Source organism: Prionailurus viverrinus, chromosome A1, assembly GCF_022837055.1.
Source record: "Prionailurus viverrinus isolate Anna chromosome A1, UM_Priviv_1.0, whole genome shotgun sequence".
Classification (NCBI taxonomy): Eukaryota; Metazoa; Chordata; class Mammalia; order Carnivora; family Felidae; genus Prionailurus; species Prionailurus viverrinus.
The window spans coordinates 1,948,137-2,081,163 of NC_062561.1; the positions used below are offsets into that span (position 1 = coordinate 1,948,137).

Below are 133,027 nucleotides of genomic sequence, written 5' to 3' on the forward strand. Positions count from 1 at the left end.
TTTCTATGTATGCAAAATGGTTTGGTGCTGATCTAGCTGCATTTCAGGGATGAAAGAAGCAGTGAATTTCCATGCTGCTCCACCATCTTGGCCCCTCCCCTTTTGAATGCTTGACTATCTGAACTGTCTTTATTCTACCCTCACACTAGATTAATAATCTGGGTATAAAATTTAAAATGGGAAACAATTAATTTACAAATGTTGAAGACCTTGTTCCATTATTCTCTAATGTCTAGAATTGTTGTTATGGTCAAAGTCATTCTGATTCTTTTTTTTTTTTAATGTTTATTCATTTTTGAGAAACAGAGAGAGACAGACTGTGAGCGGGGAAGGGGCAGAGAGAGAGGGAGACACAGAATCCAAAGCAGGCTCCAGGCTCTGAACTGTCAGCACAGAGCTAGATGTGGGGCTCGATCTCACAAGATCATGACCTGAGCCGAAGTTGGATGCCCAACCGACTGAGCCACCCAGGTGCCCCTGATTCTATTTATTTATTTATTTATTTATTTATTTACTTATTTTAATTAAAAAAAATGTTTATTTACTTTGAGAGAGTCAGAGTGCGAGTGAGGGAGGGGCAGAGATAGGGAGATGCAGAATCTGAAGCAGGCTTCAGGCTCTGAGCTGTCAGCACACAGCCCAACGTGGGACTCAACTCAAGAGCTGTGATATCATGACCTGAGCCAAAGTGGGATGTTTAACCAACTGAGCCACCCAGGCACCCCAAAGCCATTCTGATTCTTGATCCTTTGTATATGAAATATTTTTCTTTCTGAAAGCTTGTAGAATTTTCACTTTGTTCCAAATATTCTGAAATTTTGAGATGATGTACGTTTGTGTAGATCTATTTTTATCCATTGCTCTGTGCACTTCAGGTCCTCTAAATCTAGAAACATATTGTTTAGCTCTAGGAAAATTTCCTAAATTATTGCACTGAGGAGTTCCTCAGTTCCATTAAAAAATTTTTTTTTCCTCTTTCTGAACTCCTATGATCCAGAAATTAGACATGGACTTATCCTCCAATCCCTTATGTTTCACTCTTATTTTCCATTTCCTCATTTTTGGGCTCTTTTTTTTTTTTTTTTTTTTTTTTGCCTGGAAGAGTTCCTTGACTTTATTGTTCAAACTTTCTACTGAGTTTGAAATTTTTGCTATCACTCTTATTTTTTTTTTAAAAAAAGAGGTCTCTTGGGGCGCCTGGGTGGCGCAGTCGGTTAAGCGTCCGACTTCAGCCAGGTCACGATCTTGCGGCCCGTGAGTTTGAGCCCCGCATCAGGCTCTGGGCTGATGGCTCAGAGCCTGGAGCCTGTTTCTGATTCTGTGTCTCCCTCTCTCTCTGCCCCTCCCCCGTTCATGCTCTGTCTCTCTCTGTCCCAAAAATAAATAAATGTTGAAAAAAAAATATTAAAAAAAAAAAGAGGTCTCTTTTATTCTCTGAATTTTTTTTTAAAATATAGTATGATGTTTTTATTTCAAGGTTGCAAGATCTTTTCTCATCATTTTGAAAATATTAGTGATAGTTTATTCACACAAGCTCTTATTTAGGCTGCCTTTTCATCTGTGTGTTTTTGTCTGCATCTTCCAAGTTATAAGCTTTTCTCAGGCTCACATTATTCTTCAAAGGTTCGTACCTGAGAGCTAAACACTAAAATGCTGACTGGAAGCTCTGAGTGTGTGGTGAAGCTTCATTGTAATCTGGCTTGGCTTTCTGGTTGGAGAATCTTGATATAAATGTTTTCAAGTCTCTCCTTCCAGGCTGTTCAGAGGACCTGGCGAAGACCACCAATTTCCTGCCCAGAGGACAATGGCCTTGTGGCCAGTATTCGGAGAACCGAATGAGAACAGGACATACATCCATTTCATCCTACTGTGGATGGTCCCATGGTTCTGTCCAACACCACGCCTTGTAACCTCACAACGTTCCAGCTTGTCATACTCAGAGAATAATTTTCTGGCATTTTCCAGTTGGGGGAAGGGTAGTTGGAAAGATGATGTGGGTAGCTTTTAATATAAACCTTCAGCCAATTCTCTTTATTTTAGCATGAAACATTCATCAAAATAGACCGCAATCTGGGCCATAAAACAGACTTTTATACATTTAAAATAATAGATAGAAATCATAACTCTCAGACCACAATGGAATTAAACTAGAAATCAGTAACACAAAGATAGCTGGAAAATGCCAAAATACTTGGAAATAAGGCAGAACCCTTCTAAATAACATATACATCAAAGAAGAAATCTCAACAGAAATATAAACATATTTTGAAGTAAATGAAAATGAAAATACAACTTATCAAAATTTGTGGGAGGCTGCAAAAGGGAAATGTATAGTATTGAATGTGTCAACTAGAAAAGAAAAAAGTATAACACCAACAACCTAACCTTAGGAAACTAGAAAGAGAAGAGCAATTAAGTCCAAAGTAAGCAGAAGAAAATAAATGATAAGTACTAGATAGAGCAGAAATCAGTGAGATTGAAAATAGAAAATCAGAAGAGAAAATCAAAACCAAATGCTGGTTATTTGAAAAAAAATTAATAAAATCAGTATGCTTCCAGCTAGAGTAATTAAGACAAAAAGAGAGAGAACATAAATTGCCAATATCAGAAACGCAAGAGGGGACATCAAGAGAGGGTGGACATTAAAAGAATACATTTGGTAACCTAAATGAAATGGACCATTTCCTTGAAAGACACAATCTGCCAAAACTCACATAAGAAGTAATTGATAATCTGAATAGGTCTATATCTATTAAAGAAATCAAATCAATAGTTAAGCTTCAAAAATGAAAGCACCAGGCCACAGGGGTTCACTGGTAAATTCTACCAAACATTTAAGGAAGAAATTATACCAATTCTCTAGAATCTCTTCCAGAAGATAGAAACCCAGGAAAATTTCCTAACTTATTGTATGAGGCCAGCATTGCCCTAATACCAAAATCAGACAACAACATTACAAGAAAAGAAAACACAGGCCAGCATCTCTCATGAACACAGATGCAAAAATTCTCAACAAATGTTAGCATATTAAATCAAACAATGTATAAAAAATTATACATCACAACTAAGTGTGATTTATTCCAGGTAGGCAAGACCTTTTCAACATTCAAAAATCAATTAAAGTAGTCTATCACACAAACAGGCTAAGAAAGAAAAATCACATGATCATATTAATAGATGCAAAAAAAAAAACCACCCCACTTGACAAAATCTAAAACCCATTCATGATAACAACAACAACAACACTCAGCAAAATTGGTATAGAAGGGAACTTCCTCAACTTGATAAAGAACATCTACGAAAAACCTACAGTTGACATCATATTTAATGGTAAGAAACTCAAAACTTTCCCACTAAGATCAGGAACAAGTCAAGGATATCTCTTCTCACCATTGGTTATCAACATCATACTAAAATTTCTAGCTAATTCAAAAAGATGAGAAAAGGAAATACATTTATGCTGATTGGGAAGAAAAAAACTGTATTTGTTCACAGATGACACAATGGTCTATGTAGAGAATCTGAAAAAAAATCTATACAAATACTCGTGGAACTAATGGTAATTACAGAAGTTTGCAGAATACGAGGTTAATATGCAAAAGTCAATGAGTAAAGGTGATCAAAAGGTAAAAACCTCCCAGTTGTAACATACATAAGTCTTGGGGATGTAATGTACATCATGGTGACTATAGCTAACAATACTATATTGAATATTCTAAAGCTGTTAAGACAATAGATCTTAAAAGTTCTCATCACAAGGAAAAACATTTGTAACTATGTGTGGTAATGGATATTAACAAAACTTTTTGTGTTAATCATTTCCCAATATATACATATATCAAATCATTATGTTGTAACCTAAAATGAATACAATGTATAAATGTCAATTATATATATGCATATATATCAATTATATCTCAAAAGAAGTCAGTGACTTTCTTATATGCCAGCAATGAACAAGCATAATTTGTAAACTGTAATTTGTAATTTAAAAACACATTACTATTTACGATAGAACCACAAAAAATGAAGTACATAAGTATAAATCTAACAAAACATATACAAGAGCTACAGAGGAAAACTACACAGGTCTGCTGAAAGAACTAAATACATGGAGAAATATTCCATGTTCGTGAATAGGAAGACAATGTTACCAAGGTGTCAGTTCTTCTCGACTTAATCTAGAGGACCTACACGATCCAAATCAAAATCCCAGCAAGTTATTTTGTAGGTATTTTTAAGCTGATTCTAAAGTTTACATAGAGAGGTAAAAGACCCAGAATAGGCAACTCAATGCTGAAGGGGAATAACAAATTTGGAGGACCGACCCGACCTGAATTTAAGACTTATTATAAAGCTACAGTAATCAAAGCCGTATGATACTGGCAGAAAAGTGGACAAACAGATCAATGTAAAAAGATAGGGACCTTGGAAATAAATCCATAGATATCGTAAACTGATCTTTAACAAAGATGATTGGAGCAGAGATAATCTTTTCAACAAATGGTGCTGGAACGACTGGACATCTGCAGGCAGAATCTCCAGACACACACCTTACACCCTTCACAAAGAATATTTTCACAAAAAATCGTGAACCTAAATGTAAAACACGAAATTAGGAAAGCCCTAGAACAGGAGGAAGCCTAGGTGAGCTGAGGCATGGCGATGACATTTTGTTTATTTATTTATTTATTTATTTATTTATTTAGAACATTTTCTTGGAACTTGTCATTGTAATGGCTTAAATTTCTTCTGAAAAAATAACTTTCCGTAAGTTACAATTAGCATTTTCACCAATACTAACAGGGTCACTCAATGAAATATCAACAGCAAAGGAAAAAACACGATTAACGAAGAAGTTAAATGTTTTAGTATTAAACTACTTATCTTCCTGCAAGGTTGTTGCCGCGTTGTATTAAAATGGCACCAGGAGGTCACCTGGGTGGCTCAGTCAGTTGAGCATCTGACTCTCGATTCTGGCTTAGGTCATGATCCCAGGGTTATGGGATCAAGCCCCATTGGGCTCCATGCTGAGCATAGAGCTTGCTTGAGATTCTCTCTGTCTCTCTCTGTCTCTGTCTCTCTGTCTCCCTGTATCCCTCTCCCCCACTCATTCTCTCTCTCTCTCTCTCTCTCTCTCTCAAAAATAAAAATAAAGAAAAATGTTAAAAATGGCACCAGGAAGCAGTATATTGCCAAAATGCTCTTTATCTGACACTGTACAGCTAAGAAACCTTTCTCCATGGCCATTTATTTCCAAGCGGAAGATCATTTAGATATTTCCACTCCAATCCAGGAATACATGTAAGCAAGTTACAATATTCCCTGAGACTTAAGATAACAATGTTATCCTCGAATTACATAATTTTTATAACTAGTTTTTTTTTTAACGTTTTTATTTATTTTTGGGACAGAGAGAGACAGAGCATGAACGGGGGAGGGGCAGAGAGAGAGGGAGACACAGAATCGGAAACAGGCTCCAGGCTCTGAGCCATCAGCCCAGAGCCCGACGCGGGGCTCGAACTCACGGACCGCGAGATCGTGACCTGGCTGAAGTCGGACGCTTAACCGACTGCGCCACCCAGGCGCCCTATAACTAGTTTTTAAGCACGGATACTTTCAGGACTCTGAATGTTATAAATGGAACCTAGCCTAAAAATCATAAGGTTTTGCAAAAATAAACGCACGCTGTGTTTATCTGCAGTCATTAGAGAGGTAGGGGGTGTTTTCTTCCGTTAGCATTGTTGCAAGTACGTTCTTTGTCCGCTGGTATTGTTAAAAATTGCTATTTTAAAATCCTCTATGTACCACTAATTTAAGACATCTATGCTAGATTAAGTTCTTTCATAGTAGTTCGTTTAGGAGTTCCGTTTTCACTCCTCAGTAGGGTTTATGTATTTCTCATATGCTTCTCATTACTTCTCGTTACTTCACACGGTTCTGGAGGATTACTGAGTGTTATTTTGATCAGCCAACCATCTTCATAACAAGATTTGTTGACAAGTCCTGGATTTTCTGCAAGAGCTTCATTAATTTCAGTTACTTCTCCTGATAGAGGAGAATAGAGTTCCCTAGCAGCTTTCACACTTTCTAAAGACCAAACTCATGTTGTTTGTTCAATTTTGTCCCAACTTCAGGCAGACTACAGTGAACGACATCTCCCAAAGCTTCCTGTACAAAATTGCTGGCTCCCCCTGCTCCGGTTCCATTTTTCGTTGTTACCCATTCATGTTTGTCTGTGAATTTATGCACATAGAGCAGAGCGGAGCCCACACACTGCTCCCAGATGGTGCCAGCTCCCAGCCCCAGGGTCGCAGCCTCCAAATTCCACACTGCTCCTAGTGCCAGGTTCTCATGTTTGCAGAGGTGTTGGGCTCACAGTCTGGCAATGACATTTTATTTCATTTTATTTTATTTTAATTTAATTTAATTTTATTTTATTTTATTTTATTTTATTTTAATTTGAGAGACAGAGAGAGAGCATGTGCACAAGCAGGGGAGAGGGGCAGAGGGGGAGAATCTTAGGCAGGCTCCACACTCACTGTGGAGCCCAACACAGGGCTGGATGACATTGGGATCATGACCTGAGCTGGAATCAAGAGTCGGATGCTCAACCAACTGAGCCACCCAGGCACCTCTAGCACTGACATTTTAGATAGAACATTGAAGGCACGATCCATGGAAGAAAGAAAGAATTGGTTAGCTGAACTTTATTGAAATTAAAGATTTCTTCACTGTGAAACACAATGTCAAGAGAATGAGATGATAAACCACAGACAGGGAGAAATTGTTTGCAAAGGACACATCTGAAAAAGGACATAATATACATAGAATTCTTAAAATTCAACAATAATAGAACAAGTATTCTGATTTTAAAATAGGCTAATGATCTGAAAAGAAGCCTCACTAAAGAAGATATACAGATGGCAAGTTAGCATATGGAAAAATGTCCAACATTATACGTCATCAGGGAATCGCTAATTGAAACAGTGAGATATCACATTATACACCTGTTAGAAGGGCCAAGATCCCAAACACCGACCACACCAAATGCTGGTGAGGATGTGGGGCAATGGGAACTCATGCACTGCCGGTAGGAATGCAAAATGGCTCAGCCACATCAGTGGCTCACGAAACTAACATACTCCCACCGTATGATCTAGCAATCATGCTCCCTGGAATTTACCCGGAGTTGAAAAGTACAGCAGTCCACCCTTATCTGTGCTCTCACTTCCCACGGCCCAGTTACCCACCATCAACCACCGGCTTAAAGCAGAAGATCCTCTTTCTAACTTATTGTCAGAAGGTTAGCATTAGCCTAATTCTACACCACCAATGCCTAGGTCGTTCACCTCACTCGGTCCCACTGCATGGGCATTTTACCACCTCATACTGTCACAAGAAGCGTGAGCACAGTACAGTTAGGTATTTTGAGAAAGAGAAAAACCAGTCACATAACTGTCATTACAGGAGAGTGTTACAAGTGTTCTATTATTAGTTCTTGTTAATGGCTTACGGTGTCTCACTGACAAATTAAACCGTATCACAGGTATACACGTACAGGGAGAGTATAGCATATATAGGGTTCCGTACTATCTGAGGCTTCAGGCATCCGGTGGGGACATTGGACACGTCCCCCATGGATAAGGGGAGACTACGTATGTCCACACAAGAACCTGCACGTGGGTGTTTAAAACAGTTTTATTCATAACTGCCCAAACTTGGAAGCAACTGAAATGTCCTTCAGCAGGTGAGTAGATAAATAAACCATGGTACATTCAGACAATGGAATATTATTCAGTGCCAAAGAGGAATGAGCCATCAAGCCATGAAAAGTCACAGAGGAACCTTAAATGCCTACTAAGTGAAAGAAGCCAGTCTTAAAAGACTATACATATTGTATGATTTCAACTCTATGACATTCTGGAAAAGGCAAAACTATAGACTGTAAAAAGCCAGTGGTTCCCAGAGGCTTAAGGAGGTTAAGTCAGTGAAGCAAAGGATTCTCAGGGCGTGAAACTACTGTGTACGATGCTGTGATGGTGGATACATGACACGATATATTTGCCAAAACCCATAGAATGTACAACACTAAGTTGAATTCTAATGTAAACTATGGACTTTGAATGAGAACAACGTGTCAGCATGACTTCTTTGATAACAACAAATGTACTCTGGTGGGGGTGTTGATAACGTGGGAGGCTATGCACGCGTCGGGGCAGGGTGTATGGGAAACTTCTGTACTTTCCATTTCATTTTGCCGTGAACCTAAAGCTGCTCTAAAAAAAAAAAAAAAGGCATATTAGGGGCACCTGGGTGGCTCAATCAGTTAAGCGTCTGATTTCGGCTCAGGTCATGATCTCGTGGTCCATGAGTTCAAGCCCCACGTTGGGTTCTGTGCTGACAGCTGGGGGCCTGGAGTCTGCTTTGGATTCTGTGTCTCCCTCTCTCTCTGCCCCTCCCCCACTAATGCTCTGTCTCTCTGTGTCAAAAATAAACATTAGAAAAAAACACTAATACTGAAGACATAAAACAAGAAAAGGTTTCTTAGAGATTAAGAATGAGCTCTTGGGAATTAAAAAGATATTGCTTGCCCCTCCTCCCCAAAGTTTAATATGAAATCCGCAAGATAATGTCAATGAACTCTTCTAGAAAGTGGAATCAAAAGACTTGACAGCATATAAACAAGAAAATCGGAGGATAAATTGAGAAGTCCCAACATATGGGAGTTCGAGAACAAAGTGAATAAAATTCAAAGTAACACAAGGAAACTTCCCAGAACTGAAGGGCACAAGCCTCTAGGTTGAAAGCTCTGTGTGTTCAGGATAATCAATGAAAAACAGCGTATATCAAGGAACGTCATCATCAAGTGGAGAGCGCTGGGTATACAGACATGACTCTAAATCCTTCCAGAGACAGAGATAAAAGGCCACTCATACAGGACTGAGAATCCCAACGGCATCAGACTGCTGACAGCAACAGCTGAAGCAGGAAACAAAGGATGAACGCCTTCCAAATGCATGTGAATTTTCATCCTGGAATTTTATGCGTGCCCATATTTTCAATCAAGTACCAAAGGGGTATTTTCAGACAAGCAAGGACTCTGAACGTTTTTTAGGTATAAATCCTGCAAAACGAAGATACAGCTTTTGGCAAAAATGGGATCCGACACAGGAAAGTGACAAAGAGAACTCCCAAGACGACAGCCGCTTGTCGGGTTTGGAGAGCAGCCGGTGCAGACTGGGAGGAGGTGGACAAAGCATTTGTGCTCCTGGAACACAGTCTGGCATTTGGCAGATCTGTTGCAGCGACTGGGAAGGAAGGAAGGAAGGAAGGGAAGAAGGAAGGGAGCGAGGGAGGGAGAAAGGAAGGGAGGGAGGAGAAAAGGGTGGATGGACAGACAAAAACACGTGTAGGTTCAAAGAAAACAAAGCAAATGGAAAAATGAGGTAGTTATTAAGAACAAGAGGGGACAAAATTTCTATAAGAAGAGAAACATAGTCACAATATAGTATTCGGTTCCAAGGCTACTTAGCATAGTCTTAGTAGTAATATTTCCATTGACAATTGATTTAAAAATTGTGATTGAACTCTATTAGGAAACAGAGGTTGGGAAGAGGACTGTAAGAGAATCAGCAGGAAATGCTATTGATAAAAAATAGTTGAAATAAGTAAGTCAAGCAATAGCATTAAAAGTTTATTACAGGGGCGCCTGGGTGGCGCAGTCGGTTAAGCGTCCGACTTCAGCCAGGTCACGATCTCGCGGTCCGTGAGTTCGAGCCCCGCGTCAGGCTCTGGGCTGATGGCTCGGAGCCTGGAGCCTGTTTCCGATTCTGTGTCTCCCTCTCTCTCTGCCCCTCCCCCGTTCATGCTCTGTCTCTCTCTGTCGCAAAAATAAATAAACGTTGAAAAAAAAAAGAATGCTTTTTTGGGAAATCTCATGCAAGAAAAAAGCACAGTTAATATATGACAGAAGCAGGGGGCAGAGGCCCTCTTGCCCTAGCAGCCTCTGAGACAACTCTTAGAAGCCACTAATTCTTAAGAAGAATTTAAAAATTGGACTCTCTCTGACCCATGTTACTAATAAATCTGCAGAAGTTCTAACTTACCCAAAGTTATACAAAGCTGGGCTTTAGAATCAAAAAACCCCAGACTCCCTACCTAAGACTCTTTCACGTATACGGTCCTGCTTCAGAAATTTAAAAACAAAAGACACAGAGGCATCAATTAAAGCCAGTTCCTTTTTAGAGACAGGGAAAATGTAGACACCTTTGATCCTGTTGGTGTAGGAGTTAGAGGCCAGTGGAAAGAAATAAATGAGTGTTGAGGCTTTCACAAGACATAAGGGACAATAAGGTCAAAGGAGAAAGAGAGGAAGTTAAGAGGTTGGCGTTATTACGCCGAGAGTGGCAACTAGATATTATCTCAAGTACCTAGTTTGATCAAGCGATAAGATTTACTCCAAGCACTGAGTTGGATTTTGAGGCCGAGTCTGGGTTCAGCTGGAAGGTGTATCTTGGTTGATTAGTGACGTCTGGCAAGAAAAGTAAGAGATTGCTGTGGTAGATGTGCTACGTATCTGCTATTCTTGTCTTATTTCCACAAGCTGTCATGATCCTTTTGGAGACATTAGGCACCAGCTTCAAGAAATAGGAAAACAGCGATGCTGGGAAGTACCACATAGTCAGAGCAGCAAAGCAGCAAAGGAATAGGCAATGACGCTGCTGAACCAAAGACAAGTTGGGACGCACTGTAGATTTTGTTAACTCTGCTCCTTGAGGAATAATGTGGTCTCTCCCTTGCCCAAGTGTAAATGACACGTAAGAGATGAAGGGTAACTTACCCATCTTAAAATTCAGCAAGATGTTTGTCGATGCAGGGATTAATGCAAAACTAGAGAACTATTCTCTCGGATCTGAGCTATCCAATATGGCAGCCATTAACCACATGTCGCTACTGAGCATGTGAAATGTGGCTGGCGTGACTGAGGAATTGAATACTGAGTTTTCATTGGTTAAAACTGAATTGCCTCTTCCAGATGGCGTAGACATACTTTTCCCTATTCCTTCCACTAAGTACAAGTAAAACTCTTAGACATTATATATAAAAGAAACAAAAGACACTGAAAGGTGGACAGGAGGAGGCAGAACAGCTAGGGACCTCGTACCCAAGGAATGACACAGTGGTGAATTCCCTGGTTTTCCTTCTGCCTCCATGATCCAGACTTGAAGCTAAAGAAGTCAGCAAATTGGAATGCCAACAAGCACAGACAAAAAGGGTCCCAACAAGGATCTGCTCTCTCCACCGAAGGAGAAAGAATAGGGTAGACTAGCAAGACGGCTTTTACACCATAACTGCTCTACTCCAGCCAACTGCCACAGAAAAAACGGTGGCCCCATATACTTATCCTAAAATGCCATGCCAGCAAAGGCAGAGTGGGGGAGCCTGGAGTTCTACCCTTGCAAGACTGAGATGAGGCTTCCTGCTGGGGTGATTTCAGAGAACTCCTAGCAGGATGCTGAGATGTTCATCCCCACTGGCTGGTAACGCCTTCCCCAACTTGGCAGTCTAAGTGGAAAATGTGGGGACACTGGACTTCGATACCTATGTCACCATAATGAGGCACCCTTTTCTCTCTGTCACTAGGGTGGGTCAGAGAAGGCCTCCTGCCGGCGACAGGACTGCTTGGTGTTAATGAGGCCACCCTGACATAATGTCAGCAGACACAACTTGGACGGCAGGTACTGCACCCCTGCTCAGCAGTAACGATGAGACTTCTCTGTCCCTGAGCATCCAAAGAGGCCAAGTGGCGGCTTCTATCTCCACCAGGCAATAAGGAGGCAGTATGGCCCTCTTTCCTACCAGAGCAGTGTCAATGACAGCCACACAGAAGATCCAAAGTCTCGGATCATGATGCAAAATGGCCAGGTTTGAGGGGAGTATCATTTATCACAACAAGAAACAGTAAGATCTTTAAAAAAAAAAATCAATAGACGACAACACTGAGATATCAGACTTGTCTAAGATAATAAACGCTTCAAAGAGCAACCACGCTTCTTAAAAAATGAAAGCTTCAGCAAAAAAGTAGAAGATATAAAGAAGAATGAAACGGAACTTTTTGAACTAAAAAATACGATAACTAAAATAAAGAGCTCGGTGGATGGGCTCAAGAGTAGAATGGAAGGACAGAGGAAAGAACCTGTGAACTAAAAGACAGAACAATAGAAATTATCCAACCTGAACAACAGCACAGAGGTGGGGGTGGGGAATGAACAGAGCCTCGGGGATAACAAAAGATGTAATACTTGTGTCCTCGGAGAACTGTAAGGAGATGGGAAGTGGGGCAGGGATGAAAAAACAACCAATGAAACAATGGCCAGGAACTCAAAACTTTGGCAAGAGAAATGAACCTGCATGCTCAAGAATCTGAGCGCGGGGCGCCTGGGTGGCTCAGTCAGTTGAGCCTTTGACTTCGGCTCAGGTCATGATCTCACTGTTCGTGAGTTCGAGCCCCACACGGGGCTCTGTGCTGACAGCTTGGAGCCTGGAACCTGCTTCGGATTCTGTGTCTCCCTTTCTCTGTGCCTCCCCAGCTCTCTCTCCCTCTCTCCCTCTCAAAAAAAAAAAAAAAAAAAAAAAGGATCTGAGTGAACCACAAACCAGGTAAACCCAAGGAAATCCAAGCCAACACATATCATAATTAAACTTCTGAAAAGCAATCAGAGAAAACATGTTGAAAGCAGTCAGAAAAGAACACCTGGTCTCTAGAAGGAAAATAGAATGACAACAGATTGTCATCAGAGACCGTGCAGGCTGGAAGGAAGTGACACACTCTTTGTCACATGCTGAAAGAACAGCTATCAATCTAGAATCCTACATCCAAAATAGGATGATAGCTCGAATTTAGACATACCTAAAATATCTTTCAGAGCAAAAGGGGAAAGGAAGACATTCTCAGACGAAGGAAACAAGAAAATGTGTCGCCAGTTGACCTAACCCTAAAAGAGTGGATAAAGGACATTTTCTAACAAGAAAGGAAAAGATTAAAAAAACCTCATAACATGGGGAGGTAAGACATGGTCAGCAAAACTATCAGTAAATGCAGCAGGCTTTCCTTCTGGAGCTTTCTAAAGTATGTTTGATGGTGAAAACAGTTTTCAATTGTCTGATGTGAGTTGCAAAAGAAAAACAAAGTTGCCATTCAAGCTAACGTGTTCCCTTTAACGGTGGGTCCTATGTATTTCATCTCAATGTTCAACGACAATAGAATGTTTCTTCCTTTCTACAGTGAATAAGCACATTTTGCCCAGTAACTTTAAGCTGCCATTTTTGCAAATTGAAATTCTCTTACTAAGAAAAAGTTCTTTACTGATGGAAAACGATATAATTAATGGTTAATAATGCCAGCATAGTACTACTTACAAACACGCACAAAGATCTTTTTTATATTATGCTGAATTTTTGCCAGTGGAAATAAGATATTAATGAAGTACCGGGGCTTTAAAGGTGGTTTATAAGTAAAATCTGGAGGATGCAGGATGAGTTTGATAAACTCCATCTTAAAAATTTCCAACTGAGGGGCGCCTGGGTGGCGCAGTCGGTTGAGCGTCCGACTTCAGCCAGGTCACGATCTCGCGGCCCGTGAGTTCGAGCCCCGCGTCGGGCTCTGGGCTGATGGCTCGGAGCCTGGAGCCTGTTTCCGATTCTGTGTCTCCCTCTCTCTCTGCCCCTCCCCCGTTCATGCTCTGTCTCTCTCTGTCCCAAAATAAATAAACATTGAAAAAAAAAATTAAAAAAAAAAAAAAAAATTTCCAACTGAATAATGGTTTGGACCACAGGACGTTCAGAGGAAGTCTGCCACGCTGGATAGCGTCTTTCTCTCCGTGATTTGTGTTTCGATTTAGCAAGGGACACGTAACGTGCCAAGTGCGAAGAAGGAAACTTCGAAGGAATGTGGTATTTGTTCCCTCAATGCACTCCAATCACACCCAGCAATGACCACGGATGCACCGAAGCCGGGCCTGGCTGTGTCCTTGCAACATCCTGAGCGGAGTATTCACTTCCTGTGGAATTTGTCAAAAACACTGAAGCAGTCTGTTCGCGGTAATCTGTTATCTGGCCATCAGCCCAGTTAAACAATTCACTTCAGCTGAGCAGGAAGGAGACGTTGAAGAGTGAGAAGCGAATGGAAATCTTCTGGGATTCCCTTAGGGGCCGCCACTCAAAAAGTGCATAATATTAGGACCATTGCTTTTTAAGGATATTCAAATGAATATGAAGCATACACAAATATGTTCTACCTCTTTCAAAATAAGAGGAACATCAAGCAAAAGTATATCAAAGGCGCACACACACACACACACACACACTTTAGTCAATGGACAAAGATCAAAAAGGTTGGTAATACACAGTGCATTTGGCAAGGCAGTAAGTAAATACTCTTGTGTATTTTTATTGGGAGTACATACTGCCATAATACCTGTTGGCAGGTGAAAGATTTGCTTTTACCCTACTTATGAGCTAAGAAGTCAGTCTATTACTCCTTCATGAATCCTGAAATCAGACAAGGGACTCCAGGATCAGACACACTGGACTTTATTACTCACAGCACACTTGTGATGAGAAGTACCATGCGGTCTAATAAAGCATGACAAGTGTCTGTAAGTGCGGGCTCGGATTGCCAAGTGAAGGAAACAGATGCAGAAAAGTACACGTAACGTTCTCGCATTTGTGCAGATGGGGCAAAATATACGTGCATATGTGTTTCCTTGTGCTGTGTGTGCGTGAGAGGTGTCCTTTCTCTAAGGACACGATAAACTGAGAGGTGAACTCAATGGCTGAGACAAGGAGTAGGAGACATTTCATTGTATATCCTTTTTACACGTTTGGATTTTTTTTTCTTTTTTTAACGTTTATTGATTTTCGAGAGAGAGCGAGAGAGAGCGCGTGTGCGAGTGGGGGAGGGGCGAGAGAGGGGGACAGAGGATCCAAAACAGGCTCTGTGCCAACAACACATAGCCCAACGCAGGGCTCGAACTCACAAACCATGAGATCATGACCTGAACCGAAGTCAGACGCTCCACCGACTGGGCCACCCCGGTGCTCCTACATGTTTTGATTTTTAAATCATGTGATTGTACCTACTCAAAAGATTAACCCCAAAAAAAGAAAGTATTATCTCTTCTGAAATTCCACCAACCATTTTATTTTAATTTTTTAAATGCTTATTATTATTTTTTATCGTTTATTTATTATCGAGAGACAGAGGGAGACAGAGCATGAGCAGGGGAGGGGCAGAGGGAGGAGGAGACACAAAATCGGAAGCAGGCCCCAGGCCCTGGGCTGTCAGCCCAGTGCCCGACACTGGGCTCGAACCCACAGACCGCGAGATCGTGACCTGAGCCGAAGTCGGAGGCTCAACCGACTGAGCCCCCTGGGCGTCCCTCCACCAACCATTTTAAACCTAATCAGGGCACTACACCGTTCCCTCTCCATTTGAGCACTTCATGCGGGGGGATCGGCTCGTATCATGATTGACTTCATCACCCGCCAGACACGTTCAATATCTCACTCGATCCGCTGGGCTTCGACTTCTTGTGTATGAACTGAAAGCCCATTTTTGCCACACCTCAGACCCTTCCTTCCTGAGCCAGCTCCCCCCCCCCATCTCCCCCCCCCCCCCCCCGGCCTGGGCGGCGCCTGTCCCTCCCCTCTCGTGACAGTGCCTCCAGCAGCTGGCAACCCTAGCTGCACACGGGTCACTGGGAAGCAAGTCACAGATTAAAGCGGGAAGTTACACATTCAGCACGACGTGACACCAAGGGATTTGGATTCAAACTTTTAATAATAAATTGTGCCAGTAGAAGCTTTTCAAAGGCAATGATGTATCAATAAATAATAGTTAAATTGAGTTCCTGAGAAAGAACCTACCACATGAAAGTATGTCAGCGCGGTAAATAACGGGCTTTACTGCAAAATAGCGAAAATACTGAGTCACAGTACAAGCACAGCAGACTTCAGAATTTGCCATTCATACAATGTAAACCAGTACAGTTTCATTTGTTTGTTTAGTTTAGACACTGATAGACTTGTGAGTGTTGTTGCCTAGGTATACACTAAATAATGGATACGTTATGCTAAAAACTTCGAGGAAAAATATGTGGAATAATATAATGAAAAATACGATGCGTCAGGTTTTTAAAAAGCAAAAAAGAATTGAACTTTTAACTCAGATATAAATCACTTTAAATAGGAATCATACTAATTTGAAAAAAGAAATATTTGGTGTGTTTATCTATGTAGTTATATATACATCTACACTTCTAAGAAAATATGTATGGCTTCATTTTTTTTTATTCCAATGTCACTTTGAATAATCCTTGCTGTTTTACAAAGATTAGAAAAATGTACTGTTAAAACCCAGTTAAGTTTGATACTTCAAAGCACACGCACACACACACACACACACACACACACACAGACACACACACAAATGTGGAAGACCTAAATTCCATCCTGGTAGCCATACCTCGGCTGTCCAAGACCACAGGAGGAACGACGTCCCGAAACCTCTCAGTGGCAGTAGGTCGCCGCCACTGGGTCCCACGTGTCAGCGATGCCGGTGAGAGTGTCCGGACGAGCGAAACGGACACAGTCCCAGGATGAACTTAAAATTTTTGGCATGGCTAAATTAATCCCTTTTGACGTGTACGAGTTTAGTATATGCCAAGTGTTGAAGTTTGCCCCCCAAGACACACACACAAAGATCGCTTCTCAGTTACACATCTGCGTTTCTTTAACAAAACAGTAAGGGTTACAATCACAGCGAAGAAGTCACCCACACGATACGTTATCAGCACACTGTCTAGAACATCTCATTTAAAGATACTCAGTAAAAACATATTCACAGAACCTGCTGTGAATGGCAAGATATGGTAATTTTATAATAGAAAAACCCTGCTCATGCAGTACTTTCTCATACCAGACATCTGAAATCACACCCACATGATCACCTTGCTCACACTTTCTATTATACTATAATATGCAAAAAGCAAAAAAAAAAAAAAAAAGCAGCTTTTAACATTATATCACAATTTTGAAATGTGGGAAAAAATATAAAACAAAAACCATCGTGTGAATAAAATGGCATCAGTAATATCAGAACAGTGTTATCTTTTTTTTTTACACATTATTGCACAGAGATTTCTTATCACATGTTCTTCAGTTTTTATGTCTTTTCCTAAATGTGAATAAGTGCTATGGATAAAATACAAATGTAGAAAATAACAGCAGCATGATTTGTCAAAGTTAATCCCTATAATTTAGTAAGAAAATGGCTATAAACAAAATAAGTGCTCTTTCTAAACTGTACTAAGTTTTAAAAATATTGTTTTAATGCAGTGAAGGTCCTCGAAAGCCAATTCAAAGCAATGTCGACACCCGCCCCCCCAACCCCCATCATTCGGAACCTGTTAGGCTTGAGTCCTCGAGTAAAAAGCTTTCTTGCTTCTTTTGGGGGTTTTGGCGGAGACCAGAACTTCCACTGCCAGACTCAACCCACCTTGAACACGGCTGAGCTCAGCTGTCCACCGGGCCTGGGGGGAGACCGGCCGCGGGCACCCCGGGCCCCCGCGGAGGCAGAGCGTCGGCGAAGCTGAGTCTACACATACACTGGCTGGCACCCTTCGGTCTGATCCCCCATATCAGAATTTTCCACGTCAGAGTCCTCGGCCTGTGAAGCGTCTGCTCCCGAAGGCTTTGGGCACCTAAAGGGGTAGCCGTTGTCATCAAAGAACCTCCGGAAAGTGAATTCATAAAACGCGTGCTCAGGGTGTTTGTTGTTGGGAGAGGTGAGCGTGTCCCAGGCCTTAGTGCTGTCTTCACTAGCGTCGTTCCAAGGGCTCTCTTCGTCTACGGGGTCAAAGTTGGAGGTGTCCATGGGGTGGCTGATCTTGGGCACATAGGGGGCCGGCTGCTTCCGGATGTCACTGGAGAAGTCGATGGCCCCGAAGAAGGGGTGGGCCTTCAGATCGTCGGCCCCGTTCCTCCCCAGGCGCTGGTCAGCAGCACAGCACAGTTTGGTGATAAGGTCCCGGGCTTCGGCGCTCAGCTTGACCTGGGCTGGAATGTGGAGCGTGTTCTCCCAGTTTATCACCTGCAGAGACGACAGAACCAAAGTTTTCCTCTCTGTGCGCTTTTCACAGCCAACGTGAGGCCATTGTGAGACTACGTGACGAGGTGGCTTTTAAATACTTTGACCTTCGTGATGGGAGAACGATTAGAATAGGAGTACTGGTGCCACCCTGAGCAGCTGTCAAAGGCCAGTGCCGCCGAGGAGGGGGCTCACAGGCTGAGGCAGAGGGGCATGAAGCCAAATACAGACCAAAAGACACTGATTTTCTTGGATCAGGAATACACGTCAGCGGGAGAATTTTGTGATTTCCATAAGAACCAAGAGTTTAACCCTCTAGGAGAATCATCACGGTTCTCATTCAGTACTTCCGGCTGAGACATGTTCAGCTGGAGGGTCAGTTAAACAAACAAACAAACAAGGCAACCCTACAGAGAAGGAGAATAAAGGTGCTGGTCCTATGGCCTTCACCTCATGTTCACAGTCAACTGCACAGACTAGCCATTGACATGTTCAGCAAATATACTGGTTATGAAACGTGGCTACCATGAAGCGGAAACCGAAGGGCCTTCTTTATCATTTATACTCAGAATCGGGATAAAGCAAGGCCAAACTAATGGGCTTCGGGCTGGGGTGATGGGGCACTGGGTGAGGCATGGAGGTAGCTGAGTGTACGGGTGGGAGGGCTGGTCTGAACTTGAGTAGATGTTCTAGTAGAGCTAAAACTGTAAAAGTCATAGAAGAAAATGGGAAAATACTCATGACATTAGATATGGCAATGATCTCTTGGAAGACACCAAAAGCACAGGCAACAAAAAAGTACCTAAAACGGACTTCAGCAAAATTTAAAACTTTTATGCACCAAAGGACACCATGAACAGAGTGGAAAGGTAACTCCCAGAATGGGAGAATATATTTGTAGAGTGTTTCTCTGATCAGGGATTCATGCCCAGAATATATAAAGAACTCCTACAATTCAACAACAAAAACCACCTGATTTAAAAAGGGCAAAAGACTTAAATAGACATTCTCCAAAGAAGATGTACAGATGTCCAATAAGCACACGAAGAAAGGCTCAGTTGCTAACCATCAGGGAAATATAAATCAGAGCCACAATAAGATACCACCTCACACCCACAGGATGACAACTTAAAGTAAGTCGATGAAGACGGAAGAGACTGGAACCCTGGGCACTGGTGACGGACGTGTACAATCAGGCAGCCACTGTACCGAACAGCGTGGTGGTTCCTCAAAACGTTAAACACAGAATGACCCTATGATCTGGCCATCGCACTTCTGGGTATAAAGCTGCAAAATCAGAGCAGGGACGCAGATTCTTGAATACGTTCTTTGCGTTAGCACAACCCAAGTGTGCACCACCAGATGACGGGTAAATAAATGTGGTTTACACACACAATGGAATATTCCTCAGCCTCAGCAAGGAAGGAAGTGGTGACACATGCTACAACGCGGATGAACTCTGAAGACGTGATGCTCAGGGAAAGAAGCCAGTCGTGAAATGAGGTGCCTCGAACAGGCAACTTCCCAGAGACCAGAAGAGGGGTTATGGGGTCCGGAGGAGGCAGGAATGGGGAGCTGCTGTTTCCTGGGTACAGTTTCTGTTTGGGAGGATCAAAGTATCTGGAAATAGGTAACGGTTAGAGTTGCACAACACTGTGAGTGCACTTAATGCCACTGGACTGTAAAATTAAAACTGGCTAAAGTGGTAAATTTTATCACAATAAAAATATTGGGTTATCATCACGCAGGCAAATTAGTAAATTAGTGGCTGGTTTGGCAATTCAATTAGGATGCAGATAATGTCAAGTTCCAATTTTATTGTTACCAGAGTGGAAACTAAGCCTTCATTTAGGGTTTTTCTAAATAAGGGATCATTAATTTAGGGTCTAACACAGACTCTGGGACACATGAATACTTCACAGAATTGTTAGTAAACACGCACGCTGGTGGGTAAGTTCTAAGAAGTACCAGGGCGCCTGGGCGGCTCGGTCGGTTAAGTGTCCGACTCTTGATTTTGGCTCAGGTCATGATCTCAAGGTCTCAAGAGGGAGCCCCGCACTGGGCTGTGTGCTGGGTGTGGAGTCTGTTTAAGATTCATTCTCTCTCTCTCTCTCTCTCTGTCTCTCTCTCCCCCTCCCCTGCTCACACACACATGCTCTTTTCTCAAAAAAAAAAAAAAAAGAGGTTCCAAAGATTCCATCAGATTCTCAATTCAATCCTTCTTAAGTAATCAAATCATTTATATCAGAGGACAAATGGCTATCACTCCTTTTAAATGTTTATTTACTTCGGAGAGAGCACGAGCGGGCAAGCAGGGAAGGGGCAGAGAGAGAAAGGGGGACACAGGATCCAAAGCAGGCTCCGCCCTGATAGCACAGAGCCTAATGTGGGGCTTGAACTCATGAACCGTGAGATCATGACCCAGGCCGAAGTCGGACGCCTGACTGAGCCGCCCAGGTGCTCCTAAATAGCTATCATTCTAAAACTATTTAGTATTAAATGATGGACAGAGGACTTAAGTATTTCAAATTAATATTAGAAATACGTACTGCAAGCCTGACCGCATAGTTGATAATCTGCGGACAGATTACTGTTGATAAAACATCCAAACAAACAACTGATTTCTTTAAATCCAGTTCCTGAAGGTTTCAGTGTCTTTTGCCTGGTAGGCACAGGTGGCGACAGAAAATGGAGGTACACGGATCTAACGGTGCGGCTTCACTTGATTAAACAAAAATTTTATAGAGCTAATAATAGTAACACTTTGACAGCATGCAACTGACACTCCTACGCTACTCAGAATAAAAGGTCCAACGTTGACCAGACATTCGGGGCTTCATCAGAAAACCACGCGTGTTTGCAGCAAGCAGGTGCATGCCTCCTCCACGGGGCTGCTTAGTTCCTACCTTCAGCTGGGTCTCCGTGGGAGTCGGGGCCAAGAAGGGTGGCTGTCCCACCAGCATCTCGAAGAGAATCACGCCAACACTCCACCAGTCACAGAGCTGTGTGTACCCTGAAAGACAAGGGCTCACTCAATTCCAACATGGGCATGGATGACTCTTAGAGAAGAATTTTGGGAAATTCTCCAATACTAATTTACTGGGAAGGGGGAAAGCGTGTTCGCGCAGCATACATGTTTTGTGGCTCAGATCAGAAGGCTGGATGGGACACCTTCCAGGGACCTGACAGATTTTCTCTTATTTTCTCTCATTCGTCTATGATACCCACGGGATGCTTTTGTAATAAGACTTCTTCATCTTAAAAGATTATTATTATTGTTAGTAACATTACAACCGGGATTCTAGGTTCTTAAAGGACACAAAGACACAAATGAAAATAGTACTGACTGAAAAACAGGGCTACGTTGGTGAATGGTCAGCTGCGGGCAGTCGCGAGGGCTTCCCGGGGACGCTGGCGAAGTCAGTTTTGGAAGGAGGTGCGGGACGAGAAGAGGAAGAGAGAGTGCCCTTTGGCAAAGCAAACAACTGTCCCCTGAGACCCGGCAAGAGGCGCTACCTGAGCCAGGCCCTTGGTCACGGAGCTCCCGAGACGCGCCAGCTGAGGCCGGGGCACCCTGCGGCTCGGACAGGACCAGCCTCACCGAGGCAGGAGGACAGGCTCATTGTTCTTTGATCTTCTCTCGCTTTTCCTTCAAAGCTCTGCATCCCAGTCCCAGCTACGTTCCAGTCTTGGTGCCACCTCATCCCCGCTAACCTGAACTGGGCCTTGGGACGTGCCAGCAGCATTTGCCAACTCTGTTCTCCCTCCGTCCCATGCCTTCCACCCCAGCCTGGCACTGGAGGCAGGGGGGTGGGGATGGGGGAGAAGGGGAAGTCTGCCCCCTAGTTCCCGGACTCCTGCACGTGTTGGGGTGCTGGAGACAGTGGGAAGGGGATGGGGGAGACACCACCACAGGAAGGAGAGAATGAGGCTGTTACTGGGCGGTGAGGCTGATAATCACAACCACCTCTCAAGGTAGTTCTTGTGATGCCTGTGGCTCTGAGTGGTTAAGTGATTTGCCTTGGATTTCCACGGCTGGCAGAGAAAACTCGGGTCCGAACAAACTCCATAGACCTGAAACCACACGTGTGAAAAGACAGGTCACCGATCTCTGGACATATCACACTGTTGCCGTGAGCCACGTGACTGATCACTGAAAGCTTCCTCTTGTACTCAACCAAATGTCGTTGTTGGTAGAACACAGCATCCGCACGGAGGCCGATCTTACTGAACACTTGTACTTTTATGCGCACCACCGTCCCCAAATGTCACCCTCCAGCGATCCTGGACTAGCAGAGAGAAGTGGAGGGAAGCACTATTTGTGTTTTGACATACCGGATCACCAGTGGAATTTGGTAGGAGCAGCTGGGAGCCTGGGCAAGGAAGAGTCAGAGCGAGAGCATGGCTCAGGCAGACCGAGAAGTGTCCGGGTGACCTCACGGTTGGTTCTTAAAAACCAGGCGCGAAGAGATCTCTCTTGGGGTCTAGATGGAAAGCCCACGCCCACTCTACACCCTACACCCACTCTATCCCTTCCCGGCCCACGGAGGGGCTAGCGAGGTAGGCCAATGGCGGACGTCGTCTTTCACGCTGATAGCAACAGCAGCTACAGAACAGACGTGCGGTGCGCTGGAGGCCTGCTTGTTAAGGAAATCGTTTCCCTCTCAGGCTTCCGTGAGAATAAACATACAACGAGACTATTCGGAGTCTCAGAAAGCTGGAGCTCGAGACTCTTAGAGGTCATGGCTGTGGCCGGAAGCGCGTACCTTTTCGCAGCAGCACTTCGGGTGCGATGTAATTTGGGGTCCCGACCAGGGAGTGGGCCAGACACCTCTGGTGCTGCTTCCGGGCTCTCTGCTCCAGCGTCTTCAGCCGGTCTCCACATCGACAGTTAGACACGTCATCCCAGAGGTCACTGGGCTCCATGCTGTCCTGTCTGATGTGGCTCCCTTTCACCGCGGAATCGGCGGCAAAGAAGAGAATAAAAACCCAGGTGAATTTGCACTATTCAACAACGCAGCAAATCCACAACTTCAAAGGGGAAAGTAATTCAGTTCAGCTCCCGGCATGTTAAGAGAAAGAATCCTCCCCAACTGCTCTGCAGGGGTGGCCTGTGATTCCTGGGTCTGAGACTCGAGCCGTGAGGAGCCGTGAGGAAACACAAACACTACGACAGAACACACGAGGGGCGCCTGAGTGGCTCAGCTGGCTAAGCATCTGACTCTTGGTTTCAGCTCAGGTCGTGATCTCACGGTTCGTGGGTTCGAGCCCCGTGTCGGGGTCTGCGCTGACAGCGCAAAGCCTGCTTGGGATTCTCTTTCTCTCCCTCTCTCGTTCAAAAACAAATACATAAACTTAAAAAAAAAAAAGACAGAGGAAGCGATGACGAGCTGGGTGCTACACAGGGTAGCAGTGTGATGCTGTGGAAGAAAGGCTCACGTAACTTGGGGACATCATGCGTAACACTCAGGCCAGTCTCAGAAGTCTACTACCTGTTGGACAGGACGTGTTTCAAGAGGACCACGGAAAAGCAGGAGAGGATTTAAAAAAGATAAACAAAAGTGACTGAAATACCAGAAAATGGGAACGCATTAAACGTATAGGATTAGTTTTGAGTTAAAAAATAGAAGGGCTCTTGGCTGGCTCGGTCCATACAGCGTGCAACTCTTGATCTTGGGATTGTGAGTTCGATCTCCACATTGGGTGTAGAGATTACTGAGAAAAAAAAATAAGGTTAAAAAAAAGTAACAGAAGCCTGAGCCATCGCATTAAGACCACTATTTCCAGAAACTGAGCCATAAATAAGATAATGGCCAGCAGACCTACAGCAGACGGAGTTACACCCAACCTTCACCATGGATGGTGAAGTGTCATCACCTGACGCCTATAGATACATTCACGTTCGCTATTAGGACTCTTTGCGAGGTGGTGAGACTTTTAAGGCTCATTTTATAAGGGCAGAGTGATGGTTCCTAACCACGTTCCCATGGCACCCCGTAGACTACTGTCCTAAAAATGCTACAGTAAAACTTAAATCTGTTAACTTCAAAAAACTTCTTTTACACGTACCACGCTACTGCTTTAGGGAGAAAAGGATGTCACGCTAAGTTATATTAAACAGATACTTTCAAAATGACCAGGAGCCACCAGGATGCGAAACAGCGGCCTGAGTTTGGTGCTATCTAGATGTAGAAGGTGGGTGCGGCGCATCTAGGACAATACCTTTCTGGTAGTATTTGGAATTGTGAGTCCACCTGAACCCAGTGCAGAGGCCAAAATCCGTCAGTTTGATGTGACCATCGAGATCTATCAAAATGTTGTCTGGCTTGATGTCTCGGTGGATGAAGCCCATCTTGTGGACGCTCTCAATGGCCAGGGTCAACTCTGCGATGTAGAACCGGGCCAGGTGCTCGGGGAAGACCTCCATCCGGATCAGCAGGCTCATCATGTCCCCCCCCGGGATGTAGTCCATCACAAAGTACAGGCTGTCCTTGTCTTGGAAGGAATAGTAGAGCTTGACCACCCACTCGTTGTCTGCCTCAGCCAGGATGTCCCTCTCGGCCTTGACATGGGCCACCTGATTCCGGTTCAGGACGTCCTTCTTCCTGAGGGTCTTCATGGCGTAGAGGGCGTGGGTGTCCACCTTACAAGCAAGGCACACTTCTCCAAAGGCACCGATCCCCAGGGTTTTGATTTTCACAAACATGGACTTATCCATTTTGGCCCTCTTCAGCCTGTTGTAGTTAGATTCCTTCTGGTAGAGGATCTTCCTCATCTGTGCCTGTTCAGCTTCACAGAGTCCAGCCTGTGGAGAAGGGGAACAAGGAAGTCACGTCAGAGGACCCCACGGGAGGAAACAGCCAGGGCAGGAGACGGCTGAGAACCGCGAGGGTCCTGACTCGACTTACGGAACCAAGAACACATATGGGTCCAGTATACTACAAGCAAGACAACAACTGGGTTTGCTCTTCATCTACTTATGTAGACACAAATCTGGACTCTAAAGGGAGGACAAAACCGGTGACTTTAGGCTCTCAGGAAACCTCTATAAACAAACACCGGTGGAAAAGGAGACCACAACATCCCCGGAACTCTCAGCGCAATCTAATATTTTACCGGCTCAGGGAAAATGGGAACAAAGAAAAGTCAATGAAAATGGGGCAGCAGAAAGTAAGAGCGCAGATCTGATTTTTAGAATTTGAAATCGCTGGCTTTTTTTTTTTTTTCAACGTTTATTTATTTTTGGGACAGAGCGAGACAGAGCATGAACGGGGGAGGGGCAGAGAGAGAGGGAGACACAGAATCTGAAACAGGCTCCAGGCTCTGAGCCATCAGCCCAGAGCCTGACGCGGGGCTCGAACTCACGGACCGTGAGATCGTGACCTGGCTGAAGTCGGACGCTTAACCGACTGCGCCACCCAGGCGCCCCTGAAATCGCTGGCTTTGTGTGATCTAAATTTACTGTAAGATTTTAATTTAAATCATTTCGTTAATTACCTTCTCTAGCAGTTTAGTGTCAACTAAGGTATATTTAAAATACTATTTGCTGGGGCGCCTGGGTGGCTCAGCCGGTTGAGTGTGACTTTTGATTTCGGCTCAGGTCATAATCCCAAAGTTGTGGGATTGAGCCCCGCTTTAGGCTGTGCACAGAGCACGGGCCTGCTTAGGATTCTCTCTCCCCCTCTGCCCCTCCCCTGCTTGCGTGTGCACGCACGCTCTCCCACTCTCTCTCTCAAAAAATAGAATAAAATGAGTAAAAGGAAGTAAAACAAATAAGTAAAATAGTAAAATGAAATGAAAGAAAATGAAATAAAAATATCGCCGTGGTCACGTGCCCACCGGCGGGGTCAGGCGCAGTGCTCACGGCCCCCCTACAGAGCCGGGGGGACCCGTGAGGGAGCCTACACCATCGGCCATCCCTCCAAGTCGTTGGCCCCATAACCACACCATCGCCCGGGACGCGAACCGTGCGTAATAACCGGGGCAAAGCAGAAGCAAAACAGAGGTTCCGCCGCGAGCGCCACCGCCAATTAGAGAAGAGCCGGCCCGGCGGCGGGAACAAGAGGAGAGCTTACTTTCGCCATTTCCTGCTCCAGCTGCAGCCTCCGGTTGACCTTCTGCTGGTAGGTTTTTATGACATTCTCCACGTGCTGCTCCATGAAGAACTTGAACGCATACGGTGAGTAGCTCTTGATGCGCGACTCCCTCTTCTCCTCGTCCCTGCTGGCTTTCCGGACGGGGACAGGAGAGGTCTGGATCTGCTTTTTATCCTTCCCCGGCCTCTCCCCTTTGGCGCCTTTGTGGCTCTTGTCGCTCCGGTCGGCGGGCTCGGCGGCCGGGCCCCCCCGGAGGCTCTGCTCCACGCCGGCGCACAGGCCGTCCACGTCGTACTGCTCGGACTTGCTGTGCAGCAGCAGGTGCTTGGGGTACGGCGGGGGCGGGCACCTCAGGTCTGGGCCGCCGTACTCCACGTCCAGCGGGTATGCACCGGCGGCCCCCAACGGCAGGGAGTGCTCGTCCTTCGAGTCCAGACTCTCCACCCCGGGTGCGGGCGCGGGCACCCAGGCCGGGTGCGAGGGCCCCACGGCCGTCTGGGGCTCGGGCCGCATCACCCTCACGCTCTTGACCGGGTGCAGGATGTGGGCGGCCGTCACGGCCGTGATGGTGTTGGGGGAGGGCACGGAGGGCTCCGTCTTGCCGGGCACGCCCGCCCGCATGGGCACGGCCACGGGCGGCTGGTGGCTGTTGAAGGAGTTGGTCCTGCTGGGGACCGGGCCTTCGGGCAGGAAGGCCACGTGCTGGCGGGGGGGTGCCTCCAGGCCCGGCTTCTGCAGAGAGTCGCGGCGGGACAGGGTGGAGGCCTGCCACTGCTGGACGGGGGCGCCGCTCAGGTCGTACAGGTCCACGTTGAGGCTGTTCCTGGAGGGCGCCATCAGACTCTGGGGGGGGCTGTCGCTGGCGAACACCTGGCCCCGGGAGCCCATCACGTGCACCTGGTGGGCCTGCTTGTGGTGCGGGTGGGGCAGGTACAGACCGGCCGCCGCTCCCGCGGCCGGAAACGCGTGGCCGGCGCCCGGCTGCACCTGCACCTGCACCGCGGGGCCCTTGGCGGCCGGGCTCGCGTACGCTCCCGCCTCCTTGTTTTGGAAGGAGGGGCTGCGCTGTAGGCCGTAGCCCAGCGGCTCCCCCGGCACCAGCAGGTGCGGCCTGTAGGGGGGGCCTTGCAGCGGGAGGGCTTGGCCCGCCGGCGCGGCCACCGGGAAGCTCATCCCCGCGGACTCCAGGTTGGCCGCGTAGCCTTTGGGCTGGTGCTGATGGCCACCGGGCACGCTGCGAGCGCTTCCGGAGAAAAGAAAGTCCATGTACTGCCGGGGCACCTCCTCCAGCGGACCGCTGCCCTCGTAGGCTGCCCCGCTCATCTGATGGTAGGGCGGGAAGGGGTCGCCTGTTCCTTCGAAGCTCGGCCTCCGCGGCCCGGGGGCCGGCGCGATGCCCTTCCCTGCAGCGGAAAGAACGCGGACACGGCGTTAGAGGGGAACGGCTCTCGCGGGCTGGCTCCCGGCGCTGGCCGCGTCCTTGGGGGCGGACGCCGCTGCGCAGGCTCTTCCACCGCTTGAGGCCGCCCGACGCAGGCTGAACTCTGCTCTGGCAAACCCGGGCTGCCTTGTGGGTCAGAGCCCCTCGCGGGGGGACCCGGCAGAGCCCACAACCTGTCTTCCTGGGCTAAGAACATGTGTCAAAGGCACACGTAGGAGGGAATCGTCACAGATGTGGGTCTGCAGTTTCCCTTTGGGGCTCTGCAGCAACACAGACCCTGGGACTCCAAGAATCTGGAAATGGACTGCCAGCAGGCAGCAGTTTAATACGAGTCTCCTATCAACGAGAAAACAAAAGTTTAACAACGAAGACGCAACTTCTCACTCGACAGACGAAGTGGGAAAGCTCCTTTGGCTGAATGTCGTGAGTCCCTTATCACACTCAGGACCTCACCTACCAAAAATTCTCCCATCTGTCCATCCTCTAAGAGGAACATTCACTGACAGCCAGTGAGGTACAGCATTTGGTGCTGGTGCCTCTGGCCCTTCCCGGGGGACACTAGGGGGGCTGTCCCAGCGCCACTGCCCGTGGCATCCAGCCCAGGGAGGCGCCTGCCAGCCTGCTCTGAGGCTCCGGTGTGAGAAAAGGCGTGTTTTAAAAATCCGTGAAATAGGGGCGCCTGGGTGGCGCAGTCGGTTAAGCGTCCGACTTCAGCCAGGTCACGATCTCGCGGTCCGTGAGTTCGAGCCCCGTGTCGGGCTCTGGGCTGATGGCTCGGAGCCTGGAGCCTGTTTCCGATTCTGTGTCTCCCTCTCTCTCTGCCCCTCCCCCGTTCATGCTCTGTCTCTCTCTGTCCCAAAAATAAATAAACGTTGAAAAAAAAAATTAAAAAAAATAAAAAATAAAAAATAAAAATAAAAATAAAAATCCGTGAAATAAACCTTCCTTTTAATAAACAGACTCCCTCACAGGCCCAAGAGAAAGTAAGAAGCCCACTTTAGATCTCACTCTGTGCGTTGCCTAACTTTAATATCCACTGAGTTTTCCAATCTCTGTAATGTCCGCAGCCACCGGCCGCAGGAAGTACCCCAGGTTACTTCAGACGGGGAGAGGGAGCACCCAGGGAAGTCCCAGGATCTGCCCCTGCTGCCTCCCCTTCTAGGCCCTGAGTGCAGAGCAGGGCAACGTGCCAAGAGATAATCTGCTGACCTGGGCCACACTGAACCTCCCTTCCTGCAAACGGACTTGTGCTTTGCGATGGCAAATCTTCCTCCCCCAGGGCTGTGGGTCTGAGCTCACCTGGGGAGGTCTGCTTAATGACTCGCACAATCTGCTCATTCCTGGGGTCCAGGTAGCCCATCTTGCTGATGTACTCCAGGGCGGCTTCGATGCTCCGGCTGCCAGTCTGCTTGAGAGCCCTGCCGGCCATCTCCTGGGGGGAGGGGGTGGGGGAAGCACACAGATGCTCCACTGGGAGGTACAAACGCATGACATCTTCCCACAAAGCCCCTCGGGGACTTCCGATGCTGCAATGTTCACCTCTCTGTGCCTGCTGGGGGCCTGCACCGTGAAATGTCTGCATGAGATGCCCTCAGGTGCCCACGACAAACGCTTAACACACACTGAACCACAGGCTATAGAGAGTATGTGACGAACAAACAGGTGTTCTGATGGTGGACCAGAAAGAATCTAAGTTCTGCTTCTCCTTAGAAAACTTCCGGTTGGACTGGTAAGTTCTGCTCTGTGTGTAAACTATGACTAGAACAGTTTAACGTGAAAACTGGTTGAAGTCAGAGACCCTGGCTGCAGCTCCAGCCCACCTGCAGGCTAACTGGGAGAGGGAGTGACCCGCCCCCAGGGGAGGGGAGGGTTGCCAGAGTCATTTATGAAGAGCTGGCTGAAGGCCTACTGTTCGCAGTGCCCAGTGCTCGCTCTGGTAGTTGGGAACTTGCGGCTGGGCTCCTGGTGTAGTGGGAGAAAGAGACAGACCCCGAAAGAGCCCTTGGAGCAGTGCCCAGCACAGGACACGGCCTCCGAAAACTGCCTGCGAGATGAACAGGAGACAAGCTGGACCCACCATGGGAGACACAGCAGACAAGGGTCGGGGAATAGGAAAGAGGGTCAGAGGAGACGGATTCTTCCGGCTCAGAGCGAGGGCACCAGGGACTGACTGTTCGTGGAACAGACGGCAATACACTTGGCTCCCCAAGGTCGGCCCGAAATTGGGCAGATGGAAGGCACAGCAGAGGAAAGGTATTCTTGGCAGGTGGAAGCGTCAAAGCAGCAGAGGCCTGGGGCGGGGGGGGGGGGGGGGGGTTGCGTGGAGAACAGGCTGAGGGGCCAGCAGGGACATGAGAGACAGCAGAGAGGGAGCCACAGACTGGGCCCGACTGTCCCCGGGTTTTGGCCCTCTTGGAAGGCAGGGACACGGAGCCACGAGATCGGTTTGGGGCAGAACTGGAGGCGTAAGACAGGCCAGAGTGCACAGGAGACAGGAGGGAACACGCACCTGTGAGTCGGCTCAGCAGGGCTGTGGGCAAACAGGATGGACGGGACAGGAGAGAGAACGCCTCCTGGAGACAAGGGCGGAACACACAGAGGGGGTCTCAGGGGCAGGAGAGCATGGCCAAGGGGACCCCATGGCTCAGACAGGAGAGAAAAGGGCTGAGGGTGCAGGAAGACCCCAGGACAGTGAGAAGGCAGCTTGGGGCTGTTCTGGGCAGAGAGTGGCTGTGCTGGCCAAGGGCCACTCTGGAGAAACAGCACTTGTCCCCGACACTGAGAATGCACCAGTCTCCCTGCCCTCCGAGCCAAGCATTGTCCAGGCTGACTCGGATCTGTGCTCCTGCCGGCCCCGGGAACGAGGCATCACACACCCGTGACCTTTACCGGCCCCATCTGTCTGTCCGAATGTCTGCCTCCTCCTCTAGGACCGGGAGAACCCACTGGGGCCTGGATTCCACGTCACTCGTGGCTGTAGCCACCCGCCCAACGCATCAGCCGGGACAACGTGAGTGCTTGCGTAATAGCAAAATCAAGTTTCCCGTTCCTGGCCATATCCCCAGCGCGTGGCAGGACAAAACACGTTGGCTACAACCTGTGCCTACGTTCTGGGTGATGCCAAGAGACTCGGCAAGACAGCGGGGGGGAGGGAGGGGCCGAGACGGGGGGCCCAGCGAGGCCGTGCCGGAGAGCAGGACAGGCAGTGGGACGTGTGGGTGCGTGTGAGGGGGCCGCGTCCGGGGCCGAGGGGCCCGAAGAGACATGGCGAGGCAGACGGGGCCACGGCAGTAAGGACAGAGCTCCCGGTTTAGAAGCAGAGCTTGGACCGACAGAGCGAGTGCCTGACGCGCGGCGGCACTGTGGAGAGAGAGGTGCAGGGTGAGCACGGCGATGCCCACCCGCAGACGGGAGGCAACGCTGCACCCCCCCCCCACCCACAGCTATGTTATGCGATGAGGTCATGGCTGCAGAGAGCTCTCGGCGGCTCGGAGAGAGACACGGTATAGGGCCGCATCTTCTCAGGATGACCCTGGAGTTCTTGGCACCCATTTAAAAACTGGGGGGTGGGGCGCCTGGGTGGCGCAGTCGGTTGAGCGTCCGACTTCAGCCAGGTCACGATCTCGCGGTCCGTGAGTTCGAGCCCCGCGTCGGGCTCTGGGCTGATGGCTCAGAGCCTGGAGCCTGTTTCTGATTCTGTGTCTCCCTCTCTCTCTGCCCCTCCCCTGTTCATGCTCTGTCTCTCTCTGTCCCAGAAATAAATAAACGTTGAAAAAAAAAATTTAAAAAAAAAAAAAATAAAAAAAAAAAATAAAAACTGGGGGAGCCGACCCCAACCGCAGCCCCTCGGTCAGCACCGACCGCGCCACCTGCCGGGTCTGAAGCGCGGGCGCCGGCTCCCGCGCCCTTCGGGGGGACCCCAGACACGCGCACCACCTCGGTGCCTGCCCGTCGACCGAGTCCAAATGAACAGCTTCTCCACCTCTGCCCGTTGCCCGGGCACTCGCGACTCCCACGTTGACATGTTTACTGAGCTCTGAATCCAGGAACTTAACCGAGCAAGATCAACGGGAGGCCAGAAACGACGACTGTGGTCACAGCAGTGCTTCAACTCGTAAAGCCCAAGCGACACGATGAGACGACTTGCTTGTCAAGAACCACCGAATAATCCAGCTCGGCTGTGTCCCGTCCTCGACGTCTGCTCCCCGTGCTCACCTAGCAGGTCAGTGGTGCCTCGACATCAACTCTCGGAGACGCCACCGTGCGTGCAGGTATCGCTAGGTCCCACGGCTGCGAGAGATCCAGGGTCATTTCCGAACCCACCGGGAACACGCGCGCTGTCTCTCCTCCAGCCTCACCGTCAGCCGCGGACTGCGGACAGACCCCCGCAGGCGCCAGTCAGAGAGCACTGAACGCAGCCACCGGCACCACCTGCTGCCTGCGCGGTCGCTCTGGTGACCTCTCGCCCGCTCCAGGGGACTCCGGTTCTCAGACATCAGGCCGGCAGCTTGGAACGTCGCCATGGGCAGTGGCCCCGGGGCTGCGTGGGGACAGGTGCAGGGAGAGGGGAGGGACGGGCTGCCTGGTGGGAGAAGACCTGGGCCTCTGCCCTACAGGTCGGATGCCCCTCCTGGCACAGGTCAGCGGGTATAGTGGAGCCAAGGGGCCATTACATACAGCGTTTCTTTTTCTGTTTCCTTTTTTGGTTTCAGGAGTAGAATCCAGCGACTCATCACTTACACACAACACCCAGTGCTCTTCCCCACAAGCGCCCTCCTTAATGCCCATCACCCGTCTAGACCCCCCCCCCATAACCCTGTTTTTTCTCTCGAGCTAAGAGTCTCTTATGGTTTCCTTCCCTCTCTGCTTTTATTTTGTTTTTCCTTCTCTTCCCCTATTTTCATCTGTTGTATTTCTTAAATTCCACACGGGTGAAATCATACGGTATTTTTCTTTCTCTGCCTGACTTACTTCGCTTATTGGCAAGATTCGCTTATATGGCAAGATTTTATTTTGTTGATGGCTCAGTAGTACTCCCGTGTATATATAAACCACATTTGCTTTATCCATTCATCAGTTCATGGGCACTTGGGCTCTTTCCCTAATTTAGCTATTGTTGGAAGTGCTGCTATAAACCTTGGGGTGCATGCACCCTCTTCAAGTCTAGATTTTTGTATCCTTTGGATATATACCTAGTCGTGCAATTGCTGGGTCATGGGGCAGTTCTCTCTTTAACTTTCTGAGGAGCCTCCACACTGTCTTCCAGGGTGGCTGCACCAGTTTGCATTCCACCGACAGCAGACCAAAGTGCCCCCAAGAATGCCCCAATCCTGCCCCAGCGCTTGGGCACTTCTCCGGGACGGTACGCGCTCAAACATCAGCATATTGCGCGCCAGGTGCCTGCTCCTCCAAGCATCCTGCACGGGCCGGCGCACACGGGCCCTCCTTGGCCCTTCCTCCGGCAGCACACACGCATGGCCCAGGGGCCTCTGAACTGTCTCTTCCTCTTGCCTGTCCCCACGCCACCCCTGCACCCCACCCCACGTGCTCCTCCGTCCCTCGTGCTCCTATTACCGATCCGCCCCGGGACAGATATAAAGGCGTAAAGCGCAAGGCTTTACGCTTTGTTCTTCTTCCCATAATTCTAAAGAGGAAGGGAACGCGTTCTTTCCACCAAGTCTCGACGGACACTTCCGATCTCTTCCACTCCACTTCACCTTGGGATGCCCCTCAAAAGTAAGTACGTTCTGTGGGTGCGGAGATGAGACCGAGGTGGGGCGGCCCTGCCCTGAAGCGAGCACGTGGCCCCAGTTTAAAGGGAAGGACAGTCAGGCATCCGGTCCTGTGTCTGACACTAGGAAGACACGGCTAAGTGATGGAACGGCCGAGTGGGACTGTGACCTGACATCAGTAGAGGAGGAAGGAGCCGCCAGCTGGGAGACAGATGGGAGAGGCCGTGGGTTCCCTGGGCGGGCTGCCTCCCACTGTGTGGGAAGACAGGTAAAGCGCCCACGCCAACGAGGGCTACCCCCAAACGCAGGCTGGGAATGTGATAATCAACCTGTCTTCCTAATTTTACTCTATGACCCAATTTGCATACCTGGGCCCTTCTTCAGGAGCCTCTGCTACAGAAGTTCACAAAATCTTAAAGCTGTCCCACTGTGTGTCTCTGAACCGCTTACCACTCACTGACTGTTAACACTCGCAGACGGAGCGGTACGTCCGTCGACAAGACTTTGATGCCTTTATGTCACCCATCACCGTGCACCAAGAAGATCTTACGTACAACTGAATTCTCGAAAACACTCTAGAAGGCTTCAGTTAGGGCTGAACGTCTCACACGAAAGGCCCGCTTCGCCAGCAGGGACGAAGGTTTCTCTTCGAGACGGCCGCGCGTGCCGGGATGGGAGCCGTCGTACGAGGTGCGTGAGCTGTGACACAAGATGCCTCCAGGGTCCCCACGAGCTTCACGGCGACTGCTCCGTGCCACCTGCTGCAGACCCGACCTGTGCGGACTCGACCTGTCCCTTCCAGGCCTCCGTTCAGGAAACAGCCACGCCTCCCCCCAACCTCCGCGTCCCGCACCCAGTCTAGAAGCTCTGTTTGTCTGCTTTACCCACACCAGGGTGGTGGACGCTCGGTGCTCTGAAGGCGAGAGCATTCCACCTTAGGCGTCTCTCCCAAGAGGTTTCTCCTCTTACGTTTTACCAACAAACGGCTGGGAACTGAAAATGGCTTCTAGCCACAACAAATTCTGGAAAGCGGGAATCCCCCACATCTTGTCTGATGTGCAAGGGGCTGCGGAGAGGCAGTTTAACAAGTGGCCAAGTGGGTGAGGTTGGGGGCACGTGGCCACACCGCTCTCCCGCTGCCCCGGCAGGATCTGGGGCGGCTCCACGCTGGGACCGTCCCACAGCGTCCGCTGGGATGGGCCAAGGCCTCCACTGCAGGTGCATTACCACCTGACATCCCCGCCACCTGGTCCAGATCCTGCCCCTCCCTCTGAGCCTCCTCCCCAGCAGCCTTGCCCAGGGACCGGCTCCCTGGCAACCAGCTTTGCTGTCCCTCGGCCCCAGACGCATGGGCTCTCGGTCGGGGGAAGGGGCTGTGGTCTGGCCAGGTATGTGCCCCACCTGCCTTTGCTCTCCTGACGTGGTCACCCTCAAATGGGTGCATTTTCTCCACCACTCACACTCACAGGTCCTCTGGGGAAGAGCTGTTGCAAACCTAGTCATGCTCCTGCAATTTCTGACTCATAACTCATAGGAAGACGAAAGTTGGGTTCACATACTCTATATAGCTCGATTATTTTGTGGGCATCGACACAAGACTGAGAGTAATTGAAATTCAGTGAAAAGTTATTATGTATGAAGGAAGGAATTTCCTACGGAGATCTTTCCCCCACCTCCTTCCTGGTAAGGAAGCATTTTTCAAACATTAGCAAAGCCATATCCCCAACACTTTAACATTCCAGCTATGAATTTTGGCTGAAAAACTAGAAATGTAGAACTCGGGCCTTGCTGGGTCTATGTGGGCCTGTGTCTCAGTCCTTCCCATACCCACTATCGATTTAAGTTCAAAGTTAAAACGGAGGGAGAGAGGGTCTGGCCGTCGCTCACTGGAGGCCCCATCTCTGGCCACCCGAGCACTGCTGTCCTGGGACTCCAACACCCGCTCTCTCCCCAAGTCCAACGGGCACTTGCTCAGCTTGCCAAGGAAGAAGACAGCACAGCCAGCTTTGAAACTGGGCGGTACTCCTCTTCTCCACCTTAAAAAGGAATGGGATCCAGCAGACTCGATTTCCTGAGAGAACAGCGGGAGGAAGATCCAGAAATGCTAGCAGGGTAGGTAGCCTTGGAAGAAGCGTGCCCGCAGGGGAGGGGAGGTGCCTGGGTGAGCAGGGAAGCGACAGCCGCTCCTGGGAGCGCCAGGAGGCAGCCCAGGAGGCCCACACACTGCAGCAGGGTCTGCTGTTGCCTCTCATTCCCCGAACCAGATGCTTCCAAGAGTTCTTCTGGAAACAAAGCGGAACACAGTGTTTCAGCGCATCCGGCCGCCAGTCTGTCAAGCCTTAATCAGAAACACAGGCCTGGGGCGGGATGGATGTGAATCACCAGCCAGCCCGCGGACCGGCCTCCCACCTCCCGCCATTCTTTGCACGGTATGTACTTCCCAGAGAAGGAAGCACGCTCTCCGCGGGCTTAGGAGAGCTTCTGTGCGCGTGCGCTCCAACGACGGCTGGAAAGTCAGGCGGGGAACGAACGGAAGCAACCTTTAGATTAGAAAGGTGATGTGTGTACAAGAAAAGAAAATCAATTACCACCGCACATCCGTGTGACTCACAGAAACATCAGCCCCTGGTGGTGGCCTCTTAAAGGTCTGCTGGACGAAGCCACGGCACCTACACCTTGTTTACACAGCAAGTGCCTCTGGGGAGGGTAACTGCTCAGCACGTTAGAGGGAAAAGAAACTCGGAGGTAGGGAATGAAGAATAAATTCAGCCTAAAATTAAACAAACATGAAAAAGCTGCAACCCAGCCAACGATGAAAGAAGCATGAATACACTAGCATTTGATAAGTAGCATTTGATAACCAAGATAAAACAAGTGATTATAAAGATAAATGGGCCAGTGAAATAGAAACCATAATTCTCCTTTGAGGTGAATGCTTGTTAATAAATATCAAAAGTTAGGGGTGCCTGGGCGGTTCAGCCGGTTAAGTGTCCGACTTCTGCTCAGGTCATGATCTCCTGGTTGGAGGGTTCGAGCCCCGCGTTGGGCTCTGTGCTGACAGCTCGGAGCCTGGAGCCTGCTTCCGATTCTGTGTGTGTGTCTCTCTCTCTGCCCCTCCCCTGTTCACACTCTCTCTCTCTTAAAAATGAACATTAAGGGGCGCCTGGGTGGCGCAGTCGGTTAAGCGTCCGACTTCAGCCAGGTCACGATCTCGCGGTCCGGGAGTTCGAGCCCCGCGTCGGGCTCTGGGCTGATGGCTCAGAGCCTGGAGCCTGTTTCCGATTCTGTGTCTCCCTCTCTCTCTGCCCCTCCCCCGTTCATGCTCTGTCTCTCTCTGTCCCAAAAATAAATAAACGTTGAAAAAAAAAATTGAAAAAAAAAAAAAAAGAACATAAAAAAAAAATGAGAAAAAAAAGTTTTGACTTAATTTTGTTTTATGTTGAAACGTCTTTGTTAAAGACAGGTCACAATAAGAGTATTTATTTACGCCTATGCCATGTTCCATTAAAGTAAACCTGCCTGTAGTGTGTAGCTACATCATTGTGGGCAGATGACCAAATTCTTCAGTTCCCAGTTGAGTCCAGTGAAAGACCAAGATTTCACAAGGGAACCCCTCGGTTTTGAGGGATATTTGCTAAAATGCTAAAGATGTTTAGTTTTGCCACTTTGGAGATAGGTGGAGAGAGGTATAACACACTCCATGGAAACGTCACATAGCAAAACTCCCTTTGGCTTTCAAACACACACGACACACGGTGACTGTCCAGAAATAAGCACCGACAACCACCTGTCGCCTGGACACGCGGGCTGCAGCCCCCGGAGGAAGGCGAGTCCCTCGCCCTCCCCTCCGGTCGCGGCCGGCCTGGGACTTGCTCCAGTGAATGAACCACCACCGATAACCGTGCCAGTCCCAAGCCTCGCCTGGCCTTTAAGAGGCCGGGCTGCTTCCGTCTGGACTCTATGGCTCCCTGTGGAGCGGGAGAGAGCCCCATCCAGCCTCGGTGGCTCCAGCTGTCCTGCCGCAGCCCTGGCGTGTGGGTGGCGCCGTTTCGGATGCTCCGGCCTGAGCTGAGCCCCCAGCGGAATGAGCTGCACTGAACCCTGGGAGAAGCCACGCGGAGCAGAGGAACCGTCCAGCAGAGGCCAGCCAAGCCAGACGGTCGTCATAAGTAACACGTTATTACTTTTTGGGATGGTTTGTTACACGGCAGTAAAAAACTGGGTCCGAGGCTGCTACTTCTGCAGCCTATAATCTGAGAAAGTATGTTCACCTATTCACCTTAAACTTTGAGTGGTTTGGTCTGCTAAACTTTTAAACAGTTTAACTTTGCAGAAATGTAAGATTATTACTATTAACGGGGACCTAACAAAATGCCAAGAAACAAAACTTCATCAGAAGGGGAGATGATCTCAATACTGATTGCTGGTATGCTTAGTGAAGTTTGAGAACTTCTGTAAACATCTTTATTGTAGTATATCCCCTTAGTCGGTCTAGTTTTCTGTAATGGCCCCAATAATAAAATACTTGTTTCATCTTTGGTTATCGTAACTGGGCTGCATACTCAGCAGTAAGTACTGCCTTTTTACATAGTCTTGTAACTTTGTAGGCCCTCAAATAAATATTTGCTTGGGTTACTACTTGACCACAAAATTATTATTATACCTTTAAATGTTCCTGTTCTCTCAAGGGTACTAAATTCCTGGGTGTGACTTATGAGAATTTAGGTCCAATCCCTTTTTGAGAAAAAATACACAATTTTTTTTGGTAATGGAAGTAACAGGAAAATAGATGTAACACACAAAGTGTGTTCGGGAGGGGAGCCCACGTGGCTCAGTCTGTTGGGTGTCCGACCCTTGATTCTGGCTCAGGTCACCACAGTCGCGGGGCTCTGCCCTGACAGCTCGGACTCCGCTTGGGGTTCTCACTCCCTCTCTTCCCCTCAGCCGCTAGTGCTGGTGCTCTCTCTCAATAGATAAATAAACATTAAAGAGAATTAAAGTGCTTCAGGAAAGAATGGGCCAATGAATTTTTTTTTTTTTAAGTAATCTCTAACCCAGGAAGGGCTCAAACCCACGACCCCGAAATCAAGAATTGCCTGCTCTGCCGACTGAGTCAGCCAGGGGCCCCCGGGCGACTGTGTCAGTGTCTGCTGTGGGAGAGCTTCCTGGGTCCCGACCATACGTGGGCATAGGCATGAACTTGTGTGTGCACACGGCCCGCCGCCCGGGCTTAGGAAATGAGTACTGCACTGGGCTTCCCAGCCCCAGCCCCTGACCTGCGGGCACCCTGAGCTCTGGCAGGAAGCCCTTTGGCCCCAGCAGCGCCACGGAACAATCCAGCAGCATCCTGATCCAAGGAGTAAGAGCCAGGGCCCAAGAGAGATCACCCAAGGGCCTCATGAGGCAGAACTGGCTCCGGCCCCTTCCAGAGCACAGACCCCAGTGTTCCTCGTGCCTGGGGAAGCAAGACGTCTTTGGCCGACGCCCCAGGAATGGTGCGGTGGAAGCAACGAAGCCGGGAGCCCCACACAAGGCAGAACTGTAGGCACAGCTCTGGGCACCATTAGCCAGAGGGCCTGATGTCACAGGCAGGCAGAGGTCCACGTTTTCCCAACACAAAAGAAGACCTAAGTGGAGCCGCACATGTTCAAACGACGAGCTGAAGGCTGCCAGGCGGAGGGTGGGGCTGGGTGCAGGTGGACTTCGGAAGACAGATCAACCAACCGTGCGGTAGACAGGACAAGGTGATGTGCAGAGACAGGGCGGAGGGCTGGGCAGAGGCCGCGAGACCCAAAGCCGGCCTTCCTGACCCCCGCGGCTGCACAGGGCTCAGGCTGGCCAGGGCCGCACCGACCGCAGGCTCTCCCGTGGCTTTCTCTTCCCGTGGCTCAGACGTCAGGACGAAGGTGCAGTGGGAAGGGCTCGCCGTGCGCGCAGTTCACCCGCAGACTTAACTCTGAACCTCCACCGTGGTCTGACAGGGACGGAGGTAAGACACTAAAGGCAAGTTAAGACAAAAGGCCACCTGCCACGTATGTTCTGCGGCCTGGAGGAGAAGGATGAAGGAAGGTAATTTGGAGATTTTTAAAAAAAATTTCTTAGATGTTTATTTATTTTTAAGAGAGACAGAACAGAACGTGAGCAGGGGAGGGGCAGAGAGAGAGAGAGAGAGGGAGACACAGGACCTGAGAAGCAGGCTCTGGGCTCTGAGCTGTGAGCACAGAGCCCGATGTGGGAGCTATAAGATTATGACCTGAGCGCAAGTCGGACGCTTAACCAACCGAGCCACCCAGGCGCCCCGGTAATTTGGGAGTTTTGATTCACACTCTTGGTGGGAACTCTACCTTGAGAGGAAAAGGTCTCCAAAAAGGAAAAGATTCAGTCTCTACCTCAACCCGGGAAGCTTTAGGAAGAAAAATCAGAGCAAGAATGATGACAGACCAGCGAGTGAGGCATGGAAATCTGTCATCAGTGAGCAAAAGAAAACTGTTGCCCGAGATGTGCACATTTCTGCTGAAGACAGCACTACCCATCCCGGGTCTCTAACGCCACTGTATACACACTTGAAGAGGACAAGTGGGTGGCCGGTTCGATTCTATGAAGGACCGTCTGCCACCAAAGTTTGCGTGCTGTGACGAAGGACCAGCCTGTGCCGGCACTGGACACCAAGCCGGCCGACAGATGCGCCGGAGTCACCGAAGCTGAAGCACAAACAGCTTAAACGTGATTCTGGAAGAACAGATTTCTTCTCCTGGGCTCCAAGCCAGTCCTGGCTCTTGCAATTAAGTCCACGGAATACGTGGGAAGCCTGGCTTCTCTTCACTTGCGGACAAATGCTGCCTGTGAACTTCTCCCCTGGTCTGTCTCTGCACGACCCACTTACCTGAAGGCAGCACCAGGGCCTACTTCGCTGGCACATGCCTCTGTCACAGAACCTGAAGCTTGTTTCCTCTGCTTTTTGAGTCAGTAGCTGTTTTTGTTTTTGTGTGTTCCGGGCCCTCAATGCCTCTGTCGCACGTTGTTGGGGATGGCCGGCCCACAAGCATCAAGGGCAGGGGTGTCTCATGCCGTGCACCCACAGCTCTCTTCACTGTGGTTACTATTTTTTTTTAATATTACCAAGTAAATGGGAAGGTCTAGGAAGCTAAGGTTCATTTAAGAAAGAAGACAGTAATCTGCTACTTTTACAAAGTACCCTTGAAGGATACAGTGTAACACATTAAGTACACTATAATTTACTAAAATGTATAAATATTTTTGTTATGAAACCTGGTAGTGAAAACTAAAATTCCCTACTTTTTATGTATTTTTCACAAAAAGTTACAGTATAACTTTGAAATGGATACATATTGGAGAGTTAACTTTTAATTCACATCCTCAAGGGCTCAGAACAATTTTCATTTTCCAACAATGTTTTAAAACCCACTCACTTTGTTTCAAATCTGGCTGTGACTACCAGTTATAATTTTTCTGGATTCTATGCTGCTGACAGTGAAATCCCAGGACACGCATTGCCAAGTAGCGTTACAAATTTTATGTTAACAAAATACCTATCTGTTCGGCGAGAATGTGGAGAAAAGGGAACCCTTGTGCACTGTTGGTGGGAATGCAAACTGGTGCAGCCACTGAGGAAAACAGCATGGAGGTTCCTGAAAACATTAAAAATAGGACTACCATATGGCCCGGGATTCCACTTCAGGGCATTTATCCAAAGGAAATACACACACTAGTTCGAGAAGATATTTCCATCCCCACGTTTGTTGCAGCATTATTTACAACATAAGTATCCACTGATGGATGAATGGATAAAGAAAATGCTGTGTACACACACACACACACACACACACACACACACACACACACAGAATCTTATTCGGCCATAAAAAAATAAGCCAGATAATGACAAACGCTACACGACCTCACATATATGTAGAATCTTTAAATACCCAAAACCTAAAAAGGGGCCTTCCTTTAAAATTACAAAAGGACCCAAGAACACCCAGCTCCAGTACCAGTGTTCTCAATGCCAGTAACTGTCCCCATCACCCCTCAGCGCCTTCAATCCTGCCGGCCTAACCGTCTCACAAAACTTCGTAACTGGAACTGAGTTATGGGGCGCCTGGGTGGCTCGGTCCATAGAGGGTCCGACTCTTGATGTCGGCCCAGGTCATGACCCCAAGGTCATAGGGCTGAGGGCTGAGCCCCACACTGGGCTCCATGCTGAGTGTGGAGCCTGCTTAAGATCCTCTCCCTCTTGCTCTCCTTCTCCCTCTGCCCCTCTCCCCTCCTCGCTCTCCCTCTCTAGAATAAAAATAAAACAGAACTTTGTAATTGGAAGAAAATTATCCTTATTAGTGAGGATATATAATTAACTACATAGTGAAGGAACCAATCTGAGATGTTAACGCTGCATCATCTCTGTGTGGCAGGATCAGGTGTGAATTTTATTTCCTTCATACTTTTCCTACACTTTGCAAATCTGTAATGACTTTGCATTGGTTTTGTATTTAGAAAATAAAGTCTCAATAAAAATGCATCAACCCCAGGGGCCCCTGGGTGGCTCAGTTGGTTGAGCGTCCGACTTCGGCTCAGGTCATGATCTTGCGGTTAGTGGGTTTGAGCCCCGCGTCAGGCTCTGTGCCGACAGCTCAGAGCCTGGAGCCTGCTTCACATTCTGTGTCTCCCTCTCTCTCTCTCTCTCTCTCTGCCCCTCCCCTGCTCACGGTCTGTCTCTGTCTCTCAATAATAAATGAACGTTAAAAATTTTTTTAAAAATGCATCAACCCCACACTCTCATACATATACGCAAACACCCCACCGGTAATGCCTGAACTCAGTCAGGTGCTCCTCTCCCCCTGGCCTTTCTCACTCTGGCTGGAATCTCATCCCCGCAGGGCCCGCCAGCACTCCTGCCCTCTTTGGCCTCTGTCCCCTCCCCCCGAGCTACGATCCACCACGTGGGCTGTACTCTCAGTGGCTTGCCACTCTGAAATGCACCACAGACATCTGCCCTGTGGCTTAATGTCCTGGGACCCTTGCTCACACGGCTTCCAATGTGGGAGTGTCAGCCCGCTCCCAGCTCCAGCTTCACAACTGCCTACACACTTCTGCAGCCTGGGCTCAAGCCCTTACCCCAGCATGGGCACTCCCCGACGCCCGTCCCCTCACCCTGCAGCCAGCACCCGGGAGAACGGACTTCTGTCTCCTCGTATCAGAATGCCTTGTACACGCCACCGTCGAACCGATGCCCCTGAGTTGCACTTACTGGTTCGTATGCCGTCTGCCCCTACTGGACTGTGGGAACCTTGAATGAAAGCCCACTACTGAGTCATTTCGAGAAACGTACCTACTGAGAGCCCACCACATGCCAGGCATCATCATAGGCCCTGGGGAGACAGAGGTGAACAAAACTGAGGAAAATCACAAAGTGACGACCGAATGTGTAGGTGTTGCGACGGTGACAAGCGCTAAGTGGAAAAGTCAAATGAGGCTTATGGGGAGAAGGTGACGTCAGGTCAAGGGTAGTGGGGCTGATGGGGAGTGTGTGAGGTCAGGTCAGAGGTATTGGGTTGCCATTTTATAAAGGAGGCTCAGGGTGCCCGGACGGCTCGGTCAGTGAGGCAGCCGACTTCGGCTCACGTCATGATCTCGCGGTCCGTGGGTTCGAGCCCCGCGTCGGGCTCTGGGCTGACAGCTCGGAGCCTGGAGCCCGTTTCAGATCCTGTGTCTCCCTCTCTCTCTGCCCCTCCCCCACTCACACTCTGTCTCTATCTCAAAAATAAATAAAGGATGTTCCCAGACCTCTCTATTATGGGAACATGTAGACAGAGATCTGAAGGAAGGGAGAGAGGGAGCCCAAAGGTTTCTGCAGGAAGGGGCAGTGACTAAAAGGCCTTGAGGCAGGCAAAAGACTGTTGAGGAAAAAGCAGGCTCGGGGTGGCTAGAACAGAGCAGGGGGTCAGGGTGCTGAGACTCAGGCCCCGAGTTACTGGGACGCTGCTCACAGGAAGCAGTGCGTTTACGTGAAACCAACCGATGCAACTGATTTCACCCCAGCTGCCAGCGGCACCCTGCCCTCCCCTCCACTCCCCTCCACATCGTGGTTCTGACGTGCGGGACCTGGTCCCCCAGGCTCATTTCGGCATTTCAGCAGTGACAAGCCACCGGGCAGGATCTCCGTGCACACAGGCCACGATGAGGACCTGGCTTTCACCGAGTGAGATCAGAAGCCACCCGAGAGCACAAGACCTGCTTTCTGCTTTAAAAGGGTCGCTGCGGCCACTGTGCGAACGGACTCTAATAGTACGCAGGGAGAGAGGGGGTCAGCCGACACCCCAGACCCGACTGGCTGTCCACATGCTCTGCCCTGCGGCAGGGGCTCTGCTGGGCCTCCTGCTGGGCCTCCTGCTGGGCTCTCAGGAGGGTCCTCTCAGCTCCCACAGGGCCTCGGTTACCGGCTCCTTTGGCTCCAGACCACAGCCCTTGCGGGGGGGGGGGGGGTGTCCTCCTCAATGTGGGGGCAGCCTTCTGGGTGTTGTTGGAAGAATGACTCAAGACTGAGACAGAAACAGAGCCAGGAACTGTGCACGTGGTCTCCAACCCTCAGAATGACTCCAAAATGTCGGCATTCACGTTTTATGAAAGCCAGGAGACTGAGGCTCGGAATGAGTAATCATGTCTCAAGTTCATGCCATCGGTGGTTCAAAACCCAAGCAGTCAACAAAAAGTCCGATGTCCTTAGTAATCACAGAAACTGCATTTTTCTTTTAAACAAGGGGCTATTTCACACCCCTCAGATTGACATATATTTAAAATGTCTGGGAGCTCCAGTGGTGCAATCGGTTAGCGCGTGGTACTTACAAAATGTCTGATGTCACCAGGCATTGGGAAGGAGAGAGACCTGCCCCGATAAACCGAGGAAAGAAGTGCGAATTGGTGTAACCATGTAGGTGAATACTTTGACAATACCTAGGAAAGTTAAAGATGCTCCGATCCTGTGACCCTAACATCCTAACATCCTTCAGAGAAATTTCCATGTTCATAAGGAGACATACAGAAGAACGCTCACTGGACTTCTGCTGGTAAAAGAAAGCTGGAATCAATCTGAATGTCCGTCGACAGAGTAATGGATGGATAAGGGGGGGACATAATTACACAGTGCAATACTGAGCAATTAAAATGAATTACAGCCTCTTCTATCAACAAGGAAAAATCTCAAAAACATGCTGAATAAAAAAAAGCAAGTCGCAAAATCGTATCGTATAGAGTTTTTTCGAATTTGTAAAACAATAGCGTAGATTGGTTATAGTATGCCAGGGAATGAGAAGAGGGATTCAGGACAGTACTTGCTAGGGAGAGAGGGGAGAGATCAAGGTTGGAGAAGCCAGAGAAGCTTGATTACATATGTAATACAGAGTTCCTTTAACAGTCTCTGAAACAGTATTGCAATTCCAGACTTCAGTTCTATTACACAGCTGTAGAAACCAAAACAGTATGGTACCGGTACAAGAATAGACACGTAGAACAGACACAGTGTAACAGAATAGGAAACTCAGGAATAAATCCACAATTATAAGATGAATAATATATGATAAAGAATATCTAATGGGAAAAAGACAGTCTTTTTAGCAAATGGTACTGGGAAAACTGGACAGCAACACGCAAAAGAATGAAACGGGGCCACTTTCTTAGACCACACCCAAATATAAACTCAAAATGGATGAAGGACCTAAATGTGAGACAGGAAACCATCAAAATCCCAGAAGAGAGCTCAGGCAGTAATGTCTCCGACATCAACCGTAGCAACATTTTTCTAGAGATGTCTCCTGGGGCAAGGGAAACAAAAGCAAAAATAAACTATTGGGACTACATCAAAATAAAAAAGCTTCTGCACAGAGAAGGAAACAATCAGTAAGACTAAAAGGCAGCAGTGTCCAAAATACGGAAAAAAACTTCTGCGACTCCACACCCAACAAACAAATAATCGAATTAAAAAATGGGCAGAAGACACCGAACGCACATTTCTCCGAAGAAGGTATACAGATGGTCCACAGACACATGGAGAGATGCTCGACATCACTTACCATTGGGGAAAGGCACATCCAAACCACAGCAACATGTTACCTCACACCTGTCTGAAGAACTAAAACCCACAACACAAGGAGCAAGTCTTGGAGAGGATACTGAGGAAAAAGGAGCCCCCCCTGCACTGCTGGTGGGAATGCAAACTGGTGTAGCCACTCTGGGAAACAGCATGGAGGTTCCTCAAAAAATAAAAATAGAACTACCCTACCCCATGACCCAGTAAGTCCACTACTGGGTATTTACCCAAAGAATACAGAAACACTAATCAAAAGAATACAGGCACCCCAATGTTTACAGCAGCATTATTTATAATAGCCAAATTTTGGAAGCAGCCCAAGTGTCCACCGAGAGACGAATGGATAAAGAAGAGGTGATCTATCATGGATAGATACACACACACACACACACACACACACACACACACACACACACATACACAGACACACAATGGAATATCGTTCAGCCATAGAAAAGGATGAAATCTTGCCATTTGCAACAATATGGTGCTAAGCGAAACAAGTCAGAGAAAGACAAGTACCATGTGATTTCACTCCTGTGTGGAATTTAAGAAACAAAACAAAGAAGCAAAGGGAAACACAGAGAGAGGCAAACCATGAAACAGACTCTTAACTACAGAGAACAATCTGAGGGTTGCCAGAGGGGAGGTGGGGGGGGGTAGCGGGGAACCAGGCGAGGGGACTAGGGAGTGCTCCTGCTGGGATGAGCGCTGCGTGAGGCATGGGACTGGGAAGCACTAGACTGCACACCTGAAACTAGGATTACACGTATGCTAACTAACTGGAATTAAAATAAAACTAAAGAAAAGAGGCTCTGAGACAAATGGGGGGAAATGCTCTCTTTTCCTCCGTTCACAAATGTTTGAAAGATGACATCATCATCGTCATCAATCACCAAATATACTGAACAATAAAACCAACACCCAGTTTCTCTTTGTCCCACGATCTTTCTTCACAGTCCTGCCTCCTTATCCTGTAAGCATTGAGGACCAAAAACTGAGTCATATTCATGTCTGTATTCCACTGTGCTTGGCGAACAGGGACTGCTCACGGTCTGGTTAAGTACCGAGCGGATGAACACATGTGCAGAAGCACAGCCCTTCATCCCGTGGTTTCCCCACCACCTTGCAAGTTCTTGGAAGGCAGGAAAAAGCACCATTTCCCATCCGAGTCAGTGTCCTTGAGACCTTTTCAAATAACCCATTCTTCCTTTGCACCTGTCCTATCTCCTCACCTCTCCTTTCAGGCAACTATCTGAAATCCCTCTTGCAAATTGGTTCAAATTCAAATTGTCTGGGGACAACTGGCCCAGCAAATAATGTCTAGGAATGAAATAGTTAATTAGAAGTATATCTATCTGGGTGTTGCCTATGGAGTGAAAAATTACAAATGGACTGAGTGTCCCAACATAAACTAATGTCTATCATTCATGTAGTGAACCACAACACCATTTAAAAAAAAAAAATAGGGGCGCCTGGGTGGCGCAGTCGGTTAAGCGTCCGACTTCAGCCAGGTCACGATCTCGCGATCCGTGAGTTCGAGCCCCGCGTCAGGCTCTGGGCTGATGGCTCAGAGCCTGGAGCCTGTTTCAGATTCTGTGTCTCCCTCTCTCTCTGCCCCTCCCCCGTTCATGCTCTCTCTCTGTCCCCCAAAAAATAAATAAACGTTGAAAAAAAAATAGTGTGAGGGAATAAAATTTCATGACATGGGAAAACGTTTCTACTATACTGCCAAGTAAAAATAAACCAACAGGGGCTCCGGAGTGGCTCAGTCGGTTAAGCGTCTGACTCTTGATTTTGGTTCAGGTCATGATCTCAGGGTTGCTGAGGTCAAGCCCTGCGTCTGACTCTGCGCTGACAGCTCGGAGCCTGCCTGGGATCCTCTCTTTCCCTCTCTCTCTGTCCCTTGCCCCCTTCCCCCCCACCTTTTCCGTAAAATAAATAAATATTAGAAACAAAAAATGGTAACAAAGATACATATACGACTTCAGCTCATACTTGGTGCATTAGCCGCAAGTCTGGTTACTCTTGGTTTACGTTTCGTTTTCCGTCATAGCTCTTACACGACAATCACGGTGAAGAAGGGATCTCAGTAGCTGGTAGAACACAGAACTAAATGCAGAAGAGCTACAGACCCCACAGATGCCCAAGCGCGTGACATGAGCCCACAGGGCAGCCCACCCTGCACACAGGGTGAGGTGTGCAGCGGAAAACAGGTGCTCTGCCGGAGGTCCATATGCAGGGCACCTGTGTCCTCAGGTCCCCACCCTGGGCAGGAGGCACTGAACCAGAAGCACTGGCATCGGAGACCGTAGCGCAGCCAGGGGCAGACAGGAAGCACCAGAAGGAAGCAGAGACCGGGCCAGACATGCTGGATCGACGATGGCCCGCCAGCGACCCTCTCCTGTCCTGTGGACAGACCTCCCAGAGCCACTGCCCATCCCCCCTGCACCTCACAGACTTGAGGGGCTCCCCTGGAAAAACCCAAGTGTCCCCGAGACGAGCCTCCAGAAACAGACAGTTGTGGGACTGGCTCTCTGCCTGATCTCCCTACAGCGAAGAGCCCATCAACAGGCGCCACCCCACAGTCCCTCCGCTCAGCATCTCAGTGCGTCACTTCCAAATATGAACAGCCCCCGATCACCAGACCCTCGGGAAAGTCTTCCAACAGGAAGTCAGCACAAATCAAACAGTACATGCGACAGGACCCTGTTCTCGTGAGACCTTACGAAATCACAGCTTATCCCACACATTCACGGTAGCCGCCTCGCGGTGGCAACAGCATGACTCTCCTTAAACGTGGGCCAAACACCCCCTGAGGGACCCGTGACCCTTCCTGCTTCCTCTCGCTTCTCCTTTAGCCACTATTCTGAAACATCTGCTCCCCCTCACTCAGCCTATCAAAGGCTGACACGGACTTGTCAACGCGGCAAATGTGTGCCAACTTCTGGTTGAAAGAATCGACACATCGTCTCCGCCCCGCCATGGGTCTCAGACCTTCACCAAATGCGAAGGCACGCTGACCCTTTGCTGCAAAAGACGTGGCTGGAAGTAATGTTTCTCGTTTCAGGGAGGATCGTGTTCTTAAACTGGTCACTGGACCCACAAGTGGCAGAAAGCGGATTTTAAAAAAATCAGAAAATGTACAACTTCTTAGGCGCATTAACATTTTCTCTGAGAAAACAGCGGTTTTGAACGGCAAGTGACCCCATGTGATGGATGATGAAACAGTTCTCAGTACACGCTACTGCTGGGAGGCTCTGCCCCGGTCCAGGAATTTCAAGATCTGTTGTGCTTCTGTCTCGACTGGACAATCTGGGGGCAAAATACCACCGGCAGGCTAGGACAGAGCTAAGAGTTCCAAAAATGATAGAACACTGCACTTATTAATTTTTGCCAGAAGCTTCAGCCCTCCCACGAGGAAATTTTCTATTCCTGTTTTCTACCTAACAGTGCTCCGACCCTCAGAGTGAATTCTTAGGAAATGCCATTTATGCCACCGGCCACAGCCCACAACTATAAGCGGTTTGGTAGATTTTTGAAGGAAATGGGCAGCTTGAGAGGATGACGTTGGCACAGGGCCACGTGCTGTACAGGACCCTTTACCTAAATCATCTGCCGTCAACCCCACAACTACCCTGTGAAATGAGAATTACCCACCACGGTTCCGAGACGGAAAAACCGAGACTAGAACAGATCAGTAATTCACCTAGAGTGACAGAGACAACACGGCTCTCTGCCTGATCACGGACGGGGCTGGTGTTAAGAAGCTGGTGTTGTTTCTGTTACAGAGCAACTAGTTGAGGTACAGGGGTTTTGTTCAAGCCAACGACTTCGTGATTTCAGCTGTTAACGTTTCGTTTGTTCGGAACAGTTACTAAAGCACCAACCAGTAAGGGGCCCTGCTCTGGGTACTGGGGCTGCAGCAGTGACAGAGCAGACCAAAGTCCCTCTGCTCATGGGACTTCCATTCTGGGGGTGGGGAACGTTCCTACACCTAACGATTCTCGTTGCTTGCTCACTCAGGCCAGTTACGTCAACCAGCTGTAGCACTTAGGTGCAGTGGGGGCTGCTTTTAGGGGTTACTGGTAACTACTCAGTAGAGTTACGGAAGCATGAGGTTGGTCCCGGTGGGACCTGGCCCGTTGTCCTTGCTTGATGCCCAAATCATAGGCCCGTCCTCAGGGTGCGAGCAACGAGCTTGAGCCAGGACTATCATACCTCGGAAAAGCAAAACCAAGTGTGTGCTAATTCCAAAACGCATGGAAAGAGTCGAATTCTCCGTAGACAAGATCTAAAACAGGCAGGCAAGGTAAAGGTGGGGTTGTTTGAAAAGCTGCACTCGGAAGTCTGTGATACAAAGTCTTGACCTTGTTTCAAGGCCGCAGCAGAGTTCCATTTTAACGGTTCGCCTTTCACATTTATGTTGGAATGCTCTTTGCTCTTACTCTCTGAAACGTCCTTGTCCTTGTCCTCCATGAAGTTTGTGTAGCTCATTTAAAAATGAAATAAGGGAGTGGATTTAAAAGGCTAAACGCTTTAGGGGGAGCAAACGGATAAGAAGAGAATTATTCTAAAAAACCAGAACAGGACAATACGAAGTCTGTGATGCTGGGGAGCATCCCTGGAACGCTCCCTGGACGGGGACGGGGACGGGGACACGGATGGGCCGTGTGTGGCGCTCGCGAGCCCAGCGGCCTTCCTTCTCACTCGTGCTCTCAGATGGGAGCAAACCGCAGAGGACAACTGGCAATTCAAGCGGCTATCCTCTCAGGTCAAATGATCTATCTGAAACAAGTTCCAGGACTCAGACACAGCAGCCAAAGAAAGCAGTCACGCAGTCCGCTTCGACAAACCAAAAAAGCCCGTTTGCACTGCCGTATGGTTTGGCTTAGCTCGAGACGCGAGTGTGAATACAGCGTAACCTTTGCTAAGGAACGGCCACGAAGCAAGTCTTTTCGGATGAAAGGCATATGTTTGATGTGTGTTACAAAATTCCACGCCGGGAGGGTTTCACGGTAGCTCTTTCAGGGCGCTGTGGAGGCAGCACCCTCGCCAGCGATGCCCGCCTCGGTCGCGGTCACGGCGTCAGAAAGACACACACCAGCAGCCAGTCCGCTAATGTGCGTCCTGCTGGCCTCGCTGAACTGGGACGGTCCGTTTCTGGAGCCAGCTCTGCCACTATCCAAGCTGAGCAACACAAACAAACATCACGGGGCCAGGGAAGGGATGAAAACGATCCTCTAAAAAATGTGTGTGGACTGGTTTAACTTTAGAGACTCAACCACATGAACACTCCTTTCTCAGAAATTCACAAACAACACCTAACGGTCTTTACCCAGCTGGGCAATCTGAGCTCTTCTAAGATCTGGTCTGTTTGGTGACAGTTTAGTTTTTTTTAATTTCTTTTTTCTTTATGTTTTTCTTTATTTTTGACAGAGAGAGAGAGACAGAGCATGAGCAGGGAAGGGGCAGAGAGAGAGGGAGACCCAGAATCAGAAGCAGGCTCCAGGTTCTGAGCCATCAGCACAGAGCCCGATGCGGGGCTCAAACTCACAGACTGTGAGATCATACCTGAGCTGAAGTCGGACGCTTAACCGACTGAGCCACCCAGGCGCCCCGGTGACAGTTTAGTTTTGAAAAAGGTACTGAAAATGTATCTGTCAGCTGGCTGGCTGTAAGCCCCAAGAGGGGCCATCAGGTCTCGTATGTTCACTACGGTACCCTTGGGGGCCTAACACCGTGCCTGGCACACAGCAGGCCCTCCCTAATACACGCTGAATCAGCGACACTAGGAATTTATTTTCAGGCTCAAACACCTGGTGTTCTAGCTAAAACTGTCTAGCCCTCTTGGTCCAGTAACATCTAGGTTACCGTGAAATGACCTATAGCGAACTTCGGCAAGCGTGGTTTTAGCACTTTCTTTATTCTTTCGTGTCAAAGTTCAGACGTCAGACGGTGGTAGGAAAAAGTCCAGGTCGGCTGTAGAGATGAAGGGACAGCCAGCCGGAGGACCGACCGCGGGAGGGTGCTTGTGTTTGGTGCGTTTCACTTTGTGCTGGTGGTTGTAACCCTTAGGACCCTGCCCTGGATGAAGGTCTGTGTTTCACACACAGCAAGGACCAGGACTCTGGCAGAGAGCAGACAAGGTACCCTCTCCTCTGCACAACTTCTGAGACGTGGTGAAGGAATCATCCACACATAATTAAAGACACCTAGCAGACCCGCACAGTAATCCACATGATGCACAGTAACTCACCTAAAACCCAAATAAAACTTACAAACTTCTGGAAGAGGACAACAAGCAAAATACCTTTGGCTTCGCTGACGCCCAACTTTAAACATTTTCCAAGGTGGGTGCTATAAACAGAATTCCGGGGATTGTCAAGAATTAATTTTGGGGGCACCTGGCTGGATCCAGAGGTTGAGCACGTGACTCTTGATCTCAGGGTTGTGAGTTCAGGCCCCATGTCAGGTGGAGAGATTACTTAAAAATAAAATCTTTAGAAAAAAAAATCAATTTTCTAGGATCAGCAGTTTCCCTTTTTATACTGGTTCATTCCTTTAAAAGTAGCCAGGAAAAAAACGATCTTTCTTCTTATTTCACCCTTGTCCTACAACCAGGAAATATCAGCAATCTGCCGTAAATACTAGGACACTAAGCACAGCCTCTCTTGTGACCTTGAGTAAAAACAAGTGTTTCTCCACACCAATAGCAAATGACTGGTTTGTTCACTTCACAGTTGAGAAATGAGCCGAAAACCTCCTGCTCCTAAAACCCCACAGAAAACCTAAAGTAGGGGTGCCTGGGTGGCTCAGTCGGTTAAGCGTCCGACTTTGGCTCAGGTCATGATCTCACAGCTTGTGGGTTGGAGCCCCGCATCAGGTTCGGTGCTGAGAGCTCGGAGCCTGGAGCCTGCTTCGGATTCTGTCTCCCTCTCTCTGCCCTCTCCTGCTCGTACGCTGTTCTCCTCTCTCTCAAAAATGAATAAAACATCAAAAAGATAGTTAAAAAAAGAAAAAAAAGAAAACCTAAAATAACTGTCTACCACAGCAGGGCCCATGACTGCCCCCTTGCTTCCTGTTCCATCCACCTCCCTGACATGAGGGACCCCAGGACAAAGGACAATACCTGCCCAGCCCTTGGCCACGTGTCTGTTCTCAAGAGAAGCCTAAGCGGGACACGAAATTACTCCGGAGAAAGAAACACGCCCCGTGGAATATAGCAAAACCGGAAACAAATTCGTCTTCGTTGGAAGGGCTTTTCTTTCTCAGGTTTCTAAGGAAAGTGAAGCAGTGGAGTAGTCACGGGAAGGGACAAACCATCAGGGAAGCCCTCAGCAGAGTGCCCAGCACTTGAACAGCAGCTGGGTGATGAAGTAAAACACGGAGCCCGTCCCCAAGTCACTGTCCGCACTCTATGCAGAAGTGCGTATGGTTGCCATTTTGTTTACACCGGGACTCACAATTTCATGACAAGGTTCCCCTATCTACATGTGATGTGCTTCTCCGCGTTGTGATTCACAGACCACAAAATGCTTGTCTGATCCATCCGAGGATCTCGCTCTGCAGTTTGAAAGACACTTGACCGAAAATGCTTGGGTGCCATCAGCAACCACCACCTTCCACCAAAAGGAGCAGTCATTTCTTCATACCAGTGATGTGAGACTTTTGAAAATGCCCTCCCTTCAGTGTCGGTGCCACAGTCCTCTCCTGTCTTCTCACGTTCGAGCCGCCACGTAGAAGTGGGAAGGCGTCGGCGGGCTGGCTCGATTCTCCAGGATCAATTTTACTCCCTCGGAGGACCACCAGCTAGTCGGTCAGCAGATCTGCAAACTCACAGGGCAGAAAGGTCTGTGGACCCTAGGACGCTCCCTCAGGCACGTACAAGGACTTAAGAGGTCAGTGAGAGTGAGGATTTATTTGAGAAACAGGGAAGCGAGTTCCTTCCTGATTGGGAACAGACGACCCTATCTGGAGCTTCTTGTGACCTGCGGGGTCTGCAATGATGCGGAAGGAACTTACCAGCAGCACGTGATAAGGCACTGACCCGGAAAAGCGAAACCAGGTCCCAGGGCCCCTGACGCTGGGCCCGGAAAGCAGGCTGGCGGGCACGGCCTGCTCTGGTCCCACACCCCGCACACACCCGTCCACCAGCCTGCGACAGGGCTCCAGGGCGCCTTGCACAGCACCCCAGAAACCAGCTGGGGTACCGAGCAGCGCAAGGTGAAAGGTCCTTCCTCCCAGCCTTCTCAGCTCCACACACTGAGATAGCCAAAATGCGCCCCTGGACTGCCTTTCCACAATGCCGTCCCCACATCAGAAGGGCGGACTTCATTTGTGACACTAAAGCGATTAGAGCAAAGGGTGGTGAGCCCGGCGGGAAACAGAGGACCGCCGAGAAGACTAGCCCCGTGGGCGCCCACGCTTGCTGAGGACTTTTTAAAAATACCAAGGCCCGGAACCCATCCAAGACGGATGAAATCGGAACCTCTGGGGCTGGGTGTGCGAGCCTGTGTGTGTGTGTGTGTGTGTGTGTGTGTGTGTGTGAGAGAGAGAGAGAGAGAGACAGAGAGAGAGAGAGAGAGAGACAGAGAGAGAGAGAGAGTGTTCGCACATGTTCCCAGAGCTCCCCGTGAGTCTAAGTGCTCAGGGCTGAGAACTGTTGCTTCCAGCATTTGCCCTGAGGTTCTACACTTCCCCCAACACACCCTCTACCTCTTCTCTCCCACTGGCACTGGAGCTAAGCTCCCTGACACCCCACCTTCAGACCGCGCTGTCGGAAAGCAGGCGTCCGCGTGGCCCTTGCTCCCCTGTGCCCCAGTCCAAACCACTGCCCCCTTCCCGAGAGGCAAAGTGAGTTCTGCCAAAGTCAAAACTGAGCTTTTTATCCCAGGTGCTTCCAGGAATCCCGGGCTTGCCACCCGAGTCCGAGAAATTGAATCTTTGAGCAAGCGGGGGTCAGAGATGAGAGGTATTAAAGGTATTAAACAATCAACCAATTTAGATATGAAAATGGGAGTTTCATTCGCCGGTTTTTGGGAAACTGAACTTGATATAAACAGAATTATTCACCGTGATAGAGAGTAAAAGGTTTTCATTATATTCACGAAGGGATTTTCCAGCTACTCTTCAGGGAGGCGGGAGGGGCCATAATATCCTGGCTTTAAAAGAAATAAGCACTTTTTCTGAGACGCATTTATCATCTTGATCATATATAAATTAAAGTCATGGGGCACCTGAGTGGCTCAGTAAGTGTCCGACTTCGGCTCGGGTCATGATCTCGCGGTCTGTGGGTTCGAGCCCCGCGTCGGGCTCTGGGCTGACGGCTCGGAGCCTGGAGCCTGCTTCACATCCTATGTTTCCGTCTCTCCCTCTGCCCCTCCCCCACTCATGCTCTGTCTCTCTCTCTCTCTAAAAAATAAGTAATAATTTAAAAAAAAACTTAAAAACATGATAAGCCATGAACTTTCCCCTTCTTACTCTGCATGCTGTGCCAACGCCCCCCCCCCCCACCAGGCATCTGATCTCCCCGCTTTAGCAAACACAGGAGGCAGCGGAGCAGCCGGTTTTGAGCCTCGAGCCGCTGGCAGGGGAGTAGGGAGCCGCCAGAGGGAAGAGGGCTTGGCCCGACCCCAGCGAGGGGGCCTGACGCAGGGCTGCAGGTGGCCGGTGGTGGCCAGTGCCGCCTCGAAGCCGCCTCCGCTGCTGTCTCGGCGAGCGGCCGTTCTGGGGCTTCGTGTCTCGATGCCGTTAGACCACACTTCGGCCGTGTCAACACTGACCCAGAGCTCAACACCGAACAGAGGGCTCACAGGTCACCCAGAAGCCCTGGGACCAGCTTCTGTACAAGACAGACAGGTCCTGGGCTTCTCCTTTTCAAGGGAAGCCAAAATTCCAAATTTTAACGTGGAGCATCCTGGTTTCTGAAAGTTGGGAACCGATTCTTTTTGTTTTTTTAACTGTAAGGTAGTGTGTGGGAGTGGAAGAGAAACGCCACTGCTGAAGACGGAGATCCCTAGGCTTCCGCTCTGTGACCTCTGCTTTCCACAGACTGGAACCCGAGCTGCCAAGTGCACTGACCGGACTTTGACTGTGGGGTGTGAGCACGTCACCCAGAACCACCCAGGACCATCTGCGAGGCATAACCAACCCACATCGGGTAGCGAACCGCCGTTCCTGAGAACGTCTGGTCCCTCGGGCTTCTGAAGCTGAGGGTCAACAATGAAACAAGATCTTAAAGTTCCAAAAGGACTGGAAGGAGGTCCAGCGGACGACACATTTTGTGCTGCTGGCGGAAAGAAAATAGTCAGGGGGCCTGGGAAGAGGGCAAGCGGGCAGCCTGGCACCTTGTGAGGGAGGGGCCCCCACGGCAAACGTACAGATTTTCACGGAGAAAAGTTACATCTTTGTGAAAAATAAAACGTCACATTCAAAAAAACAAAACAAAAAAACACAAACAGATTTAAACCCAAGAAGAAAAGGAAGCAGAATACGGAGAGAAGCAGCAGCTCATGAAATGATAAACCGGGACCGCGAAACAATGCGATTCCAGTTTCTCTGTTTTTCTATAAAATGCATACATACAAAAAGACTGAAGGGATAAGTCAACGTATTCATGGTAAAAAATGTACTTTGACCAGTGGTTGCTTGTCAGAAGTAAAGTTTTCAATGGCTTTTGTCTTATTCACCTACGGTGTCTGAAGTTTTCTGCAATTAATAGAGATTACCGTTTTAGAAGTGATGAAATGACAATACAATTATAAAAGCTGCCCCTTCTAAGATGGTTGAACTTTTAGCGAGGACACTTATAAGCAAGCGGTCCGAGCGGAGAATGTCCAAAGCAAGAGCACCCTAGGGAGCTGGCCCCGACCACGGCGTGACCGAAGGATGCCCCACCTCGCTGTTACCACTGACTAGCACCGCACTGTCCACGTGGTAATTTCCATTTTTCTTGTAGCCGCATTTAAGAAAAGCCGAAATACGAGTGGAATTAATGCTAATGTGTGTACTTTCATGCAATATATCTTTCAGCACATAACCAATATTAAAAACACAGAGAGGTTTCACATCCTCTTTCTCTCATGAAGTCTTGCAAATCGGGTATATATTGACCCACGCATCTCAACTCAGATAGGGCACACCCCTGGGGCTCCGCAGCCGAGTGGCTCAGGTCCCGCCCAGGCAGCGTGGCCCAAGAGCACCAGCCGTGTCCACTAGGCCACTCAACGGTTACGCAGAACCCAGCAGACTACTCTCCCCAAGTCACGATTTGGTTCTGCTTTGTTCACAAGTTCTTATTTAACAGATTCTTATCAACTATTATCAATATTGTTAATATTGATAATACATATTACTCCCTGTATCTTTAATGAAGCATAACCTACATACACTGGCAGAAAAGAGTTTCTTGTTGGTGGCTGTGGGGGTGGGGGGTGAGGCATGGACATATTGGCAGGAACATCTATGGGAGGCTTTCTGGAGATGACAGGGACCCAGATGAGTGGAACAATCTTGTTCAATAACTACCTTTCAGAGTCTTCCTCCATGTATGATTATTTAAGTGTTTCCCTCTAATTCATGACACATGTATGAAGTAGCATACCATGAAATTCTTCTGCTTGGCTTTTGTGACCTCTGGACTCAAAATTATGGATGGCTATTGGATTTTGTGAAAATGCTTTTTCTGCATCTATGGAGATGGCTTTACTCTTCACTTTGTTGACATGGTGAATTACATCAATTTTCTAACGTTAAAACAATCCTGCATGTCTGGGATAAATTCCATTCAGTCCTGATATATTTTTACTGAATGGCATTTGCTAATACTTTGGTTAGGATGTTTGCCTTTATATAGCATTTATAAAAGATACTGGAATATTGGTCTATAGTTGTCCTCAGTGGTTTTGTCAAGTCTTGATATCAGAGCAATATTGGTCTCATAAGATTAGTCAGGAACCACTCCCTACTCCTGTCTTTTGTGAGAAAGTTTGGCTCACGTTACGATTACTTCTTCCTTAACTGTTTAAGAGAATGCACCAGTGAAGCATCTGAGCCTGTAGTTTTCTTTGTAGGAAGGATCTCACTTTTAAAATTTATTTATTTTGAGATAGAGAGAGAGAGAGAGAGAGAGAGAGAGAGAACCAGTGGGGGAGGGGCAAGAAAGGGAGGAAGAGGATCCAAAGTGGACTCTGTGCTGACAGCAGAGAGCATGATACGGGGCTCGAACTCACGAACTGTGAGGTCCGTGAGATCGCGACCTGAGCCAAAGTTGGACACTTAACAGCCACCCAGGGACCCCTTTGTAGGAAGGACTTTGATATGAATGAAACAGGTATTAGGTTATCAGATTTTTCTATTTCTTCTGGTTTTAATTTGGTAGTTTTTGTCTTCCAACAAATGTGTCCATCCATCTCATCTAAGTCACATTTATTAGATCACGAATTTATTGTTTACATATTCCCTTACAATCTTTTTAGTGTCTTTAAGCCCCTTGGTAATATCCCTTCATTCATTCCTGAAATTGGTCATTTGCTTCCTCTGTGTTTTTTTCTTATTTACTTTTTTGGGTAAGTTTGGCTAGAAATGTATCAATCTTATTGATCTAGTCAAAGAACCAGCTTTTGGCTCCACTGATTTTCTCAACTGTTCTTTTTTCTTTAATTAAAAAAAATTTTTTTTCATTTATTTATTTTTGAGACAGAGAAAGACAGAGCATGAACGGGGGAGGGGCAGAGAGAGGGAGACACAGAATCTGAAGCAGGCTCCAGGCTCTGAGCTGTCAGCACAGAGCCCGACGCGGGGCTTGAACTCACAAACTGTAAGATCATGACCTGAGCCGAAGTCGGACGTTTAACCAACTTATTTGTTCTTATAGTTTGTTTTCTTTATTGTTTCTTTTCTTTGACTTACCTTGGGTTTAATTTACTGTTCTTTTTTTCTATCTTCCCAAGGGAGAAGGTTAGATAATTGATTTTAGGCTTCTTTTCTAAAATATACACTTAAAACTATGAATTTCCCTCTAAATACTGCTTTAGCAAAATCTCACAAATTTTGATATATAATTATTCAGAACAAGTACTTTACAATTTCCTTTGTGATTTCTTTTCTTTTTAAATTTTTTTTAACATTTATTTATTTTTGAGAGAGAGAGAGAGAGCATGAGCGGGGGAAGGGCAGAGAGAGAGGAGACACAGAATCTGAAGCAGGCTGCAGGCTCTGAGCAAGCTGTCAGCACAGAGCCTGATGCGGGGCTCGAATCCACAAACTGTGAGATCACGACCTGAGCCGAAGTCGGATGCTCAACCGACTGAGCGACCCAGGCACCCCCCTTTGTGATTTCTTTTCTAAGTCATGACTTGTTTAGATAGGAGCTGTTTAACATCCAGATATTCAGGGCTTTTAAAGATTTTAACTTTTTTCTAATCTAATTTCATTGTGGTCAGAGAACATACTGTTAAGATTTCAATCTTTGAGAAGTTACTGAGACTTCTTTCTCAACAAGCGGTCCACCTGTGAACATTCTACACGCACTAGAAAAGAACACTGATTCTGCATTTACTGTGATGTTTACAAATGTCAATTATGAAGTTCAAGTGGTTGACGATGTTCCGGTCTCCTCCACGCTTACTGATACTCTTGTCTCCCTGCCCCACCACCTGTTGAGAGGCGGGCCGGGGCCCCACATAGGACTGGGGCTTGGCTGATTTTTCCTTTGCTCTTGCTCTGTCTACTTCACTTCACATGGTCTGAAGCTTCGTGTTTAAATGCACTCTCGTTACTGCATCTTCCCGATATACGGGCCCTTTTATTATAAAGTGGCCCTCTTTGTCTCAAGTAGCACTCATCTTGAAGGGCACTTACTCTGATATTAATGTTGCCACTACATCTATCTTATGTTTACTGTTTTCGTGGCTTATCTTTCCCCAGACTTTTGTTTGAGGTCTAATTGTGTCCTTGTATTTAAGAAGTGTGTCTGGGGGCACCAGGGGGGTCAGTCAGTTAAGTGTCTGACTCTTGATTTTAGCACTGGTCACAATCTTTGTTCACTGCGTCAGGCTCTGCACTGACAGCACAGCGCCTGCCCGGATTCTCTCTGCCTCTCGCCTGCTCACATGTGCATTCTATTGTTCTCAGAATAAACATGTGGAAAGAAGGAAAGAAAGAAAGAAAGAAAGAGAAAGAGAACAAAGAAAGAAAGAAAAGAAAGAAAGAAAGAAAGAAAGAAAGAAAGAAGAAAGAGAAAGAAAGAAAGAAAGAAGAAAGAGAGAGAAAGAAAGAAAGAAAGAAAGAAGAAAGAAAGAAGAAAGAGAAAAAAGAAAGAAAGAGAGAGAGAGAGAGAGAAAGAAAGAAAGAAAGAAAGAAAGAAAAAAGGAAGGAAGGAAGGAAGAAAGGAAGGAAGAAAGAAAGAGAGACAGAGAGAAAGAAGTGTGTCTTACCGACAGGATATAGTTGCTTTTTAATACAGTAGGACAACCTCTAACTTTTGATCGGAGTGCTTAACCCCTTTGAGCAAATGTAATTATTAACATGGCTTTATGTAAGCCTGTCATTCCTATTTATCTCATCTGTGGTTTGTTCCTTTGTTCCTCCCTCCCTGCCTCCCTTCATGGTAATCAAAATTTTCTTAGTATTCCATTTTATTCCCTAATTGGCTCTCTAGCTTTAGCTCTTTGAATTGCTCTTAGAGCAATCTACAAACTGCAATGTGTATTTTTAATTTATCACAATCTACTTAAATGTTAATTTGTAATTATGTCAGACGAAACACAGAAACCTTGCAATAAATAATACAATTCCAGGAACGCCTGTGTGGCTCAGTCCGTTAAGCGGCCGACTTCGGCTCAGGTCACGATCTCGCGGTCCGTGAGTTCAAGCCCCACGTCGGGCTCTGTGCTGACAGCTCAGAGCCTGGAGCCTGCTTCAGATTCTGTGCCTCCCTCTCTCTGTCCCTCCCCCACTAGAGCTCTGGCTCCCTCTGTCTCAAAAATAAATAAACATTAAAAAAAAAGTTAAAAAAAAATAATACAATTCCACTCAATCCCTTGTCCATATGTACTATGTTATAACTATATGTATGATAAACCCACTGATACAGTATAGTTTTTGCTTTAAATACTGATGTCTTTTAAAGAAATTAAGAGAAAGAAAGGAATAAATTAGTCTTTCATACTTGTTGATATTTAGTATTCCAAGTGCTCTTCACTCCTCCCTGTATATCCTGTATTTCTTTTAGTGCAAATGGTTACAAATTTTCTCAGATTTTTGTTTCTCTAGAAACGTCTTCACTTTCTCTTTTTATTTTTTTAAAAATTTTTAATGGTAATGTTTTGAGAGAGGGAGAGAGTGCACAAGCAGGGGCGGGGCAGAGAGAGAGAGGGAGACACAGAATCTAAAGCAGGCTCCAGGCTCCTAGCTGTCAGCACAGAGCCTGACGCGGGGCTCGAACTCACGGACCGTGCCGTGAGATCATGACCTGAGCCGAAGCCAGACGCTTAACCGACTGAGCCACCCAGGCGCCCCAAAGAAACGTCTTCACTTTCATTTCTGAAGGGCAGTTCTGCTACGTATAGAATTCTCAGTGGACAGATTTTCTTTTTACTTCAGCGCTCTGGTAAATGAGAGAGTCCAGCCAGAAGCAACCAGGCATTGAGAGGAAGGATCTCAGGCCTCAGACCTCTCTGAATCCTCAGTGCTTAGCACAGTGCATGACACCTTATAGGTGCTCAATAAGTATGTGCTCACAGGACTGCAGACGTTAGTTGGGTTCACTTCTGATTCTGCCTTTTACTCCTACTGAATGTTACTCAACCTCTGGGCAAAACTAACTTGCATGAAACAATTATAGAACAAGACTCCTGGAGTGATTTCACTTTTAAAAATCTAACGTTGTTGGATTTTTGTTGATAATAACGAAAATCTTGAAATAATCTCATTGCCCCAAAACAGGGGAACTGTTAAATTCTGGCGGATGGCAGTCCACCGCGACGGCATATAAACGTTTTAGACTAATGTTTTCACTGATATGAAGAAATGCTTTGTAAATAAATGTGGAGGGAAAAGAATTCAGGACACAAAACAAGAAACAGCCAGATGTGGATTTCTTAGTGTCACTACTTAGTAGACGCGTTATCTGCCGTGTGCACGGTAACCTGTGAACTAGTTCTCTCCTCTGCAAACGTTGACAGTGACAGAACCTTCCGCATGGGCTTGATGAGAGGATTAAGCGATATTCACATAGTAGTTGCTCAAATATACTATTTTCATTGACAAGTAGTTCTAGTGGGTGATGGGCACTGAGGAGGGCACCTGCTGGGATGAGCACTGGGTGTTGTCTGGAAACCAATCTGACAATAAATTTCGTCTTAAAAAAAAAAAGTAGTTCTAAAATACTAACCACGTAGTCATAAAAATTATGTTAAAATTAAATCTACATGTTTATTTTGTTGAATGTGTTAACAGTATTGTGATTATGTTTTTTATTCTGTTGTGTTTTGTACCTTTTTCTGTCTTTTAGAGATACATTTAAGTATACATGAGTGATAGGGGTACCTGGTGGCTCAGTCGGTTGAGTGTCTGATTCTTTTTTTTTTTTAATTTTTTTTTTAAACGTTTATTTATTTTTGAGACAGAGAGAGACACAGCATGAACGGGGGAGGGGCAGAGAGAGAGGGAGACACAGAGTCGGAAGCAGGCTCCAGGCTCTGAGCCATCAGCCCAGAGCCTGACGCGGGGCTCGAACTCGCGGACCGCGAGATTGTGACCTGAGCTGAAGTCGGACGCTTAACCGACTGAGCCACCCAGGCGCCCCATGATTCTTGATTTCAGCTCAGGGCATGATCTCATGGTCGTGAGATCGAGCCCCACACTGAGTGCACAGCCTGCTTGGGATTCTCCCTGTCCCTCTCTCTCTGCCCCTTCCCCACTCACCCGTGCTCTCTCTTCTGTCTCAAAATAAATAAATAAACATTTTTTAAAAATAATAAAAACATATATGAGTGATAAATGAAATGATGCTATGTTTTTTAAATATCCTAGATACTATATGTTTTTTAAATATCCTAGATACTATACTTCAATTAAGTAACATACTTTCTAAAAAGTTGTCCAGAGAAAAATATTAATGTACTTTTAAATTTTTTCCAAAATAAAGAGTTAACCAAAACAACAAAGGAAATATAATATGGTAGGGGCGCCTGGGTGGCTTAGTCAGTTAAGCATCTGACTTCGGCTCAGGTCATGATCTCTCTGTCTGTGAATTGAAAGCCCCGTGTCGGGCTCTGTGCTGACAGCTCAGAGCCTGGAGCCTGTTTCAGATTCTGTGTGTGTCTCTCTCTCTGCCCCTCCCCTGCTCATGTCCTGTCTCTCTCTGTCTCAAAAATAAATAAACGTTAAAAAATAAATAAATAAAATAAATAAATAAATAAATAAATAAATAAATAAATAAATAAAATATGGCCAAATACCAGTGATTATCCCTGGACAGTGGGTTGATGGGTCAACTCTACTATAGGAAAATGTCTTCCTCTTATAAATGGCAGGGTGACAGTTATTTCTCTCTTTCTCTTTCAAGTTTCATGGGTAAAACTGAGAGACTTCCAGCTTTGGGTCTGCCCCTCACCTGCTGTATGGCCTTAAACTGACCACATCATCTTTCTGGGTCTCCGTTAATTCAACTGTGTAAAGAGTCCTGTGGGCTAGATAGTCCCTACGACTGTGTAGACCACGGTTCCCTGGATGGTGCTGAGAGAAACAGGAATTCAGAAAAGGGAGAGCCCCGCTTGTGCTGGAAAAGGCCACAACGATGAATCATGGCAGAAGTGGGGCGGGAGTGGGTAGACACGGCTGGGCTGGCGGGGAGTGCAAAGCCAGCGAGTGAAGCCAGTGTGGGAGAGAGTCGCACAGCTTGGTGGTAGTTGCCTCTTGTGTAAAGAGGCAAACACAGCTGGAGCAGGCGGGCCGTACGGAACGAGAGAGATAACGGAGTCCGGTAAGTTAAGTGGAGATCAGACGGCGGGAAGAAGACGGGAGTGGATACCAAGGGAGTGGCTGACTGTCACCTTTTAGGAAAGCGATACTGGGTCAAAGAGACTATTGGAAGAATCCAGATGGAGAGCAGGGTGTTAGCACTGAAAAGACAAGGATGTGAAAGCTACACAGGAGAAAAAAATAGGAACTGGGGAAAGTATTCATTGGTGACTGAAGTAGAGATTATAGTCAAAGAGAAGTCAACGACAGAGGTCTCAACTTTTTTTGACGAACCCTCCCAGACCTTCTTGAGAGAAAGCGAGAGGAAAAAGGAGAGACAGAGCACACGTTTCATGTTGTAGGAGGAAGAGTTCTGAAACTACCAGTGAAATCCTGAAGGAAGGGCAGGCTGCGTCTGTGCTGACTTGAGTCCTCTTTCTACTGGAGATCTCAGGAACCTTGGCCCAAAAGGTGGAGACCAAATATGGCAGACTGGAACCAAGCACACAGGACTTCGGAACAGATCGCCAGACACAGGAGGGGGCCTCTTACGTGAACACTTCCAGCCAAAAACACTGGAGGAACAGTGGGGATGCCAGAGCAGCAGTCGAATGAACCACGTGGCGTCCAGGGAGAAGGAGGAGGTGACAGGGGCACACGCACTTTCCAGAAGCCTCCTCTAAGGCCCTGGAGGCTGACGGCTGCCACAGAAGCCGATCCGCTCCAGTGCACCCCACTCGTGGGGCCCCACCTGGGCCTTCTAGATGCCAAACGCCACTAGCTTTACAACGGCCCTCTGCGCAGTAAAAGCTTTCATAACCCAACGAAATTGCTTTAAACTTACATTGAATGTTTACTTGTTGGCCGGAGAAATGTCGGTACCGTTAATCATTTGTTTTGAAACCACCTTTATTTCTGCCCAAGGTAATTCTTCTAATGTCGTGACTGACCGGATAGATATCAAAGCCACAAGAGCACACGCCTTGCACAGGTCAGAGCAAACCTCCTCCGTGTGATTACCACTAAGGCTGGCGAGAGGGTGACGCCGTCCCCGTGAAGCTCCCTGAAACCCTGCTCTCCAGCCACCTCACACACTTCCCAGACCGATGACACACAGCACTGTGGTTCAGCCACCTTCCCTTGTGTGCCCACCACGGGCCGGGCGCTTTACGTTCTTTCTGGTCTGCAGCACAACTCCTACCCCGGGACTGACGGTTACCCAAAGCGTAGAGATGAAGAACCGTGGGCTCAGACAAGTAAGTTGTTAGCCTGTGGTGACGGCCAGCGGGACACGTGGTTATGTTCTGGTCTCCTGACCAAACCCATCGCCTGACTTACCGAGATCCTTTCCTCCTTACTAAGAGAAGCCCGGTTCTATCAGGGGCAGCCATGTGCCCAGCTAAGTACACATTTCCAAGGCTGCTTTAACCTCCTGTGGCCAAGTGACTAGGTTCTGGCAGGTGAGGCGTGGAGGAACGCGCCTCAAGGAAGAGCCAGCGCCAGACGGGCATCTTTGCCGCTGTGCTCCTGCCTCCTGCAAGCATCGCTGACTGGAGAGGTGCCAGCTGGTGCACCGGAGCTGGAAGGCTTGAATCGTGGAGAACAGAACCAAAAGAGGGGAGGAGCCTGGGTCCTCGAGGACACTGCAGGACCACCAAGCTGGCCGTGTCCGACCAACCTGCAGCCTTCATCATGTCCCCTATGGCTATTAAGCTCTGTAGCTAGGGATCTGTCACCAGCAGCTCAATTCGATTCCCAAATGATACTCCGAGCAAGCTCCGTCTGAACTGAAATCCAGTCTGTCCAACTCTAATAGCTGGAGATCTCTGCTGAGCCTTCACCGTTTAGCCACAGCTATGCTAGATGCTCGGGGTAAGGGGGAGGGCATAAAGAATGGCATTAAGGGAAGAGAAAGTTCCTACGGTTTCCCATATCTCCAGGAAAGACACCGAGTACACTTACAAAAATTCAAATTGTTGCGCGGAAAGATGAGTCAATTATACAAAATCACAAATCTGAAAAACAATTATGAAAAACATCTCCCTTCCCAATATACTTACTAAAGAAAATTCTAAAAATCCAAGATGAGTAGAACTTCCATAAAACTTGCATGATGAACGTACTCCGCGTTAAACTTGAAACTACGAAACCCTGGTGGTAACTGAACGTTAACACCAAAACAAGGAGCAGCTGGGTAGTGACTATGCTAACAAATGTGGCTTTTTTGTCGTTAAGTTTGAAATTTATAATAACTGCATGAAAAGTTAAAGGACGTACAAAACCCCTCAATTTCCTTGTTGAGTTATCTCACAACGGGTTGGCAATGACAGGGACAGTTTAGGGAGCCCTGAACGGACGGCACACAAACATCAGATTCGGATGTCGGAGCCACTTCCCAGGGCCCACTCTACTGAGTTCAACGCAGAGCTGAGGCTGCAGGCAGTGGCTGCGCCTTCGTCACCATCCGGGCCCCTCAGGAAGGGCTCACACCCGGTGCCCACTCCTCACCGAATGCATCCGATCTCTAATGCTGGGGCTTGGGCAGCAGTACTTTTTCAACGTTCCCAAACTGGAAACCCACTGGGCGCAGGGAAACGGAGGACCGTAGAATTCTTCCACACCCTCTGTACCACTTGCCGTATCTCCGGCACTTGCCGGGGGAAAGCGCTATGCAACAGAACATACTAAAATGCTCACTGATCACCTACTAGGGTGGCGTGAGCCAGCTAACGGCCACAGACATATCTGTAATGGCAAATAACCATCCCGTTAGGAAACGGCCGGTTTTAGGTAAACAATTATTTGTGACTCCCAACATTCTTCACATTATGGCACATATGGGAAACACGAATAGTTGTACCGCATGCTTGGATAAAGGGGAAAGGGTGTGCAAAGAGGAGGCCAGGACCGGGGCCCCTGAGGGCAGCCAGACCCAACACCTGCGCAAACTCGTAGCCCGTCGTTCCCAAAACCCAGCCAGAGAGCTCCGCTCGGCACACAACACACTGTGGGGCACACACCAAGCTGAACGTCCAGATGTTGCTGCCCTGGGCTTGTTATGGCCTGTCCTTCTCCCCAGAGGGCAGGCCTCGCCGACCTGTCAGCCAACTACTCTCCAGGACGACAAGTTCCCGAGTCGGCTAGCAGGTGGGCCACGCACCGGGAGGAGAGACATGGTGTTCCTTAAGAGATGTATTATGGTCTTGATGTACTAGACTCTGCATCCTGTTTTAAGAGGAAGATGGACCAGGGCACCAGGGGGCTCAGTCGGTTGAGCATCCGACCTCGGCCCAGGTCATGATCCCGCACTTCGTGGGTTCGAGCCCCGTGTCGGGCTCTGTGCTGATGGCTCAGAGCCCGGAGCCTGCTTCGGATTCTGTCTCCCTCTCTCTCTGCCCCTCCCCCACTCACACTCTGTCTCCATCTCCCCCCAAAATAAGTAAATGGTAAAAAAAAAAAAAAAAAAAAAAAGAAAAGAAAAAAAAAAAGAGGGCGATAGATCCAATCTCAGACACTTAAATAAGGGCCTCCCCTCAAAATCTGGCAGTTTTCCGCTACTTACGTCTGCAAAACTGTCACCACTGTCTATTACCACACGCCTACTGCCACTGTTAAGAATGCAGAACAAACCACCAACCTGACAAACAGAGGTGTCGTTTTGTAGGAGTCGCAGAACTCATTATTGGCAGGGTTGGAAACAGAAAGACGGTTTAAAAAATGTTTAAAAGAAACATGGCAAAATAGAAACCGTCGGAATTTGCCAGTTGTCCGAGTACTCATTTGTCCGAATCCTTCCGTTTCTAGAATGTTTTCTGAGTCAATCAGGGATACCTATGGAGGTTTATGCAAGAGGCTGTTCATCACAGCGTTAACTGAACGAGGAGCCATCACACCGAGGCGGCTCCTGTGCCTCCATCGATGCGAGCAAAGCAAATCCGTGCCCGTGATGCCGCCAGGAGAGGGAATCGGAACCTGAGGACAACTGACCATCCAGAGCCGGCCGGGCTTTCCCGAACAAGGTAACCGCTGAAGTGTGGCCACGCAAATACTCCTCTTGCTCTGCTTCTGCGTCTTCCCCCACGAAAGTCTCTTCCCCCATGAAAGTCTCTCCCTGAGCACCCGTCGGTGGAGCACTCATAGCCACCTCCGAGTTGCGGCTGCCAACCGGAGTCATCTTTGCTCGGGTCAGCTTCCAAAATGTTTAACGTGCTTCGGTTACCCGTGCACACCATTTATTTACAATGAACTATAAAACTTCCATTTGGACAGTGGAATACAATACAGGTGTTGAAAATGGAAACATTTATAACGAATCATCCGTCCCTCTGTTTAAACAGCAGATGTTTTTGAGAGTTTGCAGTCTTAGGTCCAGGAGAATGAAGACCAGAACAAAACCACTGCCTAACGGGGCTTAACTCTGAAGAGACAAATGGATATTACACAACATACACAACGAAACACTCAGGAACAAATTGTGATAAACGCTATGAAGGGAAATTGCTGGAATGACAGAGAATAAAACAGAGGGATCTGGTTTAGACTAGGGGGGTCAGAAATTACTTTTCTGAATCTGTGACAGCAAGACAAGGCTTCAAAAGGAGTAGGCAGTTCTCAGGCCAGACAGGGCCAGTGCTGGGAAGTGGGAGGGAAGGCAGTGAAGCCCGAGGGGCCACAGCACCAACTGCAGGACACGGGGTGTGACCGGAGGCTGTGACATGGGCCCTGCCTGCGGGTCAGGAATTCATCCCAAGTGCAGTGGAAAGGTTTCGAGAAGGAAATGACAGGATCCTTTCCTTTTCAGAATGACTACGGGGAGGGTTCTGTGCAGGGGGGCCGGGAGGTACCGTAGGCAGTACCATCAGGCAAAGGCGGAGGCTTGGCAGGTGGGGGGACGGGGCGGGGGAGTGTGAACACGCAGGGCACAGTCTGGCAGGGAACTGACTGGCCGCGACGATGGGTAAGGAGGGTGAGAAGAGACAGATTATACACGTATGCTTTTTGTAAAGGAAGAAGTGGGATCATCCTGCAAATACTGTTTTTCCCACCTGGCACGTCCCTCCTTTCCTTAAATTCCTTTAGTCGGAAAAAAACTTGGTCACTTTTATACCAAAATGTTCAGAGCGATCATATCTGAGCTGTCAGAACTACAAGCAATTTTTCTTTTCTTCTTACACTCTTCTGTATTTTTCAAGCTTCCACAACAAACACATACTACTTTCAAAACTAGGGGGAGGCCTGTGTGGTGTGTTGGGGGGGCAGGTATAAAACAAGGGTATGATGTGCTTGCGTCTTGTCAAATGAATTTTAAATAGCCGACTTTAATAAAATATACAGTTTATCTTTCGCAAGGCCACATTTAATTTGAGAGGCAAAGGCAAAAAAAAAAAAAAAAAAGAGGGGGAAAGCAAGGAACTGCTACACCCAAAAGCCATTGTAATACAATTTCCTGTCACATTACTGGCATTCCTAAACTTAAGTGTTTCTTTTTTCCTTCTCCTCTTATTGACATTTCTGGGCAGTACCGGGTGGGTGTTGGTAACCCTGAAGAGCGGTTCCCTTCCCAGAGGAAGGGACAAGGAGGAAATGTGCATGTTATCTAAACTCCTTCTTTCTTCATTAGCAAAACCCCTGCATTACAGAGAAATGATCTCGAGGCAGGGCTTGTCACCAGGATAAAGAACAGCACTTCGGGGTTAACACTTCTCTAGGTCAACGTCTGGCGCTTTCCGGAGGACGCCTCCCGTCCGAGCGAAACACGCTACGAGGCCGGGTGGTGTTTGTCCTCTTCCAGCCCCGACGAGTCCCGAGTCGGCGAGGCCTCTGTGCGGCCGGCCCAGGGGGAACCGCCTCTGCAAAGCGGCCCGGCTGCACCCACGGCGCGTGCGCAAACTCGCCCCGCGCGCACGGCCCCGGGCACCGGGACGCCAGGTGGATGCGGCCCCCAGAGGCCAAGTGCAACGACAGCGTGACCACCTGGCCGCACAACGCTAGGCTTCGAGCCCCCGCGTAACTATGGAGGTCCGAGTAGGACCAGCTGGAGCCCAGGAGGAAGACTCAAGCCGCTGCAGGAGGGCTCTGAGCTGAACCGTACCGTCAGGTGCCCGGATCCAGGCAGGGGAAGGTGGAAGCCGGTGTCAGCAGCCAACAGAAAGGCTGGAAAAGCCCCCGGAACACGCGAAGCAGAAGGTGCGGGCGGCGGCGGCGGCCAGGCCAGGGATCCGGGGGCCAGGGATCCGGGGCCGGTACGTACAGTGGGCGGGGCATCCCTGGAGAGGATCGGATGGGGCCTGTGGCCGGTGGGCGAGGGGTCCTGGGGACAGGAAGGGCTGAGCAAGCGCCGCCAGCCCCAGAGAACGAGAGGACACAAGGGAAAGGAAAGGGCCAAGTCACGGAGCAGAAACGCCCACCAGGACCGGGCGCACAGGAGCCAACACAGAAAATGGCCAGCAACACGCACACTGCAAGTTAAAGCCAGAGCTCTGCATGACCACACTAAGGGAACACTGAAGTCTGTCCTCTCCAGTGTGTGTCATAAGCACGTCTAACAACCCTTACCGAAGACACAAGGTCGGTAGGAGCTGGGGGCGGAGGGGAGGGGGGCAAAAGAGAGAACTCCAATCACCTACCACAGTTTCCTGGGCAGTACTGGGGTCCACGGGAATGCATCTCGAATGTTTGCTGTGTAGTTTCAGCGAGGTTAGCTGTGCAAGTGCTTGGAGCAGTACTTGGCCAGGAGGTAGGGGTCCACACCAGTGTCTGCCCTTTGTTCCTGAGGCCCCCAGGCCCCCCAGGCCTCGCCCCTGTGCAGCGCCACTCTTGTTACTTTTTGGCTTGAGAATGCAAAGAAATTCACTCCCCCCCCCCCCTTTTCCTATTAACCAGATCACCTCAGATTTATTTGGTGCTGTGATCATTATTCTCAGGAAACCTGCCTCTGAATATACAGCCTGACCGTGGGCTTTTTTCTTAGGCCACATTTGGTGTAATCAATCAATGTGTTTGTTTACATTTCTTCGTACCTTCATTCCAATAAAGATGTAAGTCACTTAAACATTCGCAATAAAGTGAGGAAAAACTGGATTAAGTCAGGATTAGGAAATTGATGCTAACACAGAAATTCAGGCCTAGAAGAATATAGCGATAAAAAGCCAGGGCCCTAAAAGAGGCTTGGAAGCTGCCAGACTTGGCAACCCTCACAGGGGATCGACAAGGGAGGTGCTTGAAGGTCAGGATATGGGGCGGTCCCCAGAGAAAGTGCACGTGCTAAATGCTCCAGAGAAGCAAAAAATGTCTCCTGGTACTCGCTTCTGAGAGAAAGTTCTCCTCGAAGTCTTCCTCTGGAGGACACAAGGTGATACCATGCTTAGCTGTTCTACGGAGCGCAGGCTACTACTGAACAGGAACCTCGCCACCGCGAGGCCCCCATGCCATCCGTCCATCCGTGCGCCCTGAGAAGCCTGGAGTGTGGCGAGCCTGCCCCGTCAGACGCTTCCACCTGCTGACCCGCCGCAATTCAGTTAAGAACACACAAATCACATGCTTCTGAGAAGCAGATGTGTCACGCGTATTCACATCACTGCAACATCAAATTAGTGGTTTTTAAAAATTTGTCAGGAGGGACACCTGGATGGCTCACACAGTTAAGTGTCCGACTCTTGATTTTGGCTCAGGTCGCGATCCCACGGTCGTGGGAACAAGCCCTGTGTCAGCCTCTGTGCTGACAGCACAAAGCCTGCTTGGGACCCTCTCTTTCCCTCTCTCTCGGTCCCTCCCCCCTCTCAAAATAAATAAACATTAAAAAATAAATAATTAATTAAAATCTGTCAGGGAGAGAAAGAGGGAAAAACCTGGTAATATCATCACTTGACAAAAATGAAGTACTGGGACCTCATGAAGATAAAAAGCTTCTGCACCGCAAAGGAAACAATCAACAAAACTAAAAGGCAACCAACGGGATGGGAAAAGATATTTGCAAATGACATGTCAAAGGGCTAGTATCCAAAATCTATAAAGAGCTCACCGAACTCCACACCCGAAAAACAAATAATCCAGTGAAGAAATGGGCAGAAAACATGAATAGACACTTCTCTAAAGAAGCCATCCAGATGGCCAACAGGCACATGAGAAGATGCTCAATGTCGCTCCTCATCAGGGAAATACAAATCAAAACCACACTCAGATACCACCTCACGCCAGTCAGAGTGGCCAAAATGAACAAATCAGGAGACTATAGATGCTGGAGAGGATGTGGAGAAACGGGAACCCTCTTGCACTGCTGGTGGGAATGCAAACTGGTGCAGCCACTCTGGAAAACAGTGTGGAGGTTCCTCAAAAAATTAAAAATAGATCTACTCTACAACCCAGCAATAGCACTGCTAGGAATTTACCCAGGGGACACAGGAGTGCTGATGCATAGGGGCACCCGTACCCCAATGTTTATAGCAGCACTCTCAACAATAGCCAAATCATGGACAGAGCCTCAATGTCCATCAACTGATGAATGGATAAAGAAATTGTGGTTTATATACACAATGGTATACTATGCGGCAATGAGAAAGAATGAAATATGGCCTTTTGTAGCAACGTGGATGGAACTGGAGAGTGTGATGCTAAGTGAAATAAGCCATACAGAGAAAGACAGATACCATATGTTTTCACTCTTATGTGGATCCTGAGAAACTTCACAGAAGACCATGGGGGAGGGGAAGGCAGAAGAAAAAAAGGTTAGAGAGGGAGGGAGCCAAAACATAAGAGACTCTTAAAAACTAAGAACTGAGGGTTGATGGGGGGTGGGGGAGAGGGGAAAGTGGGTGACGGGCATTGAGGAGGGCACCTGTTGGGATGAGCACTGGGTGTTGTATGGAAACCAATTTGACAATAAATTTCATATTAAAAAAATACATATCATCACTTGAAACCATTAAGAGTACAAGAAAAACTGAAACTAAATTTTATAAGATAAAGTAAATGCTAAATTTAATTACCAATGCCAATATTAAAAGTATCCAATGATACAAAACATGACACTCATAACCAAAAAACTTATCTTTACAATTCCTTAAATCTAAATTGATTTGTTTCTAGAGAGAGAGAAAGAGAGCATTTGTGTGCAAGCAGGGGAGGGGCAGAGGGAGAGGGAGAGAGGCTCAGTCCCAAGACCCTGGGATCATCACCTGAGCTAGAATCAAGAGGCCGATGCTTAACGAACTGAGCCACCCCGGCACCCCTTAAATCTATAGTTAAAGAACAGGGGCGCCAGGGTGGCTTAGTCAATTGAGCATCCACTCTTAATTTCAGCTCAGGTCATAATCCCAGGGTCCTGAGATCAAGTTCCTCGTCGGATTCTGTGCTGAGAGTGAAGCCTGCTTGAGATTCTCTCTTGCTCCCCCCTCCCCTGCTCGTGTTCTCTCTCTAAAAAAAAAAAAAGAAAAAGAAAAAAAGAACAGCTCCTTGCATAAGTAATATTAATCGATTGGCCTTTTTTTGTATAGAAATTTTCATAAGCCTTTAGTCATGTATGTGTGAAATATTTTAGACACTATCATTTGACATATACACTATATCATTACACAGAAAATACTTAGTCTTTTTCTAGAAATTTCTATTTAAAGATATTTCAATTAAAAACATACCCAGGAGCGCCTGGCTGGCATGCGACTCTTGCTCTTGGGATCGTGAGTTTGAGCCCCACATTGGGTGCAGAGATAACTTAAATAAGAATAATTTTTTTAAATATATACCCAGTACATGCTAGTTACACGGGTGTAATTCACTGGGTGAAATTCACCCAGCTGTACACTTAGGAATCATGTACTTCTCTTATGTAAATTTTGTTTTATTACGAAAAGCCTAAAAGAAAACACTCCCTTATAAACATTCGGGCAAATATTTCCAGTTAGTCTCAGGTCAAGTAAAATGGGGAAAAATGTGTGCGCATGCATATACGATGGATAAAATGGTGCATATAAAAGTGTGTAAGACCTCGGGAAAACCTGGAGTTTACTGCCATTCTGATTAATATTAGGACTAAAAATGACACTTAAACTCAAAATACAAGAGAACATAACTGAACCTACATTAAAAGGCAATATAGTAGGAGACAAAGGAAAAAGGAAAGCTGCAACACTAGAAGTCTCTGTGCCTATTACACTGGATCTGGTCATCTGAGCTATGGGAGAGCGAACTCTAGAGCTACTGTTGATCCTTTCCACGCATGCTACTTGGGTTCCCATCAGGACTTTCTGACCGCAATTCTCTAAAAGCAAAATGCATCCTGTATACAGACCACAAAACGGTCCAAAGTGGACTGTGACGGTGAAGGCAGAACTGTTTTACTTTACAAAGTAACACTACACACTGAAGTGATTGAATTCTTTCAGGAGCATTAAATACGGCAAATGGAGTCCTTTCTGCCAGCAATTAACATAAATTAAATGTTGATGGGAACTTCACTGGTGTCACGATCCTTAATTTTACTGTATTTGTATTTTACTGTCTTGGATACAGCACCGGCTCCATTATTTCTTGCACTGTAATTATCACTAATGGATTCTGCCATAATGAGATCCCACCTGTATTTTGGATTATTTGCTTCACTTGTTTCTTTTTAGCACAGCTGAAACACAACTGCAAAGAACACCCTGCTCTGATTACGTCTTTTGTTTGCAAGCGATTTACAGAAGATTTTAGGCTTTGCTGTTGGGTTTCAGAAGTCTCTGCGATCTTACTGGTATTTCCCCAGAACTGCTCCTTCCTACTTTCAAAACCATCAAGTTCTGTTTGTCAGGGGATAGCACTTGGCAGCGTGTTTAACTTCATATTTTCACAATGAGAAAGGTCATGCCTCTGCTGTCAGCTTCCACTGCTAAAACACTCGGCACCACATTATTCATGATCCTGTGCTTTATAAAAGCAACTTTCAACTCAACAATGCTTGCTTTACACAAGTTAATCCCAGTATATCCCAAAGTGTCAAGGAAGTGCCCTGCAAAATAGCACGATTAGTTTCACAAACATATCATCTGAAAAATGTAAATTCTCTAGCTCAGTTCTATGGTAATCACCTGCAACCAGAAGGCTGAGATTGCTTTTGGAAATAAGAGGGCATTGTTAGCCTTTTCCTGTGACTGTGAGGCCAGGAGTAGGTAATTAGGTTATTTCTAAGAAACTAAAAGTGCTCAAGCCATCTTGATATGCTTTGAGCATGAAATCTTACTAACTTTCCAAGGCAGCAAAAATGCCTAGCTTATTTCCATTTTCATGCAACTGTGACTTTTAAGATGACAGATGCTAACAAAGCATTAGCCTTCAGACGTCCCTTTAGAAGGCAATTACGTTTTTACCAGTTCCATTTTACTAAAGACATTTTTACCTGGCCGGACACGAGTTCCATTTTACATGGTCCTGCCCCTCAACCTGGGTTTTACGTAGCTATGCCAATCACGACAGGATCATAAATGCATAGCTGTCGGTTGTGTGCTTCTATGTTATTGGTACCACCCCCTTCCTTATTAAGGTGTCTCTTATTCTTAAGCAACCGAACAGTCAGACCACACGTGTTGCCACCAGTCTGATGACGTCTCAAGCCTGCTCACTTCCCTAACATAGCCACATCTCCTCTACCAGTATACACAGCAGGAGAAAACAGAGTCTAAGAAGAGCCAATTCATGTTAATCAGCCTTCCCCTTCACTAAGTAAAAAAATGCACAGACCAAAAACAAGGGAAGCCAGTGTCTTCCCCATGACCGTTCCGAATAAGCCCAAATAAACCCCAAAGAAAGGGCAAGTGTGAAAGCCCTTCACCCCTTTACACGGACAGAACCGAGAATGCACGTGGTACGACTGCAGTAGAGTTCACAAGTGTCTGGATCCTGCGTGAAAAGGAAAAGCAGCCAAGAGACCCTTCTGGAGAGAAGGTGGAAAACAATACAATGGCACACCGCAAGGACCTTGGATTTTGGCCTGGAAACGCTTTTCTTAGTAGCTAAGTCGGGGCCTTGGAGGGGCGGCCGCAGGACCTTTGGCTGCCTCCACTGTGCTCCGACGGCTGGCTTACTGTAACTGCCCCCACGGGAGCCTCGGGTGCACCCACCTGGTCGCATCCCGCGTTCACCAATTCCTGCAGCATCTGCCGGTTTACTTCTGCAGCTGCGGAAGTGCCCGATTCATTAGCGAAAGGCAACAGGGAGTATCTGATTTCTCTCAGGGCTTTCTGGTAAGGTCCGAACTTCGGGGTGGCTCTCGTCTGCTGCTGCCGGGCAGCATCCTTGCCCCCCAGGACTTTGGCGGCCAGGGGAGCGTCACTGTTTGGTCCCACCGGCAGGCCCTGAGCGGAAGACTTGGACGGCTGCTTTAAGCCCTCTCGGATCTCCTGCAGTCGCTGGCGGCTGTTTCCAGAATAAGTCGTGGCAGGAAAAGTCTTTGGCCTCATTGTTAGTCCAGTTTCCTTTTACCATAAATACAATCTTCTTAAAGTGTTTTATTATAAAAAAAAAAAAAGAAAAAAGAAAAAAAAACTGTCAACAGTATCAGTTAGTTGTAAACATACTTTCAAAACAATTTCCTTTTGAAAAATTTCTTTCCTTCAATATTTGTAGTTCCTATGGAGAACCTAAAATTTTCCAGAGACTTCATTCCGAAGATCATCACTATCTGAAAAAGAAAATGGAAAGAACATACTCATTGATGGTCTTCACATACTGTTGACAATACTTTTCAGAAACGGGCAATGATCTTGAAAATATTCCACTTGAAAGGATTAAGAAAGAACACATCACCTCTCAGAAATGATAAAAATACTGTTCAGCTCTAGTCGGCGCCCATGACATCTAGGGCTGTCCCAAGATGTTTCCTGTAACATGTAATCTGTAATAAAGTAAATCTCCACAAGCTTATATTACTTACAAATATTCACCTCAGAGTAAGAACAGTAAGTAGTATTAACGGATCGTTCACTCGAAATACTTCATTATAATATAATTTCACTTTGAAACTTGCAGCTTGAGTGTTTAGGGTTAAACCTTCCACCTGAGGTCTTGGATTTCTGGCTTGTTCCTAATAGCCACTCAGTTCGCAGCACACACCTTTGTCTCTTATCTCTGTGGCTTTACTAACCCTTCCCCCGACCTGCACCTGTGGTCCTTCCATGTCTTTGCAAAGTTTGCCGTCTAAAGCCCTCCCAGACTTCCTGAAAGACGCCACAAACTTGTCACATTAAAAGTGTCCTATATCGCAAGTGAAAGAAGTTCTAACACAATGTGTTATGAGACTTTGAAGGTAACAACTCCCTGGGTTGTTTTATAAAATGGTCACCTTCTTACCAGCATTTTGACCTAAATACCAAAATAAAAATATGTTTCTTGGAGACACTGATCCTTACGCGGACGGGGACTGGTAAAATCACGTGCGTGATTCCGTTCTCAGAGCGCACCGCGACCGTACCGACAAGCGGCTGTACCAGTAAAGGTGATCCGTGTGGATCGCCTAGCACACTTGAGCACAGAAACGGCCCCCACGCGCAGAGCCAGAGACCCCAAAGCCATTGCCGGTAGTGAACGAGACCCACCCCAGGCCTAATTGGCTGAATACTCCGTTGTTGGTGCATTCGGAAAACAAGATGCTGCCCTTGGCAGCCAGCTCCCCCGGAAGCAGGATCTAGCTCAAGCCACTTGCCGGCTGGGTGACCTTGAGCGAGTCCTCTAACTCCCCGTGCGAGGCACCGCACGAAGCCTGGCAAGAGGGCGGTGGGGGGCGGCGAGAAAGAGCGCGAGAAAGAGCGCGAGAAAGAGCGCGCATGCGTCTGGCTCCGTAGCACTGGCGGCACAGCCAGTCTTGGGGGAACCGCGCCGTCTGCCGCTCGTGGGAGTCCGGCTTATGTCGTCAGCTCTCGCGACCCGCGCGCGGGTGCCCACGGCGGCAAAAGCGAAGGCCTGCGCGGCCGCTGGGCTCACACCCCAAGTTCCGGGGGCCCGCTCCCTCCTTCCACTCCTTTTGGCCCATAGGACTCGGGGAGCAAACAGTAAAGGACAAGCATTTTGCATTTTAATCAGCAAAGAAAAACTGAGCACCCTTTAAAGGGAAAGGAGCAGCGGGATGTGAACTTTTTGTTTCAGCGAGGAATTTTGGAACTGTAAAACGGAAGTCTGCTTCACAGACACTTTCACGTCGAAGAAGAACTGACGGCCAAGATTTCTCCGGGATCTACTATGTGCTGGGCTCTGCGGGTTCTATGTGAATTTACTTATGTAGATCTACCTCATAACCACACATGGCCGCAAACCTGAAGAAACGACATCAAAATTACTATTCTTTTCTTACAGGTGGGAAGGTGGAAGGTCTGAAAAGTCCTATCACTTTCTCAACAAAACTGAGGGAAGAGTCTATTTACGAAGAACCAGACTCAACACATTTCCCAACATGGAATTCATATTCTGATCCACAACGTTTAACACAGCAGTCCCTGACACGACTGTTGTAAGACTCTGCAGACAGTGAACAGTCAGATCCAAGAACTGCTGAGATTTCCCCAGGGCCTGGACCAGAGTGTTGGCAGGGAGCCAGAAACCCAGAGCTCTGCTTAATTGGTGTAAAATGGGGCATACTGTAACCACACTCATTTTCAGTGACTTCGTGGTCTAAGCATCTGTTTTGAAATACCTAACTTTCTAAAACCAGGGGCTCCCGTTCCAGCAAAAATAGAGAGGTTCTCAGGGAGCTGCCAAGCACGTACGGAGGGTCCTGAGTGATTCGATATGTCTGAGGACAGGCAGGAGACTTAGCTCTTTTCCTGTGGGAATTTACACAGATCACTTTGTTTCCCATCTCTAGGGTCTTCTTACCCTTTCTTTGAAAACTAAAATACGGAAGACGTAAATCATACTATCTTCTCACAACGCATAATCAGGGAGGGTTTCTTCGCAGTCGAAATGCACTCAAGCTTCCTCTGCCACCGACTCATCTCTGTGCCATCCGCCCACTTGCCCACCTGGCAAACATTCATCCAAAGCCTACTAACTCTCAGGCACCGCTGGGACAAACAAGAACAAAACTCCGCCTCGGCAAGGTGAGGGTGAGGGAGCCAAATAAACAGCTTCAAAGGACAAGAGATGCCCAAAGGAGAAAAAAAAGAAACCATGTAAGAAATGGGTGAATAAAGGAGAAAGCCAGAAAAAAGCTCTGAAGCAGAGACAACTGGGTCTGAGTGTAGGGAGGAATGGAACTCCAGCCAGAGGGAACAGCATTCGCGAAGGAGCAGAGGGACAGAAGTGTGCAGGCCCCGCCCTCCCATTCACGTCTGGGTGGAGGCTTTTCCTGGAGGGTGATGGAGGCTTGAGACCCTGGAGGTGCACAGGGCTCCATCTGAAGGACCTGCACGGACACGCTGTCTGCACTCCTTGCAGATGGTGGCAAACTGTCGTCTGTGGTTGAGCTCGGGAGGGACACGGCCAGAAGTGCCCTTTTAAAGAACTGAGTCAGGAATCTAACTGGAAGGGACAACCACACACACCAGGTAGACGAAGAAAGCCTGGGTGAGAGGCAGCAACCGCAGGGAGGGAGGAGAAGAGGGCTCGGAGCTAGCTACACCTTGGCCAGGTGTCAGGGCTTGAAGACATCAACAGAGCCACCAGCAGGTGGGACACTTCCGCAGCTCGTGACTGTCCACGAAAGAGAGCAGTTAGGTGAGTGAACGGAGAGCTCGTATCCCGCCCACCCGGCATGTCTTAGGGAGCAGCGGTCTGTAATAAGCCTCATTTTACCTTCAGGCGCTATTAGCAGAGTGAGGAGAAGGTACCAGGTGTTTTGCACTCAGCCAAGGGCAAGGGCCGCCAGAGATGGTCCAGACTGAGGAAAAAGGAGCCGTGAGAAAGCCAAACCAAGGCGCCCTCTCTGCCCAGCCACACGGGCAGAGGGAAGGGGGGAGCCAGACGCAGGTGAGGGAGGCCCTGGCTGGTCCCGAGGCTTAAGAGCCACCTCTGGAATTTACTTTCAAAATGGGAAGCTGGGGCTCCCGGGTGGCTCGGTCAGTGAAGCGTCCGGCTCTTGGCTTCAGGTCACGAGCTCGTGGATTGTGGGACGGAGCCCCATGTCAGGCTCCGTGCTGATACCGTAGAGCCTGCTTGAGATTCTCTCTCTCTGCCCCTCCCCCACTCTCTCCCAAAATGATAAAACTTAGGGAAAAAACCGGAAAGCTGCTGAAAGCTGGGGAAGAAGTAAGGCTTTGTTTGGGGCGGGGGTAAAGTGTGACATCACTTCTTAAGCTAAACAACTCGTAAGATCGACGAACGTTCACAGAGAACACACCCTGATGCGTAGCATTCAGATCAAGGAGTGTTGTCATGACAACTCCAGAAGCCCCCAGCCTCCCACAGACCCACGCTTCAAGGGGAACCGCGGTCACGACTTCCAGCACCAAGGATCAGCCTGGCCAGTTTGTGAACTTCATGTCCGTGGCATTCCACGCTCCGTACTCTTTGTCCAGCTTATCTGGGCCAACACCGTTTGGCTATTCACACACCCGGTATGCAGCAAGAGGGCCACTTTTTCACTGCCGTGTCGTGTTCCATTGTGTGAACATCCTGGCCATCCACTCTGCCACCACAGGACACGTGGGTCGGTCCCGGTCTGGAGCTGCGGCAAACTGTGCTGCTGCCTTAAGGCTGCTGAGCCCCCACGGCCCCGGCCCCAGATCTGAGGTGCTGAGTCCGCGGCCCGCTCTACGACACTGCTCCCACCGCCCTACCAAGTACTTTGCGCAGTTGCGGGCAGAGCCTTGGTGGTTCATGCGGTACCTTTGCGGGGCTATAAAAAGATGCCCCTCCGTCAAGTAAGTTCTTTGCGACTGTATTGTCGTACAACGCGAGCAACTCCTGCCCTGGGGAGCTTTCCAGAGCTCTGGGGACAGTGGCCTGGCTCGCTCTTAAACATACTGAGGCCACATGTCACGATCTATCACACACCCCGGGTGAGGGGGGCAGGTAAAGTCTGAACCACAAGGAGGGTGGTTCTTCAAGGCAGGTGACAGAGGAGAGATGTGATCGTACGTACTGTCCAGAATATGTGCGTATCGTGTGCGTCACGTGACTTTATCCGGGCAGGTAACTCCCCGCTGCTGCTCAGGTAATCTGCGAGTGGCCCAGAGTCTGCACACAGGCTGCACACGCCCTCACGGAAGTGAGCACTTACACGACGTGAGGCATGCCCTTTTACGTGCAAGGCCCTTGAACCGTGCACAACATGAACACTCACACAAGGCGGTCCTGTTACTAGGTCTTAGGGAAGCAGAAAATAATGACAAGCCTCTGACTTTAAGGCGCTCAGAGTCTAAGATGGGAGACAGAGGCGAGGATTGGTTACTTACCTACTGTGACAATAAAAGTCTTCCCAAAGAATTATGGGGATCTGAAACGGAATAGCAGCCGGAGAACGGAGAGAAGTGGGTGGGTTCAACAGCAGCTAAGAACCAGAACCTGTCAGGGTTGGTGACGTTCACCAGAGGACTGCTCTGGAAGAGGCGGCCAGGTTTTTGGTCTGGAAACCAGAGCTGATGGCAGTACTGTCCTCTGAGCCACGACAACCGTCGGCACAGGGAGCACCGTCCAGAAAGCAGCCTCGGTGGGGACGGAGGAGGGCAGTTATCGGGAAGTGAGGACACGTCTGGGGGAGGCTGATTCAGAAGACTGCCGTTCGGTGCAAAGAAAACAGCAGCTGGAGGTGAGAAGCCGGGCTCCCGCCCCCAGCTCTGGCACTTGGCTCCGTGAGCTGGGCCAACACTTCCCCTCTTGGAGCTTCGGTTTCCGGCTGGGCAACAAGCCTCCCTCTGTCTCCTTGACAGGGCTGCTCGGGAGATCACAGGTGAAGCCGCCTGTGACATCACTCTCCTCTGTAACGCACAACACCCTGGCCAATTATTAGAGTTACTAATAAGTTCAGGACTCAGAATCAGTAAAAACGGCTTTAATCAAGTCAAGAGACCACACCAGGGCAAACTGCAGACGGGCTCAGTGGAAAAGGCACCAAACTGAATGTAGAAACACGGGTATTTCATGCTCACTCCGTGTGCCTCCTCTTTAAATATTCGATAACCGTGCTTCAAAAGTTAAAGTATCTTCCTTGTTAAAGAAAAAAAAAAAGGGGCACCTGGGTGGCTCAGTTGGTTGAGCGTCCGACTTCAGCTCAGGTCACGGATCTCACGGTCCGTGAGTTCGAGCCCCGAGTCGGGCTCTGGGCTGATGGCTCAGAGCCTGGAGCCTGTTTCCGATTCCGTGTCTCCCTCTCTCTCTGCCCCTCCCCCATTCATGCTCTGTCTCTCTCTGTCTCAAAAATAAATAAATGTTAAAAAAAATTAAAAAAAAAAAAAAAAAAAAAGAAAAGCACAGAGAGAGAAAAACTTAAGTCATTTGACTTCATGTTTAAAACACATGCCTTCAGCCGGGCCCAGGATGTTCAGTTCTGAGCAGTACATGAGTTTCGAGAAGCCGACTGCTTCCCGACCAGCCAGAATCCGGTTCAATCTGTAGGACTCTGGGCAACTTAAAAGCAACAAATTCTTCCTTCCTTCTGGAGCCTGGCAAGACCGTTGTCTCTGCTAGGAACAAATACCATTCCCGGCCCGATTCACTTATGCCTCCCAGAATTCTCAGCTTAAAACTCCCCTCCGCAGAAGGACCTTCCTGCCCACCCAATCTCAGAGACCCTGCTGTCCACTCCCAGCCTTCCCACAGTGCCATCACAGCGTATAGTGTGGGACTCCTCTGGAGTCACCTCCCCGGGAGGCTCCGGGGGACAGGAGCACCTGCGGTGGGGTACAGGCAGTGCAGGAACACGGCTGGCACAAGGCGGTGCACACGGGAGGCCCCCAGGAAACAGCAGAGCTCTGCCCTGGGACTTAAGACGCGGCCCAAACGAAACATCCCCGAATGAAGCTCACACATAACTATGATCAAAGTCACACAACTACAGTCCGTCAGTCAGCCAAGAACAGGAACGCAGCTGTGACACAGGCCACTATATGGCTGGACCGTGAGAACATCATGCTAAGTGAAATAAGCCAGACACAGGAGGACACACACTGCATCATTCTGCTTACATGAGGCATCTAGAACAGGCAACCTGAGAGAGACAAAGCGGAAATGGAGATGACCAGGGCCCAGGGCAATGGGGAACTACCGTCTAGTGCGGAGAGTGTTTGTATGGATGATGAAAAAGCCTGGAGGGCAGACGGGGGTGACGATTCCAAGAACAACGTGAATGTACCTCATGCAGCTGAATTATACACTCGTGAGTGGCTAAAATGACACGTACTATGTACAATTCACTTTCATAAAAAATGGGGAAAAACCATCTAACGATTCACGTTTAGCTAACTAGCGTTTGAAGAATGGTTCCCTTTCTAAACACAGCTACACATGCAGAGACTGGACCTCAGGATGGGGAGCTGACAGGAGGGCAAAGTCCCCTCCCGGAGTGAAGTCTAATCTGCCGATGGCACACACGCCCATGCAAGGGCACCCCCCCCCCCCACCGCCACCGCCAGGATGCTGACCGTCACCCCCACCGTCACCCCTGCCGCCAGGATGCTGACCACCCCCCCCCATCACCCCCACTGTCACCCCTGCCACCAGGACGCTGAAACACATGACAGGGAACAGCTTCTGCAAAGCCATGCTCCTAAGACACTTGGCAGCTTTAGGCACTCGAGTTTCCCACAGACATCCCAGTTATAAAGCCAACCAGCACAGGTGAGACCAGCATTTCTGTGTTGCCGTCCGAATTTATTCCTGAGCCGAAAAATACCAAGTGGATGAACCCTTAAACAGAATCTGATCAGAGGTCTTGGTTTCTTTTCTTCTTGTTTGCCCCTCAACAGCTTATTATGAAAATTTTCAAACTACAGAGAAGTGGCAAGAATAACTCGGTGACACCCCATAAACCCACCACCCAGGAGAGCCCCTCCGCGCGGCAGGGAAGGAGGGCAGCACCCACTCTTCTCGTGTTCTTTCCATCTTCCACTGTCGTCTTACAGCAAGCGCTGGCCCTGCGACCGCCACGGGCACCGTCCTGTCTCCGTAGGCCAATATGTAAAATAGCACCTCTGGGTAAACTGTGTTCCTGCCTGAACAATCTGGAAAGCAGGAAACTTTCCTTCAGTCTCATAAAGAACGAAAGTATTTTCGCAGCCTGAGACCTTGTATTTTAGGTTTTAGTTTGAAGACAATCGATTTCATGGCCAAATTATGAACTTAGGAAAGAATTTTTCGTGGGAATACTCACTAAACTAAGACTGCAGCTGGAAATTAGTTCCTCTGACACACCGCCATATCATTTTAATAAGTTCTTTCATCAAGAATTTCCTAAACATGACGACCCTACGGCCTCGTGGACACGGGTTTTAAGAAATGAGGGTACCAGGTAAGGTAGGTCTGGTTTTAGAAATTTGTTTGGTATCATCAATCGATTTGAACATGCTTTAAAAGAAACTATAAGACTCCAGAATTTTAAAACCACAGCACAACCCACAAAACAAAAACTCCTCATTTTCAAACCTGGAGCTGAGACAACTACTTCAGTACAGGTGGCTCACAGAAAACTGTTACGAGCGATTATCTGAAGCGTCTATTAATTTGGCGCCATCAACTCCAATCCCGATCCTGGAAAGTGCTAAAGGTGTTCATGAACCTTTACTCTGATTTCTTAGTGCTTCGTAGACCCACACTGGTTGCTTAACGCCTATCAAGCACCAACCACAGAATCCACCAGATCCACGTCTCTCAGGACCCACACTAATGATAAACATTGGCATTTTTTAAAAAATGGTATTTCTTGGGACTAAAATTCCACTTATAATTGAAATCATATCCTTCCCATAATGAACTAGCAAAGCTGGAACTACATCAGGCGGCCGGGCCAGGCCTCCGGCCAGATGCTGAACGTCAGAATCACAAACCACCACGCTGATGGGCCTCTCCATTGTGTCCAGGCCAGGAAACCACACAACGGGGGCCATACCCCTCATAACGAGGGTCTTGGAGGAAATCAATGATTACATTCCTCTGGGGATCCAGGAAAACTCCCCCCCAAAACAGTGCCATCACAAGGCTGTAGTGGGCTGAGAAGTGCCATAGGCGTGCCAAAAACTTTGCTGGATATTATGAGGTCTCACCCAGATGGAACAAGGTCTCACCTCTAAATAAGCTTACTATGTAGAAGAAACAAACCATCACATTCTCTATAGTTCTGCACCCGGTATCTGTAGGATACGTATGTATGCATTATGAGCAACGGCATAAAAAAAAAAACAATGGAACCCCAGAAGTCTGTACTCAAGATTACTCAAGTGACCAGGTTGTAGATAAATTTATTATCCGTTATTTGCAGCATTCCTAACAGCAAGCAAGAAGCTGTACAGGATGGGTCTCCTTATCTTCAACTCCATACCCGAGCAAGGGTTTTCAATCTTTGGGAAGGCCCTGCTTCCTCCCCCTCCAAATTTCAGACATACGCCAGCTAGGGAGTCAGGACACCCATCCCATTTGAGACCCCCTGCTATGGACAGAGGTAACACTGTGACTGTGCAAAGAATCCGAGTACATGTGCCTGTTTGGGAAAAATCTGTTACAGAAAGGATCATTTCAGCAAAACTGGAAAGGCTAAAGGGCTATGATTTGATGAAGGAAGTGTGAAGCTATTCTTAGAGCCTGGAACTTCCTGTGAAAAGGCTCAAACATACAAGAGAAAGATGAACAGGCAGACAGTGTCGGGGAGGGGGCAGGTACCGTCTGGGTACATTTAATGAAAACACAGGAGTGAGACTCCTGAGGTAGGATGAGGTTAATTAGTAATGGAACCCGCTGGTCCTTAGCATTCCTAATCAGGAAAACTGCCTGGAGGCAGGGAGGCCAATACTCCAACCAAGGCCCACTCCAGTCAAAAGCCAGCTTACATCCGTAAGATCTTTGCCATCCTTGCTAACTTAGAGGCTACAGAATCTACACTATGCCAAAATATAACAATAACTAGCTGTCCATAAACTTACACCACTGCTACAAAATACGAGATGTTTCACTTGTCCTCCAGAGAAATTCCTCTGAATGTCAAACGTTAGCACATGAGCGAGAAGTATTTAATTAGCTTAAAAAACTGCTTGTCACCATTAGGTGGCCATGGTCTAGATGGTAAGCAACATAAGGTTTTGTTTTCATGTGGTGACCGGCCAACATTCAGCAATGTCAAATTTCTGTCCTAATTTTAGTATCACCAACATTATCTTTATTTCCACTATTAACCCATTTGAATAATACTTCCAAATGAAACGATAAATCGAATAACAGTCGCTTAAAAAAAAACAATCCTGAGAGAATAGCTAACACTTAATGAAACTGGTGGTCCAAGCAGGGCCACGGTCAAATACCAGGAGCCGTTCAAAGGCGCCGTGTGTAATAATGGCCTGCTTCCTAGAGCATCATCCACCCGACATCCAATAGGAGCGGTGACCCCTGGACTTGTGCCACAGAGGCCCAGATCTGTCCAGAGGAATTACTGAGCAATAGGCTTTTTTAAAAAGGAAGGAGATTCAGAGACTTTTTTCAGCTGGAAGTCAGTCACTTTAGGGATTATCAAGCCCGACCCCTTCATTCTGCCGATCGGGATTATCTTGCTCCTTCTTAAACAGATTTACAGTCAAGACAAATTAAATGCGCTGAGTTCTCTTCTGTATTTCTTCAAGCCATTTTTTAGAGGTCAGGAAGGAATACTGTTGAGAAGTTTTACATCATCACCATGAAATAAAATATAAAAACGGCTTTTCGAAAACTGTGTTGGTCTGGTTTTTCCAATACAAAGCAGAACGCCCCCCCTCCCCCAAGCTTTCCAAATCCTACCCAGTGTTTGTGGCGAATTTATCAGCTTCAACACCTTCCCCCCACCCCACACACACCAGAATAGTGGGATCTAGGAGCCTAGGGCTGGCTATTTACAACACAGCATTTAAAATAACAAGTCATAGTATTGTAGAAACACTCCCCTCCCACCAAAGGAAAGTCCCTCCCATCAACCCTGTGATTTGCTACGGAAAGAAACATGTAGAATTCCAATATACACTCAGGTCAAAACCATTTCCAACTAGATGCAGAGGCTAGTAGAATCTTTTCCAATTCTAAAATTTCATGATTCTAGTAATTGAGCTTAATAATTTTGTGTGATGTCTTCTGCAGATACTATCTTAAACAGCTTGACATTTGGAGATTTATTAAATGTTCGGCAATTTTAATTTCAAAGGAATGCTGGTGTATTCATGAAACAGTGTTCTATATACCTGGATAATGAGTCTAAATTTTATGAGACGCTGAATAACGTAGTGTCTTGTTAATTATAATTTAAAACAGACTTTCTTAAACAGTCTCTGCATTCTTATTTTGTAAGATTGTTGTTACTACCTTACTACAACAGCCGCTAAACAAAAAATTAAAAGATACAAAGCCTCTTAGTCTCTTGATTTAGCCCTCAAAATCGGTGGTCCATCGTGGAGGGATTTACCCTGAGATTCAACTAAATATATGGACCAAGATGTACTTATACAAATTTCCTAACAATAAGCCATTGTTAAAGGAAGGCCCCTCATCTACTAAACTTTAAGTTTAAACCAAACACTTGTACAAAGACAACACACGTTTTGTGCCTTTCATGTCAAATTTCAGTATATTTAAGTTTCTTAGTAAAATGTGGGTAAACATTCCTGTAAAAATGTAACGTATGTGCCGAATACTTTGGGAAACGCGTTCTTTGGCCCCTGAATTTTTATCTGCAAACTCATAGTCTCTGCTTAACAGCACTATTAAACGATTTTTTTAAAGTCTGGATTACTACTATATTGAGAGCACGCTCACTTATATCCTACATAGTGCGAAAATGTAAAAGTTCTTGTTTAACATTTTGTCATCACAAAGCTACAAATAAAGGGTACTTTCACCGTTACGCTTGCAAGAAGAAAAAAGAACCTTCTAATTCGAAGGGCTCAGATCAGGTGGCCAGCAGCCCTCCAACACCGGGGCCCCCCGCGCCGTCAGGTGAGTTTCACCTCCTTCAGGGACCGGCCTTCCCCTCCTCCCCCCCCCTCCCCCCCCCGCCCCGGGGCACTGGGGACCCGGCATCAACAAACTACAGGTTTGCTCCAGGCTGACACTCCCGCCCAACCCCGCGCGCCAGACTTCACCCCGAGGGAGATGCTCTTCCAGAAGTTCCGAAGGCAGGCTTGCGCAGAAGCGACTGGCAAAACTCGCCTTAACTCAGAATCCGCACCTCCGGGGTCCGGCAGGGGAGCCAACTGCACGTGAGGTTGCATCAGAAAAGACGAGCTCCAGAAAGTCGGCTAAACTAGGGCGCAGGAAAGGCGTGTTATGCAACGGCCGCCGCTCTCGCGGCCGAGAAGGCGCCCCTGAAGCTCGGGCTGCGACCCGCGAGGACCCGGAGGCACACTCGGAGAGGTCGGGGCGCGCGCCGGCCGGGCGTCGCCGGGGGCCGTGCGGGCGGCGCGGCCCGCTGGGAGGAGGGTGGGGGGACGGGCGCACGGCCCGCGAGGCCACGACGCCGAGGCCTGTGCAGGGACGACGGCGCGGCCCCCGTAGACGGCGGCGCGGTGCACGCGGGATCCCGGCGCTGTCGGGCCGCGCGGCCGCGCCCGGCCCGGCCTGGGGGTAAAAGCCCAGCTCCCCCCGGGGCCGCCCCTGCCCCGCCGGGAGCCCGGCGGCGGCCGCCGCCGCCGCCGCCGCCGCCGCCCGGCGCACAACAAAGCGGCGCAGCCCCGCCGGCCGGGCGCTCGCTCCCAACTTGCCCGGCCCCGCGGACGCCGGACGGCCCGCGACGACGCGCCGCCAGCGGAGGCGGCTCCGGGCCCGGGCCGGGCGGGGGCCGTGGCGGGGGAGTGGGGGGGGGCGGGCAGGGCGCAGGGCTTCGCTCGGGACAAACTTCCTCGGCCGCCCCGCTCCCCGCCCCTCGGCCCGGCCGCCCCGCCGAGTCGGGCGCCCCTCCCGGAGCCGCGGCCCGCGGCGGCCCGAGGGCGGGCGCGGGGAGCCCCAGGGCCCCGCCGGCCCGCGGAAACTTCCAGCCGCCCCGCCGCGGCCCCTGGCCGCACGCCCCCCGCCCCTGCCCCTTCACCTCCTGGGGCGCGGTCTACACCCTCCGGGGCGTCCTCGCCCGCGGCTCCGGGGCCTCGCGCGCCGGGGGACCGGGCGCCGGTGGCTGGAGCTGCTGCTGTTGGCCCCGCGGGGACGGGGGAGCCCCGGGCGGCGGCGACGCGGGCGGCGGCTGCTCCATCTTCCCGGGGCGCTCACGCCGAGGTTCCAGCGCGCAGACCCAAGTGGGACATTCGCTACATTGTTGGCATTCCACGGGCGTCACGTGACCCCGCCTCCCGCGTCACTCTCGGCCGCATACCAGCCCGGGCGGGGCGCCTGCGGCCCTGGCTGCTCGGCGGCCGGCCCGCCCCGCCCCGCTCCGCCCCGCCGCCGCTTCCTGCCTCCCGGTCGCGGCCGCCCCAGCCCGCCGCCACCTGCCCGCGGCCTCCCCGCCGGCTCTCGCGGACCTTTCTGCCGCTCTGTCACCCGCCCCCGGCTCCAGTACTGCCCCTTCGACTGCGCTGGTATGAAAGTTGGTAACTCCGTCCTTAAAGCCGCCGTTAGGCATCTCAGTGCAGCCTTGGTGGAGAAAGTAAGTTAACAGGCCTGAAGGAGCCACCGAGTTACCAAACAGACGCCAGCTGCTGAGAGTAAGGGCAGAAGAGGACAGACGGCCGTTTGTCCGTGGCATCAAGTACTAAAGAAGGACGTCCGGATGTGTATCCAAATGTAATCCGTTTGAATTCAGTGCAGCCCCACGGCCGTGGCGATTTTGTCTGCGGGAAGTGTCTCACGACGCGCGTGTTTCAAGACCATGTGGATGGTCTCGTAGACCAGCAAGTGGCTTTTGCAATCCAGCCCCTCGACTGTCTTTCCATTTGTGAGCTCTGGATGCGGTACAGGGCATATGCAGGGATTGTGCGGAGATGTGAGCTCGTGCTTCCTGCCACGCACAGACTGCGGCAGGTGATGGTAGGGACTAGTATCGTTGTAAAAGCAACTCCAGTTTCCTTTTTCATTAACAAACTCTTGTGAAGTTTTTAAATTTTAATTTGAAAAGAAACGGTAACGAAGGTCATCGTGTCCGGACGTTTTTCACGACCTTACCAGTCCCCGGTCTGTCATCCTGTGCTCTCGCCTCTCTCCCTGCCACCTAGGCTTCCAGCCCTGCCTCTGCCTTAGCTCTTCCAGGGGACCTTCCCACACAGCCCTCCTGTTTTCTGTCCGCTTTGAGCTCTGGTAATGAAACCATTCTGGTGCAATTTACAATTCAATTTTATTTTTCAGTCTTATCCCGCACTCTATCCAGGCATCTTGCGCGGTTAAGTCCCCCGCGGATAATCCGTAATTACATCCCTTTTGCCCTCACCTGTGTACCTCTTCACTCCCCCAGCGACCTTACTTTTTCCTCCCTGGCCCCCAGCGGGCTGGGCTGGTTGACATTCTTCTTTGCGTGTGTTTTAAGGTCCCGCCCTTGCTGTCTTCAAAGATGTCAACGTAATTTTTAAAAAAATGTTTTTTTTGGTCAAAGAAATATTGTAAATAAACGGAATTTAGTGGGCCTTAAAATTATGTGTAAAAACCCTTACAAAATTTTGTAATTAGTTACAGCATTGTTTGCAATGGTGAAAAATCCAGAAGAACGTAAAATATCCAGCAATAGGGAATAGTGGGAAAATAAAAGGTAGATACTCACAGGACAATAGAGCTAAGTGAATGAACTAGCTGTATACTTTTCAAAGGATGAATGAAAGAATTCAATTGGAGAGTGGAAAAAAGTAAGTTGCAGAACTATATATATACTATGATACCGTATTCATAAATAAATACCACAGAACCTATACTAATCCCGTACTTTTATGAGTATAGACGTGGAGACTGCAAGAAGATGCACCCAATTCAGGACAGCTGTTGCCTACGTGGAAGGAGGGAAACCAGACTGAGGAGGGAAGAATGAGGACTTGAACTTTACCTCCAGTGTGTTACTTCTTGTATTTAAAAAAGCGATGCAAAACTGTCCAAACCTTAAAATGTGTTGATTCCGGGCAAGTAGGTTCAACCATGCGTGCTGTGTTATCCTTTGTGCCTTTCTTTGAAAAAAAGCTTTTGAAAATTTTCAAATATATATGGGAAGCAAAGTGGAAACAAGTAAGTTTCTAAATGGAAGCTTGCTTAGGGAAACTGACACACCTATGCAGGAGGATATTGTGATTAATGGTCATGTTTATTGTTTTTCTGGGTATGTGTTTATTGATGTGGAGTCATTCATTCCTTTGGGTTTTTTGTTTTTTTATTTTTTGAGTACTGCTATGAGTCATGGGCTAAAAGCAGACACTGGGGATACCATGGAGAGCAAAACCACATGATTTATCCCCTGCTGGAGCTGACAGCCTTGTAGTGACATAATAGAGTACACTATCCAATTTTGTAAAATAATATAAGTGTATATATTTATTTTCAAAAGCTATATATACAAAAATATCTATTATATAACATGTAATACAAAAAAACTTAAACATACGTACATATGTATTTTTTTTCTTTTTAAGCCCAGAAAAATATGCAGCAATGTTAAAAGTTGTAATTTCTGGATTTAGTGATTCTGGGTGATTTTTGTTTCATTTATTTTATTATTTTTTATGTACTTGATTTTCCTTTATTTAAAAATTTTTTTTTAATTAGCAAAAATTTTTTTAAGTTTTTATTTTAGAGAGAGAGTGCGCGCATGCTCGCGCTTGCTCATGAGTGAAGGAGGGACTGAGAGAGAGCGAGACACAGAATCGGAAGCAGGCTCCAGGCTCTGAGCTGTCAGCACAGAGCCCGCCGCAGGGCTCGAACCTGTGAACCATGAGATCATGACCTGAGCCGAAGTTGGACACCTAACCAACTGAGCCACCCCAGTTCCCCATTTTTTAAAAATTTTTTGTAAGTTTTTAAATTCCAGTGTAGTTAACACACAGAGTTAGGTTAGTTTCAGGTATACAATATAGTGTTTCCACAATTCTATACATCACTCAGTGCTCAACGTGATAAGTGTACTCTTTAATCTCGGTCACCTATTTCACCGTTTTAGGTGGTTTCTGTCTGATAGTTCTTAATACTTCTAAATAGAATAGTTAACAAAAATTATGTTTAATTAAATAATCAACTAAGTAAGTACATCCACACAATTCATCGAGCTGAGAAGAGGAGAGAACACAAGTCCAGCTGAGCACGAGGCCTACCGCAGTGGCAATGTTTCAATGTGTAAATAATTAACATCCCGTGTATATAGATGTATGTGTGCATCCTTACTCTATACCAGCTGTTGCCCTAAATTTGTGTACTATCTCATTTAATCCTCTAGACAACTATGTTATGAACCCCATTTTCTGGAAGAGGATCCTAAAACACAGAGTCCCAGTGACTCACCCAAGATCTAAGAGCTGGGATTCAAACCTTGGTAGATCTGGCTCCAAAGCTTAAAAACACGGGTCTCAGGAAGTCTTGATTATAGTGTACTTATAAAGAAGGAAGCTGAAATCAAATAACTCCCTTATGCTTCATCTGAGGGAGGAGGAGCGGGCGTTCTAGAGGGAGGAACAAGAACTCAAAGGCATGTCTCCAGCAGCAGCCAGAGCAGAGAGAAGCAGCCGCTGCGAGCACAAGGCGCAATCCACTCCCAGGCAGGGCCCCCGCGGTTGTGAGGCCAGGATGTTTTAGAGGTTCTCACTGAGGCACCCGAGGAGGATGCCATCAGACTACCTACCTGCCCCCCACCCCTTCCTCAGGCTTTGAATGCAAGAAACCTGAATGATTATGGCTCAGCCTCTTTATGTCTTAGTGCCTGGAACGCAGCATCCGGTCCTAAAAGGCCTACAAAACTGGAAGATGAGGCACACTGATTTAATTTGTTTTATACCCAGGTATTTTGTTTCCTTGAGTAGTTTAAAAATTCCACGGGAACAGGAACCATATTCTTCCCCTGAGACTACGTACAAAGAACGTCTTAACTATCAATTTGAATGTATTCAATGCACTTTACGGAATTTTTTTTTTTAGTTTTTTAATGTTTATTTTTGAAGGAGAGAGAGAGAGAGAGAGAGACAGTGTGAGTGGAGGAGGAGCAGAGAGAGAGGGAGACCCAGAATCCGAAGCAGGCTCCAGGCTCTGAGCTGTCGGCACAGAGCCCGACACAGGGCTCGAACCCACAAACTGTGAGATCATGACCTGACCCGAAGTCGGACACTTAACCGACTGAGCCACCCAGGTGCTCTTGAATGCACTTTAATATCTCAAATATCAAAGTGTAAGTACCACCTTTTCCTCCGAACCAAGGACTTTGGGTCAGCCAAGGAGATCTCTGGTTCGCGTTGGTTGGAAGGAGATCTCTGGTTCGTCGTTGGTTGGATTGTTCCATTCTACAAACTTGTAGCAACTTCCAAAGAAAGGATTAACCATTTCAGCTCTGTTAGTTGGGGCCTCTGTTTCAATGATGAACTCTTTTTTTTTTTTTTACCTTTTTTTGTAATTATGATAAAATATCCGTAATATAAAAGTCATCACTTTAACCAATTTTAAGTGTATTGTTCAGTGGCGTTATCTCCACTTCGTACAACTATCCCCACCACCCATCTCCGGAACGTCATCGTCCCAAACTGAAGCTCTTACGCATTAAACAAGTCCCATTCCTCCTCTCCTTGTTTGTTTGGGTTGTTTTGAGGGATTTTTTTTTTTTTTTTTTTTGCAGTTAATTGTTTTGCTTCTGTTGGGTGAGCAGCTCGTATTTTAACTCTGCTGTCGCGACCCTGGTCTCTAGTAACGTACCAGACCTTACTCATTTTTTTGCTTTTAATCTGCTATTAGGTAAGGAAGATTACCTAGCTTATCAAACCTGTACGTACAGAAACAGCTGATGGAACTTATTCCTAGAAGTCTTCCTCTGCAGGGAGGAACGAGGGCTTTGTGACGGCTGTTTCAACTGTTAAAAGGCCATTTGCTTCTTCAGTTTCTGGACATTTCCCAAAGGGTTTATATTGTAGAAAGTCAGACTTCGGTACAAGTAGATTATTACTGCTTTTAAGAGAGTAATAGATTGCTAGGCAGTAGCTGAATGACCAGTAATGTTTCATATCTTATTTTGTAAAAGCCTTTATTTAATACAAACCTACTTAATAGGTTCTACCACCAGGTTTCTTTTAAATTTTATTTTCTTTTTAAATTTTTTATTTTTTTTTAATTAAAAAAGAGAGATAGTATGGGGGGAGGGGCAGAGGGAGAGGGAGAGAGAGAGAGAGAGAGAGAGAGAGAGAGAGAATCTCAAGCAGCCTCCATGCTCAGTGCAGAGCCCGATGTGGGCGTCAAACCCACGACCCTGGGATTGTGACCTGAGCCGAAATCAACAGTCAGACACACTCAACCAACTGAGCCACCCGAGTGCTCTGGTTTCTTCCAAATTAAAAAAATAATAATTTTGGTAAAATACATCTAACTTACCATCTTCACCACTTTTTTAGTGTATAAGCTTTTATGTTTCACAATAATGAAAACAGTTCTGATACCAGAGGGGAAAATCCCCAGTATTAAGTTTTCATTTTGCATTCTTATGTGTGTTTTCGAATATTAAAATCATCTTCTCTGATTTTAGCTTATTTCTAATTGCTTTCACCATTTTCGAAAACAGGACCTCCTGGAAAACTTGATGAAACTCGCTAGGGCATCTTTAGGGGAAGGCCCAGGGTCCCAGCAAGGCTCCCAGGGTGGCCCCCTGGCCAGTGTCCACAGACCTGCCTTTCCAGCCCTCCAACACCACCGAGCACAGCTTCATTCTCCGCATAGCAGCCGCTCTGCTGCTCAGATGAGTAATGAAGTATGCGATTGCATAAGTCAGGATTGCTCAAGACTTTAAGAAGATTTGTTCCCAGAAGACCTCAAAGAAACACTGTCAAGATAAAAATCACATTCTGCATTTAGAGAATTCTTATGTTGACACTTCACATTATTAAGAGACGAGTTGCTAAAACAAATTTTCTTTTCTTACCACATCCCCCGTTAGCTTACTTTTCATGCCGAGTGAGCTATGACAGCAACACCAGCTATTTATTATTTCTCATTACGTGTAGAGTTGGCTGCGATTTCTATTTTCTCTGCAGACACGAGCAGTACGTTGTTGTGTCTGTAACTGAAATACAAATCCCACTGACGAGGTCTATATGCTCCGATATGTTCTAAAACCTTCCATTCAAATTTTTAAGTTAATCTTTAGCAGTGAACCTTGGCAAAATTTGCTTTAGGAAGAACTAAGAGTGTGAGGCTCAAAACTCTGATCTCCACAAAATCAATTTCGGTAACGAAATTAACGTTCTCAAAGGGAAACATCTGAGCCAATCTACATTGACAATAACTATTTAATTGGGTAATTGTAAAAGAAACATTTTCATGGTCTATTTTTAACTTTAAAATTAACTACTAAACGTCATCTTGGTTGTTATTGAACAGTTGCTTTTAAGACCATGCATTTTGTTTCATTAATCAGATCTGAAAAAACAACACAAAACAACAATTGAGTGTGTTATCTTCAGATGCTTGATAAATGGGTTTTGATAGTAAAAACCACGATGAGATGATGATAAGGCGATTTCACATGCAGAAGTGGAAGGAGGCCAGTGACGGAGAGGCGGCCAAATTTCAAAGAGCAGAGGGAAATCTGTAAAAGTCTGGAAGCACTCATGCAGATTGTATTCGATAGCTGGTAACCCCAGGACAAAAAGAGTTTCTTGGCTTGGGGTCGAAACTTGAAAAATGTCCCAGAGCTAATACCCTTCAGGAAGAGGTGAGAGAAAGAATTAAAGTTTGAGGTACAGATACTTGGAAGGGGAGAAGGGCGGCAGCAAAGTCATGGGAAAGTCTGGTATTCCAGGCATGCGGAGAATGGACAGAATGAAGAGAGTAGGGAGAATGTTAGAGAAATAGGGCCATGAAGTAAACAGAGAAGTGGAGAAGACCAGATGGCATCGCTCTGTCAAATTAATACCTGGGTGGGAGAGAGGAGCTGAAAGAATATTGGTGTGATGTCACGGGAGGTGAGAGAAAGTGAAACTGAGCTCAGGTAGAGGGAGGGGAAGAGAGGATAACGCTCGGGTGGAAATTATCACGGTTCCCAGGGTTCACACAATGAAAGAACAGAGCAAGGTTTATGTCTACACCAAAAGGTAACCTTAAAGAAAAGAGGAGATCTTGGCTTTGCCTACCGTTTCTCTCTGGTGTTTTGCCTAAAGAGGAACTTTGGGGGTGTTCATGGGTAACAGAAGTTACAGTTTGCATCTGAAAGTCCCACATACTCGTTTCCACACTTCCAAGCAATGCCGGACATTTCCACGTATGTGTCTTGACAACCTTTCAAAGTCAAAATGGTCTCAAATGGAACACGTATATTCATTCAAATATTCATTGAGCATTTGCAATATGCTAGGCTTGTCACCCTCTCCAACAAGTACCTAATTTGTTCAACATTGGGGTTGGGTTCAACACTGGGTGCCCAGATGTGCTAGGCACCTGGGACAAAATACTGAAAATGGGCATTATCGCGGAGCTTGCGAGTCTAGCCGGAGAGGTAGATAACAATCAGGTCCACGCTATAAACAAATGGAAATTGTGGATTCTGGTTTGTACTATAAAAAGACACAAGTATCCGTGAGATTTTATAAAAGAGGGCATGTGACCTGGTCTAAGAAATCAAGAAGCACTTTAGCTGAGATGTAAAAGATGCAAAGAAATTAACAAGATGGAAAGCATTCCAAGAGAGACGACTGCCCATGCAAAGGCCCTGTGGGGGAAAGATCGGCACACACCGCTTCGAACATTAAAAAGAGGCCATTGTTATCGGAATGCAGAAGTGGGGGGTGGGGGTGAAGACAGAGAGGTGGGCAGAGGTCAGGCTACACCGGGTCTTGCAGGTCGTTTTAAGGAATTTAGTTTTTATACTCAGAACAATGGGGAGTCATGAAAGGGTCATAATGACCTGATGGAATGACATGATCTGACGAGTTTCCAAAAGATCATTCTGGCTGCTGAGTGAAAGGAGGCAAAACTAGTTGAGGTGAGAAGTGATACAGCGTGGGCTAAGACGGTAGCAATGGACAGGGAAAAGAGTAGATGAAGTGGAGAAAGGTCGACAGGATGAGCTGAGAAGGGAGTGGCTCCGAGGTTTCCAACTTCCAAAACTGGGGGGCCATAGTGTCCATCCAATGGACTGAGATCAGGGCTTTGGTGTTGGAGCTATCCTCTGAGGTGGAGTGAAGTGAATGGAGGTGTTAGGAAGGCAGCTGTAGACACCTATTTGTAACTCAGGAGAAATCTGATCAGGAGGTCCAAACTGGTGAGTTTCTTGCGCGTACTGCGGGTGGCCCCTAAAGCTCAAGGTGTACAAGAACTTGCCCCCGGGGACCGGGCAGAGGGAGAGGGGAAGGAGACTTGACCGTTGAGGAAATGCAACATTTCACGGTGATGTAGAGCAGGGTCAGCCTGTACGGGAACTAGACAAGCTGCCAGAGGGCAGGAAGTAGACGTGGTTTCACAGAAACAAAGGGAAGGAGGGATCAACAAAGATATAAGCTACTCAGAAGGGAGGTAAAATGAGAAGTGAAAAATGTCCATTGGCCTTAAAGACCCAGCAGCCATTGGAAGCTTAGCAGGGAGCTCTGCTGGGAGGCTGATAAGGGAAGATGTTAGATGGGAGGACTTCCCGTCGAGTGAGGCAGCAAAGACCAAAGCAGATTCTGGGACGTGCAGTTGGAAAGGTGAGGAAGTGAAAGTCGTTGCAGGACAAGGAACGTTGGGGCGGGGGCGGGGCTCGTTTTCAACGGGTGAAGTCTGCTGCTGTAATAGGTTAGCACACAATTAGTGACCTGAGGAAGCACAGGGTTACTACCTTCCCACCTGGCGGGTCAGAAGAGAAGGCCCGCAGCACCGGGGCAGGATGGGCTAGGAGACCCCAGCGTGTCCATTCCCTCTCCCTTGCAGGCCAGCACCTGGGCCTACATGGGCCCCCCTACTTTCAGTTTCTTCTGCCTCCCACCCATTCTTCGCAGCCCGAAGCCACATTAGTTTTCCTAACATACAGCCTACTCAGAAACCTCTAGGGGCTCCCCGCTGCCTACCGAACAAGGCCTAGACTCTCTGATAATCGACGCCCTCCGGATGAAGTGGAAAAAGGTGCTTCCAGGCTTCTCTTGCACTCTTGGACTCTGTGTGTGCATGTAGGTGTGCCCTAGACCTCCTGCTTGGAATCTGGCTCCACATCGTGTCTTGCCAAGTCTCGCCAAGCTTGGCTGTCTTCTCCCCAGTTTCTCTCCTGGTTGAAATCCGACCCCCATATGGGAGGTAGCGGAATGCCCCCCCCCACCAAGATGGCCACACCGTAATGCCTGGAGCCCGAGAATGTGTCACCCCACACGGTGGAAGGGACAGCGCAGATGTGATTAAAGTTACAGATATTGAGATGAGATTATTTTGTATTATTCAGGTGGGGCCCAGGGTAATTAAAAGGGTCCTAAGAAGTGGAAGAAGGCAGATGGGAAGGATTTGACCTGCAGCTGGCTTTGGAGACAGAGGAAGGGCCACAATCCAAGGAATGCAGTGGCCTCTAGAAGCTTTGCAAAGCCTCTGATTTACAGCCAGCAAGAAAACAGGAACCTCAGTCCCACAACTGGAAAGAACTGAATTCCACTAACAACCCAAGTGGATGGGAAACAGACTCCCCCACCTAGTCCCCAGGGAAGAACTCAGCCCTGATAATGCCTTGGTGTTTGCCATCGAGATCCGTGCCGGCCTCCAGAACCACACAAGACATTTGTGTTGCTTTAAGCCACTAAGTTTGTGGAATTCGTGGTGGCAGCAATAGGAAAGTGCCACAGTCTCCTTCGTGGGGTTTCTCCTTCATTAGACACAGTTTCTGACTCAGTGTCTCCGAGAAGCTATCCTTGACCATTGAAGCAAGAAGTGACCACTTTCCTTTCTTTTCATCTCCCAGCAGCACTGTGTGGGACTTCTCTCTTGGTGAGAAATGGTCTGGCGTCCTGGGTATTTGCAGACGGGTCCTAATTCTCCTGTTAGACTTCTAGCTCCTCGAGGTGAGTGGGTTTAGGTGTGTATAAGGAGCTGCCACAGTGTGTAGCCACTTGCCCAGTTCGTAGGAGCTGCTCTACCATTGCGTTCGCTTTCTTTTGCTTTGTTTTTACGTAATCACTAAACAAATGGAAACCCTATAAAGGTGGCAGAAGAAAAGTAACCGTAGCAAGTGTACCCTTTCTCTTCTCTTTTCCCTTACGTTAAATGTTATTATCCTAACTCGGAAATCGAAGGCCTTTCCTTTACTATCATCAGTGGCCCCCAAACCATTTGGATATTTAGTTCACAGAAAATATTACTCCCATCACATAACTAATTGCGATGAGTTCTATTTCATGCCTTTCCTCAGAAGCAGACCTTGGAACTTTAGGGAGTTAATAATAAGAATGGATAAAGAGACATGTTTACCTGTAAATGGTTGCTGACAGCCAAAGTATTCTGTTTCTTTTTTTTTTTTCTTTTCTTTCTTTTTTTTTTTCTTTTCTTTCTTTTTTTTTTTTTTTTAAGTGGGCTCCACACCCAACTGGGGCTGGAACTCATGACCCTGAGATCAAGAGTCTTGTGCTCTACTGACTAAGCCAGTCAGGCACCCCCCGAGGTATTATGTTTCTTAATATTGCTGATTATAATCAGTTACATTCACACCAAACAGGATTTGGCTTCCTTATGAAGAACTAAGTCTGCATTTTAATGTTTCTTTTCCAGGGTGGAATTATGAGGGAGGAAACAGTACAATGGTGAATATAAATTATATTTAAACTTAGAAAGAGAAAACTGTGTTAAAAAAAAAGTTCCCCCAGATCAAGTGACATGTTCATATCCATCTATACTGAACAAATGCCACGATGAAAATAGCAAGATGGATAGAACATTTACACACTACTAAAAATCCCAAGATATGAAGCTACAATGTTCAAAGAATCACTGCGAAAGCATAAAGCAAGATTCAGATAGTAGAGACGATTGCTCCCTTGACAATGGATACATGAATTTCACAGATCCCAGAACTAGAAACCTAAGAAGTCAAGAGGAAAGGCAAATATTATCTGAACAGCTGAAACCACTAAAAATCACAACTCAGAGCTGAACTAACAGATTTTTACACTGAGAGATCAGAATGATAGATTTTGTTTTTACCAGGCTCTTGCTGGATTTTAAGCTTCCACAATACCCTCCCAGTATGCCCTTATTTAGCAGATAGTATACTATATATGAGTTGAAGATCTCTCTAGCGAGCGTGCAACTACGCAAATACTGAACGTAGCTAGCTACAGAAATCTAGGGAAATTGTAGATAAAATCTGGCTGGGAAGGAAAGAAGTGGTGGGAAAACAGAGGGAGAAGCCAGAAGTCCAACTGGACCAGAAACTCAGAGAAAGAGCCCTCCGAAGGCAGAGCAGGTGGGGAGGAAAGGCTGAGCTCCCAGCAGGAAAATAAAGAGCATTGGTGCTCCTGCGACAGACAGGGCTATTGGACTATGCGTCCACCCTGTTACTGTAAAATTGTTCTTGATAGATTTCCCAATTTTCTCCTCCAGACTAAGTTTTAGTTACAAAGTGCAATAGAAATACTATAGGATCACATAGGTGCCCGAGCCCAAGTCCTTTTTTTGAGTGGGACCTAAAAGGAAGTCAAAAGAGGGGAGATCCTTTGAGGTCCTCATGGAAGGCAACCAACGCTATGTCACCACGTCCGCAGGACAGTGCTAGTCCCAGGTGTGGTCACCTTAGGAAGCCATGTCTGAGCCCCTTCTCATGCTGAATTTCCTCTGCAACTGATAACCACTGAGTATTTGTCTTTTAAAGGGAACTCAGGGGGTGAAAAGCCTTTAAGATTCAGGGCCAAATCTCTTCAAGTGGAATCTCATGGATTAGAAATACTTTGTCATTCATTCATTTATCACACGTATATTGAATTCCAGGCCCGGCGTTGGGCATGGAGATCATAATGGTGAGCAAACTCAGACAGGACCCCATCATCGTAGAAGTTACAGCCGAGGAGGAGGAGGGGGGCATAAATCAATCATCATCAAAACACATGCATGGTCAAAACAGTATTAAGTGTCATATAATCTAATTCCTCTTACCTACTGGGCACGGGTGGCAGTCAGGGCTGCCCTTCCTGAAGGAATGACATCAGAGAGCTAAAGGGTGAGTGGGAGGTAACCAGGCAGAGGGCAGAGGCAGAGGTGGGGGGGGGGGTACTGTGCTAACAAATGCCTTGTGAAGATTGTAGCCAGTCTGCTGTTGCTGCAAGGACCCTCATCGTTTCCACCAAACCAACCGCCTCTTGGTGGTGCTGATAGGAGTGATTTCGGGGCCACCCAAGTTTCTTGGAGGGGCTGAAGGAGATGTGGGTGACCTAAACCCCTCTTCTGTCCCCCTCACCACTAGGCAGAGGGCACTGCCAGGGCAACCTCCTCATCAGGCCCAGAAAAAAGTTTTAATTTTAACTTCTTTTAAAATCGGGGAAAAAACGTGAATGTAATAGTAGATCTAGCCTAGATTATATTTGCCTTTAGACACAGTCATAAATACCCGTTTAATTGTTATGGAGGAAGAGGCCACACCACAGCCCTGGGACGGGCCTGTGGCAGGACTATGAGGGGGAAGTTGAGAGGAAAGGTTTGGAGGGCAGGCAGGGCCAGACTCCCGGGAAGTGTCAGGATGTGGGACTGTATCTACCCCAAAGCAATGGGCGGTCACTGAGGAGATCTGAGCTGAGGACTGACATGATTGTAAAATGATCACTCTGGCCACCGCGTGGAGAGCAGATGGCGGGGCCCGTCGGGAAGGAGCTTAAGCCATCACCGGGCTCGCAGAGGTGAGAGATGATGGTGCTTCCTCAGAGCAGGGCTGCAGGGCTTGGCTGAGGCTGCCTAACAAAGTACCACCTACCACAAACCAGGGGGCTTAATAAACGGCAAGAATGTATTGTCATGGTTGGTCAGGAAGGGCAGAAATCTGAGATCGACAGGTCAATGGAGTCGGTTCCTAGTGAGGGCCGTGAGGGGGGATGTGTTTCAGGCCTCTCCAGGAGCTTCTGGAATCTTCAGGCGTTCCTTAGCTTGTCGGTGGTCATTTTCTCCCTGTGTCTTCACACGGTCTTCCTCTGTATGCGGCTGTGTTCAAATTCCCCCTTTTTATAAGGACATATAATCATACTGGGTTAAGGTCCAACCTGATCACCTCACTTCAAATCGGGTCATGATCTCACAGTCATGGGATTGTGCTCCATGTTGGGCCCTGCACTGAGTGTGGAGCCTGCTTCGGATTCCCTGTCTCCCTCGTTCTCTGCCCCTCCCCCACTCATTCTCTCTCCCTCTCTCTCTCTCACCCCAAAATAAATAAACGTAAAACACAACTGTAGTTTTGATGTCCACGTTTTAATTCCTGATACCGGTAGCTTTGTGTTCTCTCTTTTCTCTTGATCAGTCTGGCAGAGGTTTATCAATTTTATCGATCTTTTCAAAGAACGAATTAACTTTTCATTGATTTTCTCTATATCTTAACCACTACAAAGACTCTATCTCTGAATAAGGTCACACAGTGGAGGTACTGGGGGTTAGGACTCCAACGTTTGAAATTTGGAGGGACACAACTCAACCTATAACAAAGCCAGCAAACCATGGTCCATGGGCCAAATCTAAGGCACTGCCTGTTTGGGGTTTTTTTTTTTTTTTTGCGTGTATAATTTATTGTCAGATTGGCTTCCATACAACCCCAGTGCTCGTCCCAACAAGTGCCCTCTGCAATGCCCATCACCCACTTTCCCCTCTCCCCCACCCCCCATCCACCCTTAGTTTGTTCTCTGTATTTAAGAGTCTCCTGTGGTTTACCTCCCTCCCTCTCTGTTTGTATCTATTTTTTTCCTCTTCCCTTCCCCCATGGTCTTCTGTTAAGTTTCTCAAGATCCACATATGAGTGAAAACATATGATATCTGTCCTCTGGCTTATTTCACTTTGCATAATACCCTCCCGTTCCATCCACGTTGCTGCAAATGGCCAGGCTTCATTCTTTTTCATTGCCAAGTAGTATTCCATTGTATATGTAAACCACATCTTCTTTATCCATTCACCAGTTGATGGACATTTAGGCTCTCTCCGTAATTTGGCTATTGTTGAAAGTGCTGCTGTAAACATTGGGGAACAAGTGCCCCTATGCATAGCACTCCTGTATCCCCTGGGTCAATTTCTAGCAGTGCTATTGCTGGGTCATAGCGTAGATCTATTTTTAATTTTTTGAGGACCCTCCACACTGTTTTCCAGACTGGCTGCACCACTTTGCATTCCCACCAACAGTGCAAGAGGGTTCCCGTTTCTCCACCTCCTCGCCAGCATCTGTCGTTTCCCGACTGGTTCATTTTAGCCGCTCTGACCGGTGTGAGGTGATATCTCAGTGTGGCTTTGATTTGTATTTCCCTGATGAGGAGTGACGGTGAGCATCTTTTCACGTGTCTGTTAAGCCACTGCCTGTTTCTATGTGGCCCCTGAGCTAAGTGGTGTTTATATTTTTAAATAGGGGGAAAGCCAGAAAAAGAATAATATTTCATGATTCATGAATATTTCATGAATCCGTATGTCAGTGTCCACGAATAAAGCTTTATTTGGACGCGACCACACTCATGCAATCATGTGCCACCACCTGTAGCTGCTTTTGCCCTATGCTAGACTTGAGGAGTTATGGTGGACACCATATGGCTTGTAAAGCCTAAATATTTGCTCTCTGGCTCATTTCAGGAAAAGGTCGCCAACCCTCACCCCCAGAGCCGCAGCAGTGGGCATGAAAAATTGGTTGGCTGATGCGGCTGTTGAGGAGGCAAGACTGACACAACTTGGCATTGGGTTACACGGGGGTTGACAGGGAGGGGGATCAACGACTCCTGCTTTCCTGGTACCTCCCCCAGAGATCGCCACAGAGTCCGGGATAGGCAAACGCCTCCGCAAACCAGCAAGGTGAGTAAAGTGACCCTGTGCTTGGACCCCCATAAGAAAGAACGAACACCGGGGCCTTATGGGGGGGTGGGGGGTGGGTGGCGTGCCTCGCCTAAACGTTCGCAGTCAATTTTTGTGAAGACGATGCTGGTGAAACAACACACATCTGGAAACCAAATGCGGGCCGATTTACTAGTTCATGGCTCCCACTTACAAGGCTGATGCGCCGAGTCCGGTGGGGCCCGTGGGGAGAAAGGTGGGGCCTCGCATCCATCAAATCCCACAGCCCCCTGTCCACCTCGGGGTCTAAGCCACACCGCGTGTGCCCCACCTTTTGTCTCTCCTGCAGGCCCTGGGCACCCCAGCCTCGGAGCTCCTTTGTTCCCGCGGCCTCTCCCCCTCCCTTCCCCCTGCACCCTGGCCCGTGTGGAGCCCTCCTCGCCCGGCAAGAGCCCTCCTCCAGGCTGGTTCCTGCCTGTGTAGGAGCACTGCAGGCAGGTGCAGGTGTGTGAGAAGACTGGAAGTGAAGACCGAGGCCACAAGACCAGGATGTGGTTCGTTCGGATGTAAGTGGGTTGTTTCCCAACAGCCCCCCCCTTCACCTCTGCCGGCCCGTTAGCACGTCCCCTCCGGTCTGCGATGGGACCCAGGCCGGACCCAGATAGACTCTGGGGAACCGATGCCCGAGTGCAGCTCTGAGATGCTCCACCAGCCAGAACCTGCCCCCAGACTTCTCTCTGAGTCTTGTCCCCTGGATGTGCTTTTGAGATTCCGGGAAGAGAAAGCTATGAATGAATAGAGGCGGGGAGGAAGGAGAGACCTTACCCTGCCACTGTCAACTGAGCCACGACGGGGATTGTGTCAGTCTTCGTTGGTCCTTAGCACCTAGAACACGGCTGGCACAGAAGAGGTGAGGCATGACTATTGTAGAATGATTTCGGGTAATTGTGTCGTGTGTCTATTTTCCAAATGGTTCTGATCCTTAGTGCTTTTCTCTACTCGTTGCTTTGAAAGCTTCCATCACCTTGATTTAAAAGAGCTCCCCATCCTCCTCCACGGAGTCTTTCCCGAACCTGGATTGCACACATATAACCTCTGCTCTAGGAGGCAGCGGAGTGTGTTGTCTGCGGAGCCAACATATCTGGTTATTTGTGAGATCTTGACCAATTTCTTCAAAACTCTTCAGAGCCTTGGTTTTCTTATTTATAAAGCAGGGATTCATTTCCGTCTCACGGTATCGGAAGACCGAACGACACAACGTATGCGGAGCCCCCGGCAGATGCAAGGTGGTTGTCGAAGAAGTAAATTTTCGATTCAAGGAAAGTTTTTGAAGAGCGAGAGCTTACCAAATCTCAAAAGAGTGAAAAGAACATCCTAGAAGGGAGGATAAAGTCAATAATCTTTCTGTGAGTCTTCAGCCTAATGAATCAAATTATTAACATCAAATTTAGGGAGGGAAATGCATTTCTACAGAAGGTAATAGCACCATATGCTACCAATTATAGCCCATAGCTGTGCTTTCTTAGGAATCGTGAACAGAACATCTAAAAAAGGCATTTATGATTTTTAAGTAAGGCACAGTTGTGATCAACATCCTGTAGATACTAAATTGTTTTTTTTTTATATAAAACTATGTAGCCATATTAAACTCTACATGCTGTACATGCTGAAAAAAAAAAATGAAAAGAATTTGGGGACTTTGAATGGAATTTCCCTAACCTTAGGAAGGAATGCCACAAGTCGAACATCATAAATGCCAGCTGTGGAATTAATTCTAAGCCATTTTAAGGCCTGACAAGTATTTTATTTGGCAAGAGTAGAGCAATGTGTTATGGTGGATCTCTGAAACTCAGGGTTCTGATGCGTGGATAACCCTAGTTTTCCTTTAGTGCTGCTATTCAGAGAGAAGAAGCAAGATCTACAGGTTAGACTGAAAACATAAAGAAGATGACTTTGAACTTGTTGATATCCCAAAGTCTTACGTCACCATTTCACCTTTTTTGAAGGTTTGTTTTTACGTTCATCACAAAATTACCTGAATTGATCAAAATCAACCCCGATCCTTTAATAAGCAGCATACACACACACACACACACACACACACAATGGCCCCCATCTCAGCTGGAAACAAGAGGTCAGACAGGCTGCTCCCCACCGCCTGTTCCGTGAGGCAACACCCTGTTGGGTCAGTTCACACGCCCAACAGAATGTGTCACTGAAAAACTCTCTGAATGTCAGGAAATTGAGACTATGGGTACAGAGAGATGGTCAAATGATTTCAATTCCTTCCTTGAGAGAAGCAATTCCTGACACCATGAGGAATGCTCGGAGGAATTTGCTCTCTCACTTGCAGGAAATCGTTCTCCTATCTAGTGGGCATTATCACAAACACCAAATGGGCTGACAGAGGACAAACGTCAGTACACGAGGGGCTCAGCCCTGAAAATTCCCCGGCGGTGCTGGGCGTTAGTTGGTGATGCAGTCATTACACGCAAGTTCCACGAAACAAGCACAGCTGGCAAGACTGGGGTTTCATTTGTGCGAAAAGCAAGTACTCGTCTGCTCAGCTGCAAATGAATTTCATAGTTACGGCTGCCTTCGTTGCTCCGCTGCTGAATGCGAGCCACAAATCAGGGCAGTGAACGTTCCGATATTCTTTCAAGTGCCCAGGACACCATAATAGTGTAGTGCTGAGTTTCTGGAGGTGTGCTACTCAGTAAGGTTAGAGAGGACTGGATGTCAGCCAATAGCATCCATTGAGCACTTTTGTGCCAGGAACCGCGAAGAGAAGGAACAGGAAAGACGGATGGAGGGAGCCCCACAGACAAGAGGAATAATGACTGGGATGTTTTTCATGGAGCAACAGAACAGTAAGAAGTTCAACGTAATATACTAACAAAGCAAGGGCTAGAGTGCTCCCAGGGTGTCAAGCCGAAATCCAGGGCTCAGTTGGAATCCAAAGTTCAGACGAGTGCAGCAATGAAAAACAACAAATGAAGTAGAGAAGGGACAGCTCTGGGGGCGGGGGGCAAACTGTGTGGTCTAAACATGGGTCTGTGGGCTGGGAAACATAATTATTTTTAAGTTTATTTATTTATTTTGAGAGAGAACGAGTGAGGGAAGGGCAGAGAGAAAGAGGGAGAGAGAGAATCTCAAGCAGGCTCCACACCACCAGCACAGAGCCTGATGTGGGGCTTGAACTCACGATCTGTGAGATCGTGACTGGAGCCGAAATCAGAGTCAGATGCTTAACCGACTGAGCCACCCCGGCGCCCCCGTTTTTAAACGGTGCCCAGGAATTAGGCTCAGAGAGCTATCATTTCACCTTCAAAATCTAGAAGGCAGAATTAAATATATTTTCTTATTTTATTTAAAAAATAAGACTATCTACTTCTACTGAACTGCTAAATTATTCTCATGTAAAAATTGGCTTGTGTGACTGTACACAGTTAACGGACATTTGGTTTGAAGACCGTTTATTCTTAAACTTCTGGCACTTGGTAGTGATAAGACGAAAATGTATAAACAAGTGGAATATTAAGGTAAAAACTTGGGTTCGATCATGTATGCTTGGCCTCACAGACCTTCTTTTTGAGGAAGTGGCCTGAGTGGGAAGCAACCAAAATATTCACCAAGTCAACGTATAAACGACCTGCAAAATCACAGGTTTTCGTGAAAGTCAGGGCGCATCCTTCATCATAGCTTCTCGAACACAGACCTGAGTTTGGCAAAGCACCAAGGTGGCGGAAACCTGGAGGGTTTCTGGGGTCAGGTTCATTTGTAATTCACAGACTGGGCTGGAAACCCTCAACCAATATTGTCTATAGGGATAGCCTGGGGAATTTGTTAAAAAAGTGGACTTCTTACTCGCTTACCCCAGAGATTCTGAGTCCAAAAGTCAGTCCAAAGTGACAACTCTAGGCATGTTCATTTTGGTTTTTATCACCAAAAATTTTTAAGTATTTACAAAAATAAAGGGATTCGTATAATGAGCCCCCATATACCCATCACTCAGCTTCAACACATGGCATATCTTGTTTATCTTCTTGTACCCTCCCCCATATTATTCTGAAGCAAATCTCAGACATCATTTTTTCTGTAAATTTTTCAATATCTTTAAAAGATAAGGGCACTGTTTAGAAAAACCGTAAAAGGCATCTGAATTAGAAAGGAGAAATAAAATTATCTCCATGTACAGATGACATGATCATGAATAAATATATATATTTATACATATATATATATACACCCTGAAAATACATGTGAATAAAACTATTAGACCTAATAAATTAGTTCAGCAAAGTAAAAGGGTACAAGAGAAATATAAAAAAATCATTTTATTTCTGTACACTAGCAATGAACAATCTGAGAATGAAATTTAAAAAATCTATAATAGAAATCAAAAAGAAGAAAATATTTAGGAATAAATTTAACCAAGAAGCACAAGCCTTTTATACTGAAAACTACAAAATATTGGTGAAAGAAATGAAAGAAGACCCAAATAAATGGAAATATGTCCGTGTTCATGGATTGGACAATTTCATGCTGTTAAAACTGACTACAGATTTAATATAATACTGATCAAAATTCCAAATGTCTTTTTCACGGATACGGACAAGCTAACCCTAAATTTCAATGGACCAGAATAGATAAAACAATCTCTTGGGGTGCCTGGGTGGCTCAGTTGGTTAAGTGTCCAACCTCGGTTTAAGTCTTGATCTCAGGGTCATGCATTCAAGTCCTGCATTGGGCTCTGCACTGGGTGTGGGTCCTACCTAAATAAAAAATCTTGGGGGTGCCTGGATGGCTCAGTCGGGTAAGCATCTGACTCTTGATTTTGGCTCAGGTTATGATCTCCCGGTTCGTGGGATCATGCCCTGTGTGGGGTTCTGTGCCGACATCATGAAGCCTCCTTGGGATTTTCTCTCTCTCTGCCCCTCTCCTTCTCTCTCCCTCTCTCAAAAATAAACAAACTTAAAAAAAAAATCTTGAAAAAAAAAAGTTGGAGGACTCAACACTTCCCAATTTCAAAACCTACCACAAAGCTACAGTAATCAAGGAAGTATGATACTGACATAAACATAGCCATGTGAATCAATAGAACGGATTTAAAATTCCAGAAACAGGTGCACCTGAGTGGCTCAGTTGGTTGAACATGAGACTTCGGCTCAGGTCATGATTTCGCAGTTTGTGAGTTTAAAGCCTGCATCGGGCTCTGTGCTGACAGCTTGGAGCTTGGAGCCTGGAACCTGCTTCGAATTCTGTGTCTCTCTCTCTCTCTGCCCCTCCCCCACTCGCACTCCATCTCTCTCTCTCTCTCTTTCTCAAAAATAAACATTAAAAAATAATAATAATAAAAATAATTTAAAAAATCATTACTAGTCCCTTAATAAAATAAAATAGGGCACCTGGGTGGTTAAGTGTCTGACCTCGGCTCAGGTCATGATCTCACAGTTCGTGAGTTCAAGCCCCACGTCTGGCTCTGTGCTGATGGCTCAGAGCCTGGCCTACTCTGGATTCTGTGTCTCCCTCTCTTTCTGCCCCTCCCCCGCTCACACTCCATGTCTTTTTCTCTCTCTCTCTCTCAAAAACAAACATTAAAAAAATTAAAAATATCTTACTTCTTCCTTACATAAACTGTAAATAACTAGGATCATTTCCACAACAGAAAGGAAATACACATGAATTATATCACACACACACACACACACACACACAAAATAAAATAAAATAAATAAAATAAAATAAAATTACAGAAACAAACCCATACTTTTATGGTCAATTGATTTTTGGTAAGGGAGTTCAGGTAATTCAATAGACAAAAATAGTCTTTTCAACTAATTGTGCTGGGACAACTGGATAGCCACAGGCAAATCCCTACCTCACATATTCACAAAAATTAACTCAAAATGGATCAAAGACCTAAATGTAAAAGTTAAAATGATAAAATTCTAAGAAGAACACATAGGTGTAAAGCTTCATCACCTTGGATTTGGTAACCTTTCCTAGATACGACACCAAAAGCACAACCAGCAAAAGGAAAGAATAGATAAATTGGACTTTATCAAAATTAAAAGCTTTTGAGGGGCGCCTGGGTGGCGCAGTCGGTTAAGCGTCCGACTTCAGCCAGGTCACGATCTCGCGGTCCGGGAGTTCGAGCCCCGCGTCGGGCTCTGGGCTGATGGCTCAGAGCCTGGAGCCTGTTTCCGATTCTGTGTCTCCCTCTCTCTCTGCCCCTCCCCCGTTCATGCTCTGTCTCTCTCTGTCCCAAAAATAAATAAACGTTGGAAAAAAAAAAAGTTTAAAAAAAATTAAAAGCTTTTGTATATCAAAGAATAGTACCAAGAAAGTGAAAAGACAACTCACAGAATGGAAGAAAATATTCATAAATCATATACCTACTAAAAGGATTGGGGCACCTGGGTGGCTCAGTTGAGCATCCAACTTCAGCTCAACTCATGATCTCACAGTTCGTGGGTTTGAGCCCCACATCGGGCTCTCTGCTCTCAGCATGGAACCTTCTTCAGATTCTCTGTCTCCCTCTCTCTCTGTCCTTCCCCCACTAGTGTGCTGTCTCTCAAAAATAAATAAACATAAAAAAAAAGAAGTTTCTCTTAATAAAGAAAAATCTACTGAAAGGATTATATATCTAATAATATATCTAGAATATATAAAAAACTCTTATAACTCAACAATAAAGAGACAAATAAAACACAAGAAAGGGATCCAAAGAGACATGTCTCCCCAAAATATATACAAATAGCCAGGAAGCGCATGAAAAGGTGCTCGACATCCTTAGTCATTAGGGAAATGTAAATCAAAATCATAATGAGATATTAATTCCCAGTTACTAGGAGGACCATAATAAGAAAAGACATATAAGCGTTGGTTAGGATATGGAGAAATTGGAGTCCTCGTCCATTGTTGGTGAAAACGAAGACGGTACAGTCACTGTGGAAAGCAGTTTGACAGTTCTATGAAGCGTGAAACCTTGAGTCACCATGGCCCAGCAACCCCGCCCCCCCAGACATCTACCTAGAGGAGTGGAAGCAATGTTGATACGAAAACTTGTACACAAATGTTCATAGCAGCAGTATTTGTAATAGCCAAAAAGTGGAAACAAGCCAAATGTCCATCAACTTAGGAATGGATAAACCATATGTGATCATCCAGTCAATGGAATGTTACTTGACCATAAAAAGGAAAGAATGAAGTACTGATACATGTTACTACGTGGATAAGCCTCCAAAGCCTACGAGTGGAATAAGCCAGTCTCCAAAGTCTGTATATGTGATTGTATATGTGAACATTATGAAATGTCCATAAGAGGCAAACCATAGAGACAGTAGATTAGTGGTTGTCAGGACACAAGAGGAAGAAGGGAAGGGGGAGTGACAGCCTAATGAGTATGGGTTTCTTTCTGGGTTGACGAAAGCACTCTGGAATTCGATAGTGGTGATGTTTGCACGACCTTGTGAAATGCTACGGCCCTGAATTATCGTACCCTATAAAATGATGAATTTTGTTATGTGTGAATTATACCTCAATTAAAAGAAAACACAACCATGATATGATTTTCCCACCTAAGAAGTTAAAACCTCCGATTTTGTTTTTCTTTTTCAAGGTTGCTTTGCAGTCCGGGGTCTTTTGTGGTTCCATACAAATTTTAGTATTATTTGTTCTAGTTCTGTGTGAAATGCTGTTGGTACTTTGACAGAGATTGTGCTAAATCTGTACATTGCTTTGGGTGGTGTGAACATATACAGATCCATACTTGATCTCCTGATCCGTGAGCATGGAATGTCTTTCCATTTGTTCATGTCATCTTGAATTTCTTTCACCTGCATTTTATAGTTTTGAGAGTACAGGTCTTTCATCTCCTTGGTTAGGTTTATTCTTAGGTACGTTAGTATTTTTGGTGCAGTTGTAAATGGGATTGTTTTCTTAATTTCTCTTTCTGCTGCTTCATTGTTAGTATATGGAAGGAGGTCATTGCATTTTAAAACTGAAGTTTGTTGGCTCAAATAGCTCTTCTGCTGATGGGAAGTGTGGGCAGGTATTTTGAGGCCCAGGAGCCCTGCTTCCATTTCCTGAGCCTGCATTACAAGAAGAGGAGTCAGAGCCTCGGTTTTCCTGAACGATGACAACTTCCCCCCATGTCGGACCACTCCTGAGCAGAGGTGTCCCTACGGTTCGTAAAGCTCCTTCAGGATCCATGATCATTGCTGATTTCTACCTGCCCTATGTAATAAAGTACATTGATTATAAAAAGCATCTTAGCCAATCAAACTTCGCTAAAACAGCTAAACAGCAAAATGATTCAAGTCAACAGTCCCTTTCACCATGTACGTCCATGGACACTGCACTGATGTTGCTGAATTAAGTTTGCTTCCCACTCAAACTAAATATGAAAGTCAGGAAAGCAAGGTTCAGTGGGTGAAATCAATGAGGCCAGGAAGAAACCTTCCACCTCTACAAAAATCGTTCCAAGAAATCGTGAACATGGACTACAAGTTATACAGGACACTCTTTACTAAAATCCAGTGTAGGCTCAGGACATACGGGCAATGGCAGCCAGCTGGCAGAAAGAGCTCAGACGGCTTAAGGAATCAGGGAGTACAACAGGATTGTTTTTAAGATGGAAACTGCAATTTCTTCTTTGATCACCTGTGTTTTCTGACTTTTCTCTCGGGAGCAGATGTTGCTTCTGTGATCAGAGAACAACAGCAATAAACTCCTGTTTGGAAAAACCGAAAAGGGTTGCCAAAGGAGCCGAGGGTTCGGGCTGGGCAGGGGGTGGGCGGGCGGGGGCAGCCACGTCCAGGTCCCAGAGCCTGGCGACCTCTTCATCCTCTGCCCTCTTACTATGTTCGGGGAGTTGAGGTGGCCGAAGAAGGTTGGGAAGCTGGAAAGCCACTCGAGTGGGACCTTCTGTGTTCAATGGTCAACATCATGGCTGTGAGTTTTAGAGACACTGCTGCCGGGCCTTGCCCCCAGGGGCCCTGCTTCAGTGGGTCTGGGGTGTAGCCTGGACATTATGTGGAAACTCCTCAGGTGAGCATTATTGTTTCACGGGGGCAGAGTCTCTGTTCGGGCAGGTGAAAATGTTCCGGCGATGGGCAGTGATTGTGGTACATTGTCAATGTTCTCAATGCTACTGAACTGCACCTCTAAAAGTCGTGAGCTGGTCAAGGTTAGGTCATCTGTATTTTACAATAGACACCCCTCCCCCACCTCCTGTGATCACTCCCTGCAGCCGCGTGGGGCCCAGGGTTGAGAATTAGCGCTCACCATGTCAAGCTCCAGGTAAATTCCTCCCGGTATGTTTCTCGTCGGATCCTCAGAGTAACTCTACGGGCAGCTACTCTGACCAACTCCATTCCGCAGGGAGGAGGAGGAGGCTCGGAGGCCTTAACTGGCCCAAAGTCTCACAGTAAGTGGCTAAACCGGGTTTCACATCCATATCTAAATTCATTTTCAGAATTTACTAAGTGGACAATTTCATCGCCATTAACACTAACCAGAGGGTGTCAATCAGCAGGCACCTTTCATTCCAAGTGACTTTAATGAAGTGAACAGGGACCTTTCTCTCCTCCTCTCCCCCTCCCCCTCCTCCTCTTGTTTTATTAAAAACACTGTGTTCATCCCGAGCTTGGAACAGCTTCTAGTTGAGTTTTACAGCCGGCAGAGCAGAAGCCGTTCATCACAAGTTTCTGTACAGTGGGCCAAGGTTGAGCTTCACTGAAAACTATGCAATACATTTGCAATAAACCCACTTTTGTTTTGGTGCCACTGAAAATACCGAAGCTCACACCAAAAGCGAGGAATTCGAAGATTATTATTTTTAATAGCAAAGGCTGTCACGGTAACAACGCATCACTAGCAAATCACCAGGCCCAGATGGGAGGACCATGGAAGGAAGGAACAGAAAAGAACTGAGGCGGGTGCCTCCTCTGCTGGTCTGGCTTCTTAGGCAAGTGTTGTGTTCCATCAGCCTGCACTTTGCTATCCTCCTCCTTCCAGCTCCCTGGAATTCTGAGTAATTGTTGAATCCGGCTGGCAGGGCCCGGGGTTGGGGGACGTTCCAATGCTTGCATGTTTCAGAAACAAGTCTCAGTGGAACAGCTATCTCTCAGTCTGGCTAAACAGGGTGTTTGAATCTCTCTCTTTTTTGGTGGTGGTGGGGGGGGGATGAACCTCTTTAACCATCTGGGGAAGCCTGAGGACCCCTTCTCAGAAACTTTCTAATGTGTGAAATAAAATACACATAATGACAAAGGAAACCAATTTTGTTGAAATGCAAGTATCAAATAGTTTAAAAAGTCTGATGACTTAGTCATATATGTGTTTCTTCACTCATGCGTTAAGATCAGATCTAACAACTTCCATCGTTAAAAAGTAGTAATGAGGGGCGCCTGGGTGGCGCAGTCGGTTAAGCGTCCGACTTCAGCCAGGTCACGATCTTGCGGTCCGGGAGTTCGAGCCCCGCATCAGGCTCTGGGCTGATGGCTCAGAGCCTGGAGCCTGTTTCCGATTCTGTGTCTCCCTCTCTCTCTGCCCCTCCCCCGTTCGTGCTCTGTCTCTCTCTGTCCCAAAAATAAATAAATGTTAAAAAAAAAAATTTAAAAAAAAAAAAAAAAAAAAAAAAAGTAGTAATGACCATAAGTGGTATTTCAAGAATAACTACAATTGCCATGTGATAGGAAGATTCTAGTATTTCTACTGGAGACAAAGTCAAAGGTTCTGTTCATACTACTGAGAATGTTGTCTACATTCATAAAGGAAGGAAATGCTAAATTTCAGTTAGAAGAGAAAATAAAGATGTAACTTGTCCTTATCTGGGTTCACAAACCCCTTAGCTCTATCCACAGACTTTTTGGGATCTCTGTACCTCAGGTTAAGAACGCTGGATTAGTATCGCCCACAGAAAGCATCCCCCGTATGAAGCCTTCAAAGGCTTAACACAGCATTCAATGTTAGCCGTGATCGCAATATACATCCCAATATACATCACATTTCCTGTTAATGAACCTAACCAGGAACCCTAGAAGGTGTACTTTTCTGCAATGAATACTTAAAAAGGAAATTTTAAAGTACTGATGGTAAACAGCTAAACCTCAGGTAAGGCGACTACGTGAATGTTCCTGAACCACGTGGATACCAAATAATCTGTCCCCTAGGTGTTATAACTGACCGGAGTTCATGTGATCCCACACAACTTCTCGGCTCATTTTCATGGGTGATGATAGCTGACAGAAAGTTTTGAAGTGGTCAGGGTTAGGTACCCTCCCACATCTCACCATTGGGTTATAATGAAAGCAAATCTCCGACCAAAATCAGATACCAACAGGTATTTATTAGACGTTTATTAGCAAAGCGAGCACAAGACCGTTCACACAACCGGTCCTGGAAGATCCAAGAAGTTCCAACTCTCGGTCCTTCAGTTGCTCTGCCCAAACCCTCAACATGGCAGACGCAGCGTTCCCGAGGTGCAAAAGCTGGACCCCCAACGAAAAGGCCATCAGACCCCAGGCCCGACCTTAAGGGTGCAGGCTGCAGGCCTCCAAATTCTTATAACTTGCTCTTACGAGGGTAAAGTCCAAACTGTTTTAACCAACGCCTACTTGATCAGCCTTAAGGTCACCCATGGGAGCCCATTATTGGCATTTATCATTCTAAAAAACAAGATACTGTCTTACCAATAAAAACCCATTTTTGATAGCCGGTATGCTTCTCAGAAAGGCCTGGGCTGCTGATGGAGACATAGGTGCGGGGGGACTGGCAGTAGCCGCCTGTGAAAGCCACCCGTGTAACGCTACTGACCACTCCTGGATTTCCATTCCTCTCTCTGTCTCAACCTTCTATTACGAAAGATTTTAAACTTACAGAAAAACTGAAGGAATTGTACAGTGACCCCTATCTATGTCAATAATTCTCACATTTGAGCATACAGCAGAATCACCTCGAAGACTTGTTCAAACACACATGGCTGGGCCTCACTCCCATAGTTTCTGATTCGGTGGGTCTGGCCTAAAAACGTGCACCTTCTAACAAGTTTCTAGGTGATGCTGATGATGCCAGTTCCTGCACGTCACTTTGAGAACTACAGACCCTGGTGCTACCGTGAACACGCCGAGCTATTTGTGGCCACACGTCTATCCACTTACCTGTCCATCCATCCATCCAATTTTCTGATCCATTTCAAAGTAAGTTGCAGGCATCAGTACATTATCCCTAAATTCTTGAACATGCACATCAACTAGAGTCCAGTACTTGCACATGGAGTTTTTTCAAAGGAATCTCCAGGGGCGCCTGGGTGGCTCAGTCGGTTGAGCGGCCGACTTGGGCTCGGGTCATGATCTCGCGGTCCGTGAGTTCAAGCCCCTCGTCGGGCTCTGTGCTGACAGCTCAGAGCCTGGAGCCTGTTTCAGATTCTGTGTCTCCCTCTCTCTGACCCTCCCCCGTTCATGCTCTGCGTCTCTCTCTGTCTCAAAAATAAATAAACGTCAAAGGAATCTCCAATGTGGGGCTTGAACTCACAACCTTGAGATCAAGAGTTGTGTGCTCCACCAAGTGAGGCAGCCGGGCTCCCCGTCATGGATTTTTTTTTTCAAGTAACATTTACATATGGTGAAATTTGGACCGTGCGGTCTCCTTCTTCCTCAAGTTTATTGAAATATAATTTACATATGGTAAAATTCATTCTTTATAGTATATAGTTCTATGAGTTTGGCAGATATCTATAGTTAGGCACCACGATCAAGATACAGAACATTTTCTCTGATATAAAATGTTTCTTCAAGCTCCTATACAAAATGTTTTCCTGTATAAAACATTCAAGCCCCTTGTAGGAAACACCTCCAACCCTTGGCAAGCGCTGATCAGTTTTCTACTCTGATAGTTTCGCCTTTTCCGGAATGTCATGGCAACAGAATCACAAAGCATGAGACCTTTTCTGTCTGGCTTTCACTTAGCATACTACATTGGAGATTCAACCACGTTATTAGTAATTCCTTTTATTGCCGAGCAGCGTTTTACTGCTGACAGTAAAGCTGTTGGCCGGACAGTCTTAAAATTCAATTGGAGGCTGATCAGCACACATGATTGCACCGAAGTATTTTTTTTTTATTTAAAAAAAAAATTTTTTTTAACGTTTACTTATTTTTGAGACAGAGAGAGAGCATGAACGGGGGAGGGTCAGAGAGAGGGAGACACAGAATCTGAAACAGGCTCCAGGCTCTGATCTGTCAGCACAGAGCCCGACACGGGGCTTGAACTCACGGACCGCAAGATCATGACCTGAGCCCAAGTCGGCCGCCCAACCGACTGAGCCACCCAGGCGCCCCTGCACTGAAGTATTTTAAAGTAAATTACAGATGTGGACACACCTGCCCTTGTGAGGACACAGGTGCTGGACCCTGGCTTCTGTAATGAACTGCACCTGCCATCCCTGGGCCTTAGTAACATTTTCTACTCCATGACCCATGATTTCCTTCAAGTGACTCAAGGAAGACTGCTGCTCTTTCCCTCCCTTCGCCTTCTAGAAACTCTTAGAACAAGGGTCCTCCTGGCCATTCCGTGAGTGGCCAGCTGTGCTGGGTGTGTGAAATTTAGATGAACTCCCCACGCGATTATAACATGACCCTAGGCCAATTTTTCCTTCAGGCCAATACAGGCTTCTTTTTCTTTTCTTTAAACGCTTTGTTTAAGTTTATTTATTTATTCATTTATTTAGAGAGATCGTGTGGGGGGAGGGGCAGAGAGAAAGGGAGAGAGAGATCCCAAGAGAATCCCATGAGGCTCGATCCCACGAACCGTGAAATCGTGACCTGAGCCAAAACCGAGAGTCAGACTCTTAACCGACTGAGCCACCCAGGTGCCCCTTAAAGGCTTTATTTTTTTTTCTTTTAATTTTTTTTCAACGTTTATTTATTTTTGGGACAGAGAGAGACAGAGCATGAACGGGGGAGGGGCAGAGAGAGAGGGAGACACAGAATCGGAAACAGGCTCCAGGCTCCGAGCCATCAGCCCAGAGCCCGACGCGGGGCTCGAACTCACGGGCCGCGAGATCGTGACCTGGCTGAAGTAGGACGCTTAACCGACTGCGCCACCCAGGCGCCCCAAGGCTTTATTTTTTGAAAGCAGTTTTCGGTTCACAGTAAGATTGGGAGGAAGGTGCAGAGATTTCCCATGAAGCCCCTCCCCCTTCATAGGCACAGCTTTCCCCGCTATCAACTCCCCCCACCGGAAGGACACATTTGCTACAATGGATGAATCTACACTGACACATCATAATCACCCAAAGCCATAGCTTACGTTGCGGTTCACCCTTGGTGTCTACGTTCTATGGGCTTGCACAGAACAGTTTCTCTGCCCTAAAAGTCCCCTGGGCTCGCCCTATGCAGCCCTCCCACTTCCAACAACCCCTGCCAATCCCCGATCATTTCACCGTCTCCATGGTTTTGCCTTTTCCAGAATGATGTATAGCTGGAATAACAGTATGTAGCCTTTTCAGATTGCTCTTTTCTTTTCTTTCAGATTGGTTTTTTTTTTAATTTAGTAACATTCATTTCCTCCGTGGGTTTTCATGGTCTGATAGCTCGTTTGTTTTTTCTGCTGAATGATGTTCTGAGTCTGGCTGTATCACAGCTTGCTTATCCATTCACCTGCTGGGGGATATCTTGGTTGCCTCACGGTTTGGGCAATTATAAGTCAAAGTGCTAGACGTACCTATGTGCAGCTTTTTCTGCAGACACAGGTTTCCACTCCTTTGGACAAACACCAAGAAGCACAATTGCTAGACCTCATGATAGGAGTGTGTTTAATTTTTGAGAAACTGCCAAGCCACCTTCCAGAGTGACGGTGCCATGGGCATTCCCACCAGCAGGTGAACGAGAACGCCTGCTGCTGCTTCACCAGCATCCGGTGTGCTCAGTGTTCCGGGTTTTGGCCATTCCAGTAGGCGCGAGGTATCTCATCGTCATGTTAATTTGCATTTCCCTGATGGCATGTGATGTGGAGCATCTTTCCGTGTGCTTATTTGCCATCTGTCTATCCTCTTTGGTGAGGTGTCTGTTAAGGTCTCTGGCCCCTTTCTAAATAGCACGATTTGTTTTCTTATTGCCGACATCCTTGTTTTTAACTTGGGAATTTTACTCCAAGCATTTTGTTGAAAATGTTTCTGGAATAGCACTATCCAATGAAAATACAATGCAAGTCACATATGCAATGAAATATTTTCTAGTTAGCCACATTAGGAAAAGGAAAAAAAGGAAATTAGTTTTCATAAGTATTTCATTTAACCCAAATTATTATTTTAACATGTCATCAATATTAAAAATTTATTAATGAGATTTACTTTCTGTATTTTTTACTGAGTCTTCAAAATTTGGTGTGTATTTTAACTTATAGCACCTCTACAATAAAATTAAAAAAAATTTTTAATTTTTTTTATATTTGAGAGAGAGAGAGAGAGAGAGAGAGCGCCAGAAGGGGAAGGACAGAGGGAGGCAGAGACAGAATCTGAAGGGGGCTCCAGCCTCTGAGCTGTCAGCACAGAGCCTGATGTGGGGCTTGAACTCATGAGCTGTGAGATCATGACCTGAGCCAAAGTCAGACGCTTAACCGACTGAGCCATCCAGACGCCCCTATACTAAAATTCTGACTAGCTACATTTTAAATGTTCAAAAGCCACATGTGGCTAGTGGCTACCATATTAGACATTATAGGTGCAGAAGTAACCAGTAGCCAGGACCCCCGTGGCTAAGAGGAAAAGTTGAGTTGTGGATAATAATAATAGTAATAATCACAATAATAACATTTTAGAGCAGGTTTTGGTTTGCAGAGGCTTCCCAGACATTATCTCATACGGTCCTGGTAGCAACCCTGTGAGATAATTATTTTCAGCAGCATCATTTTGCAATGAGAAAATTAAGGCTCTGAGAGGCGAAAGTGGCTTGCCCAACAGTGCTCAGTGGGTAGGTGACACAGCTTGGCTTCTCTCCCCAAGGCGTCTTATCCTCACACAACCTCCCCTAAGCAGACCCTACAATCTAGGTGTCACTAAAGAACATGAAAGCAAGTGAAGTTACTTCCTCAATCATTCTAGGGAATGATTCCCCAAGAAGAGATGTTCACATTAAAATGAGGAAAGGCCAGGAGCTCTCAAAGTTCAATGCTCATAATTTCCTAGATGAGCTTACTTTATTATTTTTTAATGTTTAATTATTTTTGAGAGGGACAGAGAGAGAGCAGGGGAGGGACAGAGAGAGAGGGAGACACAGAATCCAAAGCAGGGTCCAGGCTCTGAGCTGTCAGCACAGAGCCCAATGCCGGGCTCGAACCCACAGACCACGAGATCATGACCTGAGCCGAAGTCGGAGGCTTAACCAACTGAGCCACCCAGGTGTCCCATAGATGAGCTTACTTTAAGTGAAGATTCCTGGTCCCCAAACGTTGACATTCTTATTCAGTAAGGCAAGAATCTGCATTTTTATCAATAGCCCCAGGATCCTGATAGAGGTGGTTCATGGCCCACGAGTTTCCATACGTGGCCTGCAAGAATGTGCAGGACCTTGAAATGAGAGTCCTGCTTAAGGATTGAAATTCCTTTCAGAAAGTTGCTTGACTTCAGGCAACTCAAGAGTCCCAGGACGGGGGGACCACCGGGGTTCACAAAGTGGAATACTGAGGTTGTGAAGCATGCTCTACAAGATTTAACGACATGTTAAGATATTCGTTATAAAAAAATAAAATAAAAAAAAAAAATAAAAAAAAAAAGATATTCGTTATATATTGCATAAAAAAGGTTACTGGATTTGTGCACTTTTCTGTAGGATGTTATACGTTGATGAAAGTTTTATAAAAAGGAGATTATTAAATAAATGTTACAGTGTCAATGCCTTATCTGCATATAGTTATTTCTTTATATTTATACTTACATTTGTATGTGTGTCCACATAAAATGAATAACACCAAAATATTCATGACACTTATCACTGCCTGATGTTTATGGATAATTCTTAAATTTTATTCTTTCATCTTGATTTTTTTCCTGAACTGTGTGCAATAAACATGTGCTGTGTTGATAAAAAATAATGAAATGTTTAAGGCGATAAATCACAAAAGAGAGGTCTTGAAAGATAAGACCAGTTAGTAGTCACTTTATTCTTTTTTTCTGAATGTTTTTTTTTGAGAGACAGAGAGAGAGAGACAGAGAGAGAGAGAGAGAGAGAGACAGAGAGAGAAGGCACGCACCAGTGGGGTTGGGGCAGAGAGAGGGCGACATAAGATCCAAAGCGGGCTCCGCACTGACAGCAGAGAGCCCGACGCGGGGCTCAAACTCAGGAACCATGAGATCATGACCTGAGCCAAAGTCGAACGCTCCACCGACCGAGCCACCCAGGCGCCCCAGTAGTTACTTCATTATATAAATGAGGTCTTAGGAAAAGATTACATTTGGTAGCTTTTAAAAAATTTCCATGTTTTCTCATTTGGGGTATAAATGGATACCGTTCATGCTCCATAGACTCGCATAATCACCATAAAATTGAAAGCCTTAGCTGTCAGGTCCTTTTCTAGGCTGAGAGCTCCTTAAAGGAGTTGCTGAACATTGTCAGTGACGGGATGCACTTTGCATCTCGAGGCCACTTTACCCGTGATGAAGGCCGTGTATAGCGGGTCACAGGGACCCGAGCAGGGGTGGGGAACCCCTCCGGTTTATCCGACGTCAAAGCCCGGGGGTGCACCACAGGGCTCCAGGCAGATCTGGCATAAAGAGGTGGTATAAAACAATGGTTGGGGCATCTGGGTGGCTCAGTCGGTTAAGCAACTGACTTCAGTTCAGGTCATGATCTCATGGTTTGTGGGTTCGAGCCCCCCATCAGGCTCTGTGCTGACAGCTCAGAGCCTGGAGCCTGCTTCAGATTCTGTGTCTCCCTCTCTCTCTCCCCGTGCCCTGCTCATTCTCTGTCTCTCAAAAATAAATAAATATTAAAAAATATTTTAAAAAAACAACGGTTGTTGGTTCAGGATAACATTAACGTGCATGTACTGAGTATGTGTGTGTTATACATTTCTATTTTTATATTTAAAATACGTGTAAGTATATTTTCTAGAAAGTGAAAGCATCTCTTAAAGACCCCCCAGAAAACTGTTTTAGGGTAGCATGTCCAGCTTCTGGCCGGCCTTCAGGCTAATACAGCCTTCAGGTGGTGAGGGTCCCCTCCGGCTGCCTCACTGGGTAAGTTCCTGGTACCCTGGGAACACCGCCTGAGGGCTGGATTTGAACCTGGCTTGTGTGGTCTCGGGCCACTTTGTGCCCTCTTGAGACCCTCGGTGAAGCGCTCGCTAGTCAAGCTGCAGGGCGATGCTGCCAGGACCCTGACCTCTGTCTGCATCCCTGACGTGCCCCGAGTCTCCCCATCTGAAAAAGAAAAAAAGTGGGAAGAACGGTGATATTCATCTCACAAGGTTTTTTTTTGTAAGCCTGACACGAGTTAATTCACGTGAACGGCTGAGCCACCTAACGTGGCTCATGCTGCTGCCGCCGCCAGAAACATCAGTGAATAAATGAATAAAACGGGGGGAACGTCTGCACAAAGGCCTTTGCCAGAAGATCCCCCGTGGTTACCTCACCGCTAGCTCCCGGCAGAGTTGGGAGGGGACAGCCTGCGGGCAGCGGGAGCCCACAGCTTCTGGTCTCGGGCCCACGTCTCCTGCCCGTGGGCTCCCCGCAAACCCGGTGGGCCGATTCTGGAAAGCCTGCCAGACTCCCATTTTCGCTTTTCTCCTCTTTCTATTTTGTGTCACCCCCTGCCCCCCACCCCCCGGGCGGGCCTTGCCTGTGGGCCAGGATCCAAGGCGGTGGGCGAGGGGCTTTGATGTTCAGAGGCCGCGTGGGAAAGTGGGTGGCGTGTGGATGGCAAGCTCAGCTGGGGAGAAGGGGAGAAGGCACCCCCACTCTTCTCCCACTGCCAGGGGAGCGAGGGGAGCGGGCAAGGCCCCTGTGAGCCTCTCGGGGCCCCAGAAAGCCGAGTACAGGAGTTACTTCAGGACAAAACAAACACGAACAGAACGGGAGAGAATTGCGTGAAAGTGGCTAAGCTGTGTCAGTCACTGCGTGATGGCCAGAAAAATTCTAGGGTTTCTGATTAGAAGAAGAAAAAAAAAAAGTAACCGTTCCTCGCATTCTGCACGGAGGGAGGCTGCGTTTCATTTACCAACAGGTTACAAAAATGAACTTTCAGGAAGGAAAAAAGGACCCTCCAAAAGCATGAATGAGGTCAAGGCCCACTTCCAAAGGAAGAGCCTCCTCAGGGCAGTGCGGGGAGACGGTGGCGGCCAAGATGGGTTCCCAGCCTGGGGGACATCTAGACCCCACCGTGGGAGAGGAGGGTCCCTCTGGGAGGCGACTGGCTCCTCTTGGCTGTCGGAGGCCTTTGCCCAAGGAGGCAGGGCCAGTCCCTTAATGCGGAAACGTTTCAGTGGTGGAGGATGAAAGCAAAGGAAACAGCTTCTTCTAGAAAGACGTGCTCTACTGACATGATCCAGAATGCTGCGACTGAAATATTCTTAGGCAGTTTTAGACACACTAATGTCTAAAATCATTGACCCGAAAGAAAACGTATCCAAGAGGTCGTGTTTCCAGGGAAGTATCCTCCCCTCACACACAGGTTTCCACACATTTCTGACCTTTAAATTTCAGGAACTTGTTTTTTCTTGTTTTAAGGAAACACTTCTGCTGTGCGTCCCCACCCCCCCCAGCCCCAAAAGATATGATGAAACGCTAACCCCCAGCACCTCATAATGTGACCTTATCTGGAACCAGGGTTGCACCGAGGTCATAGGGTTGCACCGAGGTCATTGGGGAGGGGCTCGTCCCATATGGCCGCTGTTCCCACAAAAAGGAGAGGTGCACCTTCCTTCCTCCCTCCTTTCCTCCCTTCTTTCCTTCCTCCTTCCTTCCTTCCTTCTTCCTTCCTCCTTCCTTCTTTCCTTCCTTCTTTCCTTCCTTCCTTCCTCCTTCCTTCTTTCCTTCCTCCCTCCTTTCCTTCCTTCCTTCCTTCCTTTCCTTCCTTCTTCCCTCCTTTCCTTCCTTCCTTCCTTCCTTCCTTCCTTCCTTCCTTCCTTCCTCTTTCCTTCCTTCCTCCTTTCCTTCCTTCCTTCCTTCCTTCCTTCCTTCCTCCTTCCTTCCTTCCTCCTTCCTTCCTCCCTCCCTCCTTCCTTCCTCCTTCCTTCCTCCCTCCTTCCTTCCTTCCTTCCTTCCTTCCTTCCTTCCTTCCTTCTTCTGTCCTTCCTTCCTTTCCTCCTCCTCCTCCTCCTCCTTCTTTTACTTTCTCTTGCTTATTAGAGCAAAATGTACACATCCCGAATCTCGGATGCACAGCTCAATGAAGTTTTACACACGGGTCCACCTGTGTCGTCACCGCCCAGGCCAAGACATTGAACGCTGCTGGCACCCTAGCAGTTTCCCCTGAGCCTCTCCTCAGGCTTCATCTGTTTAAATTTAGGAATAGATCACAAATATGTCTCAGGTCGGTCAACACAGACCTACAAAATTATTTTCAGTTTTGGTACGGTATTCCATTTTATTTAATGGGTGTGTCACAATTTACTTAACTACTGGTATATTTAGAGTCTTTCCAATTTTTAAGACTTTATAAATCGCCCTGACAGGCATTCTCACAGACACATCGTGCCTCCTTTGTGTAATTATTCCCTCTAGGAGGTAGGGTTGCTGAATCGAAGGAATGCTCACTTGGTTAAAGTGCGCTGCATACCGGCTAATGACCTTCCGGAGAAGTCCTACTGCTGGAGCCTCTCAGCAGCATCACATGCCCGTGCCCGCTTCCCCACGCCCTTCCGGGCACTGAGGCCCAGAGCCCCCTCCTCGCCAGTCTTGTTTTCACCGGTACCTTAAAAAAAATTTTTTTTTTTTCAACGTTTATTTATTTTTGGGACAGAGAGAGACAGAGCATGAACGGGGGGAGGGGCAGAGAGAGAGGGAGACACAGAATCGGAAACAGGCTCCAGGCTCTGAGCCATCAGCCCAGAGCCTGACGCGGGGCTCGAACTCACGGACCGCGAGATCGTGACCTGGCTGAAGTCGGACGCTTAACCGACTGCGCCACCCAGGCGCCCTTTTTTTTTTTTTTTTTTTAATTTTTTTTTTTTTCACCGGTACCTTAGAAAGGTGGCTTGAGACCCCTCTCGAGAGAGCATTTCCGAGAGACTGCTAGACAATTCAGGGAGACAGTGAACACCTGCACTGGTGCGGCGCATTTTCGGAGGCAAGAGTCTGAAGGAGCGACGGGGACAGCATATTGTTTGCGTGCGGTTGACGAGGTGGCCTCACACAGATGCTCTGTTGTCTCAGAAACTCGCTGAAGCCGCCACCGTTATCATTCTCAGTACTATTGTGGTTCCTGCTATTATCCTCCTAGGACAAATGAGAAGAAATGAAAAAGAGAATCGGAGAATCAGAGTTCACCGATTGTCTGAAATGAAATACCCAGCTGGCTACAGAGCCGGGACTGAAACCTAGATATTCTGACTCTCCCCCCTGCCCCCCACCCCAGGACTTCTTCCAGTCAAGCTGAGGGCTTTTGTTCATTTTTTATTTGTTTCCTCCCACCTTCCTCGGTCTGTGACACAATCGGATTTAGGGTGAGTGGAATATCTTCCTGTGCCAAGCAGGAAGAATTGACTCGACTTCAAGGGTTCAGTCCAGAAAACCCAGGATAGCATTGAAAGCTCCCATAGACCCCCCCCCCCAAAAAAAAGGACAGTTTGAGCAACTGTGAGGACTTTTACTGCATTGGATGGAAACACTTTACAAATGTCTACATCTATGAATTCAAAAGGATACTAAAAACGGCAATGGTAACACCTTCATTGGTCACCTTCAGAGAATGCTAGGGACACGCTTATTTTCAAGATTCGTAAATAAAAGGAAAGAATTAGGTATTTATTTCTGCCATTCCAGTATGAACTGTAGTACTGACTCATCAGAGAGGGCCAAGCGGAGGCTTCTATTGACAAAGTATTCCAGCTAATAAATGGAGAAGACAAGTCCGGGTGTCACCACTCTGTGACCTTTGCATGGGCTCTAGGCAAGAAGCATCAATGGCTGATAAACACACAAAAAAAGACAGACAAGCAGACCCTTTGTGTGAAAGGACACACTACCACCTGTGAAGTATTCTTGCCAAAGATTTAAAACTTAAGCCTGATCCCACATCTCAATCTAACTACCGATTTCTGGGAAATAGAGGGGACAGGGAAACTTGCTAAGTGACATGACATCGGGCTACAGTGAGAAACGTTACCCGCTTTCTTCATCAGAAATTTGCAAAGAGGGGCGCCTGGGTGGCTCGGTCAGTTAAGCGTCTGACTTCAGCTCAGGTCATGATCTCACAGTTCGTGAGTCCAAGCCCCACGTCGGGCTCTGTGCTGACAGCTCGGAGCCTGGAGCCTGCTTTGGATTCTGTGTCTCCCTCTCTCTCTGCCCCTGACCACCCCTTCTTTCTCAAAAATAAATATTAAAAAAATGTGTTAATGTTTTAAAATATTAGAGAAAACCTAAATGCAGGAAAGTTAATATTTTTGGTGCAACCCTGGGATGGAATACTATACTTCTGTTACGAATGAAGATGTTCCCAAGATGTTGTATATGATAAAAGCAGCTTCTAAAGGTAATTTTTATTATGAAAAAATTTGAAATTATTTTATTTTTTTCATCGTGGTAAGTGTACCTTTTAATCCCTAGCACCTATTTCACCCATTCCCCCACCTAGCTCCTTCCTGCCCCAAATCAGTCTGTTCTCTATAGTTAAGAGTCTCTTGGTTTCTGTCTCTTTTTCCCTTTGCTCATTTGTTTTTTTTTTTCTTAAGCTCCACATGTGAGTAAAATCATACGGTATTTGTCTTTCTTTGACTTAGTTTGCTCAGCATTATGCTCTTTAGCTCCATCTATGTCATTGCAAATGGCAAGATTTCATTCTTTTTTATGGCTGAGTAGTATTCCATTGTATACATGCTGCATCTTCTTTATCCATTCATCTATCGATGGACACTTGAGCTGCTCCATAATCTGGCTATTGTAGATAATGCTGCTGTAAACATCGGGGTGCGTGTATCCCTTTGAATTAGTGTTTTTGTATTTTTTGAGTAAATCCCCAGGAGTGCAATTCCTGGATCGTAGGGTTGTTCTATTTTTGATTTTTTGAGGAAGGTCCATACTGTTTCCCATGGTGGCTGCAACAGTCTGCATTCCCACCAATAGTGCATGCTGAAGGTTCCTTTTTCTCCACATCCTCACCAACAATCGTTGTGTCTTGTGTTTTGGATTTTGGCCATTGTTATAGGTGTGAGGTGACATCTCATTGTGGTTTTAATTTATATTTTCCTGACGATGAATGATGTTGAGAATGTTTTCACGTGTCTGTTGGCCATCTGGATGTCTTCTTTGAAGAAGTGTCTGTTCTTGTCTTTTGCCCATTTTTTAATTGGATTATTTGTTTTGTTGGATGTTGAGTTGTAGCAGGTCTTTTTGTATTTGGGATATTAACCCTTATTAGATATGTCACTTGCAAATATCGTCTCCCATTCCATAGATTACTTTTTAGTTTTATTGGTTGTTTCTTTTGGTGCAGAAACTTTTTATTTTGATGTAGTCCCAAGAGTTTATTTTTGCTTTTTTTTTTCCTTGTTCAGGAGACACATCTAGAAAAATGTTGCTACAGCCGATGTCAGAGATTATTTCCTGTGCTCTCTTCTAGGATTTTTATGGTTTCAGGTCTTACACTTAGTCTTTAATCCATTTTGAGTTAATTTTTGTGTACAGGGTAAGACAGTGTTCCAGCATCATTCTTTTGCATGTAGTTGCCCACTTTTCCCAATGCCATTTGTTGAAGAGACGGTCTTGTTCCCATATTATATTTATTTCTCCTTTGTCAAAGATGAATTGACAATATAATTGTGAATTTATTTCTGGGTTTTCTGTTCTATTCCCTGATCTATGTATCTCTTTTTATGCCAGTGCCGTATTGTTTTAATTACTATCACTTCATAATGTAACTTGAAATTTGGAATTGTGATGCCTCCAGTTTCATTTTTCTTTCTCAAGATTGCTTTGGCTATTTGGGGTCTGTGTGTTTGTGGTTCCATACAAATTTTAGGATTGTTTGTTCCAGTTCTGTGGAAAAAAAAATGCTGTTGGCATTTTGATAGGGATTCCATTAAATGTGTAGATTGCTTTGAAGAGTATAGACATTTTAACAATATTTGTTCTTCCAACCCATCAGTGTGGAATATCTCCATTTCTTTGTGTCGTCTTCAATGCCTTTCATCAGCATTTTCTAATTTTCAGAGTACAGGTCTTTCACCTCCTTGGTTAAGTTCAGTCCTAGATATTTTGTTGGTTTCAGTGCAATGGTAAATGGGATTGTTTTCTTAATTTTTCTTTTTGCTGCTTCATTATTGGTGTATAGGCATGCAACAGATTTCTGTACATTGATTTGTATCCTATGACTTTCTTGAGGTTATTTATCAGTGTAAAGGTAGTTTTTAACTTAGTTAAAATATTGTAAAGATATTGCATGCCCATTGTAAAAAGAAACTCAGATAATGCCAATGGGAGTAAAGTTCCCATCGCCTCCATCTCCACTAATAGCACTCAATTCCTCTTTCTCGTATAGATTTTTTCAAAGTTACCGATAATGTAAATGTATATTTCTAAACTGTAATGGAAGCCTTGTACTTAATAAAAATATTAACTACTAATATAAATTAGTAGTTATTTTTTTTACTCTTTCTACATCAATTTTACATGGAGAAAGCATTATTTTTTGTTACAAATTTTCTGAAACTCTAAATTTATTGATTCAACAAATGTTTATTGGGTAACCTACATGTGTCAGAAACTATGGAGTGTGTGTGTGTGTGTGTGTGAGAGAGAGAGAGAGAGGGAAGCCATAACGAATAAGACAAATAATCTTCTCCACAAAGCTTAGAAACTAGCAAAGGAAATACATATGAAACAATAAGTCAATCTAATATGGTAGAAAGAAAGCTTTTTATTAAAGCTAAGAAAGCAGGCAAAGGGGTGTTTCTCTGGGAGAAACTATGTTTATTTACAAAAATATCTTTTTAAAAAATGTTTATTTTTTAAATTTATTTTAAAAGAGAGTGAGCAAGCGGGGGATGGAGAGAGAGAGAGAGAGAGAGAGAGAGAGAGAGAGAGAGAGAATCCTAGGCAGGCTCTGCACTGTCAGCACCGAGTCGGATATGAGGCTCAGTCCCAGGAACTGTGAGATCGTGACTTGAGGCGAAATGAAGAGTCGGCAGCTCAACCGAATGACCCACCCAGGGCCCCCAAAAATCTCTTGATGAACTTTCTTCGTATGAAAAACCACACGCTTAGAGTGCTTTAATGGACTTATTCAGTGGTTCTCAAACCTGGTTGCATATTAGCATAACCTAGGTCAATGAAAAAAAAAAAAACGAAACCTGATGCTTGAGCTCCACCACCAGAACTTCTGATTTCACTGCTTGAAGGCCCCAAACATAGGATTCTGTGATGCTTCCTGGGTGTTTCTGATGGCTGAGTCTAAGAGTGTATTTAATTTGCTCTGCTGCAGTGTGAAACCACTCTACCCCCTCCTACCACCGCCAGCACGGCTACCAACTTTTTGGGAAAGTCGAGACACATCACCTTGTAGTCCGTTCAGTAAAAGAACAGGGATCAAGAACACCTCCAAGTAGCTGTCAACTTGTGTCCACGTGTACAGGTAGCAAAACGCAGGTAACTTGCATGCAGCTATATAGGGATTTGGATACAGAAATGATCAAGAGGAATTTAGGTTCCCTACTCATTCCTGAAATGCTCAGAATATTCCCAACTTCCGCGTGTAGAGTGAAAGTTCAACCCATTTGTATTTATTTATTTATTTGTGTTTTTATTGAACTATGGTTAACATACAGTATTAGATTAGTTGCAATACAACATATTGATTCCACAATTCTATACATTACTCAGTGCTCATCAACATGGGTGTGCTGTTTCATTCAGCCCCACTCGTCCCCCTCTGGCAATCACCAGTTTGTTCTCCATATTTAGGAGTCTGGTTTTTGGTTTATCTCTTTTTTTTCCTTGTTTTGTTTCTTAAATTCCACATATGAGTAAAATCAAATGGTATTTGCCTTTCTCTGATTTATTTCACTTAACATAATACCTTGTATATTCTCTTAATAGGCATCTTCTGGTCACATACAAATGTTTAGACATTACTGCTTGCAAGTTTCTCTTTTTTTTAAACTTTTAAACATTTATTTATTTTTGAGAGAGAGAGAGAGAGAGAGAGAGACAGAACACTAGCAGGGGAGGAGGAGGAAGAGGGAGGCACACAATCTGAGGCAGGCTCCAGGCTCTGAGCTGTCAGCCCAGAGCCCGATGCGGGGCTCGAACTCACAAACTGTGAGATTATGACCTGAACCAAAGTCCAATGTTTAACTGACTGAGCCACCCAGGCACCCTTGCAAGTTTCTCTTTTGACTTAACACATCATGGACGCTTTTCCATGTCAGTTAAAGTTATCTCATTTCTTCAAACAACTGTACAAAATTCCATTTTATGTTCCCACGAGGGAACATTTTTTTTAACCAGTCCCTATTGATGGACATTTAGTTTGTTTATGGTTTTCACTATTACTTTAAAAATGCTGTAAAACATCCTTATCCATTTATTTTTACCTTATTTTGTAAACATTTTCTGTAGGACAAATTCCTAGAAATGGGAATTCCTGTGCATACAACCCCATATTATTGTTAAAAGTGTTTATGATTGTTGTGTCTGTATACAGACAATATTTTTTCATTAAATTTTTAAAATATTTTTTTATTTTTGAGGGGGGAGAGGCAGAGAGAGGGGGAGACACAGAATCTGAGCCAGACTCCCAGCTCTGAACTGTCAGCACAGAGCCTGACGTGGGGCTCAAACCCATGAACCGTGAGATTATGACCTGAGCCCAAGTCGGATGCTGAACTGACTGAGCCACCCAGGCGGTGTTTTAACATATAAACTCATTCTCATTAGTTCCTTTTTATCCCACATTCCCTTCCATCTTTACATCCGGATGATGAGACATGTTTACTGCCATTGAGAGGGCCACAACTCAAAGTAATGTGTCATCAAAATAGACTTTTGACGCTCATGACAGAGACAGAAGCTTTGAGAGAGCATATTTTTTGAGTTACCAAAAGCCAGTTTGAAGGCCAAACTCGCCAAGTTTATGCCATAAACAACTGATTCAGGAAAATTTTGTGATGATGTAAGAGCAAGTTCTACCTAAGAGGAGATTAAAGGTCACCGGGGAGAGGATGAACCTCCGAGATGAAGACAAGAGCCATGGAGTCACCCTTTGATGGTGTCTCCAAAAAGCAGTCTGGCTCAGCCTGGATGAAAGCTGACGGCTGCCTTGGAAAGGACCGAGGGGATCCCACATCTCAGGGAGGCCATAAGGCCCTCTGAGGAGTCCCAGGCCCCTCAAGGCACCAGAGTTGTACAGTGGCCTGGCTGGGTGAGGTTCCTGAGCAGGTGGCCTAAGGACAGCATCATGCAGTCCTTCCCAGCACAGCATGAAAGGGATGTGGAGGTGGCTGACAGAAGGGACAAGGAGGACTCAGAAAACACAGACACTTGACCAAAGACCGCGAGGGACCAGGGCCATCCGGCTAAGGGCTAGGAATAGAGCAGTGAACAAAACTGATGCAGGCCTTCCCTTCACAGAACCTGCAGACTACCCCGGATGACACCAAACAGTTGGACAATTATTACACGGGAATATGATGTAACATATTGGCATATCTAGCTTCCTACAGTAAATGATGTCTACGCTGAGACTTGAAGGGGGAATAGAAATCTGCTCGGCACAGGTACATGGGGATAGTCTTCGGGCAGAATAAACATAGTACAAAGGCTCAGGGCCAGAAGATGGAATATTTGGGGGCCTGGCTAGAGAGACAAGGTATAGCTAAAGAGGTAGGCAGGAGCCAGTCACAGAGAACCTAGAACACTGCATTAATTGATCTGCATTTTGTCCTGAAGGCACAGGGGAGCCATTGGAAGATGTCCTATTTCCATCATCTATTTTTTTAAGTTCGCTGCTTTATTAATGAACTAAATCTACAGCTAAATTGCCAATGAAAACTCTAAGATATAAAGTAATCACAAAAAGGTCGGGAATTAACATCACCAGAGTTATTGTTAAGGCAAGAATGTCACATCATTGAAACTAAAATGTCAAAACCAATCAACCATTTAGGATGTGATGACAATAACACCATTGAGAGTTTAAGACGACTAAGGGGCACTAAATGATTTGAAGAAGGGAATGCCATGACTAGCTTTATGTATTTAAAAAAAAAAACACACATAAGAGCACTCGGACTGTTGTGTGGAGAAAGGAATGGAGGCGGCAAGCCTGGAAACAATGAGACCAGGCAAGAGAGCTGGAGACCCAAACCGGGCTAGAAACTAGGGCAACCCTACATCCTATTCCCCAGACCCAGGTTTGCCTAGAACTGACCAAGTTTATGCCTGTTGTCCTCTCTTGCCATCTGTTGGAGCACCTTTCACTCTTAAACACATCCCAGTTTGGAGGCTCCAATAGTGGTTGGCAGTTGAGGGGGAGAGAAGCCATTCGAGAGCTCTTTGGGACATGGAACTGACAGGGCTCGGTGATGGGTCAGATGTGGGGGTGAGGCAGGATGACTCCCAGGGCTGTGGTGTGAGCAGTGGGTGCTGTTCAGGATATAAGGAGCACTGGTGTAGTAGGTTTGCTACTTCAGGGGCCCTCCCACCTGGAGGGATGAGTAGGGCTTGGCTTTGGCAGGGGAGGAGGAGTTTTCCAGCCGGGAGAGCAAGTACAACGCACAGAAGCAGGAAGCAAAATGTCACCTTTAGAGACAATTCAAGTATTTTGTTTTACAGGGGAAGCGAGCGTCCTGGTGTGAAGGGGGGAGGAAGGAATGGTCAGGGGCCTGGGGTACGGAGTTTAGCAGGGTCCTACATGGGCAGCCTGAGACTTGCTTGTGGCTCACCGTGGCTCCGTGTTAGGTTCTCACCCTGGGATTCCCACACTTAAAAAACACTGGGTGAAGCCTTCCTCTGTCTCTTTTTTCTGCTTTTCTCTAGCAGGAAAACATCAACAACCAGAACCTTCATCAAACGTGGGATGGCAAACTGTCCCACAAGCCTAGACTACTATATCTGGACTCTTTTTTTTTTTAATTTTTTTTTTCAACGTTTATTTATTTTTGGGACAGAGAGAGACAGAGCATGAACGGGGGAGGGGCAGAGAGAGAGGGAGACACAGAATCGGAAACAGGCTCCA

The 133,027-nt window shown here is 47.1% G+C and overlaps 1 protein-coding gene across 3 annotated transcripts; it reads right to left on the minus strand.

The window, feature by feature from the left end:
* Window positions 1-15,825: 15,825 nt before the first annotated feature.
* On the minus strand, window positions 15,826-88,843 carry LATS2 (large tumor suppressor kinase 2). 3 transcript variants are annotated; one of them, XM_047855277.1, is made up of 9 exons: window positions 88,635-88,843; window positions 87,694-87,849; window positions 75,580-76,139; window positions 28,988-29,120; window positions 26,227-27,650; window positions 24,374-24,956; window positions 22,918-23,100; window positions 21,058-21,164; window positions 15,826-18,154 (listed from the first exon to the last, which is right to left on the minus strand). In XM_047855277.1, the coding sequence occupies exons 3-9, from the start codon at window positions 75,916-75,918 to the stop codon at window positions 17,660-17,662; spliced, it is 3,264 nt and encodes a 1,087-aa protein (XP_047711233.1). In that variant the 5' UTR covers window positions 75,919-76,139; window positions 87,694-87,849; window positions 88,635-88,843; the 3' UTR covers window positions 15,826-17,659. The 3 variants fall into 3 exon arrangements, with proteins under 3 accessions (XP_047711233.1, XP_047711222.1, XP_047711211.1); XM_047855266.1 differs by having other exon boundaries at window positions 87,694-87,854; XM_047855255.1 differs by lacking the exon at window positions 87,694-87,849.
* Window positions 88,844-133,027: the final 44,184 nt, after the last annotated feature.

Excerpts from the sequence above, each read along its gene's own strand:
- LATS2 (XM_047855255.1), bottom strand. The coding sequence starts at position 75,918 with ATGAGGCCAAAGACTTTTCCTGCCACGACTTATTCTGGAAACAGCCGC. Across the intron at positions 27,651-28,987 it reads CATTAAGCAGACCTCCCCAG|GGAAGGGCATCGCGCCGGCC; the intron begins GTGAGCTCAGAC and ends TTTCCGCTGCAG. Across the intron at positions 23,101-24,373 it reads TTCCAAATACTACCAGAAAG|GGAGCCACATCAGACAGGAC; the intron begins GTATTGTCCTAG and ends CCGCGGTGAAAG.